The sequence below is a fragment of the Lithobates pipiens genome, unplaced genomic scaffold (assembly GCF_037356315.1).
Source record: "Lithobates pipiens isolate NorthernLeopardFrog02 unplaced genomic scaffold, aLitPip1_a1.2 Scaffold_23, whole genome shotgun sequence".
Taxonomy (NCBI): domain Eukaryota; kingdom Metazoa; phylum Chordata; class Amphibia; order Anura; family Ranidae; genus Lithobates; species Lithobates pipiens.
The window spans coordinates 142,349,419-142,486,621 of NW_027507785.1; the positions used below are offsets into that span (position 1 = coordinate 142,349,419).

At 46.3% G+C, this 137,203-nt stretch overlaps 37 pseudogenes; 12 read left to right on the top strand and 25 right to left on the bottom strand.

Annotated features, from left to right (window-relative positions):
• Positions 1 to 10,047: 10,047 nt before the first annotated feature.
• LOC143929015 (5S ribosomal RNA) lies at positions 10,048 to 10,166 on the bottom strand (annotated as a pseudogene).
• A 100-nt stretch (positions 10,167 to 10,266) lies between these two features.
• LOC143929066 (5S ribosomal RNA) lies at positions 10,267 to 10,385 on the bottom strand (annotated as a pseudogene).
• A 100-nt stretch (positions 10,386 to 10,485) lies between these two features.
• On the bottom strand, positions 10,486 to 10,604 carry LOC143929032 (5S ribosomal RNA; annotated as a pseudogene).
• A 981-nt stretch (positions 10,605 to 11,585) lies between these two features.
• LOC143928865 (5S ribosomal RNA) lies at positions 11,586 to 11,704 on the bottom strand (annotated as a pseudogene).
• A 952-nt stretch (positions 11,705 to 12,656) lies between these two features.
• On the bottom strand, positions 12,657 to 12,775 carry LOC143928501 (5S ribosomal RNA; annotated as a pseudogene).
• A 160-nt stretch (positions 12,776 to 12,935) lies between these two features.
• Positions 12,936 to 13,054, bottom strand: LOC143929136 (5S ribosomal RNA; annotated as a pseudogene).
• Positions 13,055 to 13,340: 286 nt separating this feature from the next.
• LOC143928930 (5S ribosomal RNA) lies at positions 13,341 to 13,459 on the bottom strand (annotated as a pseudogene).
• A 9,195-nt stretch (positions 13,460 to 22,654) lies between these two features.
• LOC143929043 (5S ribosomal RNA) lies at positions 22,655 to 22,773 on the bottom strand (annotated as a pseudogene).
• A 19,357-nt stretch (positions 22,774 to 42,130) lies between these two features.
• On the bottom strand, positions 42,131 to 42,249 carry LOC143928443 (5S ribosomal RNA; annotated as a pseudogene).
• Positions 42,250 to 42,566: 317 nt separating this feature from the next.
• On the bottom strand, positions 42,567 to 42,685 carry LOC143928817 (5S ribosomal RNA; annotated as a pseudogene).
• Positions 42,686 to 43,091: 406 nt separating this feature from the next.
• On the bottom strand, positions 43,092 to 43,210 carry LOC143929024 (5S ribosomal RNA; annotated as a pseudogene).
• Positions 43,211 to 44,401: 1,191 nt separating this feature from the next.
• Positions 44,402 to 44,520, bottom strand: LOC143928963 (5S ribosomal RNA; annotated as a pseudogene).
• Positions 44,521 to 44,674: 154 nt separating this feature from the next.
• Positions 44,675 to 44,793, bottom strand: LOC143929087 (5S ribosomal RNA; annotated as a pseudogene).
• A 99-nt stretch (positions 44,794 to 44,892) lies between these two features.
• LOC143929008 (5S ribosomal RNA) lies at positions 44,893 to 45,011 on the bottom strand (annotated as a pseudogene).
• Positions 45,012 to 45,113: 102 nt separating this feature from the next.
• LOC143928432 (5S ribosomal RNA) lies at positions 45,114 to 45,232 on the bottom strand (annotated as a pseudogene).
• Positions 45,233 to 45,925: 693 nt separating this feature from the next.
• On the bottom strand, positions 45,926 to 46,044 carry LOC143928737 (5S ribosomal RNA; annotated as a pseudogene).
• Positions 46,045 to 53,766: 7,722 nt separating this feature from the next.
• LOC143928874 (5S ribosomal RNA) lies at positions 53,767 to 53,885 on the top strand (annotated as a pseudogene).
• A 423-nt stretch (positions 53,886 to 54,308) lies between these two features.
• LOC143928818 (5S ribosomal RNA) lies at positions 54,309 to 54,427 on the top strand (annotated as a pseudogene).
• A 99-nt stretch (positions 54,428 to 54,526) lies between these two features.
• On the top strand, positions 54,527 to 54,646 carry LOC143928996 (5S ribosomal RNA; annotated as a pseudogene).
• A 28,471-nt stretch (positions 54,647 to 83,117) lies between these two features.
• LOC143928738 (5S ribosomal RNA) lies at positions 83,118 to 83,236 on the top strand (annotated as a pseudogene).
• A 1,354-nt stretch (positions 83,237 to 84,590) lies between these two features.
• On the top strand, positions 84,591 to 84,709 carry LOC143928875 (5S ribosomal RNA; annotated as a pseudogene).
• A 322-nt stretch (positions 84,710 to 85,031) lies between these two features.
• Positions 85,032 to 85,150, top strand: LOC143928941 (5S ribosomal RNA; annotated as a pseudogene).
• Positions 85,151 to 90,384: 5,234 nt separating this feature from the next.
• Positions 90,385 to 90,503, bottom strand: LOC143928766 (5S ribosomal RNA; annotated as a pseudogene).
• Positions 90,504 to 90,663: 160 nt separating this feature from the next.
• On the bottom strand, positions 90,664 to 90,782 carry LOC143928991 (5S ribosomal RNA; annotated as a pseudogene).
• A 99-nt stretch (positions 90,783 to 90,881) lies between these two features.
• Positions 90,882 to 91,000, bottom strand: LOC143928726 (5S ribosomal RNA; annotated as a pseudogene).
• A 102-nt stretch (positions 91,001 to 91,102) lies between these two features.
• LOC143928856 (5S ribosomal RNA) lies at positions 91,103 to 91,221 on the bottom strand (annotated as a pseudogene).
• Positions 91,222 to 91,916: 695 nt separating this feature from the next.
• Positions 91,917 to 92,035, bottom strand: LOC143929103 (5S ribosomal RNA; annotated as a pseudogene).
• Positions 92,036 to 97,814: 5,779 nt separating this feature from the next.
• LOC143929122 (5S ribosomal RNA) lies at positions 97,815 to 97,933 on the bottom strand (annotated as a pseudogene).
• Positions 97,934 to 106,832: 8,899 nt separating this feature from the next.
• On the top strand, positions 106,833 to 106,951 carry LOC143929123 (5S ribosomal RNA; annotated as a pseudogene).
• A 5,788-nt stretch (positions 106,952 to 112,739) lies between these two features.
• On the top strand, positions 112,740 to 112,858 carry LOC143929105 (5S ribosomal RNA; annotated as a pseudogene).
• A 684-nt stretch (positions 112,859 to 113,542) lies between these two features.
• LOC143928857 (5S ribosomal RNA) lies at positions 113,543 to 113,661 on the top strand (annotated as a pseudogene).
• A 103-nt stretch (positions 113,662 to 113,764) lies between these two features.
• Positions 113,765 to 113,883, top strand: LOC143928727 (5S ribosomal RNA; annotated as a pseudogene).
• Positions 113,884 to 113,982: 99 nt separating this feature from the next.
• Positions 113,983 to 114,101, top strand: LOC143928992 (5S ribosomal RNA; annotated as a pseudogene).
• Positions 114,102 to 114,261: 160 nt separating this feature from the next.
• On the top strand, positions 114,262 to 114,380 carry LOC143928767 (5S ribosomal RNA; annotated as a pseudogene).
• Positions 114,381 to 119,614: 5,234 nt separating this feature from the next.
• LOC143928942 (5S ribosomal RNA) lies at positions 119,615 to 119,733 on the bottom strand (annotated as a pseudogene).
• Positions 119,734 to 120,055: 322 nt separating this feature from the next.
• LOC143928876 (5S ribosomal RNA) lies at positions 120,056 to 120,174 on the bottom strand (annotated as a pseudogene).
• A 1,354-nt stretch (positions 120,175 to 121,528) lies between these two features.
• On the bottom strand, positions 121,529 to 121,647 carry LOC143928739 (5S ribosomal RNA; annotated as a pseudogene).
• Between the last annotated feature and the right edge of the window lie 15,556 nt (positions 121,648 to 137,203).

Below are 137,203 nucleotides of genomic sequence, written 5' to 3' on the forward strand. Positions count from 1 at the left end.
GATATTACATTATGATTATACCAGTGGAAATGGACCGCGTAATGGAATTGTCAAATTAATCATAATCTCAGAGTTAACTTAGCTGATAAATTTACGATTTACTCAACCATTTACTCAACGATTTAAAGTTAGATTTTTTCAGGCTAAGTCAATTTAATCTTAAATAATTTATACTATATTCTACTGTACTCCTAAATAATGTACTGTTTTTCTGTATTTTAGCCGTGCTCATATTTCGTGTTATGTTGCTATTCCGACAATCGGCCTTAATGAGGATATTACTTTGCAACTATCTCTTGATCCCTTTTGTGTATTCACTTTATCTGTATTTATATTTACTGCCTCAATATACTTATTATTATTATATTATAGAGATTACTATCTCTAAATCATTGTAAGCGTAACCATAGTTATAATGTCTACAGCTAATTTTACGTTAAAGCAAAATTCACACAAAACCATCTTTTTAAAACCTTTTACAACCGGCACATTAAGAATAATGCAACCATCTCTCTACCTCTATGCAATAGAGTCTTTCTGACTCTATTTTGTGTATTACTTCAACTGTCACACTGATGACCATTTGTAACACATAACACTGGCAACACATTTTTTAAAAGCAGCAAAATGAGAGAAAGTGGTTGCAGTAGCAAAGGATAGCAATAAAGTTTGATTACATTAATAACACATAATGCAACTATTTTAAATTCACATCAAGCATACATCCTATTGTAAACTGTCTATCACTATTAATGTTCAGGGTTACTGATACATTATGCGGATAACCAGTGGAAACGGAGAAAAGTCAGTGTAAGCCGTCTTCGTGCGTAACAAAATTAATGGATCGATTTACACGTTGGAATTTACAAGCTACGTCAATTTACTCTTAAATAATGTATACCCATTAGCTGCTTAGCTCACACTTTGCTGTATTTAGCCGCGTTAACTGTATTAATGGTTACATGTAAGTAACCAATGGGGATTGACATTTCATGTCTATCTCACATCTCTAATGCAATTTGTCTCTTTAAAATTTCATACATTTCCGGTTATTATACTTTCTCATCCTTAAAGACAAGTTGTGGATATTTTATGATTACAGCAATCATCTCATCTAATTGCTAGTCCGATATTCTAACTTGGTATTACTTTGCAAGGCTCTATTTAACAATGTAAAGGTAAGCTAGCTATTTTGTGTATTTCCACTTAAACTCGACCTGTATATACTGTCTCAATATTATCCTTTCTAATTTTGCTAAATTAGATTATAGGGTTTGCTATGTCTAAATCCAGGTAACCTACTCACCTTTATTACGTATACTGCTACTTTTAGGATAATACAAAACCATCTTTTGCTTCTTTACACGCTTCACATATTAAGAGTAATGCAATCCTACCGATATGAACAGTTCAATTGCTCTTCTTACATTTAGCTGGTATCTCTCTGCTATAGGAAACTGAATTTTTACTACAACGATAACTCATATAATATCAGTCCACTCAGTGTTACCGGTTGCATTTAGAGTAATGAAATGATTTCTCAGTAATTTTGAAGCTACTGCAAAAAACGCTTCCGATCTCTTTTCAACTGCAATACTTTAGCTCTGCAATATAAAGGAATATTTAGCTGCTTAGCTCAAACTTTGCTGTACGTAGCCGTGTTAACTTTATTAATGGTTACCAATGGAGATTGACATCTCTAATTCACATTCACATTTCTAATGCAGTTTGTCTTTTTGCCATGTCATCCTCTGCCAGTTATTTTCCTTTCTTATCCTTATGCTATATTTGGGGTATATTCACTACATGATTAAAGACACGTAATGAACCCGATTGATAAAAACCTACACACGTCGTTGCTGTCATTTCGTGTATTTCCACTTAAACTCGACTTGTATATACTGTCTCAATATTAATCTGAGATATTTTGATATATTTATTATTAGAATAACCAGATTACGATCTCTAAATCCTGGTAAACCAACTCACACAAAACCATCTTATTTCTACCTTACACGCAGCAATAAATATTAAGATATTAACATTTAACCGGTATCTCTCTGCAATAGTAAACGGAATAAGTAGAACACTCATCTAATATCAGTCTTCTCAGTGCTACCGGAACAACTTTTACATTTAGAGTAATGCAACGATTTCTCAGTTTTATGAAGCTACTGCAACTAACGCTTTGGATTTCTTTCCTGTTAAATTACGCTCTGCAATATTAAGCCATGTAAATTGTCCTATTGGTCTACTAACAATGCTATGTATAAAAATACAAATCTTTCAAAAGCAATATCGTCTAACTACAATACTTAAACTCTGCATAATAAATATGATTAATGCGACTAATGCTAATAATAAAGTCGTCTAAAACTCGGCTATAGGTAGAGAATAAAACTATCTTACATTAAAATAAACCATGTACTGCCAAACCAATAACGGCCAATTACTTAACGTCTATCAGTCAATGACTTAACAAAATAAACTTAGCACTCTTTTGCTCTATTTTGTATATATGTAGTTCTCCACATTAACTGTCACATTGATATCACCACTGACAACACACCACTGACCTTTTAACAGCACCAAATCTGAAAAAAGCACTGTAACTCTTTACCTCATTTAGAAGTAGTTGCATTAGCAAAAAATAAAGTCCTGTCTTCTGTACACGCTAGCCTTTCTGTATACATTAATCTTTCTGTGTACACCAGTCCCTCTATATAGACTAGCCTCTCTGTCTTCTGTATACACGTGCCCGTAACCTATATACACTAGCCTGCCTTCTTTTTACAATAGTCTCGGTGTCCCAGCCTCTCTGCATACACTAGCCTCACTGAATTCCCCAGACTCTCTTCTGTATACACAAGCCTATCTGTAAACAATAGCTTGTCATCTGTACACACTAGCCTCTCTGTATATACTAGCCATTCTTCTGTATACACCAGGCTCAGGGGAATAACATTAGCCTATCTGTATTACCTTGTTTGACTTTTCTGATTTCTGTTTCTTTTCTAGGGTCTACCTCGCCGTATACCCAAGCCAATCTTATTACCCCAGCCTCATTCCAATTATAATAGCCTCACTGTATACCCCAGGCGGTCTTGTGTTGGGTTTTTTCAGTCTGCTCAGCCATCTTCTTGTAGGGGTTCTTCGGGTCAGCCCTTGCTCCCTTTTCCCCACGTATCCTCTCATTCACAAGAAGTTCATTCTCATGTCTGGGTTACCTTGGGCATCAGGCTCATCCTATCCTTCATGGGACATTCATTTGGGTTTGCGTAGCTTGCAGGCTCTTAGGGGGTTCCTTCTCATCTTCAGGTCAAGAGTCGGTGGGTTCTACTCTGACAGCTGTAACTTACCGGTTACTTACAGTTGGCGTTTTGGCATATGTCATTTTATGGATGGGATCTTTACCTTTCCTTTTCCACCTATACTTGTGTCTTTTTGCCCTCTTTTCAAGCATACTGACCATCCAGGCCATGGAACACCTCAGGCCTTGGTTCTTAAGTAATATCGCATTTCCCACTTGAAGACTCCGATTACAAGTGGGAAGGCTGGTCAAAGGCCAGCCCGTATTTGTGGGAGGAGTCTGTCAGGGCCAGGGTTGGTGTTTTCTAGGGAGAGAGAGACTGGGTTACACAGACTTGCTAGTGTATACAGACGGAATAGTGTATACAGAAGACCAGCTAGTTTATACAGAGAGGCTAATGTGTACAAAAGACAGGCTAGATTATACAGAAGAACATACTGGATATGCAGAGATGGAGGCAAGGTTATACAGAGGGAGAGGCTGTTTTACACAAAGAGGCTAGTGTATGCAGACTTGCTAGAGTATACGGACAGACTAGTGTATACAGAGAGGCTATTTTATACAGAGAGACTAGGGAAAACAGAGAGGCTAGTGTACAGAGACAAGCTGACAGTGAGGCCGGGGTATAATGAGAAGCTAAGTTATACAGTAGACAGGCTAGTTTATATAAAAGACAAAATTGGGTAAACAGAATACAGGCTGGGGTATAATGAGAGGCAAGATTATACAGAGAGGCTAGGGTATAAAGATGTATACAGAAATGCGGGGTATACCGAGAGACTATGTGTATAAAAGACAAGCTAGGGACAGACTAGTGTATACAGAAGACTGGCTAGTTGATACAGAGAGGCTAATGTGTACAAAAGACAGGCTAATGTATACAGATAGGCTAGATTATACAGAAGAACATCCTGGCAGAGAGCTCAGCTTCACGGGATGGCCAACGTGAGTAATATGAGTGAGACTCCTCACCCCCCCCACCTACCAGATCTGACTTTCATCCCCTTGCCCTCTCTGCCCCGGTCATCTGGTGGCAGTTTTATGCACTCCCTGGCCCCAACCCATTCATAATCCTTACCGACCTTTCCTTCCGCTGCTCACAGGAACACACTGGATGACTTGTCTAATTAACCAACTTGTACAAGACACCGCTATCCTCCTGTCTGACACCGGTCCCCATTGGAGGCTTTACCCCTCACTGTTTGGGTGGTCCCTGCCTCCCCCTGGATGCTCCACATATACCCCGACGACATTGTCGGAGCGGCACCACTTGACAGGACACGGGGCTGTCATGCTGGTGGCATCTCCCATTGGAGGAAGGGATGATGGCCCCAATCCCTTGGCAGCAGGTTCTTTCATGTACAGACCAGGGCGGCTCATCTTCCCTTCTGGAGTCTTGACCTTAGAGGGGGGAGTTGCACTTTGGGGGGTCTGAGTGATACCTAGTGCGCTGTACTGGAAGGGCTTGACATTCCCGCATATGTGTCCCCTCTCCCTGGTTGTGCCCCTCGCCCCCCCCCCCCCTCTGGCCCCCACCTACTCTTTGCCGATATTGCCTTCTGCAGCTTTCGGGGACACCCTGGATGACTTATTTATTGCGCCTATTGGTACGAGACACTGCTTCCCTCCAGTTTGACTCTGGACCCCCCTGGAGGATTTACCCCTTACTGTTTGTCCCAGCCTCCCTCTGGATGCTCTACACAGCCCCCGATGGCGATGCAGGAGAGATGCTAATTGGCGGGCCCCAGGACTGCTGCTCGGGTGAAGTCTCCCGTTGGATAGAGGGATGGTGGCCCCAGCCCCTTGCCTGCCGGATTCTCCATGCACCGACCAGGGCTGCTCATCTTTCATCTTGATGTGGTGACTATGGAGGGGAGGAGTTGAAACGTATGGGGTCCGGGTGGTTGCTGGTGTGGGTGCGCTAAAGGACTTGACCTTTCCGCATGTTTGTCCCCTCTCCCTTGCTGCCTCCTTCCCTCCCCCCTTCCCTCCCTTACCTCCTTCCCTTCCCTCCCCCCTTCAATCCCCCCTCTCCCCCCCCTTTCCCCCCTTCCCTCCCCCTTTTCCCCCGGGGCGTGGACGGAGGAGAGTGGGTAAGGAGAGGACAATCTGCCAAAAGGAGAAATGCATCTGTTCGGGGGCTGCATGTACTTTTGGGGTATGGGACGGGGGGTGGTGGATCCCATTCTGTGATGCCTTTTCTGTTGTGACGGGCTCCCACATGCATGCCTACATTTAGGGCGAGCTGAGGAGACCCCTCAGTGCTGACAGTTATATGCTCTACCTCTGTTTTGATTATACTATTGTTTTTTGGTTCTATGATGTTACTGATTATCTTTTATTTGCATACCGGTATCAAACGTGATATTTACCACTGCCGGGACTGGGGGGACTGGAATCCGGGGGCTCCCTCTCCGACCTGTCTACCCACCAACTCAAGTAGGACGGCGCTTTAAACCCAGTGTACATCTGGTAAATGCTATAGCATAATTGTGCTGTTTAGTATACAATTCCTGTAGTGTTGAGTGCGGACAACCCTTAATTTCCCTCTCCTCGCCTGACCTCTTTTTCCCCTTACCTTTCCTTCCTTTCTCCCCCTTAGTTCCCGTCATCCATTACCTACCCAATACCTACCTTGGTTCAACTTTCTTTGCTTTTCTCTGACGTCCCCCTTCCCCTCCCCGAGGAGCGATGGCAGACTCAGTCAAGGTCACCTCTCTAAACGTTAAGGGACTGAACTCCTCTGAAAAACGGTGGATCCTCCTGTGAGAACTGAAGACTTCCTGTACTGATGTGGCCTTTATACAAGAAACACATTTTAAAAATACTAGCCTCCCCTTTCTACGGTCAAGATCCTTCCCTAAGGTCTACCACTCTACTAACCCCTCCTCTAAGACCAAGGGAATCTCCATTCTGATCTCTAGCAGGCTCCCCTCGGTTCTCCAGGATTCTCTGGTGGACCCTGGGGGCCGATATCTTTTTCTTAGGGGTCACATTGGAGAGCTCCTTTTTACATTTGCCACTGTGTACGCTCCCAATGATCACCAAGACACATTCCTCAGAACTACCCTGCACAGATTATGTGACTTTCGGGAGGGCCAGTTGATATTAGGTGGGGACTTTAATGTCCCCTTTCGCCATCGGTTGACACTTCTGCCTCTTGCTCCTCGCTCCTCATTTCCTCTAGAAAGCGGATTACTAAGTGTTTACTGAATGACCAATTAGTTGATGTCTGGTGTCTGCAACACTCCGGGGAAAGGGACTACTCTTTTTGCTCTTCCCCTCACAAATCATACTTGAGGATAGACTTCTTCTTGATTCCACATGACCAACTGCACTTGGTGAGCTCTTCCTCCATCGGCCATATTACTTGGTCCGACCACGCTCCTGTAGACCTTACCTACACCCTCTCTAGGAACCCCTCACCTAGGTCTCTATTCTGGCACCTTAATGAGAGCCTCCTCCAGATACCGGAAGTTTTAGCAGATGTGACCAGGGAATTGGACCTTTATTTCCAAGAAAACTAAACTGCCACCCGGGGATAATTTGGGAGGCTCACAAGTCAGTACTCCGCAGGGTACTTATCAGGCACGGGGCACGCATCAAACGAACACGGAAGGAACAAATTGCTAATCTGGTTTGTGAACTTGCCTCTGTGGAAGCGAAACATAAACATGCCCCCTCACGGACCTTAGACCTTAGAGATTGAATTGGGGACACTCCGTACCCAGATTACTGACCTACTCCATTATAAAGCGAAAGTGGCACTCCAATTTTGTCGTAAACTGATGTAGGAGTCAGGGGACAAATGCGGAAAAATCTTTGCCAGGTCGGTAAAGGAGTTGAAATCTGCCTCTTACATACAACAGTTGATAGATGAGAATGGCCAGAGGGCCTCTACCCCAACCCAAATAGCCAAAGTCTTTGAATAATGCTACTCTGATCTCTACAACCTGCCCGATTCAGGGTCTGGACAGGACAATATAGACAGATATGTAACCGGTTCTGGTCTACCAACCCTCTCATCGGAATCACGGGAGTACTTGGAGAACCCGATCACACTGGAAGAAGTCCAGATGGCCGTGGGACCTTCGAAGGTGGGTAAGGCTCCGGGCCATGACGGATATACCGCACAATACTATAAGACCTTCCTCCCTATTCTCGGCCCGCGCTTGGTGGATTTATTGAATACTCTGAGCTCGAATGGGGATTTTCCTGAGGATACCCTTAGAGCCCACATCTCGTTGATACCTAAGGAGGGCAAAGACTCGGGCCTATGTGAGAGCTACAGACCAATTTCCCTCCTAAATTCGGTCCTAAAACGATTCTCTAAAATCCTCGCTACGTGATTGGCACAGCACTTGCAGTCCCTTATACATATTGACCAGTTAGGTTTTATTCCCACCAGGGAAGATAGGGACAACACCATTAAGGTGCTTACCCTGGTCCATAAAGCAAAGTCATCTGGGACCCCTTGTCTTTTCGTGAGCACTGATGCCGAGAAGGCTTTTGATCGGGTCAAATGGACATTCATGTTCTCGGTCCTTAGCCATATAGGTCTGAGTGAACGGATGCTGGCATTGAAAAGTAAGATATACTCACGCCCTTCAGCTCAACTCAAAGCGAATGGGGTGCTCTCATCTCCCCTTGACATCGGGAATGGGACCAGACAGGGTTGCCACCTGTCGCCCCAATTATTCGGACTGTCATTGGAACCCTTTCTCTCCACAATTCGACAAAACTCAGACATAACGGGACTCCAAATGGGTACTATTGACATCTGCCTACGTAGATGACATGCTGTTCTTGTTGACGAATCCCAGAGTTTCCTTGCCAAATCTCCTTCGGGAATTACAGATATACGGGATACTTCTTGAAATCAGAGGCCATGGGGGTCGAAGTCCCCCCGCAAACGTTACTAGACTTGTAGTCCAATTTTCGATTTAAATGGACCCATACAGCCCTTAAGTACTTAGGTTCTTGCTTCACGGGTGGCATTCTGGCCTCCATTCCTGGTTCAGGAGATGCAATCTCATTGAAATGAACATACTCCCTAAATTTACCTATCTTTTCCAAGCTCTCCCGATCCAGATTCCAGTCCCGTTTTTTAAGCAAGCTCAATCCCTGCTCACTCAATTTAACTGGGCCCACAAAAATCCCAGACTTAAGTGGTCACAGCTGACATTGTCTAAACAACAGGGAGGGTTGGTTCTCCCTGACTTGCGATGCTACTACCTGGCCTCCCATCTGGGGCGTGTATTGGACTGGAATGGAAACAAACTTTCTAAGCTCTGAGTGCAACTCGGACAATCTCACTCCCGAATTCCGCTAAGAAGCGCCATGTGGTGCTATAAGGATTTACCCACAGAATTGACGTCACATCCCACTATAGGGGCTTCATTGAAAGTCAGTCACCTGATCGCTACCCAAAACACACTCACGTCTTTGACTTCCCCCCTATTCCCTATACGTGGCCATCCGAACATGGAACCGGGGACCCACTTAGAAATTCCAACCTAGACCATGCGTCTAAATTCGTCATTGATGGAAAATGACCTTCTTTCTCAACCCTAACAGATCCGACAGGGCTTTTCCAACTGCCTTTTTGGAGAGCGGCGCAACAACATCATTTTTTCCATTCCATCCCCAATACTCAAACTTTCGCACGCCCTCAGACGGAGTTTGAGACTCTATGCAGGAGCGAAGGCCCTTTGGTCCACATTCTCTCTCAAACAGATCACCCACACTTAACCTGTCTGTCCAACTGGGAAAAGGACCTTAATTGCTTGTTTTCCCCAGCACAGAGACAACGCATTATCACTTTGGCTCTCAAAACCTCGCTGTGCACGAAGATACAGGAGACAAATTTTAAACTTCTCACCAGGTGGTATTTGACACCATCAAAGCTGCATAAATAATTCCCCTCTTCCTCGAACATATGCTGGAGGTGTGGAGAAGAAGAGGGCACGTTGATCCACATTTTTTGGTCCTGCCCCAGCTTGGTGGACTTCTGGACAGAGATCCGATGCATAACACAAAAATTCACAGACTTCTCCATCCCGGAAGAGGCTGCATTCTTTCTCTTGCCCCATTCACAGATTCCCATTAAGAAGTACAAAAAAATCAATTTTACGGCATGTGATAAATGCGGCGATATCCTGCATCCCTCTCTATTGGAAAAATGTCCCCCCCCTTTCATTACTCACTGGCTTAGGAAAATAGAGGACATTAAAAAAAATGGAGGACTTGATCCTCACATCACAAGGTAAACAAGAATTTTTTAAACAAACCTGGGACATCTGGAATACCTTTATATTCTCGCTGGAAGGATGTCGCCTGCTATCACCTTAGTGCTCTGAGCTTTCCTTGACTGGCCCCTTGGACAGTGGCTGCCATTGTGTCTCGTCCCCTCTTCTCCTTTCCTGATCTTTCACCCCTTCTCTTTTCTGCCTTCCTCCCCTATCTCTCACCCCCTCCACCCACTCTCTCTTTTGGAAAAAGTGGAAAATTGGGAATGACGGAGGGACCTGAGGTTTGTGTGACCCTGGATCTTGGTACAATACTTTATTCGTGCCTTGAATCATTATGATTGATGGAAGGCAGACTCACAGTTGCGAATATACCTGTATCAAGTATTGTTCAGCTGCTTTTTGCTCTGTATTTCTCTGTTGCATTATGTACTCGGGGGACCCGTCTTCCCCTGTTTGGAGAAAAAATTATATTTGAAAAAAAAAAGAAGCCTACGACACCTGGTATTCCCAGGCGGTCTCCCATCCAGGCATTAACCAGGCCCGACCCTGCTTAGCCTCCAAGATCAGATGAGATGGAACAGATTCAGGGTGATGTGGCCATAGCCTATAACTTCAGGCACTCTCAACTCTCTTGACAAACGCCAAGATGGTCATCTTGGGAAAGAAACAAAAAAAAAACAAGTCAACACAAACAACATAAAAAGAAGTCTACAGCACCTAGTATTCCCAGGTGGTCTCTCATCCAGGTATTAACAAGGCCCGACCCTGTTTAGTCTCTGAGATCAGACGAGATCTGGTGCTTTCAGGGTTATGTGGCCATAGGCAAGCTCTTCAGGCACTCTCAACCCTCTTGACAAACACCAAGATGGTCACCTTGGTAAACAAACAAAACAAAAACAAGTCAACGCCAACAACATAAAAAGAAGCCTACAGCACCTAGTATTCCCAGGTTGTCTCCAATCCAGGTACTAGCAAGGCCCAACCCTGTTTAGCCTCTGAGATCAGAGGAGATCGGGCGCTTTCAAGGTTATGTGCCCATATGCAATCTCTTTGGGCACTCTCAACCCTCTTGACAAATGCCAAGATAGTCACCTTGAGATACAAGTGAAAAAAGACAGGTCAATGTCAACAACATAAAAAGAAGAATACGGCACCTGGTATTCCAACGCCATCTCCCATCCAGGTACTAACTAGGCCCAACCCTTCTTAGCCTCAGAGATAAGAAGAGCTAGGACTTTTTCAGGGTGATGCTGCTGTAAGCGATCTCTTTGGGCACTCTCAACCCTCTTGACAAATGCCAAGATGGTCACCTTGGGAAACAAGTGGAAAAAAACTAACGAATCAACGCCAACAACATAAAAAGAAGCCTACAATAACCGGTATTCCCAGGTGGTCTCCCATCCAGGTACTAAGCAGGCCTGACTATTCTAAGGCCGCGTACACATGGGCGGACTATCCGTCCAACTAAGTCTGTCAGACAATCCGACAGACAGTCCGTCCTACTTTTGAATGAACGGACTTGACCACACACCACGAACAGACAGTCCGCTGAAAGCTTGCGCGATGACGTGTACAGCACGTACGACGGGACTAGAAATTCGACGTCCAATACACTGCAATGCAACCTTCGGCCGTGTAAATCCTTTCTGAGCATGCGCCATACTTAGTCCGTCGAACTAGCCTACTCACGAGCGGACTGTCCGCTGAAACCAAGTTTGGACGGACAATATTACGGAAATTCCGAAAGACTTAGTCCGCCAGACTGTCCGCTGAAAAAGTCCGCTGAAGCCCACACACGAGCGCATTGTCCGCTGAAACACGTTTCAGCGGACCAAGTCCGTCAGACAGTCCGCCCGTGTGTACGCGGCCTTAGCCTCCAAGATCAGACAAGATTGGGTGCTTTCAGAGTGATGTGGCCATAGGCAATCTCTTCAGGCACTCTCAACCCTCTTGACAAACACCAAGATGGTGACCTTGGGAAACAAGCTAAAAAAAAACAGGTCAACGCCAACAACATAAAAAGAAGCCTACGACACCTGGTATTCCTAGGCGGTCTCCCATCCACGTACTAACAAGGCCCGACTCTTCTTAGCCTCCAACATCAAATGAGATCGGGTGCTTTCAGGGTGATATGCCCGTAGGCAATCCCTTCAGGCACTTTCAACCCTCTTGACAAACGCCAAGATGGTCACCTTGGGAATCAAGCAACAACTTAAAAAAAAAGCGTATGGCATTGAGAAATCCCAGGCGGTCTCCCATCCAGGTACTAACCAGGTCCTAATCCTGCTTAGCCTCTGAGATCAAATGAGATTGGGCTCTTTCAGGGTGATGCAGCCATAGTAGATTTTTTTCAGGCACGCTCAACCCTCTTGACAAACGCCAAGATGGTCACCTTGGGAAGCAAACAAAAAAATCAAGTCAACGCCAACAACATAAAAAGAAGCCTACAGCACCTAGTATTCCCAGGCGGTCTCCCATCCAGGTATTAACAAGGCACGACCTTTTCTAGCCTCTGAGATCAGAGGAGATTGGGTGCTTTCAGGGTGATGTGCCCATAGGCAATCTCTTTGGGCACTTTCATCCCTCTTGAAAAATGCCAAGATAGTCACCCTGGGAAACAAGCGAAAAAAAACAGGTCAACGCCAACAACATGAAAAGAAGAATACGGCACCTGGTATTCCAAGGCCGTCTCCCATTCAAGTACTAACTAGGCCCAACCCTTCTTAGCCTCCGAGATCAGAAGAGATAGGGTGCTTTCAGGGTGATGCTGCTGTAAGCGATCTCTTTAAGCACTCTCTACCCTCTCGACAAATGCCAAGATGATCACTTTGGGAAACAAGCGAAAAAAAACAGGTCAACACCAACAACATAAAAAGAAGCCTGCGGCATCTGGAAAACCCAGGCGGTCTCCCATCCAGGTACAAACCAGGCCCAACCCTGCTTAGCCTCTGAGACCAGACGAGATTGGGTGCTTTCAGGGTGTTGTGCCCATAGGCAATTTCTTTGTGCACTCTCAACCCTCTTGACAAATGGCAAGATGGTCACCTTGGGAAAAAAGGGAAAAAAAACAGGTCAACGCCGAAAACATAATGAGAAGCCTACGGCACCTGGTATTCCCAGGCTGTCTCCCGTCCAGGTACTAACCAGGCCCATCGCTGCTTAGCCTCCAAGATCAGATGAGATTGGGCTCTCTCAGGGTGATTTGGCCGTAGGCACTCTCTTTGGGCACTCTGAAGCCTCTTGACAAAGGCCAAGATGCTCACCTTGGGAAAAAAGCTAAAAAAAACAGGTCAAAGCCAACAACATAAAAAGAAGCCTACGGCATCCGGTATTCCCAGGCGATCTCCCAATCAAGACACTAACCAGGCCAGATCCTTCTATGGCACCTGGTCTTCCCAGGCAGTCTCCCATCCAGGTACTAACCAGGCCTGACACTGCTTAGCCTCTGAAATCAGACGAGATCGGGTGCTTTTAGGGTGATGTGGCCGTAAGCATTCTCTTCAAGACACGCCCAACCCTCTTGACAAACGCCAAGATGGTCGCCTTCAGAAACAAGCAAAAAAAACAGGTCAAAGCCAACAACATAAAAAGAAGCCCATTGGCACCTGGTATTCCCAGGCGGTCTCCCATCCAGGTACTAACCAGGCCTGACACTGTTTAGCCTCCGAGATCAGACGATATCTTCGGGCACTCTCAACCCTCTTGACAAATGCCAAGATGGTCACCTTGGGAAACAAGTGAAAAAAAAAAAACAGGTCAAGGCCAATAACATAAAAAGAAGCCTACGGCACCTGTTATTCCCAGACGTTCTCCTATCCTGGTATTAACCAGGCCCGACACTGCTTAGCCTCCGAGATCAGACAAGATCGGGTGCTTTCAGGGTGATGGGGCCATAGGTGATCTCTTTAGGCACTCTCGACCCTCTTGTTAAAAGCCAAGATGGTCACCTTGGGAAACAAGCGAAAATAAACAGGTCAATACCAACAACATAAAAAGAAGCCTACGGCACCTGGTATTCACAGATGGTCTCCCATACAGGTATTAACCAGGCCGTACACTGCTAGGCCTCTGAGATCAGATGAGATTGTGCGCTTTCAGGGTGATGTGGCCATAGGTGTTCTATTCAGACACTCTCAACCCTCTTGACAAATGCCAAGATGGTCATCTTGGGAAAAAAGTGAAAAAAAAAACAGGTCAACGCCAACAACATAGACCCTGGCGGTCTCCCATCTGACCCTGACACTGCTTAGCCTCTGAGATCGGGCGCTTTCAGGGTGATGTGGCCTTAGGCGAACGCTTCAGGACATACTCAAAACTCTTGACAGATGCTAAAATGGTCACCTTGGGAAACAAGCGAAAAAAAAACAGGTCAAAGCCAACAATATAAAAAGATTCCTACGGCACCTGTAATTAGTTACTATCCAGACCGGACCCTGCTTAGCCTCCGAGATCAGATGAGATCGGGCGCTTTCAGGGTGATGTGGCCGTAGGAGATTTCTTTGGGTTCTCTCAGCCCTCTTGACAAATGCCAAGATGGTCACCTTGGGAAACAAGCGGAAAAAAAAAACGTCAACGCCAACAGCATAAAAAGAATGGTATTCCCAGTCGGTCTCCCATCCAGTTACTAATCAGGCCCGACAATGCTTAGCCTCCGAGATCAGACAAGATCGGGCACTTTCAGGGTGATTTGGCCGTAGGCACTTTCTTTGGGCACTCTCACCCTCTTGACAAACGCCAAGATGGTTATCTTGGGAAACAAGCGGAAAAAAAACAGGTCAACGCCAACAACATAAAAAATAGAATTTTTATATACAACTTACCTGTAAAATCCTTTTCTTGAGAGTACATCACGGGACACAGGAGCTTCATTACATAGTGGGTTATATAGGCACCTCTGGTGATTGGACACTGGTTAACCCCCAATTAAGGAGAATTCCTCCCCTATATAACCCCTCCCATATGGGAGGCACCTAAGTTTTGTAGTAAAGCAATAGGAAACCACGTAAAACCCAAGAGGGGTGGGAGCCCTGTGTCCCGTGATGTACTCTCAAGAAAAGGATTTTACAGGTAAGCTGTATATAAAAATCCTATTTTCTTGATCATACATCATGGGACACAGGAGCTTCATTACATAGTGGGATGTCCCAAAGCAATGCTCAGATTGAGGGGAGGGAGACACAGATCATAATATATAGGCCGCCAAGAACCGGAGGACCTAAACTGCAGCCTGCAGTACACTGCGCCCAAAGGCGATATCCTCTTGCCCTCTGACATCCACCTGATAGAATCTGGTGAATGTGTGGACTGATGACCAAGTTGCAGCCTTACAGATCTGAGCCAGGGAGGCCTGGTGATGCACTGCCCAAGAAGCACTTACAGCCCTAGTTGAGTGCGCTCTCACTTGAAAAGGAGGGATCTTCCCTTTAACACTATAGGTCTGAGAAATAATCTGTCTAATCCACCATGAGAGAGTGGATTTTGATGCCACCTGACCCTTCCTAGGGCCTTCCGGCAAAATAAATAAGCAATCAGTTTTCCTTATCTGTGCAGTTGCCTGAAGATAGATACTGATTGCCCTTACCACATCCAAAGTGTGCAAAGATTCTTCTTCTGCGGACTGTGGGTCCGGAAAAAAGGATGGTAGGCTCACATCTTGATTCAAATGGAATCCTGAAACCACCTTAGGCAGAAAGGACCTGTTGGGATGCATTACCGCCAGGTCCTTATGAATAATTAGATACGGTTCTTTACTGGAGAGAGCTGCTAGTTCTGACACTCTTCTAGCCGTGGATATGGCTACAAGAAAACCAATTTTTTAGTCAAAAGAACTAACGAAGCCTGATGCAAAGGTTCAAAAGGTTGCCCCTGCAAAGCTGAGAGAACAAAATTCAGATCCCATGGGCATACCGGAGGTTTGACTGGCGGCCTTATCCGCATAGCCCCCTGGATGAAAGCCCGCACCAGGGAATGCGATGCAAGTGGTTTCTGAAAAAACACTGACAAGGCCGAAATATGCACCTTGATAGTGCTTACGGCCAAATTCATTTCTAGGCCTGACTGCAGGAAGGCCAAGATCCTGCTAATGACATACTTTCTAGGATGACATTCCCTGAGTTCACAACAGGAAACATATGCCCTCCAGATTTTGTAGTAAATAAGCCCAGAGGCCGGCTTTCTGGCATTGACCAGAGTAGAAAGGACTGGCCCCGAAAGCCCACGGTCTCTCAGAATGTGGGTCTCAGCAGCCAAACCGTCAAATTCAGACTGTGTAAAGCAGGACTGTGTAAAGCAGGACCCTGTGAGAGCAGATCTGGCCGGAGAGGGAGGATCCACGGCCTGCCTACTGCCAACTTCATGATCTCTGCGTACCACGGTCGCCTGGGCCAAGCCGGGGCTACCAAAAGAACCGACTTTGTTTCCCTCTTGACTCTTCCCAAAAACCGCGACAGAAGCAGGCACGGGGGGAAGGCATAAATCAAATTGTACTGATCCCAGACTCCTGGTACCGCCCTGGTGATTGATATAGGCCACTGCTGTGACATTGTCGGACTGAACCCAAACAGGGAGACCCTGTAGTCTGAAAGACCAGTTTATGAGATCCATATAAACTGCCCGGATCTCCAAGACATTTATGGGCAATAGCTTCTCGATCGCAGACCATTTCCCCTGCGAGCACGTCTCCTCCAACACTGCTCCCCAGCCTGTCAGGCTGGCATCTGTCATAATAATCTTCCATGGAAGAGGAAGAAAAGTTTTGTCTTTCAGCAAATTCTCGGTTTGTAACCACCAGACGAGGCTCTTGCGTGTCCCTGGGGATAGACGCATAGGAAGATCCAAGGATTGGGGATTCCTGTTCCAAGCCGCAAGGATGCATCTTTGCAGAGGCCTTGAGTGGAACTGGGCGAATGGAACGGCCTCGAAGGAGGCGACCATTTCCCCTAACAGTCTCATGCACAACCGAATGGGGGAAGATCTTCTGCCCAGAATTAGGCGCACCAGATCCCCAATGGCCAAGGCTTTTGGCCTTGGTGGAAACACCTTGCCCTGAGCAGTGTCGATAACCATACCCAGGTATTCCAACCTGGTAGCAGGCTGTAGGGACGACTTTTCTAGGTTTATAATCCAACCTAGGCGTTCCGGGTATTCTAGCGTTCTGGTAACACTGTGGTTCAGGAGCGCTATTGTTTTCTCTATGAGAAGCAAATCGTCTAGATAAGCCATGATGGCTATACCCTGAGCTCTTAGGTTTTGAGATGGTCCAGAATCTTTGTGAAGACTCGAGGGGCCATAGCTAGCCCGAACGGCAAAGCCACAAATTGAAAATGGTGCTGCTCTACCTTTGAACCTTAGATACTTTTGGTGTGCGGGAAAAATTGGCACATGGAGATATGCATCCTTGATGTCTATTGATGCCATAAACTCTCCCCCTTGCAGGGAGGAGACCACAGTGCGAATTGACTGTATTCGGAAGGACCTGATGCGTAAAAATCGGTTCAGATCCTTCAGATCCAGGATAGGTCTGACACTTCCATTTGGCTTTGGAACGTTAAAGAGATTTGAGTAAAACCCTGAACCCTGTTCTTTTGGGTCCACTTCTACTATCACTCCCTGGGATAGTAAGTGATCTAAGGCCAGAAATAGCGGTCTTTGCTTTACTGGGTCCCTGGGTATCCTTGACCTTAGAAAGCGAGAAGGTGTAATCTCCTGAAACTCCAGCTTGTAGCCCAGGGATACCGAAGAGACCACCCACTCGTCCCGGATCTCTTCCCGCCAGGCTTCTGCAAACTGCAGGAGCCTTCCCCCCACTTGGCCGAGCGGGGGCGCCCCTTCACAAGGAAGCTTTCGGGCTCTGCTTGGCAGGCTTTCGCCCCCAGGATTTCTTCTGCCCCTGGGCCCAGCCTTGAGCCTTTCCTGTAGAGGGGGGTTGAGAAGGCCGTCGCCACTGCTTAGAGCTTAATGCTCCGGGAGAGAGAGAACGCCTAAATGATGGACGTTTGCTCCTTTTGACTGGAAGGAGAGTAGATTTACCCCCTGAAATTTTTTGGACGAATTTGTCTAATTCTTCTCCAAACAAACGTTCCCCTTTAAACGGGAACCCAATCAAATGCTTCTTGCATGATAGCTCAGCTGCCCAATTCTTTAGCCATAGGGCCCTTCGCATGTGTACCAACAGGAGAGACAAACGAGATGCTTGTTGGACAGAATCCGAAATCGCATCAATCATGAAACACAGAATTGGAGGTATTTCTGCATAATTCTCCACTTCCTCACTGGGAAGGAGGCCAAGCATCTGCTTAACCTGTTCCTTGAGGAACTGACACAACCCCACAGCTGCGACTGTAGCTTGCACTACAGCGCCAGTTATGGAAAAGGAGGCTTTTATTAATGTTTCCAGCTTGTTATCAGTTGGATCTTTAAATACCTGAGCATTATCCAAAGGACAGGTCAGGTTTCTATTCACGCAAGAAACAGCCGCATCGACAGATGGGACCCCCCATATCTTTTTTTTTTATCAGAAAAAGTTTTTATATTAAAACATAATGGTACAAGACATCCACAACAATGACCACACAGTGTACCGCCACACATAATATGAAATCTGAGTAACAAACAAATTCTTCACATAGGTATCAAATCAAGGAGGAATATTAAATGGAAATAAGTGAGACCGAATCGTTGGTGAAGAAACAAAATAAAATAAACAGGGTGTCAGCAGACAGGATATCTGCACAATACACAAGAGGGAAGGAAAGAGGTCTTTTGTGCATTCACAATACTGAACTTTTCGTTTTATTTTTTATTTTTAACCACTTGGGATCCGCGCTATTGCAAAATGACGGCAATAGCGCGGACCCACATTTTCGGGACTACGTCTATTGACGTAGTCCCGGTTACGAGCGGCCTGCGCGCCCCCTGAGGGGCGCGCGCGGCGCGCTCTGTGATCGGCGAGTCCGTGAGACTCGCCTGATCACCGATCCGTGTAAGGGGTCGATCCCGACCCCTTATCACGTGATCAGCTGTCAGCCAATGACAGCTGATCATGTGATAAAACGGAGCCGGTAATCGGCTAGTATTCCTCCTCGCGCTGACAGCGCGAGGAGAAAAAAAAAAAGCCGATCGCCGGCGGCCGTGTTCGGGACATCAGTCCCGATCACGGCCAGCAATTTAAACAGACACCTGCCCCCTGCCAGTGCCCACCTGCCACCCGCAGTGCCATCCTGAAATAAAGTAAGTGCCCCCCTGTCAGTGCCACCCAGCAGTGCCCATAGTGCCCACAGTGCCACCCAGCAGTGCCCACAGTGCCACCCAGCAGTGCCCACAGTGCCACCCACAGTGCCACCCAGCAGTGCCACCCACAGTGCCACCCAAAATCTGCCTCAAAGGTGCTGCACCCCAGTGCCGCCCATCAGTGCCCAGCAGTGCCGCCCATCAGTGCCCAGCAGTGCCGCCCATCAGTGCCCAGCAGTGCCACCTATCAGAGCCACCTATCAGTGCCACCTATCAGTGCCCATCAGTCCCATCTATCTGTGGTACCTATCAGTGCCCATCCGTGCCACCCATCCGTGCCACTTCTCCGTGCCACCCATCCGTGCCATCTTATCTGTGCCCATCTTTGCCCATCAGTGCCGCCTTATCTGTGCCCATCGGTGCCGCCTTATCTGTGCCTATTAGTGCCGCCTTAACTATGCCTATCAGTGCCCACCAGTGCAGCCTATCAGTGCCCACCAATGCAGCCCATCAGTGCCCACCAATGCAGCCCATCAGTGCCCACCAATGCAGCCTATCAGTGCCGCCTAATCAGCGCACTTCAATGAAGGAGAAAAATGACCCGTTTGCAAAATTTTATAACAAACTATTAAAACATGATTTTTTTTTTTTTTTTTTGCATCTTTTTTTGTTTGTTTAGCAAAAAATAAAACTCCGAGCTGTAACTAAATACCACCAAAAGAAAGCTCTATTTGTGGGAAAAAAATGATAAAAATTTCATTTGGGTACAGTGTTGTATGACCGCGTAATTGTCACTCAAAGTGCATCAGCGCTGAAAGCTGAAAATTGGTCTGGGACTGAGGGGGGTTTAAGTGCCCAGTAAGCAAGTGGTTAAGAGACAAAATAAAAGAGAAAAAGGAAAAAACAGAGAATAGGGGAAGGGAAAGAGAGTCAGGCCGCGTACACACGCCCAACTTTGTCCGTCAAACAGTTTCGGCAAACAGTCCGCTCAAAATTAGCATGGACGGACATGGCCACACACGACGGACGAACAGTTTGCTGAAACCGTGCGCGATGACGTGAACGGCACGTACGACGGGACGAAAAATACGACGTTCTATACACTGCATTATAACTTTCGGCGTGAAAATCCTTTCTGAGCATGCGCGCAACTTTGTTTCAGCGGACAGTTTTTCGGAAATTCCGAAAAACCTTGTCCGTCAAACTGTCCGCTGAAACTGTCCGCTGAAAGCCCACACACGAGCGGACTGTCCGCCCAAACACTGTTCAGCGGACAAAGTTGGGCGAACAGTCCGCCCGTGTGTACGCGGCCTCAGAGATCCCTTAGAAACAGAACACATGGAGATAGTATCGTACATAACACCCACATCTATCAGCACTCAATATCATGCCCCAACAGTTATGTACAAAAACTCTAGACAGGTTATTCAGAGCTCATGACAGAAGTGGAGGTCAGATCAGCCCTGCAGCAACCTATTTTGAATTAATTGGTGCGGAGCCAGGCCTGGTAGGTCTAGCCAGTCTTGCCATAGGTTATAAAACTTTTGGGGGGTGTTCCTATGTTGGTATGCCAGCTTCTCACGTATCAAACCCCCCATATCTTGGTGAAACTTTCCTCCAGAGGATAAAGCATAGAAAACCTTTTAGGAGGAGAAAACTGTTTATCGGGATGTCCCCAATCCTCATACAACAATTTATCCATTAAGGGATGAATTGGAAAGGAAAAGGCCGGTTGTGGGATTTTCCTGACTCCCAGGGAAGAAACAGAGGACGTAGCGATCTCAGCAGCAGGCATTCTGAATGTGGTACACACCAATTTAGTATAATACTGCACCTGTTTTCTGAGGGCCTGCGAGGAGGGGACTCTCTCCTCTTCCTCTGATTCATCTGACTGCTCAAGATCCCTGTCCCAAGATAGGGATCTCTCCTCATTGTCAGAAGTGTCATCTGAAAGAGGAATCTCAGCAGAGGGAGGGGATCTACCCCTTTTCCTGCTATCTTTCAGGGAAGCTGAAATAAAATTCATGATTCTCCCTTCAAAACCCTCCAATGTAGCTCTAAGGGAGTCCTCAGTGACGTATACCTGGGCTGAAATATTAGGAGAGGCTGCAAATCCTGACAGGGGCACTGACTCATCCTGTGAGGCTGACTCCAGTCTTGCAGGGGGTGATGGTAACCTACAGGCATTTTTAGAACACCTAGAACTAGGCGGTGACTTACCAGTGCCCTTGTTATCTCCCCCTGAGACCCTCTTATGAGGAGACATAGTCCTAAGCTACAAAGCAGAGGTACTAGTACAAAGTGCAATCACTATTGTGCTTAAAGTCTCACAATAAATATATATGCTTAAACTGCACAACCTGATGCTGAGTAGGTGTCTTAGGTTTGCCTGGATCCAATCCCGTGGGATGCTTACTGCCCACAGCTCCTGTGTCTCCACTTACAGCCCCCTGACGCTCTGAGCTGTAAAACTGCCGTCTGACGCCTGCACAGTACAGCGCCGTGCACACCGAACGACACAGCTCGCAAACACACTCCCCCTCCTCCATTAGCATGGGAGCAAGCTCGGTGCACGAGGACCGCCGGTATCCAGGGGGGAAGGGAATTGCCATTGGAGCTGCCTGGGACCCCCAGACTACGTGGGACCCCTGTATGACCTTCATTGTGGCAGAGATTGCAGTGGAGACGTGAGTCATCTGGGAGAACCAGGCTTCACTGAGCATGTGTATCTGAAAGGCATGTAAGTATGCATCAGGCCGCTCTTACTCCCTCTAGTGGTGGAAACCAGGTAAGACGTAAAACTACTCAATGAAGAAATCCATAATATAATTTATACAGGATTAACTTCCCTTACCTGTCCTGAAATTGCTGAAAACAGACAGATTCCAGCCTTCACCCATCACGGCGGGCAGAATTGTGCCAACTTCAGGTTTTTTTGGGGTTCCTTCTCAGAAGAACCTCCTACCTGGACCTTGTAATAGACTCTGCCAGAAACTTTCGTGCCACTATGTAAATAGTACAGTAAGTCTGGTTTTCCCAGAGACCAGTCTTCCAATAGGAGAGGACTTACAGGCAAAACCTCGTTTCTTCAGATGACGGGGCCTGGGTATCATATCATCTTGGGGGTCAAAATATCGGCCCGAGATATGGATCCAGTTTGTTGTAGCCCTTAGGCCCCTGCAGGGACCTGCACAGAGCTTTCTTCATAGCACATGTTTTACGTGACCAACCACCATAGATACAGGCGAAAAAATGGAGGTGCCTCCCATATGGGAGGGGTTATATAGGGAAGGAATTTTCCGTAATTGGGGGTTAATCAGTGTCCAATCACCAGAGGTGCCTATATAACCCACTATGTAATGATCCTGTGTCCCGTGATGTATGATCAAGAAATAAGCATAAGGCACCTGGTATTTCCCAGTCGGTCTTCCATCCAGTTACTAATCAGGCCCGACAATGCTTAACCTCCGAGATCAGACAAGATCGGGCACTTTTTTCTGGTTTTCCCAGAGCCCAGTCTTCCAATAGGAGAGGACTTACAGGCAAAACCTCGTTTCTTCAGATGACGAGGCCCGGGTACCATATCATCTTGGGAGTCAAAATATCGGCCCGAGATATGGATCCGGTTTGTTGTAGCCCTTAGGCCCCCGCAGGGACCTGCACAGAACTTTCTTCATAGCACATGTTTTACGTGACCAACCACCATAGATACAGGTGACAAAATGGAGGTGCCTCACATATGGGAGGGGTTATATAGGGAAGGAATTCTCCTTAATTGGGGGTTAACCAGTGTCCAATCACTAGAGGTGCCTATATAACCCATTATGTAATGATCCTGTGTCCCGTGATGTATGATCAAGAAATAAGCATACGGCACCTGGTATTCCCAGTCGGTCTTCCATCCAGTTACTAATCAGGCCCGACAATGCTTAACCTCCGAGATCAGACAAGATCGGGCACTTTCAAGGGGATGGGGCCATAGGCGATCTCTTTGGGCACTCTCAACCATCCTGACAAACGCCAACATGGTGATCTTGGGAAACAAGCTAAAAAAAACAAGTCATTGCCAACATTGGAGGCTAAGCAGGGTTGGGCAATCAGTTTACTTGCCTGAAATAGGCATCTCAGAACTGCCATCTGGCTGCTTCCCGGGTTTCCAACTCCTTCAACTAATCCCAGGAGACGATACTTCGCCTCCATCCTGGTGGAGGTTCCAAACACCCGATCAATGGTTCCTGTCACCTCCGTCCAGTAGCAGATCAACTTCGGGCATCTCCAAAACATGTGCATCATGTCTCCCCCCATGTTCCCGCATCGGGGGCAACTTGCGTCCGGCCGTTCGGCCAAATTGAAAAAGTTTACGAGGAGCATAATAAGTTCTATATAATAAGAACAGATGTGAAATCCTCTGAGAGGAGAGCCACAATTGACCACAGGCAGTATTCCTGTGGCCAATTATATCTCAAGGGGGTTTAGTACACACCCCACACTATATAAGGCCGCCAGCGCGGTGGCCTTGTATAGTGTGTTGCGGCGGTCAGGGAAAGAGGACGATAGACATGGACAGTGTCTTTACTGCTTGAGAACCTAGCACTGTTACAGTGGGTGTTATGGGCTTCCTGCGCAGTACACACCTGAAGCTACCCTTTATTACTGGTGTTCAATTTCTGAAATACAGGCATCTGCAGTGCAGAAGTTAGAGTGGGTGTTGTGTGCCTCCTGCACAGTATACACCTGAAGATACCCCTTATTGCTGGTGTTCTGGTTCTGTAATGCAGGAACCTAGCACTGTTACAGTGGGTGTTGTGTGCCTCCCATGCTTGTCCTTATTTTCGGCAGCTGGACGTGTTGAGCCACATCATGCTGAACACTTGGTCGGATGTGAAAGACCAAGCCCTCCTAATGCTCCTCATCCTCTCTCACCCAGGCTCAGGGTACTAGCCTGTGTTCTGTATACACTAGGCTTTCTTCTGTATACCCTATCCTCTCTTTATACTCTAGCCTGTCGTTTATGTACACTAGACTCTTTGTTTACCTCATAAATGGCAGTGTATATAGAAGGAAGGCAAATTTATACAGAGAGGCTAAGGTATACAGAAGGTAGGCTAGAGAATAAAGAAGACAGGCTAGTGTATACAGGACACATGCTAATGTATACAGAAAACAGGCTTGGTTATAGAGAGAGACTGAGACTATTATATTCAGAAGAAAAGCTAGTGTATATAGAGAGGCAGGCTGGGGTATACAGAGAGGCAAGTGAATACAGATAGGGTGATGTATACAGAAATGCTAGTGTATACAGGGAGCCTAGAGTATACAGTTAATCTGGGGTATACAGAGAGGCTAGTTTAAAGAGAGGCTAGTGTATACAGAATACAGACTCATGTATGCAGATAGGCTTCAGTATACAGAGATGCTAGAGTAAACAGTGAGGCTGGGGTACACAGAGAGGCTAGTTAAAAGAGAGGCTAGTATATACAAAGATGTTAGTGTATATAGAGAGGTTAGTGTATAGAGAGAGTCGAGTGTATACAGATAGGACAGTGCATATAAAGAGACTAGAGTATACAGAAGACAGGCTTGGGTATACATCCAAGCTGACAGTGTATACAGAAGACTGGGTAGTGTATACAGAGAATCTAGTGGGTACAGAAGACAGGCTGGTGTATTCTATTTAGTTTTTACAGTCTAGTGTATACAGAAGACAGGCTGTGGTATACAGAGGGTTTAGTGAATTCAGAGAGTCTAGTGTATACAGTCGGCGAGTGTATACATAATACTGGCTAGTTCACACAGTGTTTACAGAGATGCAAGGGTTTACAGAGAAGCTAGTGTATATAGTAGACAACAGCATACAGAAGAAAGGCTAGTGAATACAGAATACAGACTCGTGTATGCAGATAGGCTTGAGTATACAGAGATGCTAGAGTAAACAGTGAGGCTGGGGTACACAGAGAGGGTTTAGTGTATTCAGAGAGTCTAGTGTATACAGTCGGCGAGTGTATACATAATACTGGCTAGTTCACACAGTGTTTACAGAGATGCAAGGGTGTACCGAGAAGCTAGTACAAGCTAGTAGAAGACTACAGCATACAGAAGAAAGGCTAGTGAATACAGAATAAAGGCTGGCTTCTACGGAGAGGCTAGTGTATGCAGAACACTATCTAGGGTATAAAGAGAGGCTAGATTATACAGAGAGGCTAGTGCATACAGTGAAGCTATTTTATATAGAAGCCTGGTTAGTGTATACAGAGAAGCTAGTGTGTACAGAAGAAAGGCTAGACAGGCTATAAAGTTTGGGGTATAGAGAGATGCTAGTTTATACAGAGAGGGCATACAGAAGACAGAAGACGGGCTAGTGTATTCAGAACATAGGCTAGGTATTCAGAGAGTCTAGTGTATACAGTCGGCGAGTGTATACATAAGACTGGCTAGTTTACACAGTGTTTACAGAGATGCAAGGGTGTACAGAGAAGCTGGTATATATAGAAGACTACAGCATACAGAAGAAAGTCTAGTGAATACAGACTCGTGCATGCAGATAGGCTTGAGTATACAGAGATGCTAGAGTAAACAGTGAGGCTGGGGTACACAGAGAGGCTAGTTTAAAGAGAGGCTAGTATAAACAAAGATGTTAGTGTATATAGAGAGGTTAGTGTATACAGAAAGGACAGTGCATATAGAGAAACTAGTGTATACAGAAGACAGGCTTGGGTATACATCAAAGCTGACAGTGTATACAGAATACTGGGTAGTGTATACAGAGTGTCTAGTGGGTACAGCTAATTTTTACAGTCTAGTGTATACAGAAGACAGGCTGAGGTATACAGAGGTTTTAGTGTATTCAGAGAGTCTGGTGTATACAGTCGGCGAGTGTATACATAAGACTGGCTAGTTTACACAGTGTTCACAGAGATGCAAGGGTGTACAGAGAAGCTAGTATATATAGAAGACTACAGCATACAGAAGAAAGGCTAGCGAATACAGAATAAAGGCTGGCTTCTACAGAGAGGCTAGTGCATACAGTGAAGCTATTTTATATAGAAGCCTTGTTAGTGTATACAGAGAAGCTAGTGTGTACAGAAGAAAGGCTAGACAGGCTATAAAGAGAAAGTGTTTACAGAGGACAGTTTGGGGTATAGAGAGATGCTAGTTTATACAGAGAGACTAATGTATACAGAAGACAGGCTAGGGCATACAGAAGACAGAAGACGGGCTAGTGTATTCAGAAAATAGGCTAGTGTATACCGAAGACAGGCTATTGTATGCAGAAGACCGGCTAGTGTATACAGAGAAACTAGTGTATAACAGAGAGCGTAGTGTATATAGAAGACAGGCCAGGGTATAAAGAAGACAGAGTAATGTATACAGAAAACGGAAAACATGCTCCTGTATATCTTGGATATACAGAGACATTTCATCATTTCATCTAGCTCACATCTCTAATGGAGTTTGTCTCATTGCCATGTTATGCCTTTTCATTCTTATGCTAAATATAGATTATACTCACTACACGATTTTAATCATCCACATCAAGCATGCAATAAAACTATCATACATCAAAATAAACTATGTACTGCCAAAACAATAACGGCCAATAACTTAAAAAATGACTTATCAGTCAATGACTTAACAAAATAAACTTTGCACTCTTTTGCTCTATTTTGCATATTTGTAATTCTCCACATCAACTGTCAGATTGATATCACCACTTGAGGACACACCATCCTGACTGATTTTGCTTTATTTATTATTAGAAATAGAGAGTACTATCTCAAAACCAGTTAAATCTATTCACTTCGATGAGGTCTACTGCTAATTGTACGGTATTGCAAAATGTTCACAAAACCATCCATTTGCTACCAGACATGCTGCACATACTAAGAGTACATTACTATCGCTCGCTAACGATGTAACGATGTAAACAGTTTTATTGCTTTTCTGACATTAACCGAGTATCTCTGACATTAACTGAGTATCTCTATGCACTGGGATCTTAATAATAATAATAGGATTGTGTAAGGCAAAGATCAACTAGTCTAATATAAGCTTTCTCAGTGGTACCGACATATCCTTTAAATTTAGACTATCAAGCTAAGCTTTCAATCTCTTACCGTTGAATAGCGATACTTCCTCCCTGCAAATGTCCTATTGGTCTTCTATATTATACAACTCTCTGAAAAGCATATATGTAGAGAATAAATCTAGTCTTACATCTTAATAAAACAGTTTTATTGCTCAACCCGTATGAAGCTGTCATGACATAAGCAAATAAGTCACACTTAAAACACAGTGACAAAACATTTCTTTTTACCGCAGCAAAATGTGAGAAAAGCAGTGTAAGCCGTCTTTCTGCCATATGCTTCAGAAAATTAATGTACCGCTTTTAAATCCATATCAATTCCACATCCTAATTTAAACCGTCTTAAAATTTTAACATTAACTGATAGCAATTACTGATATTGCATTATGATTATACCAGTGAAAAGGACCGCGTAATGGAACTGTGAAATTAATCATAATCTCAGAGTTAACTTTAATTTATACTATATTCTACTGTACTCTTAAATTATGTACTGTTTTACTGTATTTTAGCCGTACTCAAATTTCGTGTTATGTTGCAACCATCTAATCTCATTGCTATTCCGACATTCTGCCTTAGTGAGGATATTACTTTAACTATCCCTTGAACCATTTTGTGTATTCACTTTATCTCGACCTATATATACTGCCTTAATATACTTATTATTATTATATTATAGAGATTACTATCTCTAAATCATTGTAAACGTAACCATAGTTATAATGTACAGCTAATTTTACGTTAAAGCAAACTTCACACAAAACCATATTTTTAAAACCTTTTACACACTGCACATTAAGAGTAATGCAACCATCTCTCTACCTCTATGCAATAGGATTCTCTTTCTGACTCTATTTTGTGTATTACTTCTTCTCCACATTAACTGTCACACTGATAACCATTTGTAACACATAACACTGGCAACCCATTTTTTAACAGCAGCAAAATGTGAGAAAAGCAGTGGGACGGTTTACTTGATTGAGAAGTGGTTGCAGTACCCAAGGATAGCAATAAAGTTTGATTACATTAATCAAGCATACATCCTAATGTAAACTGTCTATCACTATTAAAATTCAGGGTTACTGATACATTATGCCGATAACTAGTGGAAACGGAAAACAGTCAGTCGTCGTGCGTAACTAAATTAATGGAACGATTTACACGTTGGAATTTACAAGCTACGTCAATTTACTCTTAAATAATGTATACCCTTTAGCTGCTTAGCTCACATTTTGCTGTATGTAGCCGCGTTAACTGTATTAATGGTTACATCTAAGTAACCAATGGGTATTGACATTTCATGTCTATCTCACATCTCTAATGCAATTTGTCTCTTTCAGACACGTTGCTGATATTTGCTGATATTTCATGATTACAGCAATCATCTCATCTTATTGCTATTCCAACATTTTGCCTTGGTATTACTTTGCAACGCTCTATTGAACAATGTAAAGGTAAGCTAGATATTTTGTGTATTTCCACTTAAACTAGACCTGTATATACTGTCTCAATATTATCCTTTCTCATTTTGCTAAATTAGATTATAGAGTTTGCTATGTCTAAATCCAGGTTACCTACTCACCTTTATGACGTATACTGCTACTTTTAGGATAATACAAAACCATCTTCTGCTTCTTTACACGCTTCACATATTAAGAGTAATGCAATGCTATCGATGTGAACAGTTTAATTGCTCTTCTTACATTTAGCTGGTTTCTCTCTGCTATAGGAAACAGAATTTGTACTACAACGATAACACGTCTAATATCAGTCCACTCAGTGCTACCGGGATAACTTTTGCATTTAGAGTAATGAAATGATTTCTCAGTCATTTTGAAGCTACTGCAACAAAACGCTCTCTTTTCAACTGCAATACTTAAGCTCTGCAATATTAAGGAATATTTAGCTGCTTAGCTGAAACTTTGCTGTACGTAGCCGTGTTAACTTTATTAATGGTTACCTGTAAGTAACCAATGGGGATTGACATTTCATGTCTAATTCACATTCACATTTCTAATGCAGTTTGTCTTTTTTGTCTCTTTTATCCTTTCTCTTCCTTATGCTGATTAAAGACACGTAATGAACCTGATTGATAAAAACCTACACTCGTCGTTGCTCTTATTTCGTGTATTTCCACTTAAACCCGACCTGTATATACTGTCTCAATATTAATCTGAGTTATTTTGCAATCTTTATTATTAGAATAACCAGATTACGATCTCTAAATCCTGGTAAACCAACTCACACAAAACCATCTTATTCCTACCTTACACGCAGCACATTACATATTAAGATATTAACATTTAACCGGTATCTCTCTGCAATAGTAAACGAAATGTGTAGATCACTCATCTAATATCAGTCTTCTCAGTGCTACCGGAACAACTTTTAAATTTAGAGTAATGCAGCGATTACTCAGTTTTATGAAGGTACTGCAACTAACGCTTTGGATTTCTTTCCTGTTAAATTACGCTCTGCAATATTAAGCCATGTAAATTGTCCTATTGGTCTACTAACAATGCTATGTATAATAATACAAATCTTTCAAAAGCAATATCGTCTCACTACAATACTTACACTCTGCATAATAAATATGAATAATGCGACTAATGCTAATAATAAAGTCGTCTAAAACTCGGCTATAGGTAGAGAATAAAACTATCTTACATCAAAATAAACCATGTACTGCCAAACCAATAACAGCCAATTACTGAACGTCTATCAGTCAATCTCTTAACAAAATAAACTTAGCACTCTTTTGCTCTATTGTGTATATTTGTAGTTCTCCACATTAACTGTCACATTGATATCACCACTGACAACACACCACTGAGTTTTTAACAGCACCAAAATATGAAAAAAGCACTGTAACTCTTTACATGATTTAGAAGTAGTTGCATTAGCAAAAAATAAAGTCCTGTTTTCTGTACACGCTAGCCTTTCTGTATACATTAATCTTTCTGTGTACACCAGTCCCTCTATATAGACTAGCCTCTCTGTCTTCTACACGTGCCCGTAACCTATATACACTAGCCTGCCTTCTTTTTACAATAGTCTCGGTGTCCCAGCCTCTCTGCATACTCTAGCCTCACTGAATTCCCCAGACTCTCTTCTGTATACACAAGCCTATCTGTAAACAATAGCTTGTCATCTGTACACACTAGCCTCTCTGTATACACTAGCCATTCTTCTGCCTTCTTTTTACAATAGTCTCGGTGTCCCAGCCTTTCTGCATACTCTAGCCTCACTGAATTCCCCAGACTCTCTTCTGCCTTCTTTTTACAATAGTCTCGGTGTCCCAGCCTTTCTGCATACTCTAGCCTCACTGAATTCCCCAGACTCTCTTCTGTATACACAAGCCTATCTGTAAACAATAGCTTGTCATCTGTAAACAATAGCTTGTCATCTGTACACACTAGCCTCTCTGTATACACTAGCCATTCTTCTGTATACACTAGGCTCAGGGGAATAATATTAGCCTATCTGTATTACTTTGTTTAACTTTTCTGTTTTCTCTTTCTTTTCTAGGGTGTACATCGCCGTATACCCAAGCCAGTCTTATTACCCCAGCCTCATTCCAATTATAATAGCCTCACTGGGTTTTTGACAGGCGGTCTTGTGTTGGGTTTTTTCAGTCTGCTCAGCCATCTTCTTGCAGGGCTTCTTCGGGTCAGCCCTTGCTCCCTTTTCCCCACGTATCCTCTCATCCTCTGGGTTACCTTGGGCATCAGGCTCATCCTATCCTTCACGGGACATTAATTTGGGTTTGCATAGCTTGCAGGCTCTTAGGGGGTTCCTTCTCATCTTCAGGTCAAGAGTCGGTGGGTTCTACTCTCACAGCGGTAACTTACCGGTTACTTACAGTTGGCATTTGGGCATACGTCATTTTATGGATGGGATCTTTACCTTTCCTTTTCCACCTATACTTGTGTCTTTTTGCCCTCTTTTCAAGCATACTGACCATCCAGGCCATGGCACACCTTAGGCCTTGGTTCTTAAGTAATATCGCATTTCCCACTTGAAGACTCCGATTAAAAGTGGGAAGGCTGGCCGCAGGGAGGAGCCTGAGGGACTATTTAACCCTCCTCCTCTGTCAGGGCCAGGGTTGGTGTTTTCTAGGGAGAGAGAGACTGGGTTACACAGACTTGCTAGTGTATACAGACTGAATAGTGTAGTGTACAGAGACAAGCTGACAGTGAGGCCGGGGTATAATGAGAAGCTAGGTGTATAACAGGGTAGCAGACAGGCTAGTTTATATAAAAGCAAAATTGGGTAAAAAGAATACAGGCTGGGAAATAATGAGAGGCAAGATTATACAGAGAGGCTAGGGTACACAGAGAGGCTAGTGTATAGATACAGAAAGGCGGGGTATACCGAGAGACTAGGTGTATAAAAGACAAGCTAGGGACGGACTAGTGTATACAGAGGATCGGCTAGTTGATACAGAGAGGCTAATGTGTACAAAAGACAGGCTAATGTATACAGATAGGCTAGATTATACAGAAGAACGTCCTGGGTATGCAGAGCGCTCAGCTTCAAGGGAAGGCCAACGTGACTTTCTGACAGATCTGACTTTCATCCCCTTGCCCTCTCTGCCCCGGTCATCTGGTGGCAGTTTATGCACTTCCCTGGCCCCCACCCATTTATAATCCTTACCGACCTATCCTTCCGCTGCTCACAGGAACACACTGTATGACTTGTCTAATTAACCAACTTGTACAAGACACCGCTATCCTCCTGTCTGACACCGGTTCCCCTTGGAGGATTTACCCCTCACTGTTTGGGTGGTCCCTGCCTCCACCTGGATGCTCCACATATACCCCGACGACATTGTCGAAGGGGCACCACTTGACAGGCCACGGGGCTGTCATGCCGGTGGCATCTCCCATTGGAAGAAGGGATGATGGCCCCAACCCCTTGGCAGCATGTTCTTTCATGTACAGACCAGGGCGGCTCATCTTCCCTTCTGGAGTCTTGACCTTAGAGGGGGGAGTTGCACTTTGGGGGGTCTGAGTGATACCTAGTGCGCTGTACTGGAAGGGCTTGACATTCCCGCATCTGTGTCCCCTCTCCCTGGTTGCGCCCCTCGTCCCCCCCCCTCTGGCCCCCACCTACTCTTTGCCGACATTGCCTTCTGCAGCTTTCGGGGACACCCTGGATGACTTATTTATTGAGCCTATTGGTACGAGACACTGCTTCCCTCCAGTTTGACTCTGGACCCCCCTGGAGGATTTACCCCTTACTGTTTGGGCGGTCCCAGCCTCCCTCTGGATGCTCTACACAGCCCCTGATGGCGATGCAGGAGAGACACTAATTGGCGGGCCCCAGAACTGCTGCTCGGGTGAAGTCTCCCGTTGGATGGAGGGATGGTGGCCCCAGCCCCTTGCCTACCGGATTCTCCATGCACCGACCAGGGCTGCTCCTCTTTCATCTTGATGTGGTGACCATGGGGGGGATTAGTTGAAACTTATGGGGTCCAGGTGGTTGCTGGTGTGAGTGCGCTAAAGGACTTGACATTTCCGCATGTTTGTCCCCTCTCCCTTGCTGCCCCCCCTTCCCTTCCCCCTTACCTCCTTCCCTTCCCTCCCCCTTTCCCCCCTTCCCCCCCCTCTTTTCCCCCCTTCCCCCCCTCTTTTCCCCCCTTCCCTCCCCCTTTCCCCCCGGAGCGTGGACGGAGGAGAGGGGGTAAGGATAGGACAATCTGCCAAAGGGAGAAATGCATTTGTTCGGGGGCTGCATGTACTTTTGGGGTATGGGACGGGGGGTGGTGGATCCCATTCTGTGATGCCTTTTCTGTTGTGACGGGCTCCCTCGTGCATGCCTACATTTAGGGCGAGCTGAGGAGACCCCTCAGTGCTGACAGTTCTATGCTCTACCTCTGTTTTGATTATACTATTGTTTTTTGGTTTTATGATGTTACTGATTGTCTTTTATTTGCAGACCGGTATCAGACGTGACATTTACCACTGCCGGGACTGGGGGGACTGGGATCCTTGGGCTCCCTCTCCGACCTGTCTACCCACCAACCCAAGTAGGACGGCGCTTTAAACCCAGTGTACATGTGGTAAGCGCTATAGCATAATTGTGGTGTTTTAGTGTACAATTCCTGTACTGATGAGTGCGGACAACCCTTAATTTCCCTCTCCCTCTGGGGTTGAGGTGCCCGGCCTCTTTTTCCCCTTACCTTTTCTTCCATTTTCCCTTCCTTTCTCCCCCTTAGTTCCCGCCATCCATTACCTACCCAATACCTACCTTGGTTCAACTTTCTTTGCTTTTCTCTGATGTCCCCCTTCCCCTCCCCGAGGAGCGATGGCAGACTCAGTCAAGGTCACCTCTCTAAGGAACTAAGGAAAGGTTAAGGGACTGAACTCCTCTGAAAAAAGGTGAATCCTCCTGTGAAAACTGAAGACTTCCTGTACTGATGTGGCCTTTATACAAGAAACACATTTTAAAAATACTAGCCTCCCCTTTCTACGGTCAAGATCCTTCCCTAAGGTCTACCACTCTACTAACCCCTTCTATAAGACCAAGGGAATCTCCATTCTGATCTCTAGCAGGCTCCCCTCAGTTCTCCAGAATTCTCTGGTGGACCCTGGGGGCCGATATCTTTTTCTTAGGGGCCACATTGGGGAGCTCCTTTTTACATTTGCCACTGTGTAAGCTCCCAATGATCACCAAGACACATTCCTCAGAACTACCCTGCACAGATTATGTGACTTTCGGGAGGGCCAGTTGATATTAGGTTGGGACTTTAATGTCCCCTTTTGCCATCGGTTGACACTTCTGCCTCTTGCTCCTCGCTCCTCATTTCCTCTAGAAAGCGGATTACTAAGTGTTTACTGAATGACCAATTAGTTGATGTCTGGTGTCTGCAACACTCCGGGGAAAGGGACTACTCTTTTTGCTCTTCCTCTCACAAATCATACTTGAGGATAGACTTCTTCTTGATTCCACATGACCAACTGCACTTGGTGAGCTCTTCCTCCATCGGCCATATTACTTGGTCCGACCATGCTCCTGTAGCCCTTACCTACACCCTCTCTAGGAACCCCTCACCTAGGTCTCTATTCTGGCACCTTAATGAGAGCCTCCTCCAGATACCGGAAGTTTTAGCAGATGTGACCAGGGAATTGGACCTTTATTTCCAAGAAAACTAAACGCAGGACTGCGACCCTGGGATAATTTGGGAGGCTCACAAGTCAGTACTCCGCAGGGTACTTATCAGGCACGGGGCGCGCATCAAACGAACATGGAAGGAACAGCTTGCTAATCTGTTTTGTGAACTTGCCTCTGTGGAAGCGAAACCTAAACATGCCCCCTCACGGACCTTAGAGATTGAATTGGGGACACTCCGTACCCAGATTACTGACCTACTCCATTATAAAGCGAAAGCGGCACTCCAGTTTTGTCGTAAACTGACGTAGGAGTCAGGGGACAAATGCGGAAAAATCTTAGCCAGGTCGGTAAATGAGTTGAAATCTGCTTCTTACATACCACAGTTGATAGATGAGAATGGCCAGAGGGCCTCTACCCCAACCCAAATAGCCAAAGTCTTTGAAAAATGTTACTCTGATCTCTACAACCTGCCCGATTCAGGGTCCGGACAGGACAATATAGACAGATATGTAACCGGTTCTGGTCTACCAACCCTCTCATCGGAATCACGGGAGTACTTGGAGGACCCAATCACACTGGAAGCAGTCCAGATGGCCGTGGGACCTCCGAAGGTGGGTAAGGTTCTGGGCCCTGACGGATATACCGCACAATACTATAAGACCTTCCTCCCTATTCTTGGCCCGCGCTTGGTGAATTTATTTAATACTCTGAGCTCGAATGGGGATTTTCCTGAGGATACCCTTAGAGCCCACATCTCGTTGATACCTAAGGAGGGCAAAGACCCGGGCCTATGTGGGAGCTACAGACCCATTTCCCTCCTAAATTCGGTCCTAAAACGATTCTCTTAAATCCTCGCCACGTGATTGGCACAGCACTTGCAGTCCCTTATACATATTGACCAGTTAGGTTTTATTCCCACCAGGGAAGATAGGGACAACACCAATAAGGTGCTTACCCTGGTCCATAAAGCAAAGTCATCTGGGACCCCTTGTCTTTTCGTGAGTACTGATGCAGAGAAGGCTTTTGATCGGGTCAAATGGACATTCATGTTCTCGGTCCTTCGCCATATAGGTCTGAGTGAACGGATGCTGGCATGGATAAGTAAGATATACTCACGCCCTTCAGCTCAACTCAAAGCGAATAGGGTGCTCTCATCTCCCCTTGACATCGGGAATGTGACCAGACAGGGTTGCCCCCTGTCGCCCCTATTATTCGCACTGTCATTGGAACCCTTTCTCTCCACAATTCGACAAAACTCAGACATTACGGGACTCCAAATGGGTACTATTGACTGCAAGATATCTGCCTACGTGGATGACATGCTGTTCTCGCTGACGAATCCCAGAGTTTCCTTGCCAAATCTCCTTTGGGAATTCCAGATATACGGGATACTTCTTGAAATCAGAGGCCATGGGGGTCGCAGTCCCCCTGCAAACGTTACTAGACTTGCAGTCCAATTTTCGATTTAAATGGACCCATACAGCACTTCCCTGGCCCCCACCCATTCATAATCCTTACTGACCTTTCCTTCCGCTGCTCACAGGAACACACTGGATGACTTGTCTAATCAACCAACTTGTACAAGACACCACTATCCTCCTGTCTGACACCGGTCCCCTTGGAGGCTTTACCCCTCACTGTTTGGGTGGTCCCTGCCTCCCCCTGGATGCTCCACATATACCCAGACGACATTGTCAGAGGGGCACCACTTGACAGGACACGGGGCTGTAATGCCGGTGGCATCTCCCATTGGAGGAAGGGATGATGGCCCCAACCCCTTGGCAGCAGGTTCTTTCATGTACAGACCAGGGCGGCTCATCTTCCCTTCTGGAGTCTTGACCTTAGAGGGGGGAGTTGCACTTTGGGGGGTCTGAGTGATACCTAGTGCGGTGTACTGGAAGGGCTTGACATTCCCGCGTATGTGTCCCCTCTCCCTGGTTGCGCCCCTTGTTCCCCACCCTCTGGCCCCCACCTACTCTTTGCCGACATTGCCTTCTGCAGCTTTCGGGGACACCCTGGATGACTTATTTATTGAGCCTATTGGTACGAGACACTGCTTCCCTCCAGTTTGACTCTGGACCCCCCTGGAGGATTTACCCCTTACTGTTTGGGCGGTCCCAGCCTCCCTCTGGATGCTCTACACAGCCCCCGATGGCGATGCAGGAGAGACACTAATTGGCGGGCCCTAGAACTGCTGCTCGGGTGAAGTCTCCCGTTGGATGGAGGGATGGTGGCCCCAGCCCCTTGCCTTCCGGATTCTCCATGCACCGACCAGGGCTGCTCCTCTTTCATCTTGATGTGGTGACCATGGAGGGGAGGAGTTGAAACTTATGGGGTCCGGGTGGTTGCTGGTGTGAGTGCGCTAAAGGACTTGACATTTCCACATGTTTGTCCCCTCTCCCTTGCTGCCCCCCTTCCCTCCCCCCTTCCCTCCCTTACCTCCTTCCCTTCCCTCTTCCCCCCCTCTTTTCCCCCCTTCCCTCCCCCTTTTCCCCCGGTGAGTGGAAGGAGGAGAGGGGGTAAGGAGAGGACAATCTGCCAAAGGGAGAAATGCATTTGTTCGGGGGCTGCATGTACTTTTGGGGTATGGGACGGGGGGTGGTGGATCCCATTCTGTGATGCCTTTTCTGTTGTGACGGGCTCCCTCGTGCATGCCTATGTTTAGGGCGAGCTGAGGAGATCCCTCAGTGCTGACAGTTCTATGCTCTACCTCTGTTTTGATTATACTATTGTTTTTTGGTTCTATGATGTTACTGATTGTCTTTTATTTGCATACCGGTATCAGACGTGACATTTACCACTGCCGGGACTGGGGGGACTGGGGGGACTGGGAACCGGGGGCTCCCTCTCCGACCTGTCTACCCACCAACCCCAGTAGGACGGCGCTTTAAACCCAGTGTACATCTGGTAAGCGCTATAGCATAATTGTGCTGTTTTAGTATACAATTCCTGTACTGTTGAGTGCGGACAACCCTTAATTTCCCTCTCCCCCTGGGGTTGAGGTGCCCGGCCTCTTTTTCCCCTTACCTTTCCTTCCATTTGCCCTTTCTTTCTCCCACTTAGTTCCCGCCATCCATTACCTACCCAATACCTACCTTGGTTCAACTTTCTTTGCTTTTCTCGGACGTCCCCCTTCCCCTCCCCGAGGAGCGATGGCAGACTCAGTCAAGGTCACCTCTCTAAACGTTAAGGGACTGAACTCCTCTGAAAAACGGTGGATCCTCCTGTGAGAACTGAAGACTTCCTGTACTGATGTGGCCTTTATACAAGAAACACATTTTAAAAATACTAGCCTCCCCTTTCTACGGTCAAGATCCTTCGCTAAGGTCTACCACTCTACTAACCCCTCCTCTAAGACCAAGATAATCTCCATTCTGATCTCTAGCAGGCTCCCCTCGGTTCTCCAGGATTCTCTGGTGGACCCTGGGGGCCGATATCTTTTTCTTAGGGGCCACATTGGACAGCTCCTTTTTACATTTGCCACTGTGTACGCTCCCAATGATCACCAAGACACATTCCTCAGAACTACCCTGCACAGATTATGTGACTTTCGGGAGAGCCAGTTGATATTAGGTGGGGACTTTAATGTCCCCTTTCGCCATCGGTTGACACTTCTGCCTCTTGCTCCTCGCTCCTCATTTCCTCTAGAAAGCGGATTACTAAGTGTTTACTGAATGACCAATTAGTTGATGTCTGGTGTCTGCAACACTCCGGATAAAGGGACTACTCTTTTTGCTCTTCCCCTCACAAATCATACTTGAGGATAGACTTCTTCTTGATTCCACATGACCAACTGCACTTGGTGAGCTCTTCCTCCATCGGCCATATTACTTGGTCCAACCACGCTCCTGTAGCCCTTACCTACACCCTCTCTAGGAACCCCTCACCTAGGTCTCTATTCTGGCACCTTAATGAGAGCCTCCTCCAGATACCGGAAGTTTTAGCAGATGTGACCAGGGAATTGGACCTTTATTTCCAAGAAAACTAAACGCAGGACTGCTACCCGGGGATAATTTGGGAGGCTCACAAGTCAGTACTCCGCAGGGTACTTATCAGGCACGGGGCACGCATCAAACGAACACGGAAGGAACAGCTTGCTAATCTGTTTTGTGAACTTGCCTCTGTGGAAGCAAAACATAAACATGCCCCCTCACGGACCTTAGAGATTGAATTGGGGACACTCCGTACCCAGATTACTGACCTACTCCATTATAAAGCGAAAGCGGCACTCCAGTTTTGTCGTAAACTGACGTAGGAGTCAGGGGACAAATGCTGAAAAATCTTAGCCAGGTCGGTAAATGAGTTGAAATCTGCCTCTTACATACCACAGTTGATAGATGAGAATGGCCAGAGGGCCTCTACCCCAACTCAAATAGCCAAAGTCTTTGAAAAATGTTACTCTGATCTCTACAACCTGCCCGATTCAGGGTCCGGACAGGACAATATAGACAGATATGAAACCGGTTCTGGTCTACCAACCCTCTCATCGGAATCACAGGAGTACTTGGAGGACCCGATCACACTGGAAGAAGTCCAGATGGCCGTGGGACCTCCGAAGGTGGGTAAGGCTCTGGGCCCTGACGGATATACCGCACAATACTATAAGACCTTCCTCCCTATTCTCGGCCCGCGCTTGGTGAATTTATTTAATACTCTGAGCTCGAATGGGGATTTTCCTGAGGATACCCTTAGAGCCCACATCTCGTTGATACCTAAGGAGGGCAAAGACCCGGGCCTATGTGGGAGCTACAGACCCATTTCCCTCCTAAATTCGGTCCTAAAACGATTCTCTAAAATCCTCGCCACGTGATTGGCACAGCACTTGCAGTCCCTTATACATATTGACCAGTTAGGTTTTATTCCCACCAGGGAAGATAGGGACAACACCATTAAGGTGCTTACCCTGGTCCATAAAGCAAAGTCATCTGAGACCCCTTGTCTTTTCGTGAGTACAGATGCCGAGAAGGCTTTTGATCGGGTCAAATGGACATTCATGTTCTCGGTCCTTCGCCATATAGGTCTGAGTGAACGGATGCTGGCATGGATAAGTAAGATATACTCACGCCCTTCAGCTCAACTCAAAGCGAATGGGGTGCTCTCATCTCCCCTTGACATCGGGAATGTGACTCCTCTATTATTCGCACTGTCATTGGAACCCTTTCTCTCCACAATTCGACAAAACTCAGACATAACGGGACTCCAAATGGGTACTATTGACTGCAAGATATCTGCCTACGTGGATGACATGCTGTTCTCGCTGACGAATCCCAGAGTTTCCTTGCCAAATCTCCTTCGGGAATTCCAGATATACGGGATACTTCTTGAAATCAGAGGCCATGGGGGTCGCAGTCCCCCCGCAAACGTTACTAGACTTGCAGTCCAATTTTCGATTTAAATGGACCCATACAGCACTTCCCTGGCCCCCACCCATTCATAATCCTTACCAACCTTTCCTTCCGCTGCTCACAGAAACACACTGGATGACTTGTCTAATTAACCAAATTGTAAAAGACACCGCTATCCTCCTGTCTGGCACCGGTCCCCTTGGAGGCTTTACCCCTCACTGTTTGGGTGGTCTCTGCCTCCCCCTGGATGCTCCACATATACCCAGACGACATTGTCAGAGGGGCACCACTTGACAGGACACGGGGCTGTCATGCCGGTGGCATCTCCCATTGGAGGAAGGGATGATGGTCGGTAAATGAGTTGAAATCTGCCTCTTACATACCACAGTTGATAGATGAGAATGGCCAGAGGGCCTCTACCCCAACTCAAATAGCCAAAGTCTTTGAAAAATGTTACTCTGATCTCTACAACCTGCCCGATTCAGGGTCCGGACAGGACAATATAGACAGATATGAAACCGGTTCTGGTCTACCAACCCTCTCATCGGAATCACGGGAGTACTTGGAGGACCCGATCACACTGGAAGAAGTCCAGGGACCTCCGAAGGTGGGTAAGGCTCCGGGCCCTGACGGATATACCGCACAATACTATAAGAACTTATTCTATTCTCGGCCCGCGCTTGGTGAATTTATTTAATACTCTGAGTTTGAATGGGGATTTTCCTGAGGATAACCTTAGAGCCCACATCTCGTTGATACCTAAGGAGGGCAAAGACCCGGGCCTATGTGGGAGCTACAGACCCATTTCCCTCCTAAATTCGGTCCTAAAACGATTCTCTAAAATCCTCGCCACGTGATTGGCACAGCACTTGCAGTCCCTTATACATATTGACCACTTAGGTTTTATTCCCACCAGGGAAGATAGGGATAACACCATTAAGGTGCTTACCCTGGTCCATAAAGCAAAGTCATCTGGGACCCCTTGTCTTTTCGTGAGTACTGATGCCGAGAAGGCTTTTGATCGGGTCAAATGGACATTCATGTTCTCGGTCCTTCGCCATATAGGTCTGAGTGAACGGATGCTGGCATGGATAAGTAAGATATACTCACGCCCTTCAGCTCAACTCAAAGCGAATGGGGTGCTCTCATCTCCCCTTGACATCGGGAATGGGACCAGACAGGGTTGCCCCCTGTCGCCCCTATTATTCGCACTGTCATTGGAACCCTTTCTCTCCACAATTCGACAAAACTCAGACATAACGGGACTCCAAATGGGTACTATTGAGTGCAAGATATCTGCCTACGTGGATGACATGCTGTTCTCGTTGAAGAATCCCAGAGTTTCCTTGCCAAATCTCCTTCGGGAATTCCAGATATACGGGATACTTCTTGAAATCAGAGGCCATGGGGGTCGCAGTCCCCCCGCAAACGTTACTAGACTTGCAGTCCAATTTTCGATTTAAATGGACCCATACAGCCCTTAAGTACTTAGGTACTTACATTCCACCGGACATCGCGCGTACGTTTATGTTGAACTTTCCCCCACCCCTTGTCACTAAGATCTGCAGTTTGCTTCACGGGTGGCATTCTGGCCTCCATTCCTGGTTCAGGAGATGCAATCTCATTAAAATGAACATACTCCCTAAATGTACCTATCTTTTCCAAGCTCTCCTGATCCAGAGTCCAGTGCCGTTTTTTAAGCAAGCTCAATTCCTGCTCACTCAATTTAACTGGGCCCACAAAAATTCAGACTTAAGTGGTCACAGCTGACATTGTCTAAACAACAGGGAGGGTTGGTTCTCCCTGACTTGCGATGCTACTACCTGGCCTCCCATCTGGGGTGTGTATTGGACTGGAATGGAAACAAACTTTCTAAGCTCTGGGTGCAACTAGGACAATCTCACTCCCGAATTCCGCTAAGAAGTGCCATGTGGTGCTATAAGGATTTACCCACAGAATTGACGTCACATCCCACTATAGGGGCTTCATTGAAAGTCAGTCACCTGATCGCTACCCAAAACACACTCACGTCTTTGACTTCCCCCCTATTCCCTATACGTGACCATCCGAACTTTGAACCGGGGACCCACTTAGAAATTCCAACCTAGACCATGCGTCTAAATTCGTCATTGATGGAAAATGGCCTTCTTTCTGAACCCTAACAGATCCGACAGGGCTTTTCCAACTGCCTTTTTGGAGAGCGGCGCAACAACATAATTTTCTCCATTCCATCCCCAATACTCAAACTTTCACCCGCCCTCAGACGGAGTTTGAGACTCTATGCAGGAGCGAAGGCCCTTTGGTCCACATTCTCTCTCAAACAGATCACCCACACTTAACCTGTCTGTCCAACTGGGAAAAGGACCTTGATTGCTCGTTTTCCCCAGCACAGAGACAACGCATTATCACTTTGGCTCTCAAAACCTCGCTGTGCACAAAGATACAGGAGACAAATTTTAAACTTCTCATCAGGTGGTATTTGACACTATCAAAGCTGCATAAATAATTCCCCTCTTCCTCGAACATATGCTGGAGGTGTGGAGAAGAAGAGGGCACATTGCTCCACATTTTTTGGTCCTGCCCCAGCTTGGTGGACTTCTGGACAGAGATCCGATGCATAACACAAAAATTCTTGTACTTTATCCGTGCCTTGAATCATTATGATTGATGGAAGGCAGACTCACATTTGCGAATATACCTGTATCAAGTATTGTTCAGCTGCTTTTTGCTCTGTATTTCTCTGTTGCATTATGTACTCGGGGGACCGTCATTCCCTGTTTGTAGAAAAAAAAAAAGAAGCCTACGACACCTGGTATTCCCAGGCGGTCTCCCATCCAGGCATTAACCAGGCCCGGCCCTGCTTAGCCTACAAGATCAGATGAGATGGAACAGATTCAGGGTGATGTGGCCATAGCCAATATCTTCAGGCACTCTCAACTCTCTTGAAAAATGCCAAGATGGTCACCTTGGGAACAAGCAGAAAAAAATAGGTCAACGGCAACAACATAACAAGAAGACTACGGCATCTGGAAATCCCAGGTGGTCTCCCATCCAGGGATTAAACTGGTCCCAACCTTGCTTAGCCTCTGAGATCAGATGAGATTGGGCTCTTTCAGGGTGATGTGGCCGTAGGAGATTTCTTCAGGCACTCTCAACCCTCTTGACTAATGCCAAGATGGTCACTTTGGGAAAAAAACAAAAAAAAACAAGTTAACGCCAACAACATAAGAAGAAGTCTACAGCACCTAGTATTCCCAGGTGGTCTCCCATCCAGGTATTAACAAGGCCCGACCCTGTTTAGTCTCTGAGATCAGACGAGATCTGGTGCTTTCAGGGTTATGTGGCCATAGGCAAGCTCTTCAGGCACTCTCAACCCTCTTGACAAACACCAAGATGGTCACCTTGGTAAACAAACAAAACAAAAACAAGTCAACGCCAACAACATAAAAAGTATTCCCAGGTGGTCTCCAATCCAGGTACTAGCAAGGCCCAACCTTGCGAAAAAAGACAGATCAATGTCAACAACATAAAAAGAAGAATACGGCACCTGGTATTCCAACGCCATCTCCCATACAGGTACTAACTAGGCCCAACCCTTCTTAGCCTCAGAGATGAGAAGAGATAGGGCTCTTTCAGGGTGATGCTGCTGTAAGCGATCTCTTTGGGCACTTTAAACCCTCTTGACAAATGCCAAGATGGTCACCTTGGGAAACAAGCGAAAAAAAAAAAAACGAATCAACGCCAACAACATAAAAAGAAGCTTACAATAACTGGTATTCCCAGGTGGTCTCCCATCCAGGTACTAACCAGGCCTGACTCTTCTTAGCCTCCAAGATCAGACAAGATTGGGTGCTTTCAGTGTGATGTGGCCATAGGCAATCTCTTCAGGCACTCTCAACCCTCTTGACAAACACCAAGATGGTGACCTTGGGAAACAAGCTAAAAAAAAACAGGTCAACGCCAACAACATAAAAAGAAGCCTACGACACCTGGTATTCCCAGGCGGTCTCCCATCCACGTACTAACAAGGCCAGACTCTTCTTAGCCTCCAACATCAAACGAGATCAGGTGCTTTCAGGGTGATGTGCCCGTAGGCAATCCCTTCAGGCACTTTCAACCCTCTTGACAAACGCCAAGATGGTCACCTTGGGAAACAAGCAAAAAAAAACTAAGTCAATGCCAACAACTTAAAAAAAAAGCATATGGCATTGAGAAATCCCAGGCGGTCTCCCATCCAGGTACTAACCAGGTCCCAACCCTGCTTAGCCTCTGAGATCAAATGAGATTGGGCTCTTTCAGGGTGATGCGGCCATAGTAGATTTTTTCAGGCACGCTCAACCCTCTTGACAAACGCCAAGATGGTCACCTTGGGAAGCAAACAAAAAATCAAGTCAATGCCAACAACATAAAAAGAAGCCTACAGCACCTAGTATTCCCAGGCGGTCTCCCATCCAGGTATTAACAAGGCACGACCCTTTCTAGCCTCTGAGATCAGAGGAGATTGGGTGCTTTCAGGGTGATGTGCCCATGGGCAATCTCTTTGGGCACTCTCATCCCTCTTGAAAAATGGCAAGATAGTCACCCTGGGAAACAAGCGGAAAAAAACAGGTCAACGCCAACAACATGAAAAGAAGAATACGGCACCTGGTATTCCAAGGCCATCTCCCATTCAAGTACTAACTAGGCCCAACCCTTCTTAGCCTCCGAGATCAGAAGAGATAGGGTGCTTTCAGGGTGATGCTGCTGTAAGCGATCTCTTTAAGCACTCTCTACCCTCTTGACAAATGCCAAGATGATCACTTTGGGAAACAAGCGAAAAAAAACAGGTCAACACCAACAACATAAAAAGAAGCCTGCGGCATCTGGAAAACGCAGGTGGTCTCCCATCCACGTACAAACCAGGCCCAACCCTGCTTAGCCTCTGAGACCAGATGAGATTGGGCGCTTTCAGGGTGTTGTGCCCGTAGGCAATTTCTTTGTGCACTCTCAACCCTCTTGACAAATGCCAAGATGGTCACCTTGGGAAAAAAGGGAAAAAAAACAGGTCAACGCCGACAACATAATGAGAAGCCTACAGCACCTGGTATTCCCAGGCTTTCTCCCATCCAGGTACTAACCAGGCCCATCGCTGCTTAGCCCCCGAGATCAGATGAGATTGGGCTCTCTCAGGGTGATTTGGCCGTAGGCATTCTCTTTGGGCACTCTGAAGCCTCTTGACAAAGGCCAAGATGCTCACCTTGGGAAACAAGCTAAAAAAAAACAGGTCAAAGCCAACAACATAAAAAGAAGCCTACGGCATCCCCAGGCGATCTCCCAATCAAGACACTAACCAGGCCAGATCCTTCTATGGCACCTGGTCTTTCCAGGCAGTCTCCCATCCAGGTACTAACCAGGCCTGACACTGCTTAGCCTCTGAAATCAGATGAGATCGGGTGCTTTCAGGGTGATGTGGCCGTAAGCGTTCTCTTCAAGACACGCCCAACCCTCTTGACAAACGCCAAGATGGTCGCCTTGAGAAACAAGTGAAAAAAACAGGTCAAAGCCAACAACATAAAAAGAAGCCTATGGCACCTAGTATTCCAAGGCGGTCTCCCATCCAGGTACTAACCAGGCCCGACACTGTTTAGCCTCCGAGATCAGACAAGATTGGGTGCTTTCATGGTGATGGGGCCGTAGGTGATCTCTTTGGGCACTCTCAACCCTCTTGACAAATGCCAAGATGGTCACCTTGGGAAACAAGTGAAAAAAGAAACCAGGTCAAGGCCAATAACATAAAAAGAAGCCTACGGCACCTGTTATTCCCAGACGTTCTCCCATCCTGGTATTAACCAGGCCTGACACTGCTTAGCCTCCGAGATCAGACAAGATTGGGTGCTTTCAGGGTGATGGGGCCGTAGGTGGTCTCTTTGGGCACTCTGGACCCTCTTGTTAAACGCCAAGATGGTCACCTTGGGAAACAAGCGAAAATAAACAGGTCAACACCAACAACATAAAAAGAAGCCTACGGCACCTGGTATTCACAGATGGTCTCCCATACAGGTATTAACCAGGCCGTACACTGCTAGGCCTCTGAGATCAGATGAGATTGTGCGCTTTCAGGGTGATGTGGCCATAGGTGTTCTATTCAGACACTCTCAACCCTCTTAACAAATGCCAAGATGGTCATCTTGGGAAACAAGTGAAAAAAAACAGGTCAACGCCAACAACATAGACCCTGGCGGTCTCCCATCTGACCCTGACCCTGCTTAGCCTCTGAGATCGGGCGCTTTCAGGGTGATGGGGCCTTAGGCGAACGCTTTGGGACATACTCAAAACTCTTGACAGATGCTAAAATGGTCACCTTGGGAAACAAGCGAAAAAAAACAGGTCAAAGCCAACAATATAAAAAGATTCCTACGGCACCTGTAATTAGGTACTATCCAGGCTGGACCCTGCTTAGCCTCTGAGATCAGATAAGATCGGGCGCTTTCAGGGTGATGTGGCCGTAGGAGATTTCTTTGGGCTCTCTCAGCCCTCTTGACAAATGCCAAGATGGTCACCTTGGGAAACAAGCGGAAAAAAAAAAAATGTCAACGCCAGCAACATAAAAAGAAGCCTACGGCACCTGGTATTCCCAGTCGGTCTCCCTTCCAGTTACTAATCAGGCCCGACAATGCTTAGCCTCCGAGATCAGACAAGATCGGGCACTTTCAGGGTGATTTGGCCGTAGGCACTTTCTTTGGGCACTCTCACCCTCTTGACAAACGCCAAGATGGTCATCTTGGGAAACAAGCAAAAAAAAACAGGTCAACGCCAACAACATAAAAAATAGGATTTTTATATACAACTTACCTGTAAAATCCTTTTCTTGAGAGTACATCACGGGACACAGGAGCTTCATTACATAGTGGGTTATATAGGCACCTCTGGTGATTGGACACTGGTTAACCCCCAATTAAGGAGAATTCCTCCCCTATATAACCCCTCCCATATGGGGGGCACCTCAGTTTTGTAGCAAAGCAATAGGAAACCATGTAAAACCCAAGAGGGGTGGGTGCCCTGTGTCCCGTGATGTACTCTCAAGAAAAGGATTTTACAGGTAAGCTGTATATAAAAATCCTATTTTCTTGATCATACATCACAGGACACAGGAGCTTCATTACATAGTGGGATGACCCAAAGCAATGCTCAGATTGAGGGCAGGGAGACACAGATCATAATATATAGACCGCCAAGGACCTAAACTGCAGCCTGCAGTACACTGCGCCCAAAGGCGATATCCTCTTGCCCTCTGACATCCACCTGATAGAATCTGGTGAATGTGTGGACTGATGACCAAGTTGCAGCCTTACAGATCTGAGCCAGGGAGGCCTGGTGATGCACTGCCCAAGAAGCACTTACAGCCCTAGTTGAGTGCGCTCTCATTTGAAAACGAGGGATCTTCCCTTTAACACTATAGGCCTGAGAAATAATCTGTCTAATCCACCTTGAGAGAGTGGATTTTGATGCCGCCTGGCCCTTCCTAGGGCCTTCCGGCAAAATAAATAAGCAACCAGTTTTCCTTATCTGAGCAGTTGCCTGAAGATAGATACTGATTGCCCTTACCACATCCAAAGTGTGCAAAGATTCTTCTTCTGCGGACTGTGGGTCCGGAAAAAAGGATGGTAGGCTTAAATCTTGATTCAAATGGAATCCTGAAACCACCTTAGGCAGAAAGGACCTGTTGGGACGCATTACCACCAGGTCCTTATGAATAATTAGATACGGTTCTTTACTGGAGAGAGCTGCTAGTTCTGACACTCTTCTAGCCGTGGATATGGCTACCAAGAAAACCAATTTTTTAGTCAAAAGAACTAACGAAGCCTGATGCAAAGGTTCAAAAGGTTGCCCCTGCAAAGCTGAGAGAACCAAATTCAGATCCCATGGGCATACCGGAGGTTTGACTGGCAGCCTTATCCTCATAGCCCCCTGGATGAAAGCCCGCACCAGGGAATGTGATGCAAGTGGTTTCTGAAAAAACACTGACAAGGACGAAATATGCACCTTGATAGTGCTTACGGCCAAATTCATTTCTAGGCCTGACTGGAGGAAGGCCAAGATCCTGCTAATGACATACTTTCTAGGATGACATTCCCTGAGTTCACAACAGGAAACATATGCCCTCCAGATTTTGTAGTAAATAAGCCTGGAGGCCGGCTTTCTGGCATTGACCAGAGTAGAAAGGACTGGCCCCGAAAGCCCACGGTCTCTCAGAATGTGGGTCTCAGCAGCCAAACCGTCAAATTCAGACTGTGTAAAGCAGCATGGTAAATTGGACCCTGTGAGAGCAGATCTGGCCGGAGAGGGAGGATCCACAGCCTGCCTACTGCCAACTTCATGATCTCTGCGTACCACGGTCGCCTGGGCCAAGCCGGGGCTACCAAAAGAAGCGACTTTGTTTCCCACTAGACTCTTCCCAGGAACCGCGGCAGAAGCGGGCACGGGGGGAGGCATAAATCAAATTTTACTGATCCCAGGGAACTGTCAGAGCATTCGACCCCTGAGCGAGTGTATCTCTTGTCCTTGACACGAATTTGTCCAGTTTTCTGTTGAACCTGGACGCAAACAGATCTACGTCTGGAGTACCCCACCTGCGACATATGTTCCAAAACACGTCGGGGTGCAGAGCTCATTCTCCTAGGCACAACTGCTGGCGGCGCAGAAAATCTGCCTGCCAATTTTCCACTCCTGGAATGAAGACTGTAGAAAGGCATGGAACATGCCTTTCTGCCCAGACAAGTATGCGATTCACCTCTTTTTGCGCAACCAGACTCCTGGTACCACCCTGGTGATTGATATAGGCCACTGCTGTGGCATTGTCGGACTGAACTCGAACAGGGAGACCCCGTAGTCTGAAAGAACAGTTTATGAGAGCCATATAAACTGCCTGGATCTCCAAGACATTTATGGGCAATAGCTTCTCGATCACAGACCATTTCCACTGCGAGCACGTCTCCTCCAACACTGCTCCCCAGCCTGTCAGGCTGCCATTTGTCATAATAATCTTCCATGGAAGAGGAAGAAAAGTTTTGCCTTTCAGCAAATTCTCGGTTTGTAACGAGACTCTTAGACTCGTTAGACGAGACTCTTGCGTGTCCCTGGGGATAGACGCATAGGAAGATCCAAGGACTGGGGCTTCCTGTTCCAAGCCGCAAGGATGCATCTTTGCAGAGGCCTTGAGTGGAACTAGGCGAATGGAACGGCCTCGAAGGAGGCAACCATTTTCCCTAACAGTCTCATGCACAACCGAATGGGGGAAGATCTTCTGCCCAGAATTAGGCGCACCAGATCCCCAATGGCCAAGACTTTTGGCCTTGGTAGAAACACCTTGCCCTGAGCAGTGTCGATAACCATACCCAGGTATTCCAACCTGGTAGCAGGCTGTAGGGACGACTTTTCTAGGTTTATAATCCAACCTAGGCGTTCCAGCTGTTCTAGCGTTCTGGTAACACTGTGGTTCAGGAGCGCTACTGTTTTCTCTATGAGAAGCAAATCGTCTAGATAAGCCATGACGGCTATACCCTGAGCTCTTAGGTTTGCCAAGAGAGGGTCCAGAATCTTTGTGAAGACTCGAGGGGCCGTAGCTAGCCCGAACGGCAAGGCCACAAATTGAAAATGGCGCCGCTCTACCGTGAACCTTAGATACTTTTGGTGTGCGGGAAAAATTGGCACATGGAGATATGCATCCTTGATGTCTATTGATGCCATAAACTCTCCCCCTTGCAGGGAGGAGACCACAGTGCGAATTGACTGTATTCAGAAGGACCGGATGCGTAAAAAACGGGTCAGATCCTTCAGATCCAGGATAGGTCTGACACTTCTATTTGGCTTTGGAACGGTGAAGAGATTCGAGTAAAACCCTGAACCCTGTTCTTTTGGGTCCACTTCTACTATCACCCCCTGGGATAGTAAGTGATCTAAGGCCAGAAATAGCGGTCTTTGCTTTACTGGGTCCCTGGGGATCCTTGACCTTAGAAAGCGAGAAGGTGGATTCTCCTGAAACTCCAGCTTGTAGCCCAGGGATACCAAAGAGACCACCCACTCGTCCCGGATCTCTTCCCGCCAGGCTTCTGCAAACTGCAGGAGCCTTCCCCCACTTGGCCGAGTGGGGGCGCCCCTTCACAAGGAAGCTTTCGGGCTCTGCTTGGCAGGCTTTCGCCCCCAGGATTTCTTCTGCCACTGGGCCCGGCCTTGAGCCTTTCCTGTAGAGGGGGGTTGAGAAGGCCGTCGCCACTGCTTAGAGCTTGATGCTCCGGGAGAGAGAGAACGCCTAAATGATGGACGTTTGCTCCTTTTGACTGGAAGGAGAGTAGATCTACCCCCTGAAATTTTTTGGACGAATTTGTCTAATTCTTCTCCAAACAAACGTTCCCCTTTAAACGGGAACCCAATCAAATGCTTCTTGCATGATAGCTCAGCTGCCCAATTCTTTAGCCATAGGGCCCTTCGCATGTGTACCAACAGGAGAGACAAACGAGATGCTTGTTGGACAGAATCCAAAATCGCATCAATCATGAAACACAGAATTTGAGGTATTTCTGCATAATTCTCCACTTCCTCACTGGGAAGGAGGCCAAGCATCTTCTTAACCTGTTCCTTGAGGAACTGACACAACCCCACAGCTGCGACTGTAGGTTGCACTACAGTGCCAGTCATGGAAAAGGAGGCTTTTAATAATGTTTCCAGCTTCTTATCAGTTGGATCTTTAAATACCTGAGCATTATCCAAAGGACAGGTCAGGTTTCTATTCATGCAAGAAACAGTCGCATCGACAGATGGGACCCCCCATTTCTTGGTGAAACTTTCCTCCAGAGGATAAAGCATAGAAAACCTTTTAGGAGGAGCAAACAGTTTATCGGGATGTCCCCAATCCTCATACAACAATTTATCCATTAAGGGATTAATTGGAAAGGAAAAGGCAGGTTGTGGGATTTTCCTGACTCCCAGGGAAGAAACAGAGGACGTAGCGATCTCAGCAGCAGGCATTCTGAATGTGGTACGCACCAATTCAGTATAATACTGCACCTGTTTTCTGAGCGCCTGGGAGGAGGGGACTCTCTCCTCTTCCTCTGATTCATCCGACTGCTCAAGATTCCTGTCCCAAGATAGGGATCTCTCCTCATTGTCAGAAGTGTCATCTGAAAGAGGAATCTCAGCAGAGGTAGGGGAACTACCCCTTTTCCTGCTATCTTTCAGGGAAGCTGAAATAAAATTCATGATTCTCCCTTCAAAACCCTCCAATGTAGCCCTAAGGGAGTCCTCAGTGATGTATACCGGGGCTGAAATATTAGGAGAGGCTGCAAATCCTGACAGGGGCACTGACTCATCCTGTGAGGCTGACTCCAGTCTTGCAGGGGGGGGGATGGTAACCTACAGGCATTTTTAGAACCCCTAGACCTAGGCGGTGACTTACCAGTGTCCTTGTTATCTCCCCCTGGGACCCTCTTACGAGGAGACATAGTCCTAAGCTACAAAGCAGAGGTACTAGTACAAAGTGCAATCACTGTTGTGCTTAAAGTCTCACAATAAATATATATGCAAGCTTTCTCAGTGGTACCGGCATATCCTTTAAATTTAGACTATCAAGCTAAGCTTTCAATCTCTTACCGTTGAACAGCGATACTTCCTCCCTGCAATATTAAGCCATTTAAATGTCCTATTGGTCATCTATATTATACAACTCTCTGAAAAGCATATATGTAGAGAATAAAACTAGTCTTACATCTTAATAAAACTGTTTTATTGCTCAACCCGTATGAAGCTGTCATGACATAAGCAAATAAGTCACAGTTAAAACACAGTGACAAAACATTCCTTTTTACCGCAGCAAAATGTGAGAAAAGCAGTGTAAGCCGTCTTTCTGCCATATGCTTCAGAAAATTAATGTACCGCTTTTAAATCCATATCAATTCCACATCCTAATTTAAACCGTCTTAAAATTTTAACATTTACTGATAGCAATTACTGATATTACATTATGATTAAACCAGTGAAAAGGCCCGCGTAATGGAACTGTCAAATTAATCATAATCTCAGAGTTAACTTAGCTGATAAATTTACGATTTACTCAACGATTTACTCAACGATTTAAACTAAGATTTTTTCAAGCTAAGTCAATTTAATCTTAAATAATTTATACTATATTCTACGGTACTCTTAAATTATGTACTGTTTTTCTGTATTTTAGCCGTACTCATATTTCGTGTTATGTTGCAACCATCTAATCTCATTGCTATTCCGACATTCTGCCTTAATGAGGATATTACTTTGCAACTATCCCTTGAACCCTTTTGTGTATTCACTTTATCTCGACCTATATATACTGCCTCAATATACTTATTATTATATTATAGAGATTACTATCTCTAAATCATTGTAAACGTAACCATAGTTATAATGTACAGGTAATTTTACGTTAAAGCAAACTTCACACAAAACCATCTTTTTAAAACCTTTTACACACTGCACATTAAGAGTAATGCAACCATCTCTCTACCTCTATGCAATAGGATTCTCTTTCTGACTCTATTTTGTGTATTACGTCTTCTCCACATTAACTGTCACACTGATAACCATTTGTAACACATAACACTGGCAACCCATTTTTTAACAGCAGCAAAATGTGAGAAAAGCAGTGGGACGGTTTACTTGATTGAGAAGTGGTTGCAGTACCAAAGGATAGCAATAAAGTTTGATTACATTAATAACACATAATGCAACTATTTTACATTCACATCAAGCATACATCCTAATGTAAACTGTCTATCACTATTAATGTTCAGGGTTACTGATACATTATGCCGATAACCAGTGGAAACGGAAAACAGTCAGTGTAAGCAGTCTTCGTGCGTAACAAAATTAATGGAACGATTTACACGTTGGAATTTACAAGCTACGTCAATTTACTCTTATATAATGTATACCCTTTAGCTGCTTAGCTCACACTTTGCTGTATGTAGCCGCATTAACTGTATTAATGGTTACATATAAGTAACCAATGGGTATTGACATTTCATGTCTATCTCACATCTCTAATGCAATTTGTCTCTTTGAGACACGTTGCTGATATTTGCTGTCAAGAGGCTTCAGAGTGCCCAAAGAGAATGCCTACGGCCAAATCACCCTGAGAGAGCCCAATCTCATCTGATCTCGGGGGCTAAACAGCAATGGGCCTGGTTAGTACCTGGATGGGAGAAAGCCTGGGTATACCAGGTGCTGTAGGCTTCTCATTATGTTGTCGGCGTTGACCTGTTTTTTTTCCCTTTTTTCCCAAGGTGACCATCTTGGCATTTGTCAAGAGGGTTGAGAGTGCACAAAGAAATTGCCTACGGGCACAACACCCTGAAAGCGCCCAATCTCGTCTGGTCTCAGAGGCTAAGCAGGGTTGGGCCTGGTTTGTACGTGGATGGGAGACCACCTGGGTTTTCCAGATGTCGTAGGCTTCTTTTTATGTTGTTGGTGTTGACCTGTTTTTTTTCGCTTGTTTCCCAAAGTGATCATCTTGGCATTTGTCAAGAGGGTAGAGAGTGCTTAAAGAGATCGCTTACAGCAGCATCACCCTGAAAGCACCCTATCTCTTCTGATCTCGGAGGCTAAGAAGGGTTGGGCCTAGTTAGTACTTGAATGGGAGATGGCCTTGGAATACCAGGTGCCGTATTCTTCTTTTCATGTTGTTGGCGTTGACCTGTTTTTTTCCGCTTGTTACCCAGGGTGACTATCTTGGCATTTTTCAAGAGGGATGAGAGTGCCCAAAGAGATTGCCCATGGGCACATCACCCTGAAAGCACCCAATCTCCTCTGATCTCAGAGGCTAGAAAGGGTCGTGCCTTGTTAATACCTGGATGGGAGACCACCTGGGAATACTAGGTGCTGTAGGCTTCTTTTTTTGTTGTTGGCGTTGACTTGATTTTTTGTTTGCTTCCCAAGGTGACCATCTTGGCGTTTGTCAAGAGGGTTGAGCGTGCCTGAAAAAATCTACTATGGCCACATCACCCTGAAAGAGCCCAATCTCATTTGATCTCAGAGGCTAAGCAGGGTTGGGACCTGGTTAGTACCTGGATGGGAGACCGCCTGGGATTTCTCAATGCCATATGCTTTTTATTTAAGTTGTTGGCATTGACTTAGTTTTCTTTTGCTTGTTTCCCAAGGTGACCATCTTGGCGTTTGTCAAGAGGGTTGAAAGTGCCTGAAGGGATTGCCTACGGGCACATCACCCTGAAAGCACCTGATCTCGTTTGATGTTGGAGGCTAAGAAGAGTCTGGCCTTGTTAGTACGTGGATGGGAGACCGCCTGGGAATACCAGGTGTCGTAGGCTTCTTTTTATGTTGTTGGCGTTGACCTGTTTTTTTTTAGCTTGTTTCCCAAGGTCACCATCTTGGTGTTTGTCTAGAGGGTTGAGAGTGCCTGAAGAGATTGCCTATGGCCACATCACTCTGAAAGCACCCAATCTTGTCTGATCTTGGAGGCTAAGAAGAGTCAGGCCTGGTTAGTACCTGGATGGGAGACCACCTGGGAATACCAGTTATTGTAAGCTTCTTTTTATGTTGTTGGCGTTGATTCGTTTTTTTTTTTTTCGCTTGTTTCCCAAGGTGACCATCTTGGCATTTGTCAAGAGGGTTTAAAGTGCCCAAAGAGATCGCTTACAGCAGCATGACCCTGAAAGAGCCCTATCTCTTCTCATCTCTGAGGCTAAGAAGGGTTGGGCCTAGTTAGTACCTGTATGGGAGATGGCGTTGGAATACCAGGTGCCGTATTCTTCTTTTTATGTTGTTGACATTGACCTGTCTTTTTTCGCAAGGTTGGGCCTTGCTAGTACCTGGATTGGAGACCACCTGGGAATACTAGGTGCTGTAGGCTTCTTTTTATATTGTTGGCGTTGACTTGTTTTTGTTTTGTTTGTTTACCAAGGTGACCATCTTGGTGTTTGTCAAGAGGGTTGAGAGTGCCTGAAGAGCTTGCCTATGGCCACATAACCCTGAAAGCACCAGATCTCGTCTGATCTCAGAGACTAAACAGGGTCGGGCCTTGTTAATACCTGGATGGGAGACCACCTGGGAATACTAGGTGCTGTAGACTTCTTCTTATGTTGTTGGCGTTAACTTGTTTTTTTTTGTTTGTTTCCCAAAGTGACCATCTTGGCGTTAGTCAAGAGGGTTGAGAGTGCCTGAAGAAATCTCCTACGGCCACATCACCCTGAAAGAGCCCAATCTCATCTGATCTCAGAAGCTAAGCAGGGTTGGGACCAGTTTAATCCCTGGATGGGAGACCGCCTGGGATTTCCAGGTGCCGTAGGCTTCTTGTTATGTTGTTGCCGTTGACCTATTTTTTCCGCTTGTTCCCAAGGTGACCATCTTGGCATTTGTCAAGAGAGTTGAGAGTGCCTGAAGATACTGGCTACAGCCACATCACCCTGAATCTGTTCCTTCTCATCTGATCTTGTAGGCTAAGCAGGGTCGGGCCTGGTTAATGCCTGGATGGGAGACCGCCTGGGAATACCAGGTGTCGCAGGCTTCTTTTTTTTTTTTCTCCAAACAGGGGAAGACGGTCCCCCGAGTACATAATGCAACAGAGAAATACAGAGCAAAAAGCAGCTGAACAATACTTGATACAGGTATATTCGCAAATGTGAGTCTGCCTTCCATCAATCATAATGATTCAAGGCACGGATAAAGTACTGTACCAAGATCCAGGGTCACACAAACCCCAGGTCCCTCCGGCATAATCCATCCAGAGGGGGGGGTGGGGCCGTCATTCCCAATTTTCCACTTTTTCCAAAAGAGAGAGGGGGTGGAGGGGGTGAGAGATAGGGGAGGAAGGCAGAAAAGAGAAGGGTTGAAAGATCAGGAAAGGAGAAGAGGAGACGAGACACGATGGCAGCCACTGTCCAAGGGGCCAGTCAAGGAAAGCTCAGAGCACTAAGGCGATAGCAGGCGACATCCTTCCAGCGAGAATATAAAGGTATTCCAGATGTCCCAGGTTTGTTTAAAAAATTCTTGGTTACCTTGTGATGTGAGGATCAAGTCCTCCATTTTTTTTAATGTCCTCTATTTTCCTAAGCCGTGAGTAATGAAAGGGGGGGGACATATTTTCCAATAGAGAGAGATGCAGGATTTTGCCGCATTTATCACATTTGTCGTAAAATTGATTTTTTGTACTTCTTAATGGGAGTCTGTGAATGGTGCAAGAGAAAGAATGCAGCCTCTTCCGGGATGGAGAAGTCTGTGAATTTTTGTGTTATGCATCAGATCTCTGTCCAGAAGTCCACCAAGCTGGGGCAGGACCAAAAAATGTGGAGCAACGTGCCCTCTTCTTCTCCACACCTGCAGCATATGTTCGAGGAAGAGGGGAATTATTTATGCAGCTTTGATGGTGTCAAATACCACCTGGTGAGAAGTTTAAAATTTGTCTCCTGTATCTTCGTGCACAGCGAGGTTTTGAGAGCCAAAGTGATAATGCGTTGTCTCTGTGCTGGGGAAAATGAGCAATTAAGGTCCTTTTCCCAGTTGGACAGACAGGTTAAGTGTGGGTGATCTGTTTGAGAGAGAATGTGGACCTAAGGGCCTTCGCTCCTGCATAGAGTCTCAAACTCTGTCTGAGGGTGGGCGAAAGTTTGAGTATTGGGGATGGAATGGAAAAAATGATGTTGTTGCGCCGCTCTCCAAAAAGGCAGTTGGAAAAGCCCTGTCGGATCTGTTAGGGTTGAGAAAGAAGGCCATTTTCCATCAATGACGAATTTAGACGCATGGTCTAGGTTGGAATTTCTAAGTGGGTCCCCGGTTCAAAGTTCGGATGGCCACGTATAGGGAATAGGGGGGAAGTCAAAGACGTGAGTGTGTTTTGGGTAGCGATCAGGTGACTGACTTTCAATGAAGCCCCTATAGTGGGATGTGACGTCAATTCTGTGGGTAAATCCTTATAGCACCACATGGCGCTTCTTGGCGCTTCTTAGCGGAATTCGGGAGTGAGATTGTCCTAGTTGCACCCAGAGCTTAGAAAGTTTGTTTCCATTCCAGTCCAATACACACCCCAGATGGGAGGCCAGGTAGTAGGATCGCAAGTCAGGGAGATCCCTGTTGTTTAGACAATGTCAGCTGTGACCACTTAAGTCTGGGATTTTTGTGGGCCCAGTTAAATTGAGTGAGCAGGGATTGAGCTTGCTTAAAAAACGGGACTGGAATCTGGATCGGGAGAGCTTGGAAAAGATAGGTAAATTTAGGGAGTATGTTCATTTTAATGAGATTGCATCTCCTGAACCAGGAGTGGAGGCCAGAATGCCACCCGTGAAGCAAACTGCGGATCTTAGTGACAAGGGGTGGGGGGAAGTTCAACATAAACGTACGCGCGTTGTCCGGTGGAATGTAAGTACCTAAGTACTTAAGGGCTGTATGGGTCCATTTAAATCGAAAATTGGACTGCAAGTCTAGTAACGTTTGCGGGGAGACTTCGACCCCCATGGCCTCTGATTTCAAGAAGTATCCCGTATATCTGGAATTCCCGAAGGAGATTTGGCAAGGAAACTCTGGGATTCGTCAACGAGAACAGCATGTCATCTACGTAGGCAGATGTCTTGCACTCAATAGTACCCATTTGGAGTCCCGTTATGTCTGAGTTTTGTCGAATTGTGGAGAGAAAGGGTTCCAATGACAGTGCGAATAATAGGGGCAACAGGGGGCAACCCTGTCTGGTCCCATTCCCGATGTCAAGGGGAGATGAGAGCACCCCATTCGCTTTGAGTTGAGCTGAAGGGCGTGAGTATATCTTACTTATCCATGCCAGCATCCGTTCACTCAGACCTATATGGCGAAGGACAGAGAACATGAATGTCCATTTGACCCGATCAAAAGCCTTCTCGGCATCAGTACTCACGAAAAGACAAGGGGTCCCAGATGACTTTGCTTTATGGACCAGGGTAAGCACCTTAATGGTGTTGTCCCTATCTTCCCTGGTGGGAATAAAACCTAACTGGTCAATATGTATAAGGGACTGCAAGTGCTGTGCCAATCACGTGGCGAGGATTTTAGAGAATCGTTTTGGGACCGAATTTAGGAGGGAAATGGGTCTGTAGCTCCCACATAGGCCCGGGTCTTTGCCCTCCTTAGGTATCAACGAGATGTGGGCTCTAAGGGTATCCTCAGGAAAATCCCCATTCGAGCTCAGAGTATTAAATAAATTCACCAAGCGCAGGCCGAGAATAGGGAGGAAGGTCTTATAGTATTGTGCGGTATATCCGTCAGGGCCCGGAGCCTTACCCACCTTCGGAGGTCCCACGGCCATCTGGACTTCTTCCAGTGTGATCGGGTTCTCCAAGTACTCCCGTGATTCCGATGAGAGGGTTGGTAGACCAGAACCGGTTACATATCTGTCTATATTGTCCTGTCCGGACCCTGAATCGGGCAGGTTGTAGAGATCAGAGTAGCATTTTTCAAAGACTTTGGCTATTTGGGTTGTGGTAGAGGCCCTCTGGCCATTCTCATCTATCAACTGTTGTATGTAAGAGGCAGATTTCAACTCCTTTACCGACCTGGCTAAGATTTTTCCGCATTTGTCCCCTGACTCCTACGTCAGTTTACGACAAAACTGGAGTGCCGCTTTCGCTTTATAATGGAGTAGGTCAGTAATCTGGGTACGGAGTGTCCCCAATTCAATCTCTAAGGTCCGTGACGGGGCATGTTTATGTTTCGCTTCCACAGAGGCAAGTTCACAATACAGATTAGCAAGCTGTTCCTTCCGTGTTCGTTTGATGCGTGCCCTGCGTTTAGTTTTCTTGGAAATAAAGGTCAAATTCCCTGGTCACATCTGCTAAAACTTCCGGTATCTGGAGGAGGCTCTCATTAAGGTGCCAGAATAGAGACCTAGGTGAGGGGTTCCTAGAGAGGGTGTAGGTAAGGGCTACAGGAGCGTGGTCGGACCAAGTAATATGGCCGATGGAAGAAGAGCTCACCAAGTGCAGTTGGTCATGTGGAATCAAGAAGAAGTCTATCCTCAAGTATGATTTGTGAGGGGAAGAGCAAAAAGAGTAGTCCCTTTATCCGGAGTGTTGCAGACACCAGACATCAACTAATTGGTCATTCAGTAAACACTTAGTAATCCGCTTTCTAGAGGAAATGAGGAGCGAGGAGCAAGAGGTAGAAGTGTCAACCGATGGCGAAAGGGGACATTAAAGTCCCCACCTAATATCAACTGGCCCTCCCGAAAGTCACATAATCTGTGCAGGGTAGTTCTGAGGAATGTGTCTTGGTGATCAATGGGAGCGTACACAGTGGCAAATGTAAAAAGGAGCTCTCCAATGTGGCCCCTAAAAAAAGATATCGGCCCCCAGGGTCCACCAGAGAATCCTGGAGAACCGAGGGGAGCCTGCTAGAGATCAGAATGGAGATTCCCTTGGTCTTAGAGGAGGGGTTAGTAGAGTGGTAGACCTTAGGGAAGGATCTTGACCGTAGAAAGGGGAGGCTAGTATTTTTAAAATGTGTTTCTTGTATAAAGGCCACATCAGTACAGGAAGTCTTCAGTTCACACAGGAGGATCCACCGTTTTTCAGAGGAGTTCAGTCCCTTACCGTTTAGAGAGGTGACCTTGACTGAGTCTGCCATCGCTCCTCGGGGAGGGGAAGGGGGACGTCAGAGAAAAGCAAAGAAAGTTGAACCAAGGTAGGTATTGGGTAGGTAATGGATGGCGGGAACTAAGGGGGAGAAAGGAAGGAAAGGTAAGGGGAAAAAGAGGCCGGGCACCTCAACCCCAGGGGGAGAGGGAAATTAAGGGTTGTCCGCACTCAACAGTACAGGAATTGTATACTAAAACAGCACAATTATGCTATAGCGTTTACCAGATGTACACTGGGTTTAAAGCGCCGTCCTACTTGGGTTGGTGGGTAGACAGGTCGGAGAGGGAGCCCCCGGATCCCAGTCCCCCCAGTCCCGGCAGTGGTAAATGTCACGTCTGATACCGGTATGCAAATAAAAGACAATCAGTAACATCATAGAACCAAAAAACAATAGTATAATCAAAACAGAGGTAGAGCATAGAACTGTCAGCACTGAGGGGTCTCCTCAGCTCGCCCTAAACGTAGGCATGCACGAGGGAGCCCGTCACAACAGAAAAGGCATCACAGAATGGGATCCACCACCCCCCGTCCCATACCCCAAAAGTACATGCAGCCCCCGAACAAATGTATTTCTCCCTTTGGCAGATTGTCCTCTCCTTACCCCCTCTCCTCCGTCCACGCCCCGGGGGAAAAGGGGGAGTGAAGGGGGGAAAAGAGGGGGGTAAGGGGAGAAAGGGGCAGTGAAAGGGGGGAGGGAAGGGGGGAGGGAAGGGAAGGAGGTAAGGGAGGGAAGGGGGAAGGGAAGGGGGGGCAGCAAGGGAGAGGGGACAAACATGCGGAAATGTCAAGTCCTTTAGCGCACTCACACCAGCAACCACTCGGACCCCATAAGTTTCAACTCCTCCCCTCCATGGTCACCACATCAAGATGAAAGAGGAGCAGCCCTGGTCGGTGCATGGAGAATCCAGCAGGCAAGGGGCTGGGGCCACCATCCCTCCATCCAACGGGAGACTTCACCCGAGCAGCAGTTCTGGGGCCCGCCAATTAGTGTCTCTCCTGCATCGCCATCGGGGGCTGTGTAGAGCATCCAGAGGGAGGCTGGGACCGCCCAAACAGTAAGGGGTAAATCCTCCAGGGGGGTCCAGAGTCAAACTGGAGGGAAGCAGTGTCTCGTACCAATAGGCTCAATAAATAAGTCATCCAGGGTGTCCCCGAAAGCTGCAGAAGGCAATGTCGGCAAAGAGTAGGTGGGGGCCAGAGGGGGGGGGACGTGGGGCGCAACCAGGGAGAGGGGACACATATGCGGGAATGTCAAGCCCTTCCAGTACAGCGCACTAGGTATCACTCAGACCCCCCCAAAGTGCAACTCCCCCCTCTAAGGTCAAGACTCCAGAAGGGAAGATGAGCCGCCCTGGTCTGTACATGAAAGAACCTGCTGCCAAGGGGTTGGGGCCATCATCCCTTCCTCCAATGGGAGATGCCACCGGCATGACAGCCCCGTGTCCTGTCAAGTGTTGCCCCTCTGACAATGAATGAATGAATGAATGAAATACTTATATAGCGCACAATGCGAACTGAATCGCCTCTAGGCGCTGTGGCGAGCTTTGATCATCTGCTAAAATAGGAAGGTCTTGAGTTTTTTCCTAAAAGCCAGGTGATTTTCTTCCAGGCGGATGTTGATTGGTAGAGCATTCCATAGCCGAGGCCCTTGGACAGCGAATCTCCGATCACCCTTGGATTTATACCGGGCTTTGGGCACGAGGAGGAGGTTTTTGTTGGCTGATCGAAGACTGCGGTTTGGTGTGTAATGATTTATTTTCTCCATTAGGTATTGCGGAGCTTCTCTATGCACGCATTTGGGGGTGAGGCAAAGGGTCTTGAACGTGATCCGATTTTTTACGGTTAGCCAATGTAAGCTCCTCAGTGAAGGAGAAATGGATTTCCAGGGTTTTTTTCCTGTTATCAGCTTTGCCGCCGTGTTTTGGATCAGTTGTAATCGCGCAAGTTGATATTGTGGTAATCCTATGTAAAGCGAGTTTGCGTAGTCCAGTCGTGAATTAATGATTGTTCCAACTACCACTGCTTTGTCATTCTTTGGAATAAAAGGGATGAGTCTGCGAAGCATGCGCAGCAGATGGTGAGATCGACTGACTACAGATCCTATTTGCGCATCCATTGACATTTGTGCGTCTAAAATAACCCCGAGACTCTTCGCTTTGGTCTTTGGGGAGATAGTCTGCCCAAAGACGGTTGGTGGAGACCAGGAGGTTTTGGTTGCGGGCTTCTGATTTGGGTGTAAGATAAGAAGCTCTGTCTTTGATTGGTTCAGCTGGAGGGAGTTGGTGGTCATCCAGTCCTCTATTGATTTGAGGCAGTTTTCAAGTTGTTGTTGGTGTTTTTTTTTTTTCCATTGATCCGGAAATAAAGTTGCGTGTCGTCAGCGTAAGAGTGGAAGCAGAGATCTGAGCATCTGATGATTTGAAGGAGTGGGCGAATGTAAATGTTGAAGAGAACGGGTGACAACGGAGAGCCTTGAGGGACTCCGCAGGTGACTGCCCGAGTTTCGGAGAGGAATTTTCCTAGTTTCACTGTCTGTGACCGATTTCCTAGGAAGGACGCGAACCAATGGAGATCTATGTCTTGGACTCCGGCTACTTCTGTGAGGCGGACGAGTAGAGTATTGTGATCTACTGTATCAAACGCTGCACTTAGGTCTAGCAGTACGAGGAGACACGGCTCTCTGTCATCTGCTGCTTCGAGGGCGTCATCACAAATCTTGAGGAGAGCTGTTTCTGTTCCATGACCCGGGCGGAAGCCTGATTGCAGTGGGTCCAGGAGTTTGTGAGTATCCAGGTGAAGTTGTAGCTGATGTACTACAGCTTTCTCCATGATCTTAGAAATGGTGTTGAGGCCGATTGGCCTACGGTTGTTTGGATCCTGAGGGTCCAGGTTTGGTTTCTTGAGTAGAGGTTTGACGATGCCTTGTTTGAGGATGCTGGGAACAATCCCTTCGTGGAATGATCGGTTTATGAGGTGGGTTATGGTTGGAGCCACGATGTCGGAGCATTCTTTCAGTAGTTTTGTGGGGATGATGTCAATAGGTGAGGTACTGTCACGCAGTTTATTAATGATGTTTTTTGCGGTGTCTACGGTAATTGGGGATAGTGAAAATTTTGGCGGTTGCGGTATGTTGGTGCGGACATCCTCTTTATGTATTTGCTGGCTGAGGTTTGATGTTTTCTTCTGACAAATTGTTTCCCTGATGGTTTTGACTTTATCGATGAAAAAATCCGACAGTTTGTCACAGTAATCCTGGGATTCGCTTTCTGGGGGTTCTAGGCACACCGGATTCATTGATTGATTAACCAGTTTAAACAGTTCCCGAGGTTGGTTTGCGGCCGTTGAGATTGTATATGAGAAGTGGTCCTTTTTGGCTTTGAAGATTGCTTTCCGATAATTCTCTGTCAGACGTTTGTAGTTAAATAGGTTTTCCTCGGTGGGATTTCTTCTCCATGTTCTTTCCGCTCTTCTGCGTTCTTGCTTTAGTACGGAGAGGGAGCTATTAAACCATCCAGCATTTTTCTTCCTGATGAGAGCCCTGCGTTTTGGTGCTACCGAGTCTGCTGATTGCAGTAATGCCTTGTTCAGGGAGTTGAGTGTTTCTTCCGTAGAGTGGTTTAAAGTTATTGTAGATATTTTTTTGGACAGAGTGGTTTTGAAGGCTTCGGAGTACAGTTTTTTATGCGATCTGGTCCAGTGCGTTGTTACAGGTTTCCGTTTTGCGTTGGTGATGTTGGTAGTGATTTTGAATTTGATGGAGTGGTGATCCGTCCATGGCAGAGTTATGTTGTCGAGTATGTTGACGTCGATGTTCTGTTTGAAAATGAGGTCCAGGGTGTGTCCTGACCCATGCGTGGGAGTCTTTATCAGTTGCTGTAGACCCAGTTCTTCTAGTTGATTGATGCAGGCAGTCGCGATGGGGTCTTTAGGCTCGTTTGCCCAAAGGTTGAAATCTCCGAGTGCCAGGAAATTTTTGAATTTTAGGGTGTGCATTGCAAAGGATTCCGTGAGGGGTGAAAGAAGATTGGACTTTGGTCCCGGTGGTCTGTAGCACAGTAGAATATGAGTGGTGTCATGGGGTGTTGGTTGAAAATGTAGCGTCAGGGTTTCCATAAAAGACACTGTGTTCTGAGATGATGGTTTAGTGAGATCCAGGTGACCTTTAAAGATCACTGCGAGGCCTCCTCCTTTTTTCCCTATCCGGTGTTCGGTTAGGATCCTGTAGTTTTCCGGCACCAATTCGGTGAGGATGGTGTTGCAGTCAGAGGTTAACCAGCTTTCGGTGATGAAGAGGCAGTCTACATTGTTCTCGATGATGAAGTCGTGTACTTCCAGTCTATGTTTGACTGCAGACCTGGCGTTAATCAAGGCGCAATCTAATTGTAGTGGTCGAGTAGATGTCTTCCTGTGGTTGGGAGCTGGTTGTCGTCCGGTTTTTAATAGTTGTTCTCTTTGAAGTATTTTTTGTATGGAAGATGGCAATGTGGTGTTGATGTTCCTTAGTCTGTGCAGAACTTCAGCTGAGTATTTGAAGTAGCACATGGTTTGTGGATGCTGTTGATGGTACTATGGGCCTAAGATGATGATCCTGATCAGGGTATTGATCCTGAGGTGGGGCTAGGTATCAGACTTGCCGCCGTGCTTGAGGCTATTAGCGCGCAAGTTGATCAGGGGATGCCTATATGGATGCGGAAGGAGTTGTTGTATTCGGTTGCTGGCTGTTCCAGCTGCCTTTACTTAAGGTGGAGGTCTCCGCTTAGAAAAGAAGTCTGGCTGTGATCTGGAATAGTCGTCCTAGGATAGCGTAAAAAAAGGAAAGGAGGCCGGAGGTAGGGGTATGCTAACCTATGGTTGTTCCAGAGGAAGGCGAAAAACCCCCTGACAGTAGCAGCAAAATGCACCAGTGGGGCAAAAATTCCTTCCTGACCCCCGTAGGCGGTCAGACGGAGTCCCTGGAACAATCACTGAGTGGAGGTGCGAGCTTACCTGGCTGCGGTTGTCCCCTTTAAACACTCTGGTTCCGATGAATCTGACAATGTCGTTGGGGTATATGTGGAGCATCCAGGGGGAGGCAGAGACCACCCAAACAGTGAGGGGTAAAGCCTCCAAGGGGACCGGTGCCAGACAGGAGGATAGCAGTGTCTTTTACAAGTTGGTTAATTAGACAAGTCATCCAGTGTGTTCCTGTGAGCAGCGGAAGGAAAGTTTGGTAAGGATTATGAATGGGTGGGGGCCAGGGAAGTGCTGTATGGGTCCATTTAAATCGAGAATTGGACTGCAAGTCTAGTAACATTTGCGGGGGGACTGCGACCCCCATGGCCTCCGATTTCAAGAAGTATCCCGTATATCTGGAATTCCCGAAGGAGATTTGGCAAGGAAACTCTGGGATTCGTCAGCGAGAACAGCAAGTCATCCACGTAGGCAGATATCTTGCACTCAATAGTACCCATTTGGAGTCCCGTTATGTCTGAGTTTTGTCGAATTGTGGAGAGAAAGGGCTCCAATGACAGTGCGAATAATAGGGGCGACAGGGGGCAACCCTGTCTGGTCCCATTCCCGATGTCAAGGGGAGATGAGAGCACCCCATTCGCTTTGAGTTGAGCTGAAGGGCGTGAGTATATCTTACTTATCCATGCCAGCATCCGTTCACTCAGACCTATATGGCGAAGGACCGAGAACATGAATGTCCATTTGACCCGATCAAAAGCCTTCTCGGCATCAGTACTCACGAAAAGACAAGGGGTCCCAGATGACTTTGCTTTATGGACCAGGGTAAGCACCTTAATGGTGTTGTCCCTATCTTCCCTGGTGGGAATAAAACCTAACTGGCCAATATGTAAGGGACTGTAAGTGCTGTGCCAATCACGTGGCGAGGATTTTAGAGAATAGTTTTAGGACCGAATTCAGGAGGGAAATGGGTCTGTAGCTCCCACATAGGCCCGGGTCTTTGCCCTCCTTAGGTATCAACGAGATGTGGGCTCTAAGGGTATCCTCAGGAAAATTCCCATTCGAGCTCAGAGTATTAAATAAATTCACCAAGCGCGGGCCGAGAATAGGGAGGAAGGTCTTATAGTATTGTGCGGTATATCCGTCAGGGCCCAGAGCCTTACCCACCTTCGGAGGTCCCACGGCCATCTGGACTTCTTCCAGTGTGATCGGGTCCTCCAAGTACTCCCGTGATTCCGATGAGAGGGTTGGTAGACCAGAACCGGTTACATATCTGTCTATATTGTCCTGTCCGGACCCTGAATCGGGCAGGTTGCAGAGATCAGAGTAACATTTTTCAAAGACTTTGGCTATTTGGGTTGGGGTAGAGGCCCTCTGGCCATTCTCATCTATCAACTGTGGTATGTAAGAGGCAGATTTCAACTCATTTACCGACCTGGCTAAGATTTTTCCGCATTTGTCCCCTGACTCCTACGTCAGTTTACGACAAAACTGGAGTGCCGCTTTCGCTTTATAATGGAGTAGGTCAGTAATCTGGGTACGGAGTGTCCCCAATTCAATCTCTAAGGTCCGTGACGGGGCATGTTTATGTTTCGCTTCCACAGAGGCAAGTTCACAAAACAGATTAGCAAGCTGTTCCTTCCGTGTTCGTTTGATGTGCGCCCCGTGCCTGATAAATACCCTGCGGAGAGCTGACTTGTGAGCCTCCCAAATTATCCCCGGGTCGCAGTCCTGCATTTAGTTTTCTTGGAAATAAAGGTCCAATTCCCTGGTCACATCTGCTAAAACTTCCGGTATCTGGAGGAGGCTCTCATTAAGGTGCCAGAATAGAGACCTAGGTGAGGGGTTCCTAGAGAGGGTGTAGGTAAGGGCTACAGGAGCGCAGTCGGACCAAGTAATATGGCCGATGGAAGAAGAGCTCACCAAGTGCAGTTGGTCATGTGGAATCAAGAAGAAGTCTATCCTCAAGTATGATTTGTGAGGGGAAGAGCAAAAAGAGTAATCCCTTTCCCCGGTTTGTTGCAGACACCAGACATCAACTAATTGGTCATTCAGTAAACACTTAGTAATCCGCTTTCTAGAGGAAATGAGGAGCGAGGAGCAAGAGGCAGAAGTGTCAACCGATGGCGAAAGGGGACATTAAAATCCCAACCTAATATCAACTGGCCCTCCCGAAAGTCACATAATCTGCGCAGGGTAGTTCTGAGGAATGTGTCTTGGTGATTATTGCGAGCGTACACAGTGGCAAATGTAAAAAGGAGCTCTCCAATGTGGCCCCTGAGAAAAAGATATCGGCCCCCAGGGTCCACCAGAGAATCCTGGAGAACCGAGGGGAGCCTGCTAGAGATCAGAATGGAGATTCCCTTGGTCTTAGAGGAGGGGTTAGTAGAGTGGTAGACCTTAGCGAAGGATCTTGACCATAGAAAGGGGAGGCTAGTATTTTTAAAATGTGTTTCTTGTATAAAGGCCACATCAGTACAGGAAGTCTTCAGTTCTCACAGGAGGATCCACCGTTTTTCAGAGGAGTTCATTCCCTTAACGTTTAGAGAGGTGACCTTGACTGAGTCTGCCATCGCTCCTCGGGGAGGGGAAGGGGGACGTCCGAGAAAAGCAAAGAAAGTTGAACCAAGGTAGGTATTGGGTAGGTAATGGATGGCGGGAACTAAGGGGGGGAAAGGAAGGGCAAATGGAAGGAAAGGTAAGGGGAAAAAGAAGCCGGGCACCTCAACCCCAGGGGGAGAGGGAAATTAAGGGTTGTCCGCACTCAACAGTACAGGAATTGTATACTAAAACAGCACAATTATGCTATAGCGCTTACCAGAAGTACACTGGTTTTAAAGCGCCGTCCTACTTGGGTTGGTGGGTAGACAGGTCGGAGAGGGAGCCCCCGGATCCCAGTCCCCCCAGTCCCGGCAGTGGTAAATGTCACGTCTGATACCGGTATGCAAATAAAAGACAATCAGTAACATTAAAGAACCAAAAAACAATAGTATAATCAAAACAGAGGTAGAGCATAGAACTGTCAGCACTGAGGGGTCTCCTCAGCTCACCCTAAACATAGGCATGCACGAGGGAGCCCGTCACAACAGAAAAGGCATCACAGAATGGGATCCACCACCTCCCGTCCCATACCCCAAAAGTACATGCAGCCCCCGAACAAATGCATTTCTCCCTTTGGCAGATTGTCCTCTCCTTACCCCCTCTCCTCCGTCCACGCCCCGGGGGAAAAGGGGGAGGGAAGGGGGGAAAAGAGGGGGGTAAGGGGGGAAAGGGGGAGTGGAAGGGAAGGAGGTAAGGGAGGGAAGGGAAGGAGGTAAGGGAGGGAAGGGGGGAGGGAAGGGGGGGCAGCAAGGGAGAGGGGACAAACATGTGGAAATGTCAAGTCCTTTAGCGCACTCACACCAGCAACCACCCGGACCCCATAAGTTTCAACTCCTCCCCTCCATGGTCACCACATCAAGATGAAAGAGGAGCAGCCCTGGTCGGTGCATGGAGAATCCGGCAGGCAAGGGGCTGGGGCCACCATCCCTCCATCCAACGGGAGACTTCACCCGAGCAGCAGTTCTGGGGCCCGCCAATTAGTGTCTCTCCTGCATCGCCATCGGGGGCTGTGTAGAGCATCCAGAGGGAGGCTGGGACCGCCCAAACAGTAAGGGGTAAATCCTCCAGGGGGGTCCAGAGTCAAACTGGAGGGAAGCAGTGTCTCGTACCAATAGGCTCAATAAATAAGTCATCCAGGGTGTCCCCCAAAGCTGCAGAAGGCAATGTCGGCAAAGAGTAGGTGGGGGCCAGAGGGTGGGGGACGAGGGGCGCAACCAGGGAGAGGGGACACATATGCAGGAATATCAAGCCCTTCCAGTACAGCGCACTAGGTATTACTCAGACCCCCCAAAGTGCAACTCCCCCCTCTAAGGTCAAGACTCCAGAAGGGAAGATGAGCCGCCCTGGTCTGTACATGAAAGAACCTGCTGCCAAGGGGTTGGGGCCATCATCCCTTCCTCCAATGGGAGATGCCACCGGCATGACAGCCCCGTGTCCTGTCAAGTGGTGCCCCTCTGACAATGTCGTTGGGGTATATGTGGAGCATCCAGGGGGAGGCAGGGACCACCCAAACAGTGAGGGGTAAAGCCTCCAAGGGGACCGGTGTCAGACAGGAGGATAGCGGTGTCTTGTACAAGTTGGTTAATTAGACAAGTCATCCAGTGTGTTCCTGTGAGATGCGGAAGGAAAGGTCGGTAAGGATTATGAATGGGTGAGGGCCAGGGAAGTGCTGTATGGGTCCATTTAAATCGAAAATTGGACTGCAAGTCTAGTAACGTTTGCGGGGGGACTGCAACCCCCATGGCCTCTGATTTCAAGAAGTATCCCATATATCTGGAATTCCCGAAGGAGATTTGGCAAGGAAACTCTGGGATTCGTCAGCGAGAACAGCATGTCATCCACGTAGGCAGATATCTTGCAGTCAATAGTACCCATTTGGAGTCCCGTTATGTCTGAGTTTTGTCGAATTGTGGAGAGAAAGGGCTCCAATGACAGTGCGAATAATAGGGGCAACAGGGGGCAACCCTGTCTGGTCCCATTCCCGATGTCAAGGGGAGATGAGAGCACCCCATTCGCTTTGAGTTGAGCTGAAGGGCGTGAGTATATCTTACTTATCCATGCAAGCATCCGTTCACTCAGACCTATATGGCGAAGGACCGAGAACATGAATGTCCATTTGACCCGATCAAAAGCCTTCTCGGCATCAGTACTCACGAAAAGACAAGGGGTCCCAGATGACTTTGCTTTATGGACCAGGGTAAGCACCTTAATGGTGTTGTCCCTATCTTCCCTGGTGGGAATAAAACCTAACTGGTCAATATGTATAAGGGACTGCAAGTGCTGTGCCAATCACGTGGCGAGGATTTTAGAGAATCGTTTTAGGACCGAATTTAGGAGGGAAATGGGTCTGTAGCTCCCACATAGGCCCAGGTCTTTGCCCTCCTTAGGTATCAACGAGATGTGGGCTCTAAGGGTATCCTCAGGAAAATCCCCATTCGAGCTCAGAGTATTAAATAAATTCATAAAGCGCGGGCCAAGAATAGGGAGGAAGGTCTTATAGTATTGTGCGGTATATCCGTCAGGGCCCAGAACCTTGCCCACCTTCGGAGGTCCCACGGCCATCTGGACTTCTTCCAGTGTGATCGGGTCCTCCAAGTACTCCCGTGATTCCAATGAGAGGGTTGGTAGACCAGAACCGGTTACATATCTGTCTATATTGTCCTGTCCGGACCCTGAATCGGGCAGGTTGTAGAGATCAGAGTAACATTTTTCAAAGACTTTGGCTATTTGGGTTGGGGTAGAGGCCCTCTGGCCATTCTCATCTATCAACTGTGGTATGTAAGAGGCAGATTTCAACTCATTTACCGACCTGGCTAAGATTTTTCCGCATTTGTCCCCTGACTCCTACGTCAGTTTACGACAAAACTGGAGTGCCGCTTTCGCTTTATAATGGAGTAGGTCAGTAATCTGGGTACGGAGTGTCCCCAATTCAATCTCTAAGGTCCGTGACGGGGCATGTTAATGTTTCGCTTCCACAGAGGCAAGTTCACAAAACAGATTAGCAAGCTGTTCCTTCCGTGTTCGTTTAATGCGCGCCCCGTGCCTGATAAGTACCCTGCAGAGTACTGACTTGTGAGCCTCCCAAATTATCCCCGGGTCGCAGTCCTGCGTTTAGTTTTCTTGGAAATAAAGGTCCAATTCCCTGGTCACATCTGCTATAACTTCCGGTATCTGGAGGAGGCTCTCATTAAGGTGTCAGAATAGAGACCTAGGTGAGGGGTTCCTAGAGAGGGTGTAGGTAAGGGCTACAGGAGCGTGGTCGGACCAAGTAATATGGCCGATGGAGGAAGAGCTCACCAAGTGCAGTTGGTCATGTGGAATCAAGAAGAAGTCTATCCTCAAGTATGATTTGTGAGAGGAAGAGCAAAAAGAGTAGTCCCTTTCCCCAGAGTGTTGCAGACACCAGACATCAACTAATTGGTCATTCAGTAAACACTTAGTAATCCGCTTTCTAGAGGAAATGAGGAGCGAGGAGCAAGAGGCAGAAGTGTCAACCGATTGCGAAAGGGGACATTAAAGTCCCCACCTAATATCAACTGGCCCTCCCGAAAGTCACATAATCTGTGCAGGGTAGTTCTGAGGAATGTGTCTTGGTGATCATTGGGAGCGTACACAGTGGCAAATGTAAAAAGGAGCTCCCCAATGTGGCCCCTGAGAAAAAGATATCGGCCCCCAGGGTCCACCAGAGAATCCTGGAGAACCGAGGGGAGCCTGCTAGAGATCAGAATGGAGATTCCCTTGGTCTTAGAGAAGGGGTTAGTAGAGTGTGTAGAGCACACTCTTCAAGTCTTCAAGTGGGAAATGCGATATTACTTAAGAACCAAGGCCTAAGGTGTGCCATGGCCTGGACGGTCAGTATGCCTGAAAAGAGGGCAAAAAGACACAAGTATAGGTGGAAAAGGGAAGTTAAAGATCCCATCCATAAAATGACGTATGCCAAAATGCCAACTGTAAGTAACCGGTAAGTTACCGCTGTGAGAGTAGAACCCACCGACTCCTGATCTGGAGATGAGAAGGAACCCCCTAAGATCCTTAGGGAAGGATCTTGACCGTAGAAAGGGGAGGCTAGTATTTTTAAAATGTGTTTCTTGTATAAAGGCCACATCAGTACAGGAAGTCTTCAGTTCTCACAGGAGATTTCACCGTTTTTCAGAGGAGTTCAGTCCCTTAACCTTTCCTTAGTTCCTTAGAGAGGTGACCTTGACTGAGTCTGCCATCGCTCCTCGGGAAGGGGGACGTCAGAGAAAAGCAAAGAACTGAGGTAGGTATTGGGTAGGTAATGGATGACGGGAACTAAGGGGGAGAAAGGAAGGGCAAATGGAAGAAAAGGTAAGGGGAAAAAGAGGCCGGGCACCTCAACCCCAGGGGGAGAGGGAAATTAAGGGTTGTCCGCACTCAACAGTACAGGAATTGTACACTAAAACAGCACAATTATGCTATAGCGCTTACCAGATGTACACTGGGTTTAAAGCGCCGTCCTACTTGGGTTGGTGGGTAGACAGGTCGGAGAGGGAGCCCCCGGATCCCAGTCCCCCCAGTCCCGGCAGTAGTAAATGTCACGTCTGATACCGGTATGCAAATAAAAGACAATCAGTAACATCATAGAACCAAAAAACAATAGTATAATCAAAACAGAGGTAGAGCATAGAACTGTCAGCACTGTCAGCACTGAGGGGTCTCTCCCTTTGGCAGATTGTCCTCTCCTTACCCCCTCTCCTCCGTCCACGCTCCGGGGGAAAAAGGGGAGGGAAGGGGGGGAAAGAGGGGGGGAAGGGGGGAAAGGGGGAGGGAAAGGGGGAGGGAAGGGAAGGAGGTAAGGGAGGGAAGGGGGGAGGGAAGGGGGGGCAGCAAGGGAGAGGGGACAAACATGCGGAAATGTCAAGTCCTTTAGCACACTCACACCAGCAACCACCCGGACACCATAAGTTTCAACTAATCCCCTCCATGGTCACCACATCCAGATGAAAGAGGAGCAGCCCTGGTCGGTGCATGGAGAATCCGGCAGGCAAGGGGCTGGGGCCACCATCCCTCCATCCAACGGGAGACTTCACCCGAGCAGCAGTTCTGGGGCCTGCCAATTAGTGTCTCTCCTGCATCGCCATCAGGGGCTGTGTAGAGCATCCAGAGGGAGGCTGGGACTGCCCAAACAGTAAGGGGTAAATCCTCCAGGGGGGTCCAGAGTCAAACTGGAGGGAAGCAGTGTCTCGTACCAATAGGCTCAATAAATAAGTCATCCAGAGTGTCCCCGAAAGCTGCAGAAGGCAATGTCGGCCAAGAGTAGGTGGGGGCCAGAGGGGGGGGGGACGAGGGGCGCAACCAGGGAGAGGGGACACAGATGTGGGAATGTCAAGCCCTTCCAGTACAGCGCACTAGGTATCACTCAGACCCCCCAAAGTGCAACTCCCCCCTCTAAGGTCAAGACTCCAGAAGGGAAGATGAGCCGCCCTGGTCTGTACATGAAAGAACCTGCTGCCAAGGGGTTGAGGCCATCATCCCTTCCTCCAATGGGAGATGCCACCAGCATGACAGCCCCGTGTCCTGTCAAGTGGTGCCCCTCCGACAATGTCGTCGGGGTATATGTGGAGCATCCAGGGGGAGGCAGGGACCACCCAAACAGTGAGGGGTAAAGCCTCCAAGGGGGACCGGTGTCAGACAGGAGGATAGCGGTGTCTTGTACAAGTTGGTTAATTAGACAAGTCATCCAGTGTGTTCCTGTGAGCAGCGGAAGGAAAGGTCGGTAAGGATTATGAATGGGTGGGGGCCAGGGAAGAGCATAAAACTGCCACCAGATGACCGGGGCAGAGAGGGCAAGGGGATGAAAGTCAGATCTGTCAGAAAGTCATGTTGGCCTTCCCTTGAAGCTGAGCGCTCTGCATACCCAGGACGTTCTTCTGTATAATCTAGCCTATCTGTATACATTAGCCTGTCTTTTGTACACATTAGCCTCTCTGTATCAACTAGCCGGTCCTTTGTATACACTAGTCCGTCCCTAGCTTGTCTTTTATACACCTAGTCTCTCTGTATACCCCGCCTTTCTGTATACATCTTTATACACTAGCCTCTCTGTGTACCCTAGCCTCTCTGTATAATCTTGCCTCTCATTATACCCCAGCCTGTATTCTGTTTACCCAATTTTGTCTTTTATATAAACTAGCCTGTCTACTGTATAACCCAGCTTCTCATTATACCCCGGCCTCACTGTCAGCTTGTCTCTGTACACTACACTATTCCGTCTGTATACACTAGCAAGTCTGTGTAACCCAGTCTCTCTCTCCCTAGAAAACACCAACCCTGGCCCTGACAGAGGAGATGGGCTTAAATAGTCCCTCAGGCTCCTCCCACAAATACTGCGGCCAGCCTTCCCACTTTTAATCGGAGTCTTCAAGTGGGAAATGCGATATTACTTAAGAACCAAGGCCTAAGGTGTGCCATGGCCTGGACGGTCAGTATGCCTGAAAAGAGGGCAAAAAGACACAAGTATAGTTGGAAAAGGGAAGGTAAAGATCCCATCCATAAAATGACGTATGCCCAAATGCCAACTGTAAGTAACCAGTAAGTTACCGCTGTGAGAGTAGAACCCACCGACTGCTGACCTGGAGATGAGAAGGAACCCCCTAAGAGCCTGCAAGCTACGCAAACCCAAATGAATGTCCCGTGAAGGATAGGATGAGCCTGATGCCCAAGGTAACCCAGACATGAGAATGAACTTCTTGTGAATGAGAGGATACGTGGGCAAAAGGGAGCAAGGGCTGACCCGAAGAACCCCTGCAAGAAGATGGCTGAGCAGACTGAAAAAACCCAACACAAGACCGCCTGTCAAAAACCCAGTGCGGCTATTATAATTGGAATGAGGCTGGGGTAATAAGACTGGCTTGGGTATACGGCGAGGTACACCCTAGAATAGAAAGAGAAAACAGAAAAGTCAAACAAGGTAATACAGATAGGCTAATGTTATTCCCCTGAGCCTAGTGTATACAGAAGAATGGCTAGTGTATACAGAGAGGCTAGTGTGTACAGATGACAAGCTATTGTTTACAGATAGGCTTGTGTATAGAAGAAGAATAGAAGAGAGTCTGGGGAATTCAGTGAGGCTAGAGTATGCAGAGAGGCTGGGACACCGAGACTATTGTAAAAAGAAGGCAGGCTAGTGTATATAGGTTACGGGCACGTGTATACAGAAGACAGAGAGGCTAGTCTATATAGAGGGACTGGTGTACACAGAAAGATTAATGTATACAGAAAGGCTAGCGTGTACAGAAGACAGAACTTTATTTTTTGCTAATGCAACTACTTCTAAATCATGTAAAGAGTTACAGTGCTTTTTTCATATTTTGGTGCTGTTAAAAAGTCAGTGGTGTGTTGTCAGTGGTGATATCAATGTGACAGTTAATGTGGAGAATTACAAATATACAAAATAGAGCAAAAGAGTGCTAAGTTTATTTTGTTAAGTCATTGACTGATAGACGTTCAGTAATTGGATGTTATTGGTTTCGCAGTACATGGTTTATTTTGATGTAAGATAGTTTTATTCTCTACCTATAGCCGAGTTTTAGACGACTTTATTATTAGCATTAGTCGCATTATTCATATTTATTATGCAGAGTGTAAGTATTGTAGTGAGACGATATTGCTTTTGAAAGATTTGTATTATTATACATAGCATTGTTAGTAGACCAATAGGACAACTTACATGGCTTAATATTGCAGAGCGTAATTTAACAGGAAAGAAATCCAAAGCGTTAGTTGCAGTACCTTCATAAAACTGAGTAATCGCTGCATTACTCTAAATTTAAAAGTTGTTCCGGTAGCACTGAGAAGACTGATATTAGATGAGTGATCTACACATTTCGTTTACTATTGCAGAGAGATACCGGTTAAATGTTAATATCTTAATATGTAATGTGCTGCGTGTAAGGTAGAAATAAGATGGTTTTGTGTGAGTTGGTTTACCAGGATTTAGAGATCGTAATCTGGTTATTCTAATAATAAATATAGCAAAATAACTCAGATTAATATTGAGACAGTATATACAGGTCGGGTTTAAGTGGAAATACACGAAATAAGAGCAACGACGAGTTTAGGTTTTTATCAATCAGGTTCATTACGTGTCTTTAATCATGTAGTGAATATACCCCAAATATAGCATAATGAAGAGAAAGGATAATAACTGGCAAAGGATGACATGGCAAAAAGACAAACTGCATTAGACATGTGAATGTGAATTAGACATGAAATGTCAATCCCCATTGGTTACTTACAGGTAACCATTAATAAAGTTAACACGGCTACGTACAGCAAAGTTTCAGCTAAGCAGCTAAATATTCCTTAATATTGCAGAGCTTATGTATTGCAGGGGAAAAGAGATCGGAAGTTTGTTGCAATAGCTTCAAAATGACTGAGAAATCATTTCATTACTCTAAATGCAAAAGTTATCCCGGTAGCACTGAGTGGACTGATATTAGACGAGTTATCGTTGTAGTACAAATTCAGTTTCCTATAGCAGAGATATACCAGCTAAATGTGAGAAGAGCAATTAAACTGTTCACATCGATAGCATTGTATTACTCTTAATATGTGCAGCGTGTAAAGAAGCAAAAGATGGTTTTGTTTTATCCTAAAATTAGCAGTATACGTAATAAAGGTGAGTAGGTAACCTGGATTTAGACATAGCAAACTCTATAATCTAATTTAGCAAAATTAGAAAGGATAATATTGAGACAGTATATACAGGTCGAGTTTAAGTGGAAATACACAAAATATCTAGCTTACCTTTACATTGTTCAATAGAGCGTTGCAAAGTAATACCAAGGCAAAATGTTGGAATAGCAATTAGATGAGATGATTGCTGTAATCATGAAATATCAGCAAATATAAGCAACGTGTCTCAAAGAGACAAATTGCATTAGAGATGTGAGATAGACATGAAATATCAATCACCATTGGTTACTTACATGTAACCATTAATACAGTTAATGCGGCTACATACAGCAAAGTGTGAGCTAAGCAGCTAAAGGGTATACATTATATAAGAGTAAATTGACGTAGCTTGTAAATTCCAACGTGTAAATCGTTCCATTAATTTTGTTACGCACGAAGACGGCTTACACTGACTGTTTTCCGTTTCCACTGGTTATCGGCATAATGTATCAGTAACCCTGAACATTAATAGTGATAGACAGTTTACATTAGGATGTATGCTTAATGTGATTGTAAAATAGTTGCATTATGTGTTATTAATGTAATCAAACTTTATTGCTATCCTTTGGTACTGCAACCACTTCTCAATCAAGTAAACCGTCCCACTGCTTTTCTCACATTTTGCTGCTGTTAAAAAATGGGTTGCCAGTGTTATGTGTTACAAATGGTTATCAGTGTGACAGTTAATGTGGAGAAGACGTAATACACAAAATAGAGTCAGAAAGAGAATCCTATTGCATAGAGGTAGAGAGATGGTTGCATTACTCTTAATGTGCAGTGTGTAAAAGGTTTTAAAAAGATGGTTTTGTGTGAAGTTTGCTTTAACGTAAAATTACCTGTACATTATAACTATGGTTACGTTTACAATGATTTAGAGATAGTAATCTCTATAATATAATAATAAGTATATTGAGGCAGTATATATAGGTCGAGATAAAGTGAATACACAAAAGGGTTCAAGGGATAGTTGCAAAGTAATATCCTCATTAAGGCAGAATGTCGGAATAGCAATGAGATTAGATGGTTGCAACATAACACGAAATATGAGTACGGCTAAAATACAGAAAAACAGTACATAATTTAAGAGTACCGTAGAATATAGTATAAATGATTTAAGATTAAATTGACTTTGCTTGAAAAAATCTAAGTTTAAACCGTAGCGTAAATCGTAAATTTATCAGCTAAGTTAACTCTGAGATTATGATTAATTTGACAGTTCCATTACGCGGTCCTTTTCACTGGTTTAATCATAATGTAATATCAGTAATTGCTATCAGTAAATGTTAAAATTTTAAGACGGTTTAAATTAGGATGTGGAATTGATATGGATTTAAAAGCGGTACATTATTTTTCTGAAACATATGGCAGAAAGACGGCTTACACTGCTTTTCTCACATTTTGCTGCGGTAAAAAGGAATGTTTTGTCACTGGGTTGAGCAATAAAACAGTTTTATTAAGATGTAAGACTAGTTTTATTCTCTACATATATGCTTTTCAGAGAGTTGTATAATATAGACGACCAATAGGACATTTAAATGGCTTAATATTGCAGGGAGGAAGTATCGCTGTTCAACGGTAAGAGATTGAAAGCTTAGCTTGATAGTCTAAATTTAAAGGATATGCCGGTACCACTGAGAAAGCTTATATTAGACTAGTTGTTCTTTGCCTTACACAATCCTATTATTATTATTATTAATAAGATCCTAGTGCAGAGAGATACTCAGTTAATGTCAGAGATACTCGGTTAATGTCAGAAAAGCAATAAAACTGTTGATGTGGATGATTAAAATCGTGTAGTGAGTATAATCTATATTTAGCATAAGAATGAAAAGGCATAACATGGCAATGAGACAAACTCCATTAGCGATGTGAGCTAGATGAAATGATGAAATGTCTCTGTATATCCAAGATTGTCTTCTGTTATCACTTAGCCTACCCTCTAAATTCACTAGCCTCTCTATATACACGAGCATGTTTTCTGTTTCTGTATACATTACTCTGTCTTCTTTATACCCTGGCCTGTCTTCTATATACACTACGCTCTCTGTTATACACTAGTTTTTCTGTATACACTAGCCGGTCTTCTGCATACAATAGCCTGTCTTCGGTATACACTAGCCTATTTTCTGAATACACTAGCCCGTCTTCTGTCTTCTTTATGCCCTAGCCTGTCTTCTGTATACATTAGTCTCTCTGTATAAACTAGCATCTCTCTATACCCCAAACTGTCCTCTGTAAACACTTGTCTCTCTTTATAGCCTGTCTAGCCTTTCTTCTGTACACACTAGCTTCTCTGTATACACTAACCAGGCTTCTATATAAAATAGCTTCACTGTATGCACTAGCCTCTCTGTAGAAGCCAGCCTTTATTCGGTATTCACTAGCCTTTCTTCTGTATGCTGTAGTCTTCTATATATACTAGCTTCTCTGTACACCCTTGCATCTCTGTAAACACTGTGTAAACTAGCCAGTCTTATGCATACACTCGCCGACTGTATACACCAGACTCTCTGAATACACTAAACCCTCTGTATACCACAGCCTGTCTTCTGTATACACTAGACTGTAAAAATTAGCTAGAATACACCAGCCTGTCTTCTGTACCCACTAGACTCTCTGTATACACTACCCAGTCTTCTGTATACACTGTCAGCTTTGATGTATACCCAAGCCTGTCTTCTGTATACACTCGACTCTCTCTATACACTAACCTCTCTATATACACTAACATCTTTGTATATACTAGCCTCTCTTTAAACTAGCCTCTCTTTAAACTAGCCTCTCTGTGTACCCCAGCCTCACTGTTTACTCTAGCATCTCTGTATACTCAAGCTTATCTGCATACACAAGTCTGTATTCTGTATTCACTAGCCTTTCTTCTGTATGCTGTAGTCTTCTATATACACTAGCTTCTCTGTAAACCCTTGCATCTCTGTAAACACTGTGTGAACTAGCCAGTATTATGTATACACTCGCCGACTGTATACACTAGACTCTCTGAATACACTAAACCCTCTGTATACCACAGCCTGTCTTCTGTATACACTAGACTGTAAAAACTAGCTAGAATACACCAGCCTGTCTTCTGATAGGGAGTAAGAGCAGCCTGATGCATACTTACATGCCTTTCAGATACACACGCTCAGTGAAGCCTGGTTCTCCCAGATGACTCATGTCTCCACTGCAATCTCTGCCACAATGAAGGTAATACAGGGGTCCCAGACAGCTCCGATGGCAATTCCCTCCCCCCCTTGATACCGGCAGTCCTCGTGCACGCGCGCCAAGCACGCTCCCGTGCTAATGGAGGAGGCAGGAGTGTGATTCGAGCTGCGTCGTTCGGTGTGCACGGCGCTGTACAGCGCAGGCGCCAGGCGGCAGTTTTACAGCCCAGGGCATCAGGGGGCTGTAAGTGGAGACACAGGAGCTGTGGGCAGTAAGCATCCCAAGGGATTGGATCCAGGCAAACCTAAGACACCTACTCAGCATCAGGTTGTGCAGTTTAAGCATATATATTTATTGTGAGACTTTAAGCACAACAGTGATTGCACTTTGTACTAGTACCTCTGCTTTGTAGCTTAGGACTATGTCTCCTCGTAAGAGGGTCTCAGGGGGAGATAACAAGGACACTGGTAAGTCACCGCCTAGGTCTAGGGGTTCTAAAAATGCCTGTAGGTTACCATCCCCCCCCCCTGCAAGACTGGAGTCAGCCTCACAGGATGAGTCAGTGCCCCTGTCAGGATTTGCAGCATCTCCTAATATTTCAGCCCCGGTATACATCACTGAGGACTCCCTTAGGGCTACATTGGAGGGTTTTGAAGGGAGAATCATGAATTTTATTTCAGCTTCCCTGAAAGATAGCAGGAAAAGGGGTAGATCCCCTCCCTCTGCTGAGATTCCTCTTTCAGATGACACTTCTGACAATGAGGAGAGATCCCTATCTTGGGACAGGAATCTTGAGCAGTCGGATGAATCAGAGGAAGAGGAGAGAGTCCCCTCCTCCCAGGCGCTCAGAAAACAGGTGCAGTATTATACTGAATTGGTGCGTACCACATTCAGAATGCCTGCTGCTGAGATCGCTACGTCCTCTGTTTCTTCCCTGGGAGTCAGGAAAATCCCACAACCTGCCTTTTCCTTTCCAATTAATCCCTTAATGGATAAATTGTTGTATGAGGATTGGGGACATCCCGATAAACTGTTTGCTCCTCCTAAAAGGTTTTCTATGCTTTATCCTCTGGAGGAAAGTTTCACCAAGAAATGGGGGGTCCCATCTGTCGATGCAACTGTTTCTTGCATGAATAGAAACCTGACCTGTCCTTTGGATAATGCTCAGGTATTTAAAGATCCAACTGATAAGAATCTGGAAACATTATTAAAAGCCTCCTTTTCCATGACTGGCACTGTAGTGCAACCTACAGTCGCAGCTGTGGGGTTGTGTCAGTTCCTCAAGGAACAGGTTAAGCAGATGCTTGGCCTCCTTCCCAGTGAGGAAGTGGAGAATTATGCAGAAATACCTCAAATTCTGTGTTTCATGATTGATGCGATTTTGGATTCTGTCCAACAAGCATCTCGTTTGTCTCTCCTGTTGGTACACATGCGAAGGGCCCTATGGCTAAAGAATTGGGCAGCTGAGCTATCATGCAAGAAGCATTTGATTGGGTTCCCGTTTAAAGGGGAACGTTTGTTTAAAGAAGAATTAGACAAATTCGTCCAAAAAATTTCAGGGGGTAAATCTACTCTCCTTCCAGTCAAAAGGAGCAAACGTCCATCATTTAGGCGTTCTCTCTCTCCCGGAGCATCAAGCTCTAAGCAGTGGCGACGGCCTTCTCAACCCCCCTCTACAGGAAAGGCTCAAGGCCGGGCCCAGGGGCAGAAGAAATCCTGGGGGCAAAAGCCTGCCAAGCAGAGCCCGAAAGCTTCCTTGTGAAGGGGCGCCCCCGCTCGGCCAAGTGGGGGGAAGGCTCCTGCAGTTTGCAGAAGCCTGGCGGGAAGAGATCCGGGACGAGTGGGTGGTCTCTTTGGTATCCCTGGGCTACAAGCTGGAGTTTCAGGAGATTCCACCTTCTCGCTTTCTAAGGTCAAGGATCCCCAGGGACCCAGTAAAGCAAAGACCTCTATTTCTGGCCTTAGATCACTTACTATCCCAGGGGGTTTTAGTAGAAGTGGACCCAAAAGAACAGGGTTCAGGGTTTTACTCGAATCTCTTCACCGTTCCAAAGCCAAATGGAAGTGTCAGACCTATCCTGGATCTGAAGGATCTGAACCGTTTTTTACGCATCCGGTCCTTCTGAACACAGTCAATTCGCACTGTGGTCTCCTCCCTGCAAGGGGGAGAGTTTATGGCATCAATAGACATCAAGGATGCATATCTCCATGTGCCAATTTTTCCCGCACACCAAAAGTATCTAAGGTTCGCGGTAGAGCGGCGCCATTTTCAATTTGTGGCCTTGCCATTCGGGCTAGCTACGGCCCCTCGAGTCTTCACAAAGATTCTGGACCCTCTCTTGGCAAACCTAAGAGCTCAGGGTATAGCCGTCATGGCTTATCTAGACAATTTGCTTCTCATAGAGAAAACAGTAGCGCTCCTGAACCACAGTGTTACCAGAACAATAGAACAGCTGGAACGCCTTGGTTAGATTATAAACCTAGAAAAGTCGTCCCTACAGCCTGCTACCAGGTTGGAATACCTGGATATGGTTATCGACACTGCTCAGGGCAAGGTGTTTCTACCAAGGCCAAAAGCCTTGGCCATTGGGGATCTGGTGCGCCTAATTCTGGGCAGAAGATCTTCCCCCATTCGGTTGTGCATGAGACTGTTAGGGAAAATGGTCGCCTCCTTCGAGGCCATTCCATTCGCCCAGTTCCACTCAAGGCCTCTGCAAAGATGCATCCTTGCGGCTTGGAACAGGAAGCCCCAGTCCTTGGATCTTCCTATGCGTCTATCCCCAGGGACACGCAAGAGTCTCGTCTAACGAGTCTAAGAGTCTCGTTACAAACCGAGAATTTGCTGAAAGGCAAAACTTTTCTTCCTCTTCCATGGAAGATTATTATGACAAATGGCAGCCTGACAGGCTGGGGAGCAGTGTTGGAGGAGACGTGCTCGCAGTGGAAATGGTCTGTGATCCAGAAGCTATTGCCCATAAATGTCTTGGAGATCCAGGCAGTTTATATGGCTCTCATAAACTGTTCTTTCAGACTACGGGGTCTCCCTGTTCGAGTTCAGTCCGACAATGGCCTATATCAATCACCAGGGTGGTACCAGGAGTCTGGTTGCGCAAAAAGAGGTGAATCGCATACTTGTCTGGGCAGAAAGGCATGTTCCATGCCTTTCTGCAGTCTTCATTCCAGGAGTGGAAAATTTGCAGGCAGATTTTCTGCGCCGCCAGCAGTTGTGCCTAGGAGAATGGGCTCTGCACCCCGACGTGTTTTGGAACATATGTCGCAGGTGGAGTACTCCAGACGTAGATCTGTTTGCGTCCAGGTTCAACAGAAAACTGGACAAATTCGTGTCAAGGACAAGAGATACACTCGCTCAGGGGTCGAATGCTCTGACAGTTCCCTGGGATCAGTACAATTTGATTTATACCTTCCCCCCGTGCCCGCTTCTGCCGCGGTTCCTGGGAAGAGTCTAGAGGGAAACAAAGTCACTTCTTTTGGTAGCCCTGGCTTGGCCCAGGCGACCGTGGTACGCAGAGATCATGAAGTTGGCAGTAGGCAGGCTGTGGATCCTCCCTCTCCGGCCAGATCTGCTCTCACAGGGTCCAATTTACCATGCTGCTTTACACAGTCTGAATTTGACGGTTTGGCTGCTGAGACCCACATTCTGAGAGACCGTGGGCTTTCGGGGCCAGTCCTTTCTACTCTGGTCAATGCCAGAAAGCCGGCCTCCAGGCTTATTTACTACAAAATCTGGAGGGCATATGTTTCCTGTTGTGAACTCAGGGAATGTCATCCTAGAAAGTATGTCATTAGCAGGATCTTGGCCTTCCTCCAGTTAGGCCTAGAAATTAATTTGGCCGTAAGCACTATCAAGGTGCATATTTCGTCCTTGTCAGTGTTTTTTCAGAAACCACTTGCATCACATTCCCTGGTGCGGGCTTTCATCCAGGGGGCTATGAGGATAAGGCTGCCAGTCAAACCTCCGGTATGCCCATGGGATCTGAATTTGGTTCTCTCAGCTTTGCAGGGGCAACCTTTTGAACCTTTGCATCAGGCTTCGTTAGTGAAAGCGCACTCAACTAGGGCTGTAAGTGCTTCTTGGGCAGTGCATCACCAGGCCTCCCTGGCTCAGATCTGTAAGGCTGCAACTTGGTTATCAGTCCACACATTCACCAGATTTTATCAGGTGGATGTCAGAGGGCAAGAGGATATCGCCTTTGGGCGCAGTGTACTGTAGGCTGCAGTTTAGGTCCTTCGGTCCTTGGCGGTCTATATATTATGATCTGTGTCTCCCTCCCCTGAATCTGAGCATTGCTTTGGGTCATCCCACTATGTAATGAAGCTCCTGTGTCCCGTGATGTATGATCAAGAAAATAGGATTTTTATATACAGCTTACCTGTAAAATCCTTTTCTTGAGAGTACATCACGGGACACAGCGCTCCCACCCCTCTTGGGTTTTACGTGGTTTCCTATTGCTTTGCTACAAAACTGAGGTGCCTCCCATATGGAAGGGGTTATATAGGGGAGGAATTCTCCTTAATTGGGGGTTAACCAGTGTCCAATCACCAGAGGTGCCTATATAACCCACTATGTAATGAAGCTTCTGTGTCCCGTGATGTACTCTCAAGAAAAGGATTTTACAGGTAAGCTGTATATAAAAATCCTATTTTTTATGTTGTTGGCGTTGACCTGTTTTTTTTTGCTTGTTTCCCAAGATGACCATCTTGGCGTTTGTCAAGAGGGTGAGAGTGCCCAAAGAAAGTGCCTACGGCCAAATCACCCTGAAAGTGCCCGATCTTGTCTGATCTCGGAGGCTAAGCATTGTCGGGCCTGATTAGTAACTGGAAGGGAGACCGACTGGGAATACCAGGTGCCGTAGGCTTCTTTTTATGTTGCTGGCGTTGACATGTTTTTTTTTTCCGCTTGTTTCCCAAGGTGACCATCTTGGCATTTGTCAAGAGGGCTGAGAGAGCCCAAAGAAATCTCCTACGGCCACATCACCCTGAAAGCCCCCGATCTTATCTGATCTCAGAGGTTAAGCAGGGTCCAGCCTGGATAGTACCTAATTACAGGTGCCGTAGGAATCTTTTTATATTGTTGGCTTTGACCTGTTTTTTTTCGCTTGTTTCCCAAGGTGACCATTTTAGCATCTGTCAAGAGTTTTGAGTATGTCCCAAAGCGTTTGCCTAAGGCCCCATCACCCTGAAAGCGCCCGATCTCAGAGGCTAAGCAGGGTCAGGGCCAGATGGGAGACCGCCAGGGTCTATGTTGTTGGCGTTGACCTGTTTTTTTTCACTTGTTTCCCAAGATGACCATCTTGGCATTTGTTAAGAGGGTTGAGAGTGTCTGAATAGAACACCTATGGCCACATCACCCTGAAAGCGCACAATCTCATCTGATCTCAGAGGCCTAGCAGTGTACGGCCTGGTTAATACCTGTATGGGAGACCATCTGTGAATACCAGGTGCCGTAGGCTTCTTTTTATGTTGTTGGTGTTGACCTGTTTATTTTCGCTTGTTTCCCAAGGTGACCATCTTGGCGTTTAACAAGAGGGTCCAGAGTGCCCAAAGAGACCACCTACGGCCCCATCACCCTGAAAGCACCCAATCTTGTCTGATCTCAGAGGCTAAGCAGTGTCAGGCCTGGTTAATACCAGTACGGGAGAACGTCTGGGAATAACAGGTGCCGTAGGCTTCTTTTTATGTTATTGGCCTTGACCTGGTTTCTTTTTTCACTTGTTTCCCAAGGTGACCATCTTGGCATTTGTCAAGAGGGTTGAGAGTGCCCAAAGAGATCACCTACGGCCCCATCACCATGAAAGCACCCAATCTTGTCTGATCTCGGAGGCTAAACAGTGTCGGGCCTGGTTAGTACCTGGATGGGAGACCGCCTGGGATTTCTCAATGCCATATGCTTTTTTTTTTAAGTTGTTGGCATTGACTTAGTTTTTTTTTGCTTGTTTCCCAAGGTGACCATCTTGGCGTTTGTCAAGAGGGTTGAAAGTGCCTGAAGGGATTGCCTACGGGCACATCACCCTGAAAGCACCTGATCTCGTTTGATGTTGGAGGCTAAGAAGAGTCTGGCCTTGTTAGTACGTGGATGGGAGACCACCTGGGAATACCAGGTGTCGTAGGCTTCTTTTTATGTTGTTGGCGTTGACCTGTTTTTTTTTAGCTTGTTTCCCAAGGTCACCATCTTGGTGTTTGTCAAGAGGGTTGAGAGTGCCAGAAGAGATTGCCTATGGCCACATCACTCTGAAAGCACCCAATCTTGTCTGATCTTGGAGGCTAAGAAGAGTCAGGCCTGGTTAGTACCTGGATGGGAGACCACCTGGGAATACCAGTTATTGTAAGCTTCTTTTTATGTTGTTGGCGTTGATTCCTTTTTTTTTTTTTCGCTTGTTTCCCAAGGTGACCATCTTGGCATTTGTCAAGAGGGTTGAGAGTGCCCAAAGAGATCGCTTACAGCAGCATCACCCTGAAAAAGCCCTATCTCTTCTCATCTCTGAGGCTAAGAAGGGTTGGGCCTAGTTAGTACCTGGATGGGAGATGGCGTTGGAATACCAGGTGCCGTATTCTTCTTTTTATGTTGTTGACATTGACCTGTCTTTTTTCGCTTGTATCTCAAGGTGACTATCTTGGCATTTGTCAAGAGGGTTGAGAGTGCCCAAAGAGATTGCATATGGGCACATAACCCTGAAAGCGCCCGATCTCCTCTGATCTCAGAGGCTAAACAGGGTTGGGCCTTGCTAGTACCTGGATTGGAGACAACCTGGGAATACTAGGTGCTGTAGGCTTCTTTTTATGTTGTTGGCGTTGACTTGTTTTTGTTTTGTTTGTTTACCAAGGTGACCATCTTGGTGTTTGTCAAGAGGGTTGAGAGTGCCTGAAGAGCTTGCCTATGGCCACATAACCCTGAAAGCACCAGATCTCGTCTGATCTCAGAGACTAAACAGGGTCGGGCCTTGTTAATCCCTGGTGGATCCTAGGTCGTGGAGGCTGTTGTCTTATGCCGACCTTCAATCTAAATTTGATCTCCCACGACAGAGTTTTTATAGTTATTTACAGATACGACATTACGCCCAGACCATATCTTCTGACCTGCGCTTTTCTCCACCCTCCGCATTTGAGACTGTGATCCTAGCGGGCTCGGCCCAAAGGGGATTGGTATCAACCATCTATAAAATAATCAACGCTCCCCCTAAAGCTTTGAAAGGCAACCATACCTATATGCATAAGTGGGAGGAGGCATTGGGTGAGGAGATTACGGAGGAGCAGTGGCAGTTGATATGGTCCCAGGCCTCGAAAAGCTCGATGTGCACACTGTACCGGGAGAATGCGTATAAAATTTTATTTTTTTGGTATATGACCCCGGACGTTTTACATGCCATCTATCCCGCCTCATCCGACAGATGCTGGAGATGCCAGGCCCACAGGGGAACATTGTTCCACATTTACTGGCGGTGCCCCCTCGTGGTTCCCTTCTGGGAAGAGGTCCAGCGCCTCTTGACTACTGTACTAGATCAGCAAGTGACATTAGACCCTAATGCCCCGTACACACGAGCGGACTTTTCGACATCCAAACTCCGACGGACTGAGTCCGTCAGACTATCCGATCGTGTGTGGGCTGCAACGGACTTTAGCTTCGCTAAAGTCTGACGGACTTTAGAAATGAAGCATGCTTCAAATTTTCCAGACGGAACTCCGCCGGACCCGGTCCCCTTCGAAAAATCCGCTCGTGTGTGTGCTACTCCGACGGACTAAAACCGACGCTAGGGCAGCTATTGGCTACTGTCTATGAACTTCCTACGTCGAATCCAGTCGTACGTCATCACGTTCGACTCCGTCGGAGTTTGGTGTGATGGTGTGTGGTCAAGTCCGTTCGGTCGAAAAGTCCGCCAGAACTCCGGCGGAACTCCGCTAGAACTCCGTCGGAAGTCTGTCAGACTTAATCCCTCTCGTGTGTACGGGGCATAAGACTTTCCTGCTGGGCATCCCCTTTCCCAAATTGACAAAGTCCCGAAAGAAACTGTCGAGACATATCCTGACAGCGGCGAGGTGTCTCATTGCCCTGCATTGGAAAAAAGTACAGCCTCCCACCCTAGACGCGCTCCATACTAGAATTAGAGACGTGGAATTGATGGAGAGGATGACCGCCAGGATACAGGACCGGATAGAGGCTCATGACGTGGTTTGGAGCCCATGGAAACTTCGGGAGGACCAGCTGTGATTCGCTGCCGAGACCGCACACGAGTGAAATATTTGTAGATCTAAGCATATAGATATTGGGATCTCTCGCTGGCTAATGTGACGGTTGGCGCTATACTCTTGTATCCAGTGTTGGCCTGGTTGATCGGGGGGGAGTCTATTTGGCCAGGTCTATGCCTGTTCCAGAGGGCTGCCTGTGGATCGAAGGGCGGAAGATCCCATAGTTTGCTCATTTTCTTTCTTGTGGAACTATTCTAATGTAATGCGACATGATGTGTAATGCATTGTTGGAAACAATAAAAAGTTAATTGACAAAAAAAAATGAACATACTCCCTAAATGTACCTATCTTTTCCAAGCTCTTCTGATCCAGAGTCCAGTCCCGTTTTTTAAGCAAGCTCAATCCCTGCTCACTCAATTTAACTGGGACCACAAAAATCCCAGACTTAAGTGGTCACAGCTGACATTGTCTAAACAACAGGGAGGGTTGGTTCTCCCTGACTTGCGATGCTACTACCTGGCCTCCCATCTGGGGTGTGTATTGGACTGGAATGGAAACAAACTTTCTAAGCTCTGGGTGCAACTAGGACAATCTCACTCCCGAATTCCGCTAAGAAGCGCCATGTGGTGCTATAAGGATTTACCCACAGAATTGACGTCACATCCCACTATAGGGGCTTCATTGAAAGTCAGTCAACTGATCGCTACCCAAAACACACTCACGTCTTTGACTTCCCCCCTATTCCCTATACGTGACCATCCGAACGTTGAACCGGGGACCCACTTAGAAATTCCAACCTAGACCATGCGTCTAAATTCGTCATTGATGGAAAATGGCCTTCTTTCTCAACCCTAACAGATCCCACAGGGCTTTTCCAACTGCCTTTTTGGAGAGCGGCGCAACAACATCATTTTCTCCATTCCATCCCCAATGCTCAAACTTTCGCCCGCCCTCAGATGGAGTTTGAGACTCTATGCAGGAGCGAAGGCCCTTTGGTCCACATTCTCTCTCAAACAGATCACCCACACTTAACCTGTCTGTCCAACTGGGAAAAGGACCTTAATTGCTCGTTTTCCCCAGCACAGAGACAACGCATTATCACTTTGGCTCTCAAAACCTCGCTGTGCACGAAGATAGAAACTTTAAACTTCTCACCAGGTGGTATTTGACACCATCAAAGCTGCATAAATAATTCCCCTCTTCCTCGAACTTATGCTGGAGGTGTGGAGAAGAAGAGGGCACGTTGCTCCACATTTTTTGGTCCTGCCCCAGCTTGGTGGACTTCTGGACAGAGATCCGATGCATAACACAAAAATTCTTGTACTTTATCCGTGCCTTGAATCATTATGATTGATGGAAGGCAGACTCACATTTGCGAATATACCTGTATCAAGTATTGTTCAGCTGCTTTTTGCTCTGTATTTCTCTGTTGCATTATGTACTCTGGGGACCGTCTTCCCCTGTTTGGAAAAAAAAAAAAGAAGCCTACGACAACTGGTATTCCCAGGCGGTCTCCCATCCAGGCATTAACCAGGCCCAACCCTGCTTAGCCTCCAAGATCAGATGAGATGGAACAGATTCAGGGTGATGTGGCTGTAGCCAATATCTTCAGGCACTTTCAACTCTCTTGACAAATGCCAAGATGGTCACCTTGGGAACAAGCGGAAAAAAATAGGTCAACAGCAACAACATAACAAGAAGCCTACGGCATCTGGAAATCCCAGGCGGTCTCCCATCCAGGGATTAAACTGGTCCCAACCCTGCTTAGCCTCTGAGATCAGATGAGATTGGGCTCTTTCAGGGTGATGTGGCCGTAGGAGATTTCTTCAGGCACTCTCAACCCTCTTGACTAACGCCAAGATGGTCACTTTGGGAAACAAACAAAAAAAAACAAGTTAACGCCAACAACATAAGAAGAAGTCTACAGCACCTAGTATTGGGAATACTAGGTGCTGTAGACTTCTTGTGGTCTCCCATCCAGGTATTAACAAGGCCCGACCCTGTTTAGTCTCTGAGATCAGAGGAGATCTGGTGCTTTCAGGGTTATGTGGCCATAGGCAAGCTCTTCAGGCACTCTCAACCCTCTTGACAAACACCAAGATGGTCACCTTGGTAAACAAACAAAACAAAAACAAATCAACGCCAACAACATAAAAAGAAGCCTACAGCACCTAGTATTCCCAGGTGGTCTCCAATCCAGGTACTAGCAAGGCCCAACCCTGTTTAGCCTCTGAGATCAGAGGAGATCGGGCGCTTTCAGGCTTATGTGCCCATATGCAATCTCTTTGGGCACTCTCAATCCTCTTGACAAATGCCAAGATAGTCACCTTGAGAAACAAGCGAAAAAAGACAGGTCAATGTCAACAACATAAAAAGAAGAATACGGCACCTGGTATTCCAACGCCATCTCCCATCCAGGTACTAACTAGGCCCAACCCTTCTTAGCCTCAGAGATGAGAAGAGATAGGGCTTTTTCAGGGTGATGCTGCTGTAAGCGATCTCTTTGGGCACTCTCAACCCCCTTGACAAATGCCAAGATGGTCACCTTGGCAAACAAGCGGAAAAAAACAAACTAATCAACGCCAACAACATAAAAAGAAGCCTACAATAACTGGTATTCCCAGGTGGTCTCCCAGTACTAACCAGGCCTGACTCTTCTTAGCCTCCAAGATCAGACAAGATTGGGTGCTTTCAGAGTGATGTGGCCATAGGCAATCTCTTCAGGCACTCTCAACCCTCTTGACAAACACCAAGATGGTGACCTTGGGAAACAAGCTAAAAAAAAACAGGTCAACGCCAACAACATAAAAAGAAGCCTATGACACCTGGTATTCCCGGGTGCTTTCAGGGTGATGTGCCCGTAGGCAATCCCTTCAGGCACTTTCAACCCTCTTGACAAGCGCCAAGATGGTCACCTTGGGAATCAAGCAACAACTTAAAAAAAAGCCTATGGCATTGAGAAATCCCAGGCGGTCTCACATCCTGGTACTAACCAGGTCCCAACCCTGCTTAGCCTCTGAGATCAAATGAGATTGGGCTCTTTCAGGGTGATGCAGCCATAGTAGATTTTTTTCAGGCACGCTCAACCCTCTTGACAAACGCCAAGATGGTCACCTTGGGAAGCAAACAAAAAATCAAGTCAACGCCAATAACATAAAAAGAAGCCCAGTATTAGCCCAGTAAGTATTCCCAGGTGGTCTCCCATCCAGGTATTAACAAGGCACGACCCTTTCTAGCCTCTGAGATCAGAGGAGATTGGGTGCTTTCACGGTGATGTGCCCATGGGCAATCTCTTTGGGCACTCTCATCCCTCTTGAAAAATGGCAAGATAGTCACCCTGGGAAACAAGCGAAAAAAAACAGGTCAACGCCAACAACATGAAAAGAAGAATACGGCACCTGGTATTCCAAGGCCATCTTCCATTCAAGTACTAACTAGGCCCAACCCTTCTTAGCCTCCAAGATCAGAAGAGATAGGGTGCTTTTAGGGTGATGCTGCTGTAAGCGATCTCTTTAAGCACTCTCTACCCTCTTGACAAATGCCAAGATGATCACTTCGGGAAACAAGCGAAAAAAAACAGGTCAACACCAACAACATAAAAAGAAGCCTGCGGCATCTGGAAAACCCAGGCGGTCTCCCATCCAGGTACAAACCAGGCCCAACCCTGCATAGCCTCTGAGACCAGACGAGATTGGGTGCTTTCAGGGTGTTGTGCCCGTAGGAAATTTCTTTGTGCACTCTCAACCCTCTTGACAAATGGCAAGATGGTCACCTTGGGAAAAAAAGGGAAAAAAAACAGGTCAACGCCGACAACTTAATGAGAATCCTACGGCACCTGGTATTCCCAGGCTGTCTCCCGTCCAGGTACTAACCAGGCCCATCGCTGCTTAGCCTCCAAGATCAGATGAGATTGGGCTCTCTCAGGGTGATTTGGCCGTAGGCACTCTCTTTGGGCACTCTGAAGCCTCTTGACAAAAGCCAAGATGCTCACCTTGGGAAAAAAGCTAAAAAAAACAGGTCAAAGCCAACAACATAAAAAGAAGCCTACGGCATCCGGTATTCCCAGGCGATCTCCCAATCAAGACACTAACCAGGCCACATCCTTCTATGGCACCTGGTCTTCCCAGGCAGTCTCCCATCCAGGTACTAACCAGGCCTGACACTGCTTAGCCTCTGAAATCAGACGAGATCGGATGCTTTCAGGGTGATGTGGCCATAAGCATTCTCCTCAAGACACGCCCAACCCTCTTGACAAACGCCAAGATGGTCGCCTTCAGAAACAAGCGAAAAAAACAGGTCAAAGCCAACAACATAAAAAGAAGCCTATGGCACCTGGTATTCCCAGGCGGTCTCCCATCCAGGTACTAACCAGGCCTGACACTGTTTAGCCTCCGAGATCAGACGAGATTGGGCGCTTTCAGGGTGATGGGGCCGTAGGTGATCTCTTCGGACACTCTCAACCCTCTTGACAAATGCCAAGATGGTCACCTTGGGAAACAAGTGAAAAAAAAAAACAGGTCAAGGCCAATAACATAAAAAGAAGCCTACGGCACCTGTTATTCCCAGACGTTCTCCTATCCTGGTATTAACCAGGCCCGACACTGCTTAGCCTCCGAGATCAGACAAGATCGGGTGCTTTCAGGGTGATGGGGCCGTAGGTGATCTCTTTGGGCACTCTCGACCCTCTTGTTAAACGCCAAGATGGTCAACTTGGGAAACAAGCGAAAATAAACAGGTCAACACCAACAACATAAAAAGAAGCCTACGGCACCTGGTATTCACAGATGGTCTCCCATACAGGTATTAACCAGGCCGTACACTGCTAGGCCTCTGAGATCAGATGAGATTGTGCGCTTTCAATGTGATGTGGCCATAGGTGTTCTATTCAGACACTCTCAACCCTCTTGACAAATGCCAAGATGGTCATCTTGGGAAAAAAGTAAAAAAAAAACAGGTCAACGCCAACAACATAGACCCTGGCGGGCTCCCATCTGACCCTGACCCTGCTTAGCCTCTGAGATCGGGCGCTTTCAGGGTGATGTGGCCTAAGGCGAACGCTTCGGGACATACTCAAAACTCTTGACAGATGCTAAAATGGTCACCTTGGGAAACAAGCGGAAAAAAAACAGGTCAAAGCCAACAATATAAAAAGATTCCTACGGCACCTGTAATTAGGTACTATCCAGACCGGACCCTGCTTAGCCTCTGAGATCAGATGAGATCAGGCGCTTTCAGGGTGATGTGGCCGTAGGAGATTTCTTTGGGCTCTCTCAGCCCTCTTGACAAATGCCAAGATGGTCACCTTGGGAAACAAGCGGAAAAAAAAAACATGTCAACGCCAACAGCATAAAAAGAAGCCTACGGTACCTGGTATTCCCAGTCGGTCTCCCCTCCAGTTACTAATCAGGCCCGACAATGCTTAGCCTCCGAGATCAGACAAGATTGGGCACTTTCAGGGTGATTTGGCCGTAGGCACTTTCTTTGGGCACTCTCACCCTCTTGACAAACGCTAAGATGGTCATCTTGGGAAACAAGCAAAAAAAAACAGGTCAACGCCAACAACATAAAAAATAGGATTTTTATATACAGCTTACCTGTAAAATCCTTTTCTTGAGAGTACATCACGGGACACAGGAGCTTCATTACATAGTGGGTTATATAGGCACCTCTGGTGATTGGACACTGGTTAACCCCCAATTAAGGAAAATTCCTCCGCTATATAACCCCTCCCATATGGGAGGCACCTCAGTTTTGTAGCAAAGCAATAGGAAACCACGTAAAACCCAAGAGGGGTGGGAGCCCTGTGTCCCGTGATGTACTCTCAAGAAAAGGATTTTACAGGTAAGCTGTATATAAAAATCCTATTTTCTTGATCATACATCACGGGACACAGGAGCTTCATTACATAGTGGGATGTCCCAAAGCAATGCTCAGATTGAGGGGAGGGAGACACAGATCATAATATATAGACCGCCAAGGACCGGAGGACCTAAACTGCAACCTACAGTACACTGCGCCCAAAGGCGATATCCTCTTGCCCTCTGACATCCACCTGATAGAATCTGGTGAATGTGTGGACTGTTGACCAAGTTGCAGCCTTACAGATCTGAGCCAGGGAGGCCTGGTGATGCACTGCCCAAGAAGCACTTACAGCCCTAGTTGAGTGCGCTTTCACTTGAAAAGGAGGGATCTTCCCTTTAACACTATAGGCCTTGCCCTTACCACATCCAAAGATTCTTCTTCTGCGGACTGTGGGTCCGGAAAAAAGGATGGTAGGCTTACATCTTGATTCAAATGGAATCCTGAAACCACCTTAGGCAGAAAGGACCTGTTGGGACGCATTACCACCCGGTCCTTATGAATAATTAGATACGGTTCTTTACTGGAGAGAGCTGCTAGTTCTGACACTCTTCTAGCCGTGGATATGGCTACCAAGAAAACCAATTTTTTAGTCAAAAGAACTAACGAAGCCTGATGCAAAGGTTCAAAAGGTTGCCCCTGCAAAGCTGAGAGAACCAAATTCAGATCCCATGGGCATACCGGAGGTTTGACTGGCGGCCTTATCCGCATAGCCCCCTGGATGAAAGCCCGCACCAGGGAATGCGATGCAAGTGGTTTCTGAAAAAACACTGACAAGGCCGAAATATGCACCTTGATAGTGCTTACGGCCAAATTCATTTCTAGGCCTGACTGGAGGAAGGCCAAGATCCTGCTAATGACATACTTTCTAGGATGACATTTCCTGAGTTCACAACAGGAAACATATGCCCTCCAGATTTTGTAGTAAATAAGCCTGGAGGCCGGCTTTCTGGCATTGACCAGAATAGAAAGGACTGGCAACGAAAAGCCCACGGTCTCTCAGAATGTGGGTCTCAGCAGCCAAACCGTCAAATTCAGACTGTGTGAAGCAGGACTGTGTAAAGCAGGACCCTGTGAGAGCAGATCTGGCTGGAGAGGGAGGATCCACGGCTTGCCTACTGCCAACTTCATGATCTCTGCGTACCACGGTCGCCTGGGCAAAGCAAGGGGCTACCAAAAGAACCGACTTTGTTTCCCTCTTGACTCTTCCCAGGAACCGCAACAGAAGCAGGCACGGGGGGAAGGCATAAATCAAATTGTACTGATCCCAGGGAACTGTCAGAGCATCCGACCCCTGAGCGAGTGTACCTCTTGTCCTTGACACAAATTTGGCCAGTTTTCTGTTGAACCTGGACGCAAACAGATCTACGTCTGGAGTACCCCACCTGCGACATATGTTCCAAAACACGTCGGGGTGCAGAGCCCATTCTCCTGGGCACAACTGCTGGTGGCGCAGAAAATCCGCCTGCCAATTTTCCACTCCTGGAATGAAGACTGCAGAAAGGCATGGAACATGCCTTTCTGCCCAGACAAGTATGTGATTCACCTCTTTTTGCGCAACCAGACTCCTGGTACCGCCCTGGTGATTGATATAGGCCACTGCTGTGGCATTGTCGGACTGAACCCAAACAGGGAGACCCCGTAGTCTGAAAGACCAGTTTATGAGAGCCATATAAACTGCCCGGATCTCCAAGACATTTATGAGCAATAGCTTCTCGATTGCAGACCATTTCCACTGCGAGCACGTCTCCTCCAACACTGCTCCCCAGCCTGTCAGGCTGCCATTTGTCATAATAATCTTCCATGGAAGAGGAAGAAAAGTTTTGCCTTTCAGCAAATTCTCGGTTTGTAACGAGACTCTTAGACTCATTAGACGAGACTCTTGCGTGTCCCTGGGGATAGACGCATAGGAAGATCCAAGGACTGGGGCTTCCTGTTCCAAGCCGCAAGGATGCATCTTTGCAGAGGCCTTGAGTGGAACTGGGCGAATGGAACGGCCTCAAAGGAGGCGACCATTTTCCCTAACAGTCTCATGCACAACCGAATGGGGGAAGATCTTCTGCCCAGAATTAGGCGCACCAGATCCCCAATGGCCAAGGCTTTTGGCCTTGGTAGAAACACCTTGCCCTGAGCAGTGTCGATAACCATACCCAGGTATTCCAACCTGGTAGCAGGCTGTAGGGACGACTTTTCTAGGTTTATAATCCAACCTAGGCGTTCCAGCTGTTCTAGCGTTCTGGTAACACTGTGGTTCAGGAGCGCTACTGTTTTCTCTATGAGAAGCCAATCGTCTAGATAAGCCATGACGGCTATACCCTGATCTCTTAGGTTTGCCAAGAGAGGGTCCAGAATCTTTGTGAAGACTCGAGGGGCCGTAGCTAGCCCGAACGGCAAGGCCACAAATTGAAAATGGCGCCGCTCTACCGCGAACCTTAGATACTTTTGGTGTGCGGGAAAAATTGGCACATGGAGATATGCATCCTTGATGTCTATTGATGCCATAAACTCCCCCCCTTGCAGGGAGGAGACCACAGTGCGAATTGACTGTATTCAGAAGGACCGGATGCGTAAAAAACGGTTCAGATCCTTCAGATCCAGGATAGGTCTGACACTTCCATTTGGCTTTGGAACGGTGAAGAGATTCGAGTAAAACCCTGAACCCTGTTCTTTTGAGTCCACTTCTACTATCACCCCCTGGGATAGTAAGTGATCTAAGGCCAGAAATAGCGGTCTGTGCTTTACTGGGTCCCTGGGGATCCTTGACCTTAGAAAGCGAGAAGGTGGAATCTCCTGAAACTCCAGCTTGTAGACCAGAGATACCGAAGAGATCACCCACTCATCCCGGATCTCTTCCCGCCAGGCTTCTGCAAACTGCAAGAGCCTTCCCCCCACTTGGCCGAGCGGGGGCGCCCCTTCACAAGGAAGCTTTCGGGCTCTGCTTGGCAGGCTTTCGCCCCCAGGATTTCTTCTGCCCCTGGGCCCGGCCTTGAGCCTTTCCTGTAGAGGGGGGTTGAGAAGGCCGTCGCCACTGCTTAGAGCTTGATGCTCTGGGAGAGAGAGAACGCCTAAATGATGGACGTTTGCTCCTTTTGACTGGAAGGAGAGTAGATTTACCCCCTGAAATTTTTTGGACGAATTTGTCTAATTCTTCTCCAAACAAACGTTCCCCTTTAAACGGGAACCCAATCAAATACTTCTTGCATGATAGCTCAGCTGCCCAATTCTTTAGCCATAGGGCCCTTCGCATGTGTACCAACTGGAGAGACCAACGAGATGCTTGTTGGACAGAATCCAAAATCGCATCAATCATGAAACACAGAATTTGAAGTATTTCTGCATAATTCTCCACTTCCTCACTGGGAAGGAGGCCAAGCATCTGCTTAACCTGTTCCTTGAGGAACTGACACAACCCCACAGCTGCGACTGTAGGTTGCACTACAGTGCCAGTCATGGAAAAGGAGGCTTTTAATAATGTTTCCAGATTCTTATCAGTTGGATCTTTAAATACCTGAGCATTATCCAAAGGACAGGTCAGGTTTCTATTCACGCAAGAAACAGCCGCATCGACAGATGGGACCCCCCATTTCTTGGTGAAACTTTCCTCCAGAGGATAAAGCATAGAAAACCTTTTAGGAGGAGCAAACAGTTTATCGGGATGTCCCCAATCCTCATACAACAATTTATCCATTAAGGGATTAATTGGAAAGGAAAAGGCAGGTTGTGGGATTTTCCTGACTCCCAGGGAAGAAACAGAGGACGTAGCGATCTCAGCAGCAGGCATTCTGAATGTGGTACGCACCAATTCAGTATAATACTGCACCTGTTTTCTGAGCGCCTGGGTGGAGGGGACTCTCTCCTCTTCCTCTGATTCATCCGACTGCTCAAGATCCCTGTCCCAAGATAGGGATCTCTCCTCATTGTCAGAAGTGTCATCTGAAAGAGGAATCTCAGTAGAGGGAGGGGATCTACCCCTTTTCCTGCTATCTTTCAGGGAAGCTGAAATAAAATTCATGATTCTCCCTTCAAAACCCTCCAATGTAGCCCTAAGGGAGTCCTCAGTGATGTATACCGGGGCTGAAATATTAGGAGAGGCTGCAAATCCTGACGGGGCACTGACTCATCCTGTGAGGCTGACTCCAGTCTTGCAGGGGGGGGGATGGTAACCTACAGGCATTTTTAGAACCCCTAGACCTAGGCGGTGACTTACCAGTGTCCTTGTTATCTCCCCCTGAGACCCTCTTACGAGGAGACATAGTCCTAAGCTACAAAGCAGAGGTACTAGTACAAAGTGCAATCACTGTTGTGCTTAAAGTCTCACAATAAATATATATGCTTAAACTACACAACCTGATGCTGACTAGGTGTCTTAGGTTTGCCTGGATCCAATCCCTTGGGATGCTTACTGCCCACAGCTCCTGTGTCTCCACTTACAGCCCCCTGACGCTCTGGGCTGTAAAACTGCCGCCTGGCGCCTGCGCAGAACAGCGCCGTGCAAACCGAACGACGCGGCTCGCAAACACACTCCTGCCTCCTCCATTAGCACGGGAGCGTGCTTGGCGCGCGTGCACGAGGACTGCCGGTATCCAGGGGGAAGGGAATTGCCTTTGGAGCTGTCTGGGACCCCCAGACTACGTGGGACCCCTGTATTACCTTCATTGTGGCAGAGATTGCAGTGGAGACATGAGTCATCTGGGAGAACCAGGCTTCACTGAGCGTGTATATCTGAAAGGCATGTAAGTATGCATCAGGCTGCTCTTACTCCCCCTAGTGGTGGAAACCAGGTAAGACATACAACTACACTGAAGAAATCCATAATATAATTTATACAGGATTAACTTCCCTTACCTGTCCTCGCCGCAGGAATTGCTGAAAACAGACAGATTCCAGCCTTCACCCATCACGGCAGGGCAGAGTTGTGCCAACCTTCAGGTTTTTTTTTGGGGTTCCTTCTCAGAAGAACCTCCTACCTGGACCCTGTAAAAGACTCTGCCAGAAACTTTCGTGCCACTATGTAAATAGTACAGTAAGTCTGGTTTTCCCAGAGCCCAGTCTTCCAATAGGAGAGGACTTACAGGCAAAACCTTGTTTCTTCAGATGACGAGGCCCGGGTACCATATCATCTTGGGAGTCAAAATATCGGCCCGAGATATGGATACGGTTTGTTGTAGCCCTTAGGCCCCCGCAGGGACCTGCACAGAACTTTCTTCATAGCACATGTTTTACGTGACCAACCACCACTGGCGAAGGGAAAAATGAGGTGCCTCCCATATGGGAGGGGTTATATAGGGAAGGAATTCTCCTTAATCGGGAGTTAACCAGTGTCCAATCACCAGAGGTGCCTATATAACCCATTATGTAATGATCCTGTGTCCCGTGATGTATAATCAAGAAATAAGCATACGGCACCTGGTATTCCCAGTCGGTCTTCCATCCAGTTACTAATCAGGCCCGACAATGCTTAACCTCCGAGATCAGACAAGATCGGGCACTTTCAAGGGGATGGGGCCATAGACGATCTCTTTGGGCACTCTCAACCATCTTGACAAACGCCAACATGGTGATCTTGGGAAACAAGCTAAAAAAACAAGTCATTGCCAACATTGGAGGCTAAGCAGGGTTGGGCAATCAGTTTCCTTGCCTGAAATAGGCATCTCAGAACTGCCATCTGGCTGCTTCCCGGGTTTCCAACTCCTTCAACTAATCCCAGGAGACAATACTTCGCCTCCATCCGGGTGGAGGTTCCAAACACCCGATCAATGGTTCCTGTCACCTCCGTCCAGTAGGAGATCAACTTCGGGCATCTCCAAAACATGTGCATCATGTCTCCCCCCATGTTCCCGCACCGGGGGCAACTTGCGTGCGGCCGTTCGGCCAAATTGAAAAAGTTTACGAGGAGCATAATAAGTTCTATATAATAAGAACAAATGTGACATCCTCTGAGAGGAGAGCCACAATTGACCACAGGCAGTATTCCTGTGGCCAATTATAGCTCAAGGGGGTTTAGTACACACCCCACACTATATAAGGCCGCCAGCGCGGGCCGAGAATAGGGAGCAAGGTCTTATAGTATTGTGCGGTATATCCATCAGGGCCCAGAGCCTTACCCACCTTCGGAGGTCCCACGGCCATCTGGACTTCTTCCAGTGTGATCGGGTCCTCCAAGTACTCCCGTGATTCCGATGAGAGGGTTGGTAGACCAGAACCAATTACATATCTGTCTATATTGTCCTGTCCGGACCCTGAATCGGGCAGGTTGTAGAGATCAGAGTAACATTTTTCAAAGACTTTGGCTATTTGGGTTGGGGTAGAGGCCCTCTGGCCATTCTCATCTATCAATCTGTGGTATGTAAGAGGCAGATTTCTTTTTTTTATTTTTTATTAATGTTTATTGAAGAAAAGAAGCATGTACAATAACATAAAAGACAATACGTGAACCAGCACAGGGGACAGTCGTATCACACCATCAGCAACCATGGTTCAAGGCAAAGTTTTGCCCATGAGGGCCTAGCTAATAGAGGTAGTATATGAACTGGAACCACCGTCAGGATTTCAAAGTCACATGACTATGTGATCAATACGAATCACTGCTGCTGGAACCATCAAACCTCTGCGGTAATGAGAATACACCCTTCTCTTCCATTATAAGAGAGGAAACACGATTGACAGATATGGAGAAAGAAAAAAAAAGGGAGAAAGAAAGAAAGAGGCAGGAAATAAAGAACATAGAAAAGGGTGGGGAATGTAAGGGTGGGGAGGGGGGAAGGGGGGGGGGGGTAGGGGGATGGAGGTCCGCCTCTGATATCAGCTCCAAAATTACCAATAGATGCCGTTAAAGACTGACCAATAGGACAACTTACATGGCTTAATATTGCGGAGCGTAATTTAACAGGAAAGAAATCCAAAGCGTTAGTTGCAGTACCTTCATAAAACTGAGTAATCGCTGCATTACTCTAAATTTAAAAGTTGTTCCGGTAGCACTGAGAAGACTGATATTAGATGAGTGATCTACACATTTTGTTTACTATTGCAGAGAGATACCGGTTAAATGTTAATATCTTAATATTTAATGTGCTGCGGTGTAAGGTAGAAATAAGATGGTTTTGTGGGAGTTGGTTTACCAGGATTTAGAGATCGTAATCTGGTTATTCTCATAATAAATATAGCAAAAAAACTCAGATTAATATTGAGACAGTATATACAGGTCGGATTTAAGTGGAAATACACGAAATAAGAGCCACGGCGAGTGTAGGTTTTGATCAATCAGGTTCATTACGTGTCTTTAATCATGTAGTGAATATACCCCAAATATAGCATAAGGAAGAGAAAGGATAATAACTGTCAAAGGATGACATGACAAAAAGACAAACTGCATTAGAAATGTGAATGTGAATTAGACATGAAATGTCAATCCCCATTGGTTACTTACAGGTAGCCATTAATAAAAGTAACACGGCTACGTACAGCAAAGTTTCAGCTAAGCAGCTAAATATTACTTAATATTGCAGAGCTTAAGTATTGCAGTTGAAAAGAGATCGGAAGCGTTTGTTGCAGTAGCTTCAAAATGACTGAGATATCATTTCATTACTCTAAATGCAAAAGTTATCCCGGTAGCACTGAGTGGACTGATATTAGACGAGTTATCGTTGTAGTACAAATTCAGTTTCCTATAGCAGAGATATACCAGCTAAATGTGAGAAGAGCAATTAAACTGTTCACATCGATAGCATTGTATTACTCTTAATATGTGCAGCGTGTAAAGAAGCAAAATATTGTTTTGTTTTATCCTAAAATTAGCAGTATACGTAATAAAGGTTTAGCAAAATTAGAAAGGATAATATTGAGACAGTATATACAGGTCGAGTTTAAGTGGAAATACACAAAATATCTAGCTTACCTTTACATTGTTCAATAGAGCGTTGCGAAGTAATACCAAGGCAAAATGTTGGAATAGCAATTAGATGAGATGATTGCTGTAATCATGAAATATCAGCAAATATCAGCAACGTGTCTCAAAGAGACAAATTGGATTAGAGATGTGAGATAGACATGAAATGTCAATACCCATTGGTTACTTACATGTAACCATTAATACAGTTAACGCGGCTACATACAGCAAAGTGTGAGCTAAGCAGCTAAAGGGTATATTATATTTAAGAGTAAATTGACGTAGCTTGTAAATTCCAACGTGTAAATCGTTCCATTAATTTTGTTACGCACGAAGACGGCTTACAACTGACTGTTTTTCGTTTCCACTGGTTATCGGCATAATGTATCAGTAACCCTGAACATTAATAGTGATAGACAGTTTACATTAGGATGTATGCTTGATGTGAATGTAAAATAGTTGCATTATGTGTTATTAATGTAATCAAACTTTATTGCTATCCTTTGGTACTGCAACCACTTCTCAATCAAGTAAACCGTCCCACTGCTTTTCTCACATTTTGCTGCTGTTAAAAAATGGGTTGCCAGTGTTATGTGTTACAAATGGTTATCAGTGTGACAGTTAATGTGGAGAAGAAGTAATACACAAAATAGAGTCAGAAAGAGAATCCTATTGCATAGAGCTAGAGAGATGGTTGCATTACTCTTAATGTGCAGTGTGTAAAAGGTTTTAAAAAGATGGTTTTGTGTGAAGTTTTCTTTAACGTAAAATTAGCTGTACATTATGGTTACGTTTACAATGATTTAGAGATAGTAATCTCTATAATATAATAATAATAAGTATATTGAGGCAGTATATATAGGTCGAGATAAAGTGAATACACAAAAGGGTTCAGTTGCAAAGGCAGAATGTCGGAATATGCAATGAGATTAGATGGTTGCAATATGAGAAATATGAGTACGGCTAAAATACAGAAAAACAGTACATAATTTAAGAGTACAGTAGAATATAGTATAAATTATTTAAGATTAAATTGACTTAGCTTGAAAAAAGTTTAAATCGTTGAGTAAATCGTTGAGTAAATCGTTGAGTAAATCGTAAATTTATCACCTAAGTTAACTCTGAGATTATGATTAATTTGACAGTTCCAATACGCGGTCCTTTTCACTGGTATAATCATAATGTAATATCAGTATTTGCTATCAGTAAATGTTAAAAATTTAAGACGGTTTAAATTAGAATATGGAATTGATATGGATTTTAAAGCGGTACATAAATTTTCTGAAGCATATGGCAGAAAGACGGCTTACACTGCTTTTCTCACATTTTGCTGCGGTAAAAAGAAATGTTTTGTCACTGTGTTTTAACTGTGACTTGTTTGCTTATGTCATGACAGCTTCATACGGGTTGAGCAATGAAACAGTTTTATTAAGATGTAAGACTAGTTTTATTCTCTACATATATGCTTTTCAGAGAGTTGTATAATAGAGACGACCAATAGGACATTTAAATGGCTTAATATAGCAGGGAGGAAGTATCGCTGTTCAACGGTAAGAGATTGAAAGCTTAGCTTGATAGTCTAAATTTAAAGGATATGCCGGTACCACTGAGAAAGCTTATAGTAGACTAGTTGTTCTTTGCCTTACACAATCCTATTATTATTATTAAGATCCTAGTGCAGAGAGATACTCAGTTAATGTCAGAGATACTCGGTTAATGTCAGAAAAGCAATAAAACTGTTTACATCGTTAGCGAGCGATAGTTACATTACTCTTAGTATGTGCAGCATGTCTGGTGGTTTGGATGTATGCTTAATGTGAATGTAAAATAGTTGCATTATGTGTTATTAATGTAATCAAACTTTATTGCTATCCTTTGGTACTGCAACCACTTCTCAGTCAAGTAAACCGTCCCACTGCTTTTCTCACATTTTGCTGCTGTTAAAAAATGGGTTGCCAGTGTTATCTGTTACAAATGGTTATCAGTGTGACAGTTATTGTGGAGAAGACGTAATACACCAAATAGAGTCAGAAAGAGAATCCTATTGCATAGAGGTAGAGAAATGGTTGCATTACTCTTAATGTGCAGTATGTAAAAGGATTTAAAAAGATGGTTTTGGTTGAAGTTTGCTTTAACGTAAAATTACTTGTACATTATAACTATGGTTACGTTTACAATGATTTAGAGATAGTAATCTCTATAATATAATAATAATAAGTATAATGAGGCAGAAGGGTTCAAGGGATAGTTGCAAAGTAATATCCTCATTAAGGCAGAATGTCGGAATAGCAATGAGATTAGATGGTTGCAACATAACACGAAATATGAGTACGGCTAAAATACAGAAAAACAGTACATAATTTAATAGTACCGTAGAATATACTATAAATTATTTAAGATTAAATTGATTTAGCTTGAAAAAATCTAAGTTTAAATCGTTGAGTAAATCGTTGAGTAAATCGTAAATGTATCAGCTAAATTAACTCTGAGATTATGAATAATTTGACAGTTCCATTACGCGGTCCTTTTCACTAGTATAATCATAATGTAATATCAGTAATTGATATCAGTAAATGTTAAAATTTTAAGACGGTTTAAATTAGGATGTGGAATTGATATGGATTTAAAAGCGGTACATTATCTTTCTGAAGCATTTCTGGCAGAAAGACGGCTTACACTGCTTTTCTCACATTTTGCTGCGTTAAAAAGATATGTTTTGTCACTGTGTTTTCACTGTGACTTATTTGCTTATGTCATGACAGCTTCATACGGGTTGAGCAATAAAACAGTTTTATTAAGATGTAAGACTAGTTTTATTCTCTACATATATGCTTTTCAGAGAGTTGTATAATATAGACGACCAATAGGACATTTAAATGGCTTAATATTGCAGGGAGGAAGTATCGCTCTTCAACGGTAAGAGATTGAAAGCTTAACTTGATAGTCTAAATTTAAAGGATATGCCGGTACCACTGAGAAAGCTTATATTCGACTAGTTGATCTTTGCCTTACATAATCCTATTATTATTATTAAGATCCTAGTGCATAGAGATACTCAGTTAATGTCAGAGATACTCGGTTAATGTCAGAAAAGCAATAAAACTGTTTACATCGTTAGCGAGCGATAGTTACATTACTCATAATATGTGCAGCATGTATGGTAGCAAATGGATGGTTTTGTGAACATTTTGCATTACCGTAAAATTAGCGGTAGACCTCATCGAAGTGAATTGATTTAAATGGTTTTGAGATAGTACTCTCTATTTCTAATAATAAATAAAGCAAAATAAGTCAGGATGGTGTGTCGTCAGTGGTGATATCAAAGTGACAGTTGATGTGGAGAATTACAAATATGCAAAATAGAGCAAAAGAGTGCAAAGTTTATTTTGTTAAGTCATTGACTGATAAGTCATTTGTTAAGTTATTGGCCGTTATTGTTTTGGCAGTACATAGTTCATTTTGATGTATGATAGTTTTATTGCATGCTTGATGTGGATGATTAAAATCGTGTAGTGAGTATAATCTATATTTAGCATAAGAATGAAAAGGCATAACATGACAATGAGACAAACTCCATTAGAGATGTGAGCTAGATGAAATGATGAAATGTCTCTGTATATCCAAGATTGTCTTCTGTTATCACTTAGCCTACCCTCTAAATTCACTAGCCTCTCTATATACACGAGCATGTTTTCTGTTTTCTGTATACATTACTCTGTCTTCTTTATACCCTGGCCTGTCTTCTATATACACTACGCTCTCGGTTATACACTAGTTTCTCTGTATACACTAGCCGGTCTTCTGCATACAATAGCCTGTCTTCGGTATACACTAGCCTATTTTCTGAATACACTAGCCCGTCTTCTGTCTTCTGTATGCCCTAGCCTGTCTTCTGTATACATTAGTCTCTCTGTATAAACTAGCATCTCTCTATACCCCAAACTGTCCTCTGTAAACACTTGTCTCTCTTTATAGCCTGTCTAGCCTTTCTTCTGTACACACTAGCTTCTCTGTATACCAGGCTATATATAACCAGGCTTCTATATAAAATAGCTTCACTGAATGCACTAGCCTCTCTGTTGAAGCCAGCCTTTATTCTGTATTCACTAGCCTTTCTTCTGTATGCTCTAGTCTTTGCTCTATGCTCTAACCTCTCTATATACACTAACATCTTTGTATATACTAGCCTCTCTTTAAACTAGCCTCTCTGTGTACCCCAGCCTCACTGTTTACTCTAGCATCTCTGTATACTCAAGCCTATCTGCATGCACGAGTCTGTATTCTGTTTTCACTAGCCTTTCTTCTGTATGCTGTAGTCTTCTATATATACCAGCTTCCCTGTACACCCTTGTATCTCTGTAAACACTGTGTAAACTAGCCAGTCTTATGTATACACTCGCCGACTGTATACACTAGACTCTCTGAATACCTAGCCTATGTTCTGAATACACTAGCCCGTCTTCTGTCTTCTGTATGCCCTCTCTGTATTAACTAGCATCTCTCTATACCCCAAACTGTCCTCTGTAAACACTTGTCTCTATTTATAGCCTGTCTAGCCTTTCTTCTGTACACACTAGCTTCTCTGTATACACTAACCAGGCATCTATATAAAATAGCTTCACTGTATGCACTAGCCTCTCTGTATAATCTAGCCTCTCGTTATACCCTAGATAGTGTTCTATCTAGCCTCTCCATGGAAGCCAGCCTTTATTCTGTATTCACTAGCCTTTCTTCTGTATGCTGTAGTCTTCTATATATACTAGCTTCTCTCTACACCCTTGCATCTCTATACACCAGACTCTCTGAATACACTATACCACAGCCTGTCTTCTGTATACACTAGACTGTAAAAACTAGCTAGAATACACCAGCCTGTCTTCTGTACCCACTAGATTCTCTGTATACACTACCCAGTCTTCTGTATACACTGTCAGCTTGGATGTATACCCAAGCCTGTCTTCTATATAAACTAGTCTCTCTATATGCACTGTCCTATCTGTATACACTCGACTCTCTCTATACACTAACATCTTTGTATATACTTGCCTCTCTTTAAACTAGCCTCTCTGTGTACCCCAGCCTCACTGTTTACTCTAGCATCTCTGTATACTCAAGCCTATCAGAATACGAGTCTGTATTCTGTATACACTAGCCTCTCTTTAAACTAGCCTCTCTGTATACCCCAGAATAACTGTATACTCTAGCCTCTCTGTATACACTAGCATTTCTGTATACATCACCATATCTGTATTCACTAGCCTCTCTGTATACCCCAGCCTGCCTCTCTATATACACTAGCTTTTCTTCTGAATATAATAGTCTCAGTCTCTCTCTATAACCAAGCCTGTTTTCTGTATACATTAGCATGTGTCCTGTATACACTAGCCTGTCTTCTTTATTCTCTAGCCTACCTTCTGTATACCTTAGCCTCTCTGTATAAACTAGCCTTCCTTCTATATACACTGCCATTTATGAGGTAAACAAAGAGTCTAGTGTACATAAACGACAGGCTAGAGTATAAAGAGAGGATAGGGTATACAGAAGAAAGCCTAGTGTATACAGAACACAGGCTAGTACCCTGAGCCTGGGTGAGAGAGGATGAGGAGCATTAGGAGGGCTTGGTCTTTCACATCCGACCAAGTGTTCGGCATGATGTGGCTCAACACGTCCAGCTGCCGAAAATAAGGACAAGCGTGGGAGGCACACAACACCCACTGTAACAGTGCTAGGTTCCTGCATTACAGAAACAGAACACCAGCGATAAGGGGTATCTTCAGGTGTATACTGTGCAGGAGGCACACAACACCCACTCTAACTTATGCACTGCAGATGCCTGTATTGCAAAAATTGAACACCAGTAATAAAGGGTAGCTTCAGGTGTGTACTGTGCAGGAGGCACATAACACCCACTGTAACAGTGCTAGGTTCCCAAGCAGTAAAGACACTGTCCCTGCCTATCGTCCTCTTTCCCTGACCGCCGCAACACACTATACAAGGCCGCCGCGCTGGCGGCCTTATATAGTGTGGGGTGTGTACTAAACCCCCTTGAGCTATAATTGGCCACAGGAATACTGCCTGTGGTCAATTGTGGCTCTCCTCTCAGAGGATGTCACATTTGTTCTTATTATATAGAACTTATTATGCTCCTCGTAAACTTTTTCAATTTGGCCGAACGGCCGCACGCAAGTTGCCCCCGGTGCGGGAACATGGGGGGAGACATGATGCACATGTTTTGGAGATGCCCGAAGTTGATCTCCTACTGGACGGAGGTGACAGGAACCATTGATCGGGTGTTTGGAACCTCCACCCGGATGGAGGCGAAGTATTGTCTCCTGGGATTAGTTGAAGGAGTTGGAAACCCGGGAAGCAGCCAGATGGCAGTTCTGAGATGCCTATTTCAGGCAAGGAAACTGATTGCCCAACCCTGCTTAGCCTCCAATGTTGGCAATGACTTGTTTTTTTTAGCTTGTTTCCCAAGATCATCATGTTGGCGTTTGTCAAGATGGTTGAGAGTGCCCAAAGAGATCGTCTATGGCCCCATCCCCTTGAAAGTGCCCGATCTTGTCTGATCTCGGAGGTTAAGCATTGTCGGGCCTGATTAGTAACTGGATGGAAGACCGACTGGGAATACCAGGTGCCGTATGCTTATTTCTTGATTATACATCACGGGACACAGGATCATTACATAATGGGTTATATAGGCACCTCTGGTGATTGGACACTGGTTAACTCCCGATTAAGGAGAATTCCTTCCCTATATAACCCCTCCCATATGGGAGGCACCTCATTTTTCCCTTCGCCAGTGGTGGTTGGTCACGTAAAACATGTGCTATGAAGAAAGTTCTGTGCAGGTCCCTGCGGGGGCCTAAGGGCTACAACAAACCGTATCCATATCTCGGGCTGATATTTTGACTCCCAAGATGATATGGTACCCGGGCCTCGTCATCTGAAGAAACAAGGTTTTGCCTGTAAGTCCTCTCCTATTGGAAGACTGGGCTCTGGGAAAACCAGACTTACTGTACTATTTACATAGTGGCACGAAAGTTTCTGGCAGAGTCTTTTACAGGGTCCAGGTAGGAGGTTCTTCTGAGAAGGAACCCCAAAAAAAAACCTGAAGGTTGGCACAACTCTGCCCTGCCGTGATGGGTGAAGGCTGGAATCTGTCTGTTTTCAGCAATTCCTGCGGCGAGGACAGGTAAGGGAAGTTAATCCTGTATAAATTATATTATGGATTTCTTCAGTGTAGTTGTATGTCTTACCTGGTTTCCACCACTAGGGGGAGTAAGAGCAGCCTGATGCATACTTACATGCCTTTCAGATATACACGCTCAGTGAAGCCTGGTTCTCCCAGATGACTCATGTCTCCACTGCAATCTCTGCCACAATGAAGGTAATACAGGGGTCCCACGTAGTCTGGGGGTCCCAGACAGCTCCAAAGGCAATTCCCTTCCCCCTGGATACCGGCAGTCCTCGTGCACGCGCGCCAAGCACGCTCCCGTGCTAATGGAGGAGGCAGGAGTGTGTTTGCGAGCCGCGTCGTTCGGTTTGCACGGCGCTGTTCTGCGCAGGCGCCAGGCGGCAGTTTTACAGCCCAGAGCGTCAGGGGGCTGTAAGTGGAGACACAGGAGCTGTGGGCAGTAAGCATCCCAAGGGATTGGATCCAGGCAAACCTAAGACACCTAGTCAGCATCAGGTTGTGTAGTTTAAGCATATATATTTATTGTGAGACTTTAAGCACAACAGTGATTGCACTTTGTACTAGTACCTCTGCTTTGTAGCTTAGGACTATGTCTCCTCGTAAGAGGGTCTCAGGGGGAGATAACAAGGACACTGGTAAGTCACCGCCTAGGTCTAGGGGTTCTAAAAATGCCTGTAGGTTACCATCCCCCCCCCTGCAAGACTGGAGTCAGCCTCACAGGATGAGTCAGTGCCCCGTCAGGATTTGCAGCCTCTCCTAATATTTCAGCCCCGGTATACATCACTGAGGACTCCCTTAGGGCTACATTGGAGGGTTTTGAAGGGAGAATCATGAATTTTATTTCAGCTTCCCTGAAAGATAGCAGGAAAAGGGGTAGATCCCCTCCCTCTACTGAGATTCCTCTTTCAGATGACACTTCTGACAATGAGGAGAGATCCCTATCTTGGGACAGGGATCTTGAGCAGTCGGATGAATCAGAGGAAGAGGAGAGAGTCCCCTCCACCCAGGCGCTCAGAAAACAGGTGCAGTATTATACTGAATTGGTGCGTACCACATTCAGAATGCCTGCTGCTGAGATCGCTACGTCCTCTGTTTCTTCCCTGGGAGTCAGGAAAATCCCACAACCTGCCTTTTCCTTTCCAATTAATCCCTTAATGGATAAATTGTTGTATGAGGATTGGGGACATCCCGATAAACTGTTTGCTCCTCCTAAAAGGTTTTCTATGCTTTATCCTCTGGAGGAAAGTTTCACCAAGAAATGGGGGGTCCCATCTGTCGATGCGGCTGTTTCTTGCGTGAATAGAAACCTGACCTGTCCTTTGGATAATGCTCAGGTATTTAAAGATCCAACTGATAAGAAGCTGGAAACATTATTAAAAGCCTCCTTTTCCATGACTGGCACTGTAGTGCAACCTACAGTCGCAGCTGTGGGGTTGTGTCAGTTCCTCAAGGAACAGGTTAAGCAGATGCTTGGCCTCCTTCCCAGTGAGGAAGTGGAGAATTATGCAGAAATACTTCAAATTCTGTGTTTCATGATTGATGCGATTTTGGATTCTGTCCAACAAGCATCTCGTTGGTCTCTCCAGTTGGTACACATGCGAAGGGCCCTATGGCTAAAGAATTGGGCAGCTGAGCTATCATGCAAGAAGTATTTGATTTGGTTCCCGTTTAAAGGGGAACGTTTGTTTGGAGAAGAATTAGACAAATTCGTCCAAAAAATTTCAGGGGGTAAATCTACTCTCCTTCCAGTCAAAAGGAGCAAACGTCCATCATTTAGGCGTTCTCTCTCTCCCAGAGCATCAAGCTCTAAGCAGTGGCGACGGCCTTCTCAACCCCCCTCTACAGGAAAGGCTCAAGGCCGGGCCCAGGGGCAGAAGAAATCCTGGGGGCGAAAGCCTGCCAAGCAGAGCCCGAAAGCTTCCTTGTGAAGGGGCGCCCCCGCTCGGCCAAGTGGGGGGAAGGCTCTTGCAGTTTGCAGAAGCCTGGCGGGAAGAGATCCGGGATGAGTGGGTGATCTCTTCGGTATCTCTGGTCTACAAGCTGGAGTTTCAGGAGATTCCACCTTCTCGCTTTCTAAGGTCAAGGATCCCCAGGGACCCAGTAAAGCACAGACCGCTATTTCTGGCCTTAGATCACTTACTATCCCAGGGGGTGATAGTAGAAGTGGACCCAAAAGAACAGGGTTCAGGGTTTTACTCGAATCTCTTCACCGTTCCAAAGCCAAATGGAAGTGTCAGACCTATCCTGGATCTGAAGGATCTGAACCGTTTTTTACGCATCCGGTCCTTCTGAATACAGTCAATTCGCACTGTGGTCTCCTCCCTGCAAGGGGGAGAGTTTATGGCATCAATAGACATCAAGGATGCATATCTCCATGTGCCAATTTTTCCCGCACACCAAAAGTATCTAAGGTTCGCGGTAGAGCGGCGCCATTTTCAATTTGTGGCCTTGCCGTTCGGGCTAGCTACGGCCCCTCGAGTCTTCACAAAGATTCTGGACCCTCTCTTGGCAAACCTAAGAGCTCAGGGTATAGCCGTCATGGCTTATCTAGACGATTGGCTTCTCATAGAGAAAACAGTAGTGCTCCTGAACCACAGTGTTACCAGAACGCTAGAACAGCTGGAACGCCTAGGTTGGATTATAAACCTAGAAAAGTCGTCCCTACAGCCTGCTACCAGGTTGGAATACCTGGGTATGGTTATCGACACTGCTCAGGGCAAGGTTTTTCTACCAAGGCCAAAAGCCTTGGCCATTGGGGATCTGGTGCGCCTAATTCTGGGCAGAAGATCTTCCCCCATTCGGTTGTGCATGAGACTGTTAGGGAAAATGGTCGCCTCCTTTGAGGCCGTTCCATTCGCCCAGTTCCACTCAAGGCCTCTGCAAAGATGCATCCTTGCGGCTTGGAACAGGAAGCCCCAGTCCTTGGATCTTCCTATGCGTCTATCCCCAGGGACACGCAAGAGTCTCGTCTAATGAGTCTAAGAGTCTCGTTACAAACCGAGAATTTGCTGAAAGGCAAAACTTTTCTTCCTCTTCCATGGAAGATTATTATGACAAATGGCAGCCTGACAGGCTGGGGAGCAGTGTTGGAGGAGACGTGCTTGCAGTGGAAATGGTCTGCAATCGAGAAGCTATTGCTCATAAATGTCTTGGAGATCCGGGCAGTTTATATGGCTCTCATAAACTGGTCTTTCAGACTACGGGGTCTCCCTGTTTGGGTTCAGTCCGACAATGCCACAGCAGTGGCCTATATCAATCACCAGGGCGGTACCAGGAGTCTGGTTGCGCAAAAAGAGGTGAATCGCATACTTGTCTGGGCAGAAAGGCATGTTCCATGCCTTTCTGCAGTCTTCATTCCAGGAGTGGAAAATTGGCAGGCGGATTTTCTGCGCCACCAGCAGTTGTGCCCAGGAGAATGGGCTCTGCACCCCGACGTGTTTTGGAACATATGTCGCAGGTGGGGTACTCCAGACGTAGATCTGTTTGCGTCCAGGTTCAACAGAAAACTGGACAAATTTGTGTCAAGGACAAGAGGTACACTCGCTCAGGGGTCGGATGCTCTGACAGTTCCCTGGGATCAGTACAATTTGATTTATGCCTTCCCCCCGTGCCTGCTTCTGTTGCGGTTCCTGGGAAGAGTCAAGAGGGAAACAAAGTCGGTTCTTTTGGTAGCCCCTTGCTTTGCCCAGGCGACCGTGGTACGCAGAGATCATGAAGTTGGCAGTAGGCAGGCCGTGGATCCTCCCTCTCCAGCCAGATCTGCTCTCACAGGGTCCTGCTTTACACAGTCCTGCTTCACACAGTCTGAATTTGATGGTTTGGCTGCTGAGACCCACATTCTGAGAGACCGTGGGCTTTTCGTTGCCAGTCCTTTCTATTCTGGTCAATGCCAGAAAGCGGGCCTCCAGGCTTATTTACTACAAAATCTGGAGGGCATATGTTTCCTGTTGTGAACTCAGGAAATGTCATCCTAGAAAGTATGTCATTAGCAGGATCTTGGCCTTCCTCCAGTCAGGCCTAGAAATGAATTTGGCCGTAAGCACTATCAAGGTGCATATTTCGGCCTTGTCAGTGTTTTTTCAGAAACCACTTGCATCGCATTCCCTGGTGCGGGCTTTCATCCAGGGGGCTATGCGGATAAGGCCGCCAGTCAAACCTCCGGTATGCCCATGGGATCTGAATTTGGTTCTCTCAGCTTTGCAGGGGCAACCTTTTGAACCTTTGCATCAGGCTTCGTTAGTTCTTTTGACTAAAAAATTGGTTTTCTTGGTAGCCATATCCACGGCTAGAAGAGTGTCAGAACTAGCAGCTCTCTCCAGTAAAGAACCGTATCTAATTATTCATAAGGACCGGGTGGTAATGCGTCCCAACAGGTCCTTTCTGCCTAAGGTGGTTTCAGGATTCCATTTGAATCAAGATGTAAGCCTACCATCCTTTTTTCCGGACCCACAGTCCGCAGAAGAAGAATCTTTGCACACTTTGGATGTGGTAAGGGCAAGGCCTATAGTGTTAAAGGGAAGATCCCTCCTTTTCAAGTGAAAGCGCACTCAACTAGGGCTGTAAGTGCTTCTTGGGCAGTGCATCACCAGGCCTCCCTGGCTCAGATCTGTAAGGCTGCAACTTGGTCAACAGTCCACACATTCACCAGATTCTATCAGGTGGATGTCAGAGGGCAAGAGGATATCGCCTTTGGGCGCAGTGTACTGTAGGTTGCAGTTTAGGTCCTCCGGTCCTTGGCGGTCTATATATTATGATCTGTGTCTCCCTCCCCTCAATCTGAGCATTGCTTTGGGACATCCCACTATGTAATGAAGCTCCTGTGTCCCGTGATGTATGATCAAGAAAATAGGATTTTTATATACAGCTTACCTGTAAAATCCTTTTCTTGAGAGTACATCACGGGACACAGGGCTCCCACCCCTCTTGGGTTTTACGTGGTTTCCTATTGCTTTGCTACAAAACTGAGGTGCCTCCCATATGGGAGGGGTTATATAGCGGAGGAATTTTCCTTAATTGGGGGTTAACCAGTGTCCAATCACCAGAGGTGCCTATATAACCCACTATGTAATGAAGCTCCTGTGTCCCGTGATGTACTCTCAAGAAAAGGATTTTACAGGTAAGCTGTATATAAAAATCCTATTTTTTATGTTGTTGGCGTTGACCTGTTTTTTTTTGCTTGTTTCCCAAGATGACCATCTTAGCGTTTGTCAAGAGGGTGAGAGTGCCCAAAGAAAGTGCCTACGGCCAAATCACCCTGAAAGTGCCCAATCTTGTCTGATCTCGGAGGCTAAGCATTGTCGGGCCTGATTAGTAACTGGAGGGGAGACCGACTGGGAATACCAGGTACCGTAGGCTTCTTTTTATGCTGTTGGCGTTGACATGTTTTTTTTTCCGCTTGTTTCCCAAGGTGACCATCTTGGCATTTGTCAAGAGGGCTGAGAGAGCCCAAAGAAATCTCCTACGGCCACATCACCCTGATCTCATCTGATCTCAGAGGCTAAGCAGGGTCCGGTCTGGATAGTACCTAATTACAGGTGCCGTAGGAATCTTTTTATATTGTTGGCTTTGACCTGTTTTTTTTCCGCTTGTTTCCCAAGGTGACCATTTTAGCATCTGTCAAGAGTTTTGAGTATGTCCCGAAGCGTTCGCCTTAGGCCACATCACCCTGAAAGCGCCCGATCTCAGAGGCTAAGCAGGGTCAGGGTCAGATGGGAGCCCGCCAGGGTCTATGTTGTTGGCGTTGACCTGTTTTTTTTTTACTTTTTTCCCAAGATGACCATCTTGGCATTTGTCAAGAGGGTTGAGAGTGTCTGAATAGAACACCTATGGCCACATCACATTGAAAGCGCACAATCTCATCTGATCTCAGAGGCCTAGCAGTGTACGGCCTGGTTAATACCTGTATGGGAGACCATCTGTGAATACCAGGTGCCGTAGGCTTCTTTTTATGTTGTTGGTGTTGACCTGTTTATTTTCGCTTGTTTCCCAAGTTGACCATCTTGGCGTTTAACAAGAGGGTCGAGAGTGCCCAAAGAGATCACCTACGGCCCCATCACCCTGAAAGCACCCGATCTTGTCTGATCTCGGAGGCTAAGCAGTGTCGGGCCTGGTTAATACCAGGATAGGAGAACGTCTGGGAATAACAGGTGCCGTAGGCTTCTTTTTATGTTATTGGCCTTGACCTGTTTTTTTTTTTTCACTTGTTTCCCAAGGTGACCATCTTGGCATTTGTCAAGAGGGTTGAGAGTGTCCGAAGAGATCACCTACGGCCCCATCACCCTGAAAGCGCCCAATCTCGTCTGATCTCGGAGGCTAAACAGTGTCAGGCCTGGTTAGTACCTGGATGGGAGACCGCCTGGGAATACCAGGTGCCATAGGCTTCTTTTTATGTTGTTGGCTTTGACCTGTTTTTTTCGCTTGTTTCTGAAGGCGACCATCTTGGCGTTTGTCAAGAGGGTTGGGCGTGTCTTGAGGAGAATGCTTATGGCCACATCACCCTGAAAGCATCCGATCTCGTCTGATTTCAGAGGCTAAGCAGTGTCAGGCCTGGTTAGTACCTGGATGGGAGACTGCCTGGGAAGACCAGGTGCCATAGAAGGATGTGGCCTGGTTAGTGTCTTGATTGGGAGATCGCCTGGGAATACCGGATGCCGTAGGCTTCTTTTTATGTTGTTGGCTTTGACCTGTTTTTTTTAGCTTTTTTCCCAAGGTGAGCATCTTGGCTTTTGTCAAGAGGCTTCAGAGTGCCCAAAGAGAGTGCCTACGGCCAAATCACCCTGAGAGAGCCCAATCTCATCTGATCTTGGAGGCTAAGCAGCGATGGGCCTGGTTAGTACCTGGACGGGAGACAGCCTGGGAATACCAGGTGCCGTAGGATTCTCATTAAGTTGTCGGCGTTGACCTGTTTTTTTTCCCTTTTTTTCCCAAGGTGACCATCTTGCCATTTGTCAAGAGGGTTGAGAGTGCACAAAGAAATTTCCTACGGGCACAACACCCTGAAAGCACCCAATCTCGTCTGGTCTCAGAGGCTATGCAGGGTTGGGCCTGGTTTGTACCTGGATGGGAGACCGCCTGGGTTTTCCAGATGCCGCAGGCTTCTTTTTATGTTGTTGGTGTTGACCTGTTTTTTTTCGCTTGTTTCCCGAAGTGATCATCTTGGCATTTGTCAAGAGGGTAGAGAGTGCTTAAAGAGATCGCTTACAGCAGCATCACCCTAAAAGCACCCTATCTCTTCTGATCTTGGAGGCTAAGAAGGGTTGGGCCTAGTTAGTACTTGAATGGAAGATGGCCTTGGAATACCAGGTGCCGTATTCTTCTTTTCATGTTGTTGGCGTTGACCTGTTTTTTTTCGCTTGTTTCCCAGGGTGACTATCTTGCCATTTTTCAAGAGGGATGAGAGTGCCCAAAGAGATTGCCCATGGGCACATCACCGTGAAAGCACCCAATCTCCTCTGATCTCAGAGGCTAGAAAGGGTCGTGCCTTGTTAATACCTGGATGGGAGACCACCTGGGAATACTTACTGGGCTAATACTGGGCTTCTTTTTATGTTATTGGCGTTGACTTGATTTTTTGTTTGCTTCCCAAGGTGACCATCTTGGCGTTTGTCAAGAGGGTTGAGCGTGCCTGAAAAAAATCTACTATGGCTGCATCACCCTGAAAGAGCCCAATCTCATTTGATCTCAGAGGCTAAGCAGGGTTGGGACCTGGTTAGTACCAGGATGTGAGACCGCCTGGGATTTCTCAATGCCATAGGCTTTTTTTTAAGTTGTTGCTTGATTCCCAAGGTGACCATCTTGGCGCTTGTCAAGAGGGTTGAAAGTGCCTGAAGGGATTGCCTACGGGCACATCACCCTGAAAGCACCCGGGAATACCAGGTGTCATAGGCTTCTTTTTATGTTGTTGGCGTTGACCTGTTTTTTTTTAGCTTGTTTCCCAAGGTCACCATCTTGGTGTTTGTCAAGAGGGTTGAGAGTGCCTGAAGAGATTGCCTATGGCCACATCACTCTGAAAGCACCCAATCTTGTCTGATCTTGGAGGCTAAGAAGAGTCAGGCCTGGTTAGTACTGGGAGACCACCTGGGAATACCAGTTATTGTAGGCTTCTTTTTATGTTGTTGGCGTTGATTAGTTTGTTTTTTTCCGCTTGTTTGCCAAGGTGACCATCTTGGCATTTGTCAAGGGGGTTGAGAGTGCCCAAAGAGATCGCTTACAGCAGCATCACCCTGAAAAAGCCCTATCTCTTCTCATCTCTGAGGCTAAGAAGGGTTGGGCCTAGTTAGTACCTGGATGGGAGATGGCGTTGGAATACCAGGTGCCGTATTCTTCTTTTTATGTTGTTGACATTGACCTGTCTTTTTTCGCTTGTTTCTCAAGGTGACTATCTTGGCATTTGTCAAGAGGATTGAGAGTGCCCAAAGAGATTGCATATGGGCACATAAGCCTGAAAGCGCCCGATCTCCTCTGATCTCAGAGGCTAAACAGGGTTGGGCCTTGCTAGTACCTGGATTGGAGACCACCTGGGAATACTAGGTGCTGTAGGCTTCTTTTTATGTTGTTGGCGTTGATTTGTTTTTGTTTTGTTTGTTTACCAAGGTGACCATCTTGGTGTTTGTCAAGAGGGTTGAGAGTGCCTGAAGAGCTTGCCTATGGCCACATAACCCTGAAAGCACCAGATCTCCTCTGATCTCAGAGACTAAACAGGGTCGGGCCTTGTTAATACCTGGATGGGAGACCACAAGAAGTCTACAGCACCTAGTATTCCCAATACTAGGTGCTGTAGACTTCTTCTTATGTTGTTGGCGTTAACTTGTTTTTTTTTGTTTGTTTCCCAAAGTGACCATCTTGGCGTTAGTCAAGAGGGTTGAGAGTGCCTGAAGAAATCTCCTACGGCCACATCACCCTGAAAGAGCCCAATCTCATCTGATCTCAGAGGCTAAGCAGGGTTGGGACCAGTTTAATCCCTGGATGGGAGACCGCCTGGGATTTCCAGATGCCGTAGGCTTCTTGTTATGTTGTTGCTGTTGACCTATTTTTTTCCGCTTGTTCCCAAGGTGACCATCTTGGCATTTGTCAAGAGAGTTGAAAGTGCCTGAAGATATTGGCTACAGCCACATCACCCTGAATCTGTTCCATCTCATCTGATCTTGGAGGCTAAGCAGGGTTGGGCCTGGTTAATGCCTGGATGGGAGACCGCCTGGGAATACCAGTTGTCGTAGGCTTCTTTTTTTTTTCTCCAAACAGGGGAAGACGGTCCCCAGAGTACATAATGCAACAGAGAAATACAGAGCAAAAAGCAGCTGAACAATACTTGATACAGGTATATTCGCAAATGTGAGTCTGCCTTCCATCAATCATAATGATTCAAGGCACGGATAAAGTACAAGAATTTTTGTGTTATGCATCGGATCTCTGTCCAGAAGTCCACCAAGCTGGGGCAGGACCAAAAAATGTGGAGCAACGTGCCCTCTTCTTCTCCACACCTCCAGCATAAGTTCGAGGAAGAGGGGAATTATTTATGCAGCTTTGATGGTGTCAAATACCACCTGGTGAGAAGTTTAAAGTTTCTATCTTCGTGCACAGCGAGGTTTTGAGAGCCAAAGTGATAATGCGTTGTCTCTGTGCTGGGGAAAACGAGCAATTAAGGTCCTTTTCCCAGTTGGACAGACAGGTTAAGTGTGGGTGATCTGTTTGAGAGAGAATGTGGACCAAAGGGCCTTCGCTCCTGCATAGAGTCTCAAACTCCATCTGAGGGCGGGCGAAAGTTTGAGCATTGGGGATGGAATGGAGAAAATGATGTTGTTGCGCCGCTCTCCAAAAAGGCAGTTGGAAAAGCCCTGTGGGATCTGTTAGGGTTGAGAAAGAAGGCCATTTTCCATCAATGACGAATTTAGACGCATGGTCTAGGTTGGAATTTCTAAGTGGGTCCCCGGTTCAACGTTCGGATGGTCACGTATAGGGAATAGGGGGGAAGTCAAAGACGTGAGTGTGTTTTGGGTAGCGATCAGTTGACTGACTTTCAATGAAGCCCCTATAGTGGGATGTGACGTCAATTCTGTGGGTAAATCCTTATAGCACCACATGGCGCTTCTTAGCGGAATTCGGGAGTGAGATTGTCCTAGTTGCACCCAGAGCTTAGAAAGTTTGTTTCCATTCCAGTCCAATACACACCCCAGATGGGAGGCCAGGTAGTAGCATCGCAAGTCAGGGAGAACCAACCCTCCCTGTTGTTTAGACAATGTCAGCTGTGACCACTTAAGTCTGGGATTTTTGTGGTCCCAGTTAAATTGAGTGAGCAGGGATTGAGCTTGCTTAAAAAACGGGACTGGACTCTGGATCAGAAGAGCTTGGAAAAGATAGGTACATTTAGGGAGTATGTTCATTTTTTTTTGTCAATTAACTTTTTATTGTTTCCAACAATGCATTACACATCATGTCGCATTACATTAGAATAGTTCCACAAGAAAGAAAATGAGCAAACTATGGGATCTTCCGCCCTTCGATCCACAGGCAGCCCTCTGGAACAGGCATAGACCTGGCCAAATAGACTCCCCCCCGATCAACCAGGCCAACACTGGATACAAGAGTATAGCGCCAACCGTCACATTAGCCAGCGAGAGATCCCAATATCTATATGCTTAGATCTACAAATATTTCACTCGTGTGCGGTCTCGGCAGCGAATCACAGCTGGTCCTCCCGAAGTTTCCATGGGCTCCAAACCACGTCATGAGCCTCTATCCGGTCCTGTATCCTGGCGGTCATCCTCTCCATCAATTCCACGTCTCTAATTCTAGTATGGAGCGCGTCTAGGGTGGGAGGCTGTACTTTTTTCCAATGCAGGGCAATGAGACACCTCGCCGCTGTCAGGATATGTCTCGACAGTTTCTTTCGGGACTTTGTCAATTTGGGAAAGGGGATGCCCAGCAGGAAAGTCTTATGCCCCGTACACACGAGAGGGATTAAGTCTGACAGACTTCCGACGGAGTTCTAGCGGAGTTCCGCCGGAGTTCTGGCGGACTTTTCGACCGAACGGACTTGACCACACACCATCACACCAAACTCCGACGGAGTCGAACGTGATGACGTACGACTGGATTCGACGTAGGAAGTTCATAGACAGTAGCCAATAGCTGCCCTAGCGTCGGTTTTAGTCCGTCGGAGTAGCACACACACGAGCGGATTTTTCGAAGGGGACCGGGTCCGGCGGAGTTCCGTCTGGAAAATTTGAAGCATGCTTCATTTCTAAAGTCCGTCAGACTTTAGCGAAGCTAAAGTCCGTTGCAGCCCACACACGATCGGATAGTCTGACGGACTCAGTCCGTCGGAGTTTGGATGTCGAAAAGTCCGCTCGTGTGTACGGGGCATTAGGGTCTAATGTCACTTGCTGATCTAGTACAGTAGTCAAGAGGCGCTGGACCTCTTCCCAGAAGGGAACCACGAGGGGGCACCGCCAGTAAATGTGGAACAATGTTCCCCTGTGGGCCTGGCATCTCCAGCATCTGTCGGATGAGGCGGGATAGATGGCATGTAAAACGTCCGGGGTCATATACCAAAAAAATAAAATTTTATACGCATTCTCCCGGTACAGTGTGCACATCGAGCTTTTCGAGGCCTGGGACCATATCAACTGCCACTGCTCCTCCGTAATCTCCTCACCCAACGCCTCCTCCCACTTATGCATATAGGTATGGTTGCCTTTCAAAGCTTTAGGGGGAGCGTTGATTATTTTATAGATGGTTGATACCAATCCCCTTTGGGCCGAGCCCGCTAGGATCACAGTCTCAAATGCGGAGGGTGGAGAAAAGCGCAGGTCAGAAGATATGGTCTGGGCGTAATGTCGTATCTGTAAATAACTATAAAAACTCTGTCGTGGGAGATCAAATTTAGATTGAAGGTCGGCATAAGACAACAGCCTCCACGACCTAGGATCCACCAGGGATTAACAAGGCCCGACCCTGTTTAGTCTCTGAGATCAGACGAGATCTGGTGCTTTCAGGGTTATGTGGCCATAGGCAAGCTCTTCAGGCACTCTCAACCCTCTTGACAAACACCAAGATGGTCACCTTGGTAAACAAACAAAACAAAAACAAGTCAACGCCAACAACATAAAAAGAAGCCTACAGCACCTAGTATTCCCAGGTTGTCTCCAATCCAGGTACTAGCAAGGCCCAACCCTGTTTAGCCTCTGAGATCAGAGGAGATCGGGCGCTTTCAGGGTTATGTGCCCATATGCAATCTCTTTGGGCACTCTCAACCCTCTTGACAAATGCCAAGATAGTCACCTTGAGATACAAGCGAAAAAAGACAGGTCAATGTCAACAACATAAAAAGAAGAATACGGCACCTGGTATTCCAACGCCATCTCCCATCCAGGTACTAACTAGGCCCAACCCTTCTTAGCCTCAGAGATGAGAAGAGATAGGGCTTTTTCAGGGTGATGCTGCTGTAAGCGATCTCTTTGGGCACTCTCAACCCTCTTGACAAATGCCAAGATGGTCACCTTGGGAAACAAGCGAAAAAAAAAAAAAGGAATCAACGCCAACAACATAAAAAGAAGCTTACAATAACTGGTATTCCCAGGTGGTCTCCCATCCAGGTACTAACCAGGCCTGACTCTTCTTAGCCTCCAAGATCAGACAAGATTGGGTGCTTTCAGAGTGATGTGGCCATAGGCAATCTCTTCTGGCACTCTCAACCCTCTTGACAAACACCAAGATGGTGACCTTGGGAAACAAGCTAAAAAAAAACAGGTCAACGCCAACAACATAAAAAGAAGCCTACGACACCTGGTATTCCCAGGTGGTCTCCCATCCACGTACTAACAAGGCCAGACTCTTCTTAGCCTCCAACATCAAACGAGATCAGGTGCTTTCAGGGTGATGTGCCCGTAGGCAATCCCTTCAGGCACTTTCAACCCTCTTGACAAACGCCAAGATGGTCACCTTGGGAAACAAGCAAAAAAAAACTAAGTCAATGCCAACAACTTAAAAAAAAAAGCATATGGCATTGAGAAATCCCAGGCGGTCTCCCATCCAGGTACTAACCAGGCCCGACACTGTTTAGCCTCCGAGATCAGACAAGATTGGGTGCTTTCATGGTGATGGGGCCGTAGGTGATCTCTTTGGGCACTCTCAACCCTCTTGACAAATGCCAAGATGGTCACCTTGGGAAACAAGTGAAAAAAGAAACCAGGTCAAGGCCAATAACATAAAAAGAAGCCTACGGCACCTGTTATTCCCAGACGTTCTCCCGTACTGGTATTAACCAGGCCTGACACTGCTTAGCCTCCGAGATCAGACAAGATTGGGTGCTTTCAGGGTGATGGGGCCGTAGGTGGTCTCTTTGGGCACTCTGGACCCTCTTGTTAAACGCCAAGATGGTCACCTTGGGAAACAAGCGAAAATAAACAGGTCAACACCAACAACATAAAAAGAAGCCTACGGCACCTGGTATTCACAGATGGTCTCCCATACAGGTATTAACCAGGCCGTACACTGCTAGGCCTCTGAGATCAGATGAGATTGTGCGCTTTCAGGGTGATGTGGCCATAGGTGTTCTATTCAGACACTCTCAACCCTCTTAACAAATGCCAAGATGGTCATCTTGGGAAACAAGTGAAAAAAAACAGGTCAACGCCAACAACATAGACCCTGGCGGTCTCCCATCTGGCCCTGACCCTGCTTAGCCTCTGAGATCGGGCGCTTTCAGGGTGATGGGGCCTTAGGCAAACGCTTTGGGACATACTCAAAACTCTTGACAGATGCTAAAATGGTCACCTTGGGAAACAAGCGAAAAAAAACAGGTCAAAGCCAACAATATAAAAAGATTCCTACGGCACCTGTAATTAGGTACTATCCAGGCTGGACCCTGCTTAACCTCTGAGATCAGATAAGATCGGGGGCTTTCAGGGTGATGTGGCCGTAGGAGATTTCTTTGGGCTCTCTCAGCCCTCTTGACAAATGCCAAGATGGTCACCTTGGGAAACAAGCGGAAAAAAAAAACATGTCAACGCCAGCAACATAAAAAGAAGCCTACGGCACCTGGTATTCCCAGTCGGTCTCCCTTCCAGTTACTAATCAGGCCCGACAATGCTTAGCCTCCGAGATCAGACAAGATCGGGCACTTTCAGGGTGATTTGGCCGTAGGCACTTTCTTTGGGCACTCTCACCCTCTTGACAAACGCCAAGATGGTCATCTTGGGAAACAAGCAAAAAAAAACAGGTCAACGCCAACAACATAAAAAATAGGATTTTTATATACAGCTTACCTGTAAAATCCTTTTCTTGAGAGTACATCACGGGACACAGAAGCTTCATTACATAGTGGGTTATATAGGCACCTCTGGTGATTGGACACTGGTTAACCCCCAATTAAGGAGAATTCCTCCCCTATATAACCCCTTCCATATGGGAGGCACCTCAGTTTTGTAGCAAAGCAATAGGAAACCACGTAAAACCCAAGAGGGGTGGGAGCGCTGTGTCCCGTGATGTACTCTCAAGAAAAGGATTTTACAGGTAAGCTGTATATAAAAATCCTATTTTCTTGATCATACATCACGGGACACAGGAGCTTCATTACATAGTGGGATGACCCAAAGCAATGCTCAGATTCAGGGGAGGGAGACACAGATCATAATATATAGACCGCCAAGGACCGAAGGACCTAAACTGCAGCCTACAGTACACTGCGCCCAAAGGCGATATCCTCTTGCCCTCTGACATCCACCTGATAAAATCTGGTGAATGTGTGGACTGATAACCAAGTTGCAGCCTTACAGATCTGAGCCAGGGAGGCCTGGTGATGCACTGCCCAAGAAGCACTTACAGCCCTAGTTGAGTGCGCTTTCACTAACGAAGCCTGATGCAAAGGTTCAAAAGGTTGCCCCTGCAAAGCTGAGAGAACCAAATTCAGATCCCATGGGCATACCGGAGGTTTGACTGGCAGCCTTATCCTCATAGCCCCCTGGATGAAAGCCCGCACCAGGGAATGTGATGCAAGTGGTTTCTGAAAAAACACTGACAAGGACGAAATATGCACCTTGATAGTGCTTACGGCCAAATTAATTTCTAGGCCTAACTGGAGGAAGGCCAAGATCCTGCTAATGACATACTTTCTAGGATGACATTCCCTGAGTTCACAACAGGAAACATATGCCCTCCAGATTTTGTAGTAAATAAGCCTGGAGGCCGGCTTTCTGGCATTGACCAGAGTAGAAAGGACTGGCCCCGAAAGCCCACGGTCTCTCAGAATGTGGGTCTCAGCAGCCAAACCGTCAAATTCAGACTGTGTAAAGCAGCATGGTAAATTGGACCCTGTGAGAGCAGATCTGGCCGGAGAGGGAGGATCCACAGCCTGCCTACTGCCAACTTCATGATCTCTGCGTACCACGGTCGCCTGGGCCAAGCCAGGGCTACCAAAAGAAGTGACTTTGTTTCCCTCTAGACTCTTCCCAGGAACCGCGGCAGAAGCGGGCACGGGGGGAAGGTATAAATCAAATTGTACTGATCCCAGGGAACTGTCAGAGCATTCGACCCCTGAGCGAGTGTATCTCTTGTCCTTGACACGAATTTGTCCAGTTTTCTGTTGAACCTGGACGCAAACAGATCTACGTCTGGAGTACTCCACCTGCGACATATGTTCCAAAACACGTCGGGGTGCAGAGCCCATTCTCCTAGGCACAACTGCTGGCGGCGCAGAAAATCTGCCTGCAAATTTTCCACTCCTGGAATGAAGACTGCAGAAAGGCATGGAACATGCCTTTCTGCCCAGACAAGTATGCGATTCACCTCTTTTTGCGCAACCAGACTCCTGGTACCACCCTGGTGATTGATATAGGCCATTGTCGGACTGAACTCGAACAGGGAGACCCCGTAGTCTGAAAGAACAGTTTATGAGAGCCATATAAACTGCCTGGATCTCCAACACATTTATGGGCAATAGCTTCTGGATCACAGACCATTTCCACTGCGAGCACGTCTCCTCCAACACTGCTCCCCAGCCTGCCAGGCTGCCATTTGTCATAATAATCTTCCATGGAAGAGGAAGAAAAGTTTTGCCTTTCAGCAAATTCTCGGTTTGTAACGAGACTCTTAGACTCGTTAGACGAGACTCTTGCGTGTCCCTGGGGATAGACGCATAGGAAGATCCAAGGACTGGGGCTTCCTGTTCCAAGCCGCAAGGATGCATCTTTGCAGAGGCCTTGAGTGGAACTGGGCGAATGGAATGGCCTCGAAGGAGGCGACCATTTTCCCTAACAGTCTCATGCACAACCGAATGGGGGAAGATCTTCTGCCCAGAATTAGGCGCACCAGATCCCCAATGGCCAAGGCTTTTGGCCTTGGTAGAAACACCTTGCCCTGAGCAGTGTCGATAACCATACCCAGGTATTCCAACCTGGTAGCAGGCTGTAGGGACGACTTTTCTAGGTTTATAATCTAACCAAGGCGTTCCAGCTGTTCTATTGTTCTGGTAACACTGTGGTTCAGGAGCGCTACTGTTTTCTCTATGAGAAGCAAATCGTCTAGATAAGCCATGACGGCTATACCCTGAGCTCTTAGGTTTGCCAAGAGAGGGTCCAGAATCTTTGTGAAGACTCGAGGGGCCGTAGCTAGCCCGAATGGCAAGGCCACAAATTGAAAATGGCGCCGCTCTACCGCGAACCTTAGATACTTTTGGTGTGCGGGAAAAATTGGCACATGGAGATATGCATCCTTGATGTCTATTGATGCCATAAACTCTCCCCCTTGCAGGGAGGAGACCACAGTGCGAATTGACTGTGTTCAGAAGGACCGGATGCGTAAAAAACGGTTCAGATCCTTCAGATCCAGGATAGGTCTGACACTTCCATTTGGCTTTGGAACGGTGAAGAGATTCGAGTAAAACCCTGAACCCTGTTCTTTTGGGTCCACTTCTACTATCACCCCCTGGGATAGTAAGTGATCTAAGGCCAGAAATAGAGGTCTTTGCTTTACTGGGTCCCTGGGGATCCTTGACCTTAGAAAGCGAGAAGGTGGAATCTCCTGAAACTCCAGCTTGTAGCCCAGGGATACCAAAGAGACCACCCACTCGTCCCGGATCTCTTCCCGCCAGGCTTCTGCAAACTGCAGGAGCCTTCCCCCCACTTGGCCGAGCGGGGGCGCCCCTTCACAAGGAAGCTTTCGGGCTCTGCTTGGCAGGCTTTTGCCCCCAGGATTTCTTCTGCCCCTGGGCCCGGCCTTGAGCCTTTCCTGTAGAGGGGGGTTGAGAAGGCCGTCGCCACTGCTTAGAGCTTGATGCTCCGGGAGAGAGAGAACGCCTAAATGATGGACGTTTGCTCCTTTTGACTGGAAGGAGAGTAGATTTACCCCCTGAAATTTTTTGGACGAATTTGTCTAATTCTTCTTTAAACAAACGTTCCCCTTTAAACGGGAACCCAATCAAATGCTTCTTGCATGATAGCTCAGCTGCCCAATTCTTTAGCCATAGGGCCCTTCGCATGTGTACCAACAGGAGAGACAAACGAGATGCTTGTTGGACAGAATCCAAAATCGCATCAATCATGAAACACAGAATTTGAGGTATTTCTGCATAATTCTCCACTTCCTCACTGGGAAGGAGGCCAAGCATCTGCTTAACCTGTTCCTTGAGGAACTGACACAACCCCACAGCTGCGACTGTAGGTTGCACTACAGTGCCAGTCATGGAAAAGGAGGCTTTTAATAATGTTTCCAGCTTCTTATCAGTTGGATCTTTAAATACCTGAGCATTATCCAAAGGACAGGTCAGGTTTCTATTCATGCAAGAAACAGTTGCATCGACAGATGGGACCCCCCATTTCTTGGTGAAACTTTCCTCCAGAGGATAAAGCATAGAAAACCTTTTAGGAGGAGCAAACAGTTTATCGGGATGTCCCCAATCCTCATACAACAATTTATCCATTAAGGGATTAATTGGAAAGGAAAAGGCAGGTTGTGGGATTTTCCTGACTCCCAGGGAAGAAACAGAGGACGTAGCGATCTCAGCAGCAGGCATTCTGAATGTGGTACGCACCAATTCAGTATAATACTGCACCTGTTTTCTGAGCGCCTGGGAGGAGGGGACTCTCTCCTCTTCCTCTGATTCATCCGACTGCTCAAGATTCCTGTCCCAAGATAGGGATCTCTCCTCATTGTCAGAAGTGTCATCTGAAAGAGGAATCTCAGCAGAGGGAGGGGATCTACCCCTTTTCCTGCTATCTTTCAGGGAAGCTGAAATAAAATTCATGATTCTCCCTTCAAAACCCTCCAATGTATCCCTAAGGGAGTCCTCAGTGATGTATACCGGGGCTGAAATATTAGGAGATGCTGCAAATCCTGACAGGGGCACTGACTCATCCTGTGAGGCTGACTCCAGTCTTGCAGGGGGGGGGATGGTAACCTACAGGCATTTTTAGAACCCCTAGACCTAGGCGGTGACTTACCAGTGTCCTTGTTATCTCCCCCTGAGACCCTCTTACGAGGAGACATAGTCCTAAGCTACAAAGCAGAGGTACTAGTACAAAGTGCAATCACTGTTGTGCTTAAAGTCTCACAATAAATATATATGCTTAAACTGCACAACCTGATGCTGAGTAGGTGTCTTAGGTTTGCCTGGATCCAATCCCTTGGGATGCTTACTGCCCACAGCTCCTGTGTCTCCACTTACAGCCCCCTGATGCCCTGGGCTGTAAAACTGCCGCCTGGCGCCTGCGCTGTACAGCGCCGTGCACACCGAACGACGCAGCTCGAATCACACTCCTGCCTCCTCCATTAGCACGGGAGCGTGCTTGGCGCGCGTGCACGAGGACTGCCGGTATCAAGGGGGGGAGGGAATTGCCATCGGAGCTGTCTGGGACCCCTGTATTACCTTCATTGTGGCAGAGATTGCAGTGGAGACATGAGTCATCTGGGAGAACCAGGCTTCACTGAGCGTGTGTATCTGAAAGGCATGTAAGTATGCATCAGGCTGCTCTTACTCCCTATCAGAAGACAGGCTGGTGTATTCTAGCTAGTTTTTACAGTCTAGTGTATACAGAAGACAGGCTGTGGTATACAGAGGGTTTAGTGTATTCAGAGAGTCTAGTGTATACAGTCGGCGAGTGTATACATAATACTGGCTAGTTCACACAGTGTTTACAGAGATGCAAGGGTTTACAGAGAAGCTAGTGTATATAGAAGACTACAGCATACAGAAGAAAGGCTAGTGAATACAGAATACAGACTTGTGTATGCAGATAAGCTTGAGTATACAGAGATGCTAGAGTAAACAGTGAGGCTGGGGTACACAGAGAGGCTAGTTTAAAGAGAGGCTAGTTTAAAGAGAGGCTAGTATATACAAAGATGTTAGTGTATATAGAGAGGTTAGTGTATAGAGAGAGTCGAGTGTATACAGAAGACAGGCTTGGGTATACATCAAAGCTGACAGTGTATACAGAAGACTGGGTAGTGTATACAGAGAGTCTAGTGGGTACAGAAGACAGGCTGGTGTATTCTAGCTAATTTTTACAGTCTAGTGTATACAGAAGACAGGCTGTGGTATACAGAGGGTTTAGTGTATTCAGAGAGTCTGGTGTATACAGTCGGCGAGTGTATGCATAAGACTGGCTAGTTTACACAGTGTTTACAGAGATGCAAGGGTGTACAGAGAAGCTAGTATATATAGAAGACTACAGCATACAGAAGAAAGGCTAGTGAATACCGAATAAAGGCTGGCTTCTACAGAGAGGCTAGTGCATACAGTGAAGCTATTTTATATAGAAGCCTGGTTAGTGTATACAGAGAAGCTAGTGTGTACAGAAGAAAGGCTAGACAGGCTATAAAGAGAGACAAGTGTTTACAGAGGACAGTTTGGGGTATAGAGAGATGCTAGTTTATACAGAGAGACTAATGTATACAGAAGACAGGCTAGGGCATAAAGAAGACAGAAGACGGGCTAGTGTATTCAGAAAATAGGCTAGTGTATACCGAAGACAGGCTATTGTATGCAGAAGACCGGCTAGTGTATACAGAAAAACTAGTGTATAACAGAGAGCGTAGTGTATATAGAAGACAGGCCAGGGTATAAAGAAGACAGAGTAATGTATACAGAAACAGAAAACATGCTCGTGTATATAGAGAGGCTAGTGAATTTAGAGGGTAGGCTAAGTGATAACAGAAGACAATCTTGGATATACAGAGACATTTCATCATTTCATCTAGCTCACATCGCTAATGGAGTTTGTCTCATTGCCATGTTATGCCTTTTCATTCTTATGCTAAATATAGATTATACTCACTACACGATTTTAATCATCCACATCAACAGTTTTATTGCTTTTCTGACATTAACCGAGTATCTCTGACATTAACTGAGTATCTCTCTGCACTAGGATCTTATTAATAATAATAATAATAGGATTGTGTAAGGCAAAGAACAACTAGTCTAATATAAGCTTTCTCAGTGGTACCGGCATATCCTTTAAATTTAGACTATCAAGCTAAGCTTTCAATCTCTTACCGTTGAACAGCGATACTTCCTCCCTGCAATATTAAGCCATTTAAATGTCCTATTGGTCGTCTATATTATACAACTCTCTGAAAAGCATATATGTAGAGAATAAAACTAGTCTTACATCTTAATAAAACTGTTTTATTGCTCAACCCAGTGACAAAACATTCCTTTTTACCGCAGCAAAATGTGAGAAAAGCAGTGTAAGCCGTCTTTCTGCCATATGTTTCAGAAAAATAATGTACCGCTTTTAAATCCATATCAATTCCACATCCTAATTTAAACCGTCTTAAAATTTTAACATTTACTGATAGCAATTACTGATATTACATTATGATTAAACCAGTGAAAAGGACCGCGTAATAGAACTGTCAAATTAATCATAATCTCAGAGTTAACTTAGCTGATAAATTTACGATTTACGCTACGGTTTAAACTTAGATTTTTTCAAGCAAAGTCAATTTAATCTTAAATCATTTATACTATATTCTACGGTACTCTTAAATTATGTACTGTTTTTCTGTATTTTAGCCGTACTCATATTTCGTGTTATGTTGCAACCATCTAATCTCATTGCTATTCCGACATTCTGCCTTAATGAGGATATTACTTTGCAACTATCCCTTGAACCCTTCTGCCTCATTATACTTATTATTATTATATTATAGAGATTACTATCTCTAAATCATTGTAAACGTAACCATAGTTATAATGTACAAGTAATTTTACGTTAAAGCAAACTTCACACAAAACCATCTTTTTAAATCCTTTTACATACTGCACATTAAGAGTAATGCAACCATTTCTCTACCTCTATGCAATAGGATTCTCTTTCTGACTCTATTTGGTGTATTACGTCTTCTCCACATTAACTGTCACACTGATAACCATTTGTAACACATAACACTGGCAACCCATTTTTTAACAGCAGCAAAATGTGAGAAAAGCAGTGGGACGGTTTACTTGATTGAGAAGTGGTTGCAGTACCAAAGGATAGCAATAAAGTTTGATTACATTAATAACACATAATGCAACTATTTTACAATCACATTAAGCATACATCCTAATGTAAACTGTCTATCACTATTAATGTTCAGGGTTACTGATACATTATGCCGATAACCAGTGGAAACGGAAAACAGTCAGTGTAAGCCGTCTTCGTGCGTAACAAAATTAATGGAACGATTTACACGTTGGAATTTACAAGCTACGTCAATTTACTCTTATATAATGTATACCCTTTAGCTGCTTAGCTCACACTTTGCTGTATGTAGCCGCATTAACTGTATTAATGGTTACATGTAAGTAACCAATGGGTATTGACATTTCATGTCTATCTCACATCTCTAATGCAATTTGTCTCTTTGAGACACGTTGCTTATATTTGCTGATATTTCATGATTACAGCAATCATCTCATCTAATTGCTATTCCAACATTTTGCCTTGGTATTACTTTGCAACGCTCTATTGAACAATGTAAAGGTAAGCTAGATATTTTGTGTATTTCCACTTAAACTCGACCTGTATATACTGTCTCAATATTATCCTTTCTAATTTTGCTAAATTAGATTATAGAGTTTGCTATGTCTAAATCCAGGTTACCTACTCACCTTTATTACGTATACTGCTAATTTTAGGATAAAACAAAACCATCTTTTGCTTCTTTACACGCTGCACATATTAAGAGTAATACAATGCTATCGATGTGAACAGTTTAATTGCTCTTCTCACATTTAGCTGGTATATCTCTGCTATAGGAAACTGAATTTGTACTACAACGATAACTCGTCTAATATCAGTCCACTCAGTGCTACCGGGATAACTTTTGCATTTAGAGTAATGAAATGATTTCTCAGTCATTTTGAAGCTATTGCAACAAACTTCCGATCTCTTTTCCCCTGCAATACATAAGCTCTGCAATATTAAGGAATATTTAGCTGCTTAGCTGAAACTTTGCTGTACGTAGCCGTGTTAACTTTATTAATGGTTACCTGTAAGTAACCAATGGGGATTGACATTTCATGTCTAATTCACATTCACATGTCTAATGCAGTTTGTCTTTTTGCCATGTCATCCTTTGCCAGTTATTATCCTTTCTCTTCATTATGCTATATTTGGGGTATATTCACTACATGATTAAAGACACGTAATGAACCTGATTGATAAAAACCTAAACTCGTCTTTGCTCTTATTTCGTGTATTTCCACTTAAACCCGACCTGTATATACTGTCTCAATATTAATCTGAGTTATTTTGCTATATTTATTATTAGAATAACCAGATTACGATCTCTAAATCCTGGTAAACCAACTCACACAAAACCATCTTATTTCTACCTTACACGCAGCACATTACATATTAAGATATTAACATTTAACCGGTATCTCTCTGCAATAGTAAACGAAATGTGTAGATCACTCATCTAATATCAGTCTTCTCAGTGCTACCGGAACAACTTTTAAATTTAGAGTAATGCAGCGATTACTCAGTTTTATGAAGGTACTGCAACTAACGCTTTGGATTTCTTTCCTGTTAAATTACGCTCTGCAATATTAAGCCATGTAAATTGTCCTATTGGTCTACTAACAATGCTATGTATAATAATACAAATCTTTCAAAAGCAATATCGTCTCACTACAATACTTACACTCTGCATAATAAATATGAATAATGCGACTAATGCTAATAATAAAGTCGTCTAAAACTCGGCTATAGATAGAGAATAAAACTATCTTACATCAAAATAAACCATGTACTGCGAAACCAATAACATCCAATTACTGAACGTCTATCAGTCAATGACTTAACAAAATAAACTTAGCACTCTTTTGCTCTATTTTGTATATTTGTAATTCTCCACATTAACTGTCACATTGATATCACCACTGACAACACACCACTGACTTTTTAACAGCACCAAAATATGAAAAAAGCACTGTAACTCTTTACATGATTTAGAAGTAGTTGCATTAGCAAAAAATAAAGTTCTGTCTTCTGTACACGCTAGCCTTTCTGTATACATTAATCTTTCTGTGTACACCAGTCCCTCTATATAGACTAGCCTCTCTGTCTTCTGTATACACGTGCCCGTAACCTATATACACTAGCCTGCCTTCTTTTTACAATAGTCTCGGTGTCCCAGCCTCTCTGCATACTCTAGCCTCACTGAATTCCCCAGACTCTCTTCTATTCTTCTTCTATACACAAGCCTATCTGTAAACAATAGCTTGTCATCTGTACACACTAGCCTCTCTGTATACACTAGCCATTCTTCTGTATACACTAGGCTCAGGGGAATAACATTAGCCTATCTGTATTACCTTGTTTGACTTTTCTGTTTTCTCTTTCTATTCTAGGGTGTACCTCGCCGTATACCCAAGCCAGTCTTATTACCCCAGCCTCATTCCAATTATAATAGCCGCACTGGGTTTTTGACAGGCGGTCTTGTGTTGGGTTTTTTCAGTCTGCTCAGCCATCTTCTTGCAGGGGTTCTTCGGGTCAGCCCTTGCTCCCTTTTCCTTCTCATCTCCAGGTCAGCAGTCGGTGGGTTCTACTCTCACAGCGGTAACTTACTGGTTACTTACAGTTGGCATTTGGGCATACGTCATTTTATGGATGGGATCTTTACCTTCCCTTTTCCAACTATACTTGTGTCTTTTTGCCCTCTTTTCAGGCATACTGACCGTCCAGGCCATGGCACACCTTAGGCCTTGGTTCTTAAGTAATATCGCATTTCCCACTTGAAGACTCCGATTAAAAGTGGGAAGGCTGGCCGCAGTATTTGTGGGAGGAGCCTGAGGGACTATTTAAGCCTCCTCCTCTGTCAGGGCCAGGGTTGGTGTTTTCTAGGGAGAGAGAGACTGGGTTACACAGACTTGCTAGTGTATACAGACGGAATAGTGTAGTGTACAGAGACAAGCTGACAGTGAGGCCGGGGTATAATGAGAAGCTGGGTTATACAGTAGACAGGCTAGTTTATATAAAAGACAAAATTGGGTAAACAGAATACAGGCTGGGGTATAATGAGAGGCAAGATTATACAGAGAGGCTAGTGTATAAAGATGTATACAGAAAGGCGGGGTATACAGAGAGACTAGGTGTATAAAAGACAAGCTAGGGACGGACTAGTGTATACAAAGGACCGGCTAGTTGATACAGAGAGGCTAATGTGTACAAAAGACAGGCTAATGTATACAGATAGGCTAGATTATACAGAAGAACGTCCTGGGTATGCAGAGCGCTCAGCTTCAAGGGAAGGCCAACATGACTTTCTGACAGATCTGACTTTCATCCCCTTGCCCTCTCTGCCCCGGTCATCTGGTGGCAGTTTTATGCTCTTCCCTGGCCCCCACCCATTCATAATCCTTACCGACCTTTCCTTCCGCTGCTCACAGGAACACACTGGATGACTTGTCTAATTAACCAACTTGTACAAGACACCGCTATCCTCCTGTCTGACACCGGTCCCCCTTGGAGGCTTTACCCCTCACTGTTTGGGTGGTCCCTGCCTCCCCCTGGATGCTCCACATATACCCCGACGACATTGTCGGAGGGGCACCACTTGACAGGACACGGGGCTGTCATGCTGGTGGCATCTCCCATTGGAGGAAGGGATGATGGCCTCAACCCCTTGGCAGCAGGTTCTTTCATGTACAGACCAGGGCGGCTCATCTTCCCTTCTGGAGTCTTGACCTTAGAGGGGGGAGTTGCACTTTGGGGGGTCTGAGTGATACCTAGTGCGCTGTACTGGAAGGGCTTGACATTCCCACATCTGTGTCCCCTCTCCCTGGTTGCGCCCCTCGTCCCCCCCCCCTCTGGCCCCCACCTACTCTTGGCCGACATTGCCTTCTGCAGCTTTCGGGGACACTCTGGATGACTTATTTATTGAGCCTATTGGTACGAGACACTGCTTCCCTCCAGTTTGACTCTGGACCCCCCTGGAGGATTTACCCCTTACTGTTTGGGCAGTCCCAGCCTCCCTCTGGATGCTCTACACAGCCCCTGATGGCGATGCAGGAGAGACACTAATTGGCAGGCCCCAGAACTGCTGCTCGGGTGAAGTCTCCCGTTGGATGGAGGGATGGTGGCCCCAGCCCCTTGCCTGCCGGATTCTCCATGCACCGACCAGGGCTGCTCCTCTTTCATCTGGATGTGGTGACCATGGAGGGGATTAGTTGAAACTTATGGTGTCCGGGTGGTTGCTGGTGTGAGTGTGCTAAAGGACTTGACATTTCCGCATGTTTGTCCCCTCTCCCTTGCTGCCCCCCCTTCCCTCCCCCCTTCCCTCCCTTACCTCCTTCCCTTCCCTCCCCCTTTCCCTCCCCCTTTCCCCCCTTCCCCCCCTCTTTCCCCCCCTTCCCTCCCCTTTTTCCCCCGGAGCGTGGACGGAGGAGAGGGGGTAAGGAGAGGACAATCTGCCAAAGGGAGAGACCCCTCAGTGCTGACAGTGCTGACAGTTCTATGCTCTACCTCTGTTTTGATTATACTATTGTTTTTTGGTTCTATGATGTTACTGATTGTCTTTTATTTGCATACCGGTATCAGACGTGACATTTACTACTGCCGGGACTGGGGGGACTGGGATCCGGGGGCTCCCTCTCCGACCTGTCTACCCACCAACCCAAGTAGGACGGCGCTTTAAACCCAGTGTACATCTGGTAAGCGCTATAGCATAATTGTGCTGTTTTAGTGTACAATTCCTGTACTGTTGAGTGCGGACAACCCTTAATTTCCCTCTCCCCCTGGGGTTGAGGTGCCCGGCCTCTTTTTCCCCTTACCTTTTCTTCCATTTGCCCTTCCTTTCTCCCCCTTAGTTCCCGTCATCCATTACCTACCCAATACCTACCTCAGTTCTTTGCTTTTCTCTGACGTCCCCCTTCCCGAGGAGCGATGGCAGACTCAGTCAAGGTCACCTCTCTAAGGAACTAAGGAAAGGTTAAGGGACTGAACTCCTCTGAAAAACGGTGAAATCTCCTGTGAGAACTGAAGACTTCCTGTACTGATGTGGCCTTTATACAAGAAACACATTTTAAAAATACTAGCCTCCCCTTTCTACGGTCAAGATCCTTCCCTAAGGATCTTAGGGGGTTCCTTCTCATCTCCAGATCAGGAGTCGGTGGGTTCTACTCTCACAGCGGTAACTTACCGGTTACTTACAGTTGGCATTTTGGCATACGTCATTTTATGGATGGGATCTTTAACTTCCCTTTTCCACCTATACTTGTGTCTTTTTGCCCTCTTTTCAGGCATACTGACCGTCCAGGCCATGGCACACCTTAGGCCTTGGTTCTTAAGTAATATCGCATTTCCCACTTGAAGACTTGAAGAGTGTGCTCTACACACTCTACTAACCCCTTCTCTAAGACCAAGGGAATCTCCATTCTGATCTCTAGCAGGCTCCCCTCGGTTCTCCAGGATTCTCTGGTGGACCCTGGGGGCCGATATCTTTTTCTCAGGGGCCACATTGGGGAGCTCCTTTTTACATTTGCCACTGTGTACGCTCCCAATGATCACCAAGACACATTCCTCAGAACTACCCTGCACAGATTATGTGACTTTCGGGAGGGCCAGTTGATATTAGGTGGGGACTTTAATGTCCCCTTTCGCAATCGGTTGACACTTCTGCCTCTTGCTCCTCGCTCCTCATTTCCTCTAGAAAGCGGATTACTAAGTGTTTACTGAATGACCAATTAGTTGATGTCTGGTGTCTGCAACACTCTGGGGAAAGGGACTACTCTTTTTGCTCTTCCTCTCACAAATCATACTTGAGGATAGACTTCTTCTTGATTCCACATGACCAACTGCACTTGGTGAGCTCTTCCTCCATCGGCCATATTACTTGGTCCGACCACGCTCCTGTAGCCCTTACCTACACCCTCTCTAGGAACCCCTCACCTAGGTCTCTATTCTGACACCTTAATGAGAGCCTCCTCCAGATACCGGAAGTTATAGCAGATGTGACCAGGGAATTGGACCTTTATTTCCAAGAAAACTAAACGCAGGACTGCGACCCGGGGATAATTTGGGAGGCTCACAAGTCAGTACTCTGCAGGGTACTTATCAGGCACGGGGCGCGCATTAAACGAACACGGAAGGAACAGCTTGCTAATCTGTTTTGTGAACTTGCCTCTGTGGAAGCGAAACATTAACATGCCCCGTCACGGACCTTAGAGATTGAATTGGGGACACTCCGTACCCAGATTACTGACCTACTCCATTATAAAGCGAAAGCGGCACTCCAGTTTTGTCGTAAACTGACGTAGGAGTCAGGGGACAAATGCGGAAAAATCTTAGCCAGGTCGGTAAATGAGTTGAAATCTGCCTCTTACATACCACAGTTGATAGATGAGAATGGCCAGAGGGCCTCTACCCCAACCCAAATAGCCAAAGTCTTTGAAAAATGTTACTCTGATCTCTACAACCTGCCCGATTCAGGGTCCGGACAGGACAATATAGACAGATATGTAACCGGTTCTGGTCTACCAACCCTCTCATTGGAATCACGGGAGTACTTGGAGGACCCGATCACACTGGAAGAAGTCCAGATGGCCGTGGGACCTCCGAAGGTGGGCAAGGTTCTGGGCCCTGACGGATATACCGCACAATACTATAAGACCTTCCTCCCTATTCTTGGCCCGCGCTTTATGAATTTATTTAATACTCTGAGCTCGAATGGGGATTTTCCTGAGGATACCCTTAGAGCCCACATCTCGTTGATACCTAAGGAGGGCAAAGACCTGGGCCTATGTGGGAGCTACAGACCCATTTCCCTCCTAAATTCGGTCCTAAAACGATTCTCTAAAATCCTCGCCACGTGATTGGCACAGCACTTGCAGTCCCTTATACATATTGACCAGTTAGGTTTTATTCCCACCAGGGAAGATAGGGACAACACCATTAAGGTGCTTACCCTGGTCCATAAAGCAAAGTCATCTGGGACCCCTTGTCTTTTCGTGAGTACTGATGCCGAGAAGGCTTTTGATCGGGTCAAATGGACATTCATGTTCTCGGTCCTTCGCCATATAGGTCTGAGTGAACGGATGCTTGCATGGATAAGTAAGATATACTCACGCCCTTCAGCTCAACTCAAAGCGAATGGGGTGCTCTCATCTCCCCTTGACATCGGGAATGGGACCAGACAGGGTTGCCCCCTGTCGCCCCTATTATTCGCACTGTCATTGGAGCCCTTTCTCTCCACAATTCGACAAAACTCAGACATAACGGGACTCCAAATGGGTACTATTGACTGCAAGATATCTGCCTACGTGGATGACATGCTGTTCTCGCTGACGAATCCCAGAGTTTCCTTGCCAAATCTCCTTCGGGAATTCCAGATATACGGGATACTTCTTGAAATCAGAGGCCATGGGGGTTGCAGTCCCCCCGCAAACGTTACTAGACTTGCAGTCCAATTTTCGATTTAAATGGACCCATACAGCACTTCCCTGGCCCTCACCCATTCATAATCCTTACCGACCTTTCCTTCCGCATCTCACAGGAACACACTGGATGACTTGTCTAATTAACCAACTTGTACAAGACACCGCTATCCTCCTGTCTGACACCGGTCCCCTTGGAGGCTTTACCCCTCACTGTTTGGGTGGTCCCTGCCTCCCCCTGGATGCTCCACATATACCCCAACGACATTGTCAGAGGGGCACCACTTGACAGGACACGGGGCTGTCATGCCGGTGGCATCTCCCATTGGAGAAAGGGATGATGGCCCCAACCCCTTGGCAGCAGGTTCTTTCATGTACAGACCAGGGCGGCTCATCTTCCCTTCTGGAGTCTTGACCTTAGAGGGGGGAGTTGCACTTTGGGGGGTCTGAGTAATACCTAGTGCGCTGTACTGGAAGGGCTTGATATTCCTGCATATGTGTCCCCTCTCCCTGGTTGCGCCCCTCGTCCCCCACCCTCTGGCCCCCACCTACTCTTTGCCGACATTGCCTTCTGCAGCTTTGGGGGACACCCTGGATGACTTATTTATTGAGCCTATTGGTACGAGACACTGCTTCCCTCCAGTTTGACTCTGGACCCCCCTGGAGGATTTACCCCTTACTGTTTGGGCGGTCCCAGCCTCCCTCTGGATGCTCTACACAGCCCCCGATGGCGATGCAGGAGAGACACTAATTGGCGGGCCCCAGAACTGCTGCTCGGGTGAAGTCTCCCGTTGGATGGAGGGATGGTGGCCCCAGCCCCTTGCCTGCCGGATTCTCCATGC